Below are 137,202 nucleotides of genomic sequence, written 5' to 3'. Positions count from 1 at the left end.
GCTGAACAGTATCAACTGAATCAGGTTTGCTTATGGGGATCAGAGCCCTGGATATTCAAAACATATTGTGACTTCTAGCCTCCATGTGATACCTAGACTATGCATAGGACTGAGCTCTGTCCTAATCTTGCAGGGAGGGATTTCTGTTCATTTCTGGGAGATGTCCTCCTTCAACAGCTTACAACACTACATCCAACAACACACAAAAAGAAGATAGAGTCTTCAAAACTACTGAGAGTGGCATCTCTCTTAGTTTATAGAAGAAACACTTTTTGGCAGGAACAATACAACCTGTCCACAGACCAGCAGATTTTGATGAAATATGCATCAGGTCCTCCTAGCTGTTGTGCTCCAGCATTGCTAGAAACAAATCTGTTTGCTCTTTTATCATTCCATTGCTGATCCAAAAGGGAAAGAAGCCAAACCTTTCACTTTTCCACTGTTGTTAAAGCACAAGCATTTTATTTGGAGACTCTGAGAACATAATTGTTTAAAGTCTTAAATGAGATTCCTATGCTGCCAAAGATATCCATTCAGAAACCACAAATCAGGCCACTAGAGATCTTAAGACTGGCATAAACATCATGAGACCTTAAAAAACAAGAAAATATGGATTTTTTTCCTTTCCTTTCTTTCTTCCTTTCTTTCTTTCTTCCTTTCTTTCTTCCTTTCTTTCTTCCTTTCTTTCTTCCTTTCTTTCTTCCTTTCTTTCTTCCTTTCTTTCTTCCTTTCTTTCTTTCTTTCTTTCTTTCTTTCTTTCTTTCTTCCTTTCTTTCTTCCTTTCTTTCTTCCTTTCTTTCTTCCTTTCTTTCTTCCTTTCTTTCTTCTTTCTTTCTTCTTTCTTTCTTTCTTTCTTTCTTCTTTCTTTCTTTCTTTCTTCTTTCTTTCTTTCTTTCTTTCTTTCTTTCTTTCTTTCTTTCTTTCTTTCTTTCTTTCTTTCTTTCTTTCTTTCTTCTTTCTTTCTTTCTTTCTTTCTTTCTTTCTTTCTTTCTTTCTTTCTTTCTTTCTTTCTTTCTTTCTTTCTTTCTTTCTTTCTTTCTTTCTTTCTTTCTTTCTTTCTTTCTTTCTTTCTTTCTTTCTTTCTTTCTTTCTTTCTTTCTTTCTTTCTTTCTTTCTTTCTTTCTTTTCTTTCTTTCTTTCTTTCTTTCTTTCTTTCTTTCTTTCTTTCTTTCTTTCTTTCTTTCTTTCTTTCTTTCTTTCTTTCTTTCTTTCTTTCTTTCTTTCTTTCTTTCTTTCTTTCTTTCTTTCTTCTTTCTTTCTTTCTTTCTTCTTTCTTTCTTTCTTCTTTCTTTCTTTCTTTCTTCTTTCTTTCTTTTCTTTCTTTCTTTCTTTTCTTTCTTTCTCTCTTTCTCTCTTTCTTTCTCTCTTTCTCTCTCTTTCTTTCTCTCTTTTCTCTCTTTCTTTCTCTCTTTCTCTCTTTCTTCTCTCTTTCTCTCTTTCTCTTTCTCTCTTTCTCTCTTTCTCTCTTTCTCTCTTTCTCTCTTTCTCTCTTTCTCTCTTCTCTCTTTCTCTCTTTCTCTCGTTCTTCTCTTTCTTTCTTTCTTTCTTCTTTCTCTTCTTTCTTCTTTCTTTCTTTCTTTCTTTCTTCTTTCTTTCTTTCTTTTCTTTCTTTCTTTCTTTCTTTCTTTCTTTCTTTCTTTCTTTCTTTCTTTCTTTCTTTCTTTCTTTCTTTCTTTCTTTTCTTTCTTTCTTTCTTTCTTTCTTTCTTTCTTTCTTTCTTTTCTTTCTTTCTTTCTTTCTTTCTTTCTTTCTTTCTTTCTTTCTTTTCTTTCTTTCTTTCTTTCTTTCTTTCTTTCTTTCTTTCTTTCTTTCTTTCTTTCTTTCTTTCTTTCTTTCTTTCTTTCTTTCTTTCTTTCTTTCTTCTTTCTTTCTCTCTTTCTTCTTTCTTTCTTTCTTTCTCTCTTTCTTTCTTTCTCTTCTTTCTTTCTTCTTTCTTTCTTTCTCTTTCTTTCTTCTTCTTTCTTTCTTTCTTTCTTTCTTTCTTTCTTTCTTTCTTTCTTTCTTCTTTCTTTCTTTCTTTCTTTCTTTCTTTCTTTCTTTCTTTCTTTCTTTCTTTCTTTCTTTCTTCTTTCTTTCTTTCTTTCTTTCTTTCTTTCTTTCTTTCTTTCTTTCTTTCTTTCTTTCTTTCTTTCTTTCTTTCTTTCTTTCTTTCTTTCTTCTTTCTTTCTTTCTTTCTTTCTTTCTTTCTTTCTTTCTTTCTTCTTTCTTTCTTCTTCTTCTTTCTTTTCTTTTCTTCTTTCTTTCTTTCTCTCTTCTTTCTTTCTTTCTTTCTTTCTTTCTTTTCTTTTCTTCTTTCTTTCTTTCTTTTTTCTTTCTTCTCTCTTCTTTCTTCTCTTCTTTCTTTCTTTCTTTCTCTCTTTCTCTCTTTCTTTCTTTCTTGTCTTTTCTTTCTTTCTCTCTTTTCTCTCTTTCTTTCTCTCTTTCTTTCTTCTTCTCTTCTTTCTTTCTTCTTCTTTCTCTCTTTCTTTCTCTCTTTCTTTCTCTCTTTCTCTCTTTCTTTCTCTCTTTCTCTTCTCTCTTTCTTTCTCTTCTTTCTCTCTTTCTCTCTTTCTCTCTTTTCTCTTTCTCTCTTTTCTTTTCTTTCTCTCTCTCTTCTTTCTTTCTCTCTTTCTTTCTCTCTTTCTCTCTTTCTCTCTTTCTCTCTTTCTCTCTTTCTCTCTTTCTCTCGTTCTTTCTCTTTCTCTCTTACTTTCTCTCTTTCTCTCTTCTCTCTTTCTCTCTTTCTCTCTTTCTTTCTCTCTTTCTCTCTTTCTTTCTTTCTCTCTTTCTTTCTCTCTTTCTTTCTTCTTTCTTACTTTCTCTCTTTCTCTCTTTCTTTCTTCTTTCTCTCTTTCTCTCTTTTGTTCTCTCTCTTTCTTTCTTTCTTTCTCTCTCTTTCTCTCTTCCTCTCTCTCTTTTTCTCTCTTTTTCTCTTTCTCTCTTCCTCTCTTTCTCTCAGCAAGGGGAGGCATTACCAGTGCCAATGCCCAGCATGAACTGCAGTGCTCCGTCACCCTCATCCTCCCAAGGGCTCCCTGCACTGTCTGAGGTGATGGCTTCGCTGCTGGCTCTCAGGTGGCTCGTTTCAGTCCAAGAGGAAAGGAAAATACGTACAGCTTCACTTACTGTAGCATAACAGGAACAAAGAAGCAAAGTACACTATTCTTGAAAGTCAGCACATTATGGAGAAATATCTCAGAGCTGGCAGGAATATTACTTTGATTTAAAAAAATTGGTTTGCTGGTAAACTTCCTGTATTTTAAGGAAACCATCTGACCTTATTGGAACACAGGCTGGGGGTATTGAATTACCTTCTACATACCTGGAAAACTATCTAATGTAAATAAATTTTATGACTCCCAACTGTATATTATTAGGTAATAAACTTAATGACTTTATGAAGGTTATTAAGAGAAAGCATATAAGCTCTATCAGCATCCAGGCATAGGTATTGTATGTTTTAATTTAAAGGAGTCTGTGGAAAAAATAAACAGGGAAGTAACCTACCAGTTTTGAGGATACGGTGATTTAAGGTTATATGAAAAGTTAGTAAGCAGTGTTGTTGGGTTCAGAGGTCTTGTCTTCACTGCACTGAAAATTATTTGTCAGTGGATCTTAGGATCAAAAGGAGATTACAGAAATAAAACCCCTTTCTGGTGGGAGGTGAGAGGATGGGTAAACACAAGCAAGTGGCAGGTTTGCTTTTACAAAGGAAGAGGATGGGATGGGCCTCTCCAGGAGCAGGGTAGGGTCAACATTTAGGAAGGGGCTAGAATCAGGTTTTCTGTCTTTTCTCTGAAATGGATTTGGTTTAAGTAGAAGTCATTGGCCCTGGAGGTTGTGCCCGTTACTGAAGAGCACCATCCCTGCCCTGCTGGGACTGAAGTCAGAGTGGCTCACATAAACAAGCCTCAGCTGGACAGAGTGATGTGGGCAGTGCAGAAAGTGCTTATAATTGCAGCTGGAAGTGCCTGGAGACCCAGGGGACCAGGGGGCACCTGGAGAGAACCTGGGGGACACCTCCCCCAGCACAGGGAGAACAGAGGGTCAGGGCATGGGAGAGGGGCTCAGAGAGCATGTGGACCTCCCTGGGTCAGCGAGGTTGATCATTTGTTAACTCTAGCAGCAATGGTGATGTATTGGAAAGTACTCCTCTTCCAGCTGCATCTCATGGGCCAAAGCATGCTCACTGTCACCCTGTGCCCCGACATGGACCTGCCCCTGTCATGGCAGCTCTGGGGGCTGTGGTGCTCCCTGTCAACACAGCAGCTATGGCTGGGACTCGGCAGCCACACAGCTTCACCCACTGCCCCTCTCCACACCGCCAGCCCAGGCATGAGCTGCTGCCATCACTGGTCACATGGCTCTGCGTCTTGAAAGAAGAGAGAAGCTTTGCTGTTTATTTTGGAAGTCATTTACACCCCCTCTTGTTATTGCAGATCACACACGAAGGACAATCTTTGTCAGTTTCTCTCTGATCCTTACTCAGGTATTTTTCCAGGGCTGATACCAATCTTGCTGGCTGCAAATGCAGGTACCCTTTCCTTCCTGCTCTACTCTCTCCTTTCCCATGGCTACCCAATTTAAATAAATTATTTACAACAGACTCTGTCTTTGCAGCATTGTTCGGTTTAGTAAGAGGACTCCTGTTTAAAGGCCAAATAATGCTGCTCTATGCCCTTCACTTTGATAGGATCTACAGTAATGTAATATGTTTTTACTGTGTAAAAAGCCTGTTTTGTTTCTCCTAGAAAGGCTCCGTAGGAGTGGGCATAGACCAGCTGATGGAGGGCAACACATCTTGCATACACACATAAAGAAGGTCTCTGATCCAGGGCACCCTGAGCCTTGGCTGAAATTCATACAGCTCAGGGGTGAGCTGCCCACTGACTGCACCCAGAGGTGGTTCATCCCCATAAATGGGTGTAAATACACAGGCTGATTTTGTGGGCTTTTTTCCCCATGCCGAAGGTGGCACTGCTCAGCTGGGCAGGCCTGGCAGGAATCATCTTGAGGACCTGGTACAGATCACACACCATCCCAGGCTGGGCTCTGTAGGCACCATCTCTGTATTGTTTCACAAGTTTCAAAGACTGGGATGTCCCAGGAAAAAAATGAAAAGCAAGTGCATCTGCAACAATTTGATTATGTGTCTTAGACCTTCAGTATCATGGAAGTTTTGTCATTCTCGTTGCCCATTCAATAGGAGGGTAATTACACCCCATACACTCATCCTTTTCCTTTCTGTCCTTACAGAGCACTGACAGTTCCCAGAGGAGCATTAGGCCAACAAAACATGTCAGATCAGTCTGTCTTCTTTAACATTTACATTTTTATTTAACAGATCTTTGCAGTATCCCAATGATGGATAAGCATTGTTGTTCTTCAGACCAGATGGGCAGGTATAACCAGGGAAAAGCACAATTTCTGACTCAGTGCCAAAGTGGAAGGTGAAGGCGGTGCCGGTTGGCCAAGGGCAGCGGTTGGAAGTATTTGCAGCTCTACTGCAGCTGCCTGGGGCACAATCCACAGAACTGCAGCAGATTCATTTAGCCTGCAGCTCTGGGGAGCTCCCGGGTCCTCCAGTGTGTTAAGTAATGCACGATGGTACCAATTAACAACACTTTTGTTCAACTCCCATTGTCTAGAAACTCCCATTCTTTTCTGACATGGCCATTTGCACTCCCTTGGCTTCTTCACTTATCATGTAGACCACAGCAAAACCATAAAGCCATCAGCCCATGGGAATACTAATTGAAAGAGAGAAAGCTGTGGCAGCTCTGCTTTGCAATTCCGGATGCCACGGACATGTCACAGGCCTGAGCCCAGCATTTCTGAAAAACTGCCTCAAGTTTTGAGGTGGAGAATGACATCACCACCACCAGTAACTTCCCCCCATAAATTTAATATTTTTCTGTTTAGGAGAAAAGGTTTCTTTGGAAGCTGGTCCTGGACCATGAAATCATCTGCCCACAGAAACTGTGGGCTATTCAGACTTTGTCACCCTTTAATACACACACACACAGGGCAAGGAGGATATTTAAAAAAAAATGAATCCTGAAACACCTGAAAGCACTAAATCAAAACACAACATTGCACAAGTAATTTTTCCTCTGGGAAACAAAACCAAACCACATGCACCATATACTAATCATGGGATATAATGTACTCCTGGAATCATCTACAGCTCCTCGGAAGATAAAAAGAGTATAATAAAAAAACCCCAAATCTATGGGTAGTAGAACAGCCTGAACAGCCCTGTTCACTAAATTCGCAGAGCCATTTTCATTAAGCTGAAGAAGAGAATGGATGAGATGCGCAGAGAGGCATCTCTGGTGTTTTGTTTTGTTTTGTTTTCTTTCTCCAGAGTGGAATAAAAACTTTGGTCAACAGGAAAAGATCAATAAGAGGGTCATATAGAGCATGGATGAGAAGCAAGTCTCACACAGACATACACACACACATAGAGAAAAACACGTGGTCTTTGAAGCAGAGGTTAAAATAAAAAATGCCATGGGTCTCATGATTCCCCTGAGGCCCAGCGTAGTGTGGGCACCAGCAGGACGAAGGGCTTGGGGATGATGATAGCTTCCTGCTCCATCAAGGCAACAGGATGAGAGTCCCAGCATGGCCCTGTGCACACCCCGTGCTTGGATAATGTCACTACTGCAGCCACTGAGCCCTCCCATTTCCTTCGGAGAATAAACACCTCTGCTTCCTCTTGATTCTCCCAACAGATATTTGGCGACCGAGCTTCTCAATTTCCTCATGAGAGATGAAGAAAAGTCTAGGTTTTTCCCAGTTGCGCAAATCCCCCTGATTATAACCTTGGCATGCATCAAGAAATGATTTCCTCTTTCATCAGCTAAACCTTTGCACATGCCTCCTCTGGCCCCTGAGATGGCAGGAAAGACACTGTTAGATTTTCCTTGGCTCAAGCAAGGGCACAGCACGCTACGGGCCAGTGCAGCCTCATCAGTGACTAAATGTAAGCAGCAGGAGGACTTTTCTTGGCATTTACCCCACTCACACTCTTGATGGCTCAGCAGCAATTCATTGCGGCCCACCTTCACTCACCTCTGCTCCCTTTTCCAAATGGGTTGGACAGCAGAGACGTTGCCAAGGCTGTTCTCTTACCAAACCGAGAGCACCACACCAGTAAAGCCACTTGCACAGTGAAGTATAAGTGCGATTATTTTTTTCAAAAAGTAGGCAAGGTAATGGTGGCAATCTGCTATTAGAAATCACTATAACTCATCAGCACCTCTATTCCCTTCAGCTTAGCAGATCATGCACTCCTTGTTCAAGGAAATTGTTCAGCATCTCATTTCCCTCTTTTTCTGGGCAGTGATGGACACGTCAGCTGTCTAACCATTGCTCTGTTTTCAGTGTGCTCACCTTTGGTATAGGACTTGGCCTTCAGGGATGTAACTCTGCTATGACAACAGTGTTACTGAGTTGGGCACCTGCGGTTTTCTTTTTGGCCCCTCACCGTGTTGCAGAGTGAGAAAAGCACTCCACTTTATGAATAGCAAGGACAGGATGCTGTGCAGTTTTTAGCCTTTTGTGTATTGAATCCATGATCTGCACAATGGCATGTTTCAGAGTTAACAGTCCCTCAGGAGGAAAACACACCGGAGGAAGCATTTCCTGCTGTGGGCAGTTGACAGCTGGTGTTGAAAAAGGGCTTCTCAAGTGATGGAGAGGAGGCTATTTTGGGGAAGTTTTGGTAACATTATTTTACTCTTCTTGTCAACAGCATCGATGGTTACCATAACACAAGTACAGCAACAGATCAAAGGGAAAATATGACAGTAGTTAAGGGCCTCAGGTCAGTATGTGTGTCCCACCATGTAAACACAGCTATCTCCACTCAGCTTTTGTCATCTTCATGTAGGGCTGGCTGGCCCTCACCTGACAATCATGTTTTATGAGCAAGGATGTAGATGATGAGCACAGAGATGCCACAAATCCTCGTGTGTATAATATCATGCATATACTATGTCTCTGAAGAGCTACGGGGGTTGCAGTGACAATGCAGAAGAAAGAGTATGGGGTGAAGTCAAGATATTGCAGTGGTTCAGTCAGGTCTTAACAGAGCAGGGATTTCATGGGCCATGTTTTCTGCAATGACACAAGGGCAAGTGGGAATATAAGGGTCAAGATAAGGACAATTCTGGTGAAGTTCTGAAAAGACAGGACTGTTTCAGCAGGTAGTAGGGTTCTGAGAGGAAGAAACAAAGGAGGGCTCAAAGAAACTCACCTGCTGAGCTCTGAGGCCAGCAGAATTGCAGCAGCCAGGGTTGTGGGGCCAGCCATCTGGGAAATCTGATAGATGTAAAAAGAAATACTAATTTCTGCTAACTGGTAGCAAAATGTTTTATTACACTGAGAAAGCCAAAAGGGAATGTATCTACCACAATTACATACTTCTAGCGATTCACTACCTCCACAAAACCTGTGGCTTGTTTAGGGGAGAAGAAATTGGAAATAAAAGTGATATAAATATGAAAAAACAAAAACAAAAACAAAATCAGTTTGGACAATCATAGTTTCCGTGAGCAAAACTGGATGAAATCGTTTTTAACAAAAGGGTTCAAATCAGAAAAATATCTATTTTAGTTGACCAAATATTTTGGTGAATTCCCATCAAATTCATTGAACTACTTCAATCAGAAAGGTCTGAGAACACAACGGTTAACTAATATAATATTTAACTTCAAGATTCTCAAACAGAAATACTTGGTTTTTCACTTTGAGTGTAGCTTTCAAAAATATCTCTCTGTATAAATATATCTTTAAGATTAAGGCAGGTGGGCAAGTGTTTATCTCTGAAGTCACTTATTTGCAGTTTGGGCCAGCTTTACTGCAGATGCAAAAGGAAGTTGCAGAGCTTCTGCTCAAACCACCCGGCATGTCATGCACCACATATTACAGGACAGCTGCACTGTCTGCTTTTGTCCATCCATCCCCTGGCATTGTGACTGTCATCACTTCTCATAGCTTCAGCTGACACAATGAATTTGAAAACACAGATGAGCTTGTCCTTTGTGTTGCTGCTTGGTCTCGTCCATGACTACTCCAGCGTGTCTCTTATGTCAGTCTACCATTCCCCATGTATATCATTTCCCTGTACCAATATTGCTGAAGCAAGGCTGCTTGCCTTTTCTCCTTTTCTTCGTAAGACTTCCTTTATTATAAAAGGGCTTTGCAGCCTTGAGAAAAAAAAAAAAAAAAACAAAACCCAAACAAGATGAATGTTTACTTAATTATTGGTCAAGAGTTGGCTCCTGTGTAAATGTTCGCCGAAGGCAATGCTGTAAAGCATAGTTCCTTCTACAAGAATGCCAGAAAACCAAGGGGCAGGTGGCAGTTCTTGAACAATAGTCAATTACACTTTTTAGGCAAATATTTGCTCATGTGTCCAGACAATAATATCTTGTGGAAATGTGTTTGCACAATGTCCTTGACAAAGACTCGTGTGTTAACCTGGACACAGTCGGGTACAGCTCTGGAACAGTGTTTAACACATGAACTTCTCATTTCAAGCAGCAACCAAACATCATGCATCCAAGTCTGAACAAAACAATCCCCCCCAAATCACCTTCATATGGGGGAAAAAAATGTGTCTCTTGAAGACAATTACTTTTAACTTACAAAAGCATCCAACATGAATTCATGTGCTGGGATCTGTGACTCAGTTCCTACAGTTTCAGTGTGCTTCTAGTACAGCCTTGTCCACGTCGCTCAAGAATGGATCTTCACAGGCCCCCACGGGGTGCCCACATCGTTGTGCATGTCATGCTGTGTAGTGCAGTGTCGTGCTGTGTTGTGCCGTGCCACCGCACGCGAGGTTTGCCTGTGCTCAATGCTGCTGGGGGCCCAGCAGCTGTCTCAACACACTGCTGCCTCCAAGCTCACATTCTGAGACCCATGATGATCACTCACACACCTCTTCCACCCGCCCCATGCCCAGGCAGGGGATGAGTCTGCCTGGGAGCTATGGAGGATCGTCCTTGTTCCTGCTGAACTTGGATGTCTGTAGAAATTCTGAAGGAGGAGGCCCATCACAGATCAGTAGCATCTTTTTCTAGGGAGCTGGTGCCACTAATTCCAGCCCTCTCCAGGGGATGGCAGGGACAACAGCAAAGCCTCATATTAGGTCTGCGAGGGGAATTTTGGGTGGTATATGGTGTATGACAGTGTATCACTGTATTGCTAGTGCTCAAAGTACTAAAAAAATGACAAGTTAGCTCAGTAGTGCCCAAACTTGGAGTCGAGACTGCTGAGGAGGGGTTGTGGACTAGAGCTAGACAAAGTTCAGCTGAATTTTCTGTATTTCTTTCTGGGTTTGGGGTCACACAAAATGAATGGTCTGTAATGGGGGTGACAGCCAGAAGCATTTGAAAATTGTTAGTTTAGTCCTTTGGGTTGTAAATAATCATTCACAAGCTGCTCCTCTTCCCCTCCCGTGAATTCCTTAATGTGTACCAGTATTTTCTGAATGTTTTGGCTGAAAACGTTCCAGCCTCCGCTTTGCACACCACATGTTCACCTCATCTTAATGATGATTCAGTATCCACGAGGTATGTGAGTCACCTCAGGGATGTGAGATTGTTTCTTATTCCCTGACTGACGTGTGGGCACTTATACAGAATAGAACATAATATTTGCTATAGACAGTAAACAAATAAAGGAACTAAAGAGCCACAAACACAGTAGTGGCTGAACATTTGTCAGAAACACATATTTGTGCTAAAACTGATGAAAGTGACAGAATTCTTGTAGTTCTGTTTGGATATTAATGAAAAATTAAGAACCTGTTCCCCTAGTGTCAAATTAATTGCAAGAATAGCTGGATTCCTCTGGCTTCTGCTAATGAAGGTCAGGCAAGATAAGCAACCAGTCCCTGTTCACCTCAAAACTGAATCCAGGAGTCACAGCAAACTGAACTCACTTTGTTTGTTCATAAAAATTATTTCTGAGGCAACTGTTTAGGATTTATCCCTCTTGATGAATGATAATATAGTCTCAAATTCCTGATGCATCATTACTGATGGTAAAATAATGCTCGTAACAATTTTATTGCAATTATTATCTTATACATCTTTGCTTCCCCAAGCTTATTATTTTTCTGTATCATTTCAACGCTTATTTTTCCATAGGCTGTAAAAGCTCAAGCTTTGAAAAACTCTTTTATGTATTAAAAGAAACTTTATTCTTCTAGGAAGCTAAGCTCAGGTTTACATCTCAAGGACCACAGAAAGAGACATTTAAGGAACAACAGTTATGACGGATAGCGCTGAAAGCCTTACTCAGTTATTATAATGCATCACATTTACTTCCTTTTCAGTTCTTCAGGAGATATAAACCAATGCCTCAACTGGAGGCACCTTTTGCTCTCTCATGATGTCCCAGTTTTGACTACTAATGCATATAACTGAGGAAGAGTCTAATAAGTAGGTCAAACACCAGGACAGGTTTAAATTTCACTCAGAATATTTCACAGGGTAGTGGGAAAGTGACCAAAACTGCAGAAGTGTCTGAACACCATAGAGTTCAGCACAAGTCAGTAGGGTTTCAAGTGCCTAATCCATGGCGTCATAAAAGAATTCCTTCCAGAAGTCATTGTTATGACTCCCAATATGCTGGCACATGTGTTGAAAAGAAAATCTTCTATTCAGAAGAGGAAAAAATCACACCCTGAACAACCATACTCAACAGCTTCTGAAGAACTAACTAAAATATATCCTCTGTTAATTACCACTCTCCAGAAGAAGTATTTAACAGCATGATTTCAAAAATCAGGGCACGTACAAAGGCAAAAACTATTCATTCCCTTGGGCCAAAAGCTGCTTTCAGCTACACCCAAGAAACCACATTAAAGCCTCCTGCCTGCGAGGTGCCAAGCCATCCTCAAAGCACTGAACCCCATTTGCTGTCACTGACATCAGTGAGTGCGGCAGGCACCCACGGCTCCCTGTGGCAGCTCGGCACTTGCCAGGTGAAGTTGCCGATGCCCTGGTACAGCAACACACATGCACATTCACACATGCCAACTTCTGCACCCATGGCCAACCCCACCAGTGTCAGTACAAGCTGGACTTGTGCTTACGGGCTGCTGAGAAACAGACCCTGCAGCAGCAGAGCTAGGCTCAGTCTAGTGCCTACTTTGGTACTAGAGGCTAGCTTCTATCCTCTTGGGGATTATTAATTTTAGTAATTAGTTTTGCTTTTTTCTGTAATTTATAGGCAATGATGCTGTTAATGAAAGCAAGCGAAAGAGAAGGGGAGCTGGAGTCGGTGCAGACTGACACACCGCAGACAGCTGAGCACCTCTCTGCGTCCTGAGCCAAAACCACACAGCTCCTTCAGACCCTGGCGCCTCTCGAGCTGAGGCTGATGAACATGCGTGGTCCTGCCAAACCCCAGGGCAGGCCTGAAATGTGCTGCAGGCAGGGTCTCTGGCAAAGAGGGGATTGCTCTAACCCACCGCACCATCTAGTGTCAGGACGTTTTAAAACACTCAGTTCCCCCCATGCCCACACGTTTTGTTCCAAAGCATTCTAATTATGTACTCTTTACACAGTGCATTGCCACAATCAGGTTCTGCTTTGTAAAGTCTTTTTTTGTTGTTGTTTGTTGGTTTTTGGTTTTCTGTTGTCTCCCGAGTTAAAAAAAGGCAGAAAACTCCTACCCTCCAGAAGAGTTATGGGTGAAGCCAGGCCAGGGCAATCCTCTCCTCTGAGACTGTGTTACCACTTTACTATTTAATTAGTAGTTGTGCTGTAATGGTGCATGGCAATCTGTAGACCACTGAACAGACCAGCTTCCTACCCAAAGGCATGAGTAGCAAAAGTGTACCGCTAAGCACAACAAAAGGAGTGGGCAGTGCAATAAGCGGGACATACAGGTGATACTTTTAATTGTTAAAGCAGGGTAATGCTCAGGGACAGGGACAGTAATGTGCTCATGAGACACCTCCAAGCTTATGTACGTAGAATAAGATCTGCATTGCAAGGACCTCACCTTCCCCGGGTTTGTCATGGCAGCTCTCCAGCTCAGACGTAAGTACAGTCTTCAGAATGCCTTTCACACTTGTGTTTTTAAACACACTGTAGTGGCAGCAACACGCAGAGAAAAAAGCATCTTTCTGGTTTCCAACAGTAGGAATGACTGCATGCTAATCTCTGGCCCCAAAAAATTGGAATCACGTGGGAATCAGACATCTATCATTCAGGAGACACCAGCATTTGAGAAACAAAAGACCTTCCTGCAAGAAGTGTCACTGTTGAACTTGCTATTGCTAGTGAATACTCTTGCTTGGGCAGTTGTGGGACCCAACAGCCTGGGAGGCTGCTGAGCTGCCCGGGAAAGTGAGTCACTTTGACAAGGCGCTCCCTTCATATTTAAATGTACTGAGGCAGCACTTTCAGCCTTGGAGTTCTGCTGCCTTTAGAAACACTTCATCTGCACATTTTAACTTCTCTTCATTTATAGAGCCATGATCCTATAATTTTCTTTAATGAAAAGAAAAATCCCAGCTATTCAGGTGATAGCTCTATTAGAGACATTAATGAATACAAAACGTCCATTATCTTGGAATGGGGGTTGTTTTTCAGGCAAAAAAATATTTCTTCACTGAAAGATAAAAAGCTTTCTTCAATATGTTATAAAAATTGCAAGTAAAAATAATCTCACCAAAAGTTATTTTCATTAGTTTTATTCTTTTAATCATGAAAATATTTCTATAATTATCATTATGTAGAAACATTTTCATGCAAAAAAACCCTGAAAATGTGGCCTAAATTACCAGACTCTCTACTCATAGGTTTATGGACTATGTTGCTCAAATGAAAAAACAATTAATTTCTCAGTAAAAATCCTAACGATGTCAATTTTGCTACAGCAGATAATGTCAGCATACAAGAGGATTAATTCCAATATTGCATATTTGTTTCACGCATCGTCTTAGAAATAAACCACAGGATGTACGTTGGCCGGGGATGGGGGGCGGGGGGGTATTTTCATTCTGTGAAGAGACAACCCCTTCTGCTATGTACTCTCAGCAGGTGGCAACTTATTTTTCACTCTGCTGTTGTTGCCTACAACCTAGAACCCCATTAGGGTCTGCCCTGGGGAGGTGGTGACTGTGTGCTCCAGAGGGGTCCCTGCCCTTGGCTATGGGGGGCAAGGCATGGGCACAGCAGTGGATGGCCCTGGTAGCATTTTTCACAGATGTAAAAATACTCATTGTGCGGAGTGGTTCACTTTTGGTGAATCCTAGTGCCATCTTTTGGGGGAAATAGGAATATGCCTTGACCGGTGAATATGGCCTGACACATTTGAGGAGAGCAGCTCTGCTTGTTCTGCTGCCGGCACCTGGCTCCCAGGGGAGCAGGATGTTGCTGGGGCTGATGTGCCTGAAGGGCAGGGCTGGGGGTACAGGGTCTCCTGGATCCCTTGATATTGCAGCAGCTTGAGGAGACAAACCAGAGCTAGCTTTCGTGAGCAGGACCGCATCCCATGCCAAGTAGGACAGGGTGGCCTTCAACAATGGCTGTGGAGGGGCCCAGACAGCATGGCAGCAGGGGGTGAGCACTGGGATGGGGGCCGCTTGTCCCTGGGGTGAGCACACTGTCACCCACACCACAGGGACCTGCTGAGGGGACAGGAAACATGCAGGCTGTCCCCAGAAGGTGCAGCATGATTGCACATGTGGTGCAGTACGGCAGCAGCATAAAGTCAGGCCAGGGCAGTGGAGCAGGGACAGCATGGTCAGCAGTACCTTTCCAGCCTGGGCTGCCTTCATCTCCTACTCTCCCACACCTCTGTCTCTCCTTTATCTGCCCTGGGAGGACCAGGCTCAGCACCACAGACTACTCCAGACTGGGGAAAGAGGCACAGACCCAGACCTTCAAACAGAAACTTCAGAGACCATCTGAAATACAGACGGCATCCAAAAAAGTCCCGTGCCTTCAGCTCTCGTCAGCCACCCAGCTGTAACCCAGGAGGAAAGGGATAAGGCAAGAGGACAAAGAGTGAATATGACCTCTGTTGAAAAACATAGCCCTCAGAAAGCTGGTTATAAACCATTGGGCAAGATTCTTCAGATCACTCAATACTACAGAGCACTGGTGTGGGAATGACGAGATCATGGGGATACTTTACAAGGGAGCTTTAGGGTCATGGAAACTACACACACACATGTGCACACGTGCACACACATGGTCTTCTACTGGCATGTGAGGAAAAACAGGTTCACCCTGATCTATGCCCAAGGGTGTCCAGACCTCCCTCTGTGGCTGTGGGGAAAGTTGGTACAGGGGCAGGGGTGGGAGGGGAGGGACACAGGGCTACTTGGCACATCACTGCCTGCAAAACCCCCAACCCCACAGGTTCATACACCAAGATCAACCCCACCATAAGAGGAGCGCAGTGGCCATGCGGCATGAGAAAGCAGGAGGTTTTGACTTGCTATCTCTCTGCGCCAGCACCCCTTGGCATAGGATGCAGGGCTGCTGACATGGCTGTGGAAGTGGGTTTGGTCCCAGTCTGGCAGCCTGCATTGTCCACTGCTCTGCAGGAGTCCAGCCAGAGGAGCCCTGCCTCAGCGGACCAGCCTATGCCAACACATGGATTTCAAATTCACTTACCAGTTCCTGTATTTTTTTAAACACATTTTTTGGTTTTCTTGCTGAAGTTTCTCTGCCTGGTGCCTTGCACATCAACAGCTCTGTGAGCAACCTTTTCTGTAGGGACTGGTCAGCCAGGGTGTCCAGCTGCCACTGCAGCCATGGTTTCTGGATCTCAAAGCCTGAGCTAAGTGACAGGAGGAGTTTTAGGAGCTGACTCAGTCACTGTGTAACATGAGGGAGGGTCAAAGCGGAGTCTTGAAGTATTTGCAGGCTAAGCTCAGAGCAAGCAAAGCATAGCACTCCTAGAAAATGTTCGGCTCACCTCTTTCTACGGGCAGTGTAGGAGACTAAGCCTGCGAGTCTCCAGGAGACTAATTATAAGGCTAATCACACAAACTATGCAAGGCCCAGCAGGTGTATGGGAGCACTGCTCCTTCCTTGGAGGCCTGTCAATTCTCCATACAGTTTACAATGAACCACAACCCTTCCCAGATCACTTGGCAGTCAATGCCACAAGCACCCAGACCTTCCTTAGTGTATCATATTATATATTGTTCAGGAAACTCTTTAGCACCTTCTCAGTCTGTGGGAGTGCTTCTCCCTGCAGATGCTCAGTAGCCTTCAGATAGGTGACTGCCCAGAGACTTGTTGGCTGCTACGACCCTAAAGGCCATGAGAGACCCCAGCATCCCCACAGAAAGGGTTAGAAAATTCATGGGCATTTCTTGTTGAGGCCCAAGAGCTGTAAGGCCTATATTTCCATCTGTGTGGGAGTACTTGCCGAGGGAGAGAAGATCACATTTGCACATCAACATGCAGGTGTCAGACCAAGACTGTAAACTTCATAGTCAAGGTTACTCAAACACAATCTCAAATCTACATCATTCTCCATCTTTTTCATTTCAAGACCACATCAAGCCCCACCATGCGGACATAAAGCTATCAGTCACAGTTTTGAAAAGTGCTTTGGTGAATTATTTTTTCTTTAGCAGTGAACATTTTGTATGGTGGCATTTTACCCCCTGATGACTGCCTTTGCTGGAGGGTGGGTCACCCCCAGGGCTGTGAACTCAGCTTCAAGTCCTTTCAAACAAATGTGACTTTGTTAAATAAAGCACCAAGGAAGGATATCTAGAACATCCGAGGGGCTGAGGGACACAAATCCCATTGCAAGTCTTTCTGATTTGAGACCCTAAGCTACTTTGGGTATTTTGGAAACTTTATCATCAGTCAACTATTTATATTTTGCCAGGTATTCTGACTAAATGAAGCTGCTCTACCTCTTCCAATTTCTCTACTTTTACATTGGGCCAAAATTGAAGGAAAAAGTCATCTTAGACCCCAAGAACTCTCTATAACATAATTATAATTACAGTAAAGCCCTTTAGACATTTTTGAGAAATAGGTGACTGAGCCACAAACCAAATGACTCAGCTTTTAGCCAAAGTAGGGAAATGGAAATGCAACAGTAACTAGGAGCACCTACCATGTCTTAGCTCAAGAGCTGTTCCAGTAGTTACAGTGAAACATAACAAGTATTAAAGTAGTGACTGGTTTCCCACCTCATAGACTGCCATGCTAAAACCTTTCACTCTGATCTGCACCTAGTAGGAAAAGGGGAGCATATTGGATTTGGCACATAGTGGGAGACACATACTGTATGCATGGAACTACTGATTTTTGGTATACAACTAAAATAGCAAGAGTGAACAAAGCCGTTTACAGAGTGCTAAACCAGCATTTTATACAGCTCATGACAAAACAACAGAGATGTATCGTCTGATGCTTTTATACAGTCTGGAATGATTTATTATATATGATACATTTAGCATTGCAATACATTTAATTGTTGAGGTAAGTGGTTAAAGAAATGAAAAATGTTAGTTAGCTCATTTTACATAGCACTCATCAGTGATTGGAACTGGATATTGCATTCCCAGTGCAAATTACCAGCATTGGCAAGGCTATTTTACAGCTGTTCCATGTGCAGTCTACACTGTAATGCAGTTGTGACATGAAATGTTTGTGGAAATTGTAATGAAATGTTAGCTGAAAATATACTAAAGTGGTAAGTGTAGAAAGAAAAATGAAGTATAACATTTACAAACTCTACTGTCTTCTCGGCTCAGGCAGCTTCAGCTGTTACTTTAGCCCATATGTGCTAACCTGCCTCCTCCTACTGAACTGTACATCACAGTTGCTCTCCAGCATCTCCTCTGGGCTCAGTACTTTGAATTAAACCTGACCATATCTTCTTTTTAAGCCTTTGCTGGTTCTCTTGAACCTCTAAATTTCATAGGCTCTATGGTGTCCTTTTATTCCACTTTTACTTCTCTGTCTGTTAACCTCTTGATATCCAGTTGTTTCCTTCTCCACAACCCTCAGATCTATCATTAATTTTCCATGCCTACATAGGAAAATAACCTGTTCGGGTTTCAATGGGTATTGAAGCAACACTGGTATTCCCTGACCACATGCAATTCTCTTCCCTAAGGGGGAGGAGAGGTTGAGCTAAGTCAACCTCCTTGATTGCTACCTTCATGTTGTCAGCCCATGTTTTGATCCTATGGTTGTCTCTCCATTTACTGACCTCATGTTACCATCATCAAATCAGATCTAACATTTAGCAGCAAGTAACCCTTGCAACAATCCACTTACATCCCTGTTGCGGTTTGAGCTCAGAGGGCAACTGAGCACCACAAAGCCACCCACTCCTCCCTTCCCCACCAGTGATGAGAAGGGAAAAATAAGCCAGTCTTAGGATCTGAGATAGGACTGGGAGGGGCAAATCACACAGGCATGGGCAAAAGGCAGACTCAGGGGAAGAAAAAAAAGAACATAGATCTATTACAGACACTAACAACAACACTTAACAGAGTGGGACAGTGAGAAGCCTTATCACATCTTGAGAACACCTTCCCCCCACCCCTCTCTTCTTCCCAGGCTCAGTTCTGCTCCTGATATCTCTACCTCCTCCCCGCAGTGGCACAGGGGCAGGGAATGGGGGGTGCAGTCAGCGCTGCCATTTCTCCCATCTTTGGTGGGGGGAGCTTCTGGAACTTCTTCCCCCTGCTCCATCGTGGTCCCCTTCTCACATGAGACAGTCCTCCACAAATTTTCTCTGACGTGAGTCCTTCCCATGAGCCACAGTGTTTCCTTACACTGCTCTGGCGTGGGACACCAACTTTCTCCAACTGGAGTCCCTCCCACAGGCTGCAGCCCTTCCTGAGCTACTCTGGCGTGGGACATCCCCACATGTTGCAATCCTCCCAGTGCTGAACTACAGCAGTGGGGCTACCTTTTCCCACAAGACCCCGGCCTTCTTAGGGCACAGTCACCTTGGTCAACCATGCAAAGCCCCTCACAGGCCATAAATCAATGTCTTCTCCACTGTAAATCTTCACGGGTGGCGGGGACGGCCACCCTGCCATCTCACCACAGGATACAGGGGGGTCTCTGATCCGGCACACCTCCCCCCTCCTTTCTTCCTCCGTTCCTCCACTGACCTTGGTGTTCACACAGCTGCCGCAACTCCTTCTCACAAGTCCGACTCCTCCTCACCACGTCCCTTCTTAAATACATTATCACAGAGGTGCTGCTGATTGGCTCAGTTTTGGTGCAGAGGTGGGGCTGACTTGGAGCCGGGGGAGCTCTGAGAAGCTTCTCACAGGGGGCCACCATTGCAGCCCCCTCCCCTGCTACCAAAACCAACCCCACCACTCACTCAAACCCAGGACAATCCCCTTCCATAAATTGATAATAAGGAGGCGAGTGTCATGACACTTTACTAACCCCTCTGACAACAGTTCATAACTCTTTTTCTTCTTCTTTCTCTCTTGATTTTGTCCTCCTCCTATTTTTCCTTCCCCTTTCCAAGCTCAACTGATAATACCTCTGTCATTTCCATGCATCCTTGGTTGTATGCCCCTTTTCCTGCCACTTCCTCGATTTTAATCTTCCAGGAACAGCCAAGGTAACAAATTTTATTTTCACACCTGTTTTGAGAATCAAGCCCTGCTCTTCTCCTAAGGCTGTGTGCCACTTGCTTTAGTCCTAATTTTCTGTCTTTTCCTTGGAAATCCATGGTGGGAGGTTTACAACTTGCTTACAACCATACAGAGCCACTTAAAACTTTTCCATAGTTGTAACCAGCAGCTATTCAGGGAAACTGCAGATACTCCAGTCCCTTGGGGAGCCAGGCTGTGAGCTGTCTATCTGTGTCAGGATATGAGCCCATTGCAATGTCCACGCACCTTCTACATGTTTCCTGGATTTAACCTCAGAGCTTGTTAGAAGAAAAAAACAAACTCACTCTCCCTCCTAGAAGAAAGAGCTGAAATGGAAAATGTTCAGCTAGTCTTGGTAGAAAGTACAGCCTCTTCCAGCATTTATTAGTCTTGTGTATTTAAAGATATGAGCACTTCAAAGCAACATCTGTTAGTCATGATCTGTATTTACCATATCCAGCACAATAGGATCCGACTCACGGCTGGGTCATCTGAATGCCGTTCTCATCCCAGGAAACTGAAATATATTGATGTACCAGACTAGTGTTTCTGGGAACTAGACAGCATGGGGTGATTTTTCAACCATAAAATAAATTAATATTTTTACTTTCCCCTTTTTTCCCTTCCCCTTGTATTTTGACTACAGTAACGCAGGTGAACATACCCCTCCCCAACCCACAAGGGAAAACAGACTTTATTTTCAAAATTGACCATTTCAGTGGTCAGTGCTGTTTCAGATGTACTGGAGACTTTCACAAGCCCTTCAGCTCGTCTCCAGGATGGTTCAAGAGGGTGGTCTTTGAAGCCCTGTATCATTCCTGGCAGTCCTGTGCTCCTGTCTCAGGTGGTCAAGACGTCTCCATGGCTGGTTTGCTGACACTAGCTGGTAACTGCAAAAAATATATGAAATAATTGAGTGAAAGACATGTCCAAAACTTGAAACTTGTCTTTCATATCTTCTTAGGACCAATTTGAAGCCTAAAAGGACCATGGTAATCATTTGGCCCAAGTGCCTGTGTCTGTTTTAAAAACACTGTATCCATTTTCTGCAGAGCCGTTTTCAAGTTTCCAGTGGAGAAGAATGTCACCTTCATCGTGACGAAAACTGGGAATGTATAGGCACTTTTTTTTTGGCAATGTTACTCATGATTGTCTAGTATTAAGCAGCAACACACTGCTGGGTGCTCTGTGGATGTGCATTTTCTGCCTGAAGCAGCTTTCAGCCTGGCCGGGACACAGACGGAATAGGGCCAAAATAAACACTGCACAGTTGAGCGAGATGAGCTGGTAGAATTAGCACAGCAAGTTCACAACAGTTTGGAAAAACCTTCCTAGTGGCCTGTTGGTGGAGAGATCTGAGGAAGGGAGGTTTTTCAGTTCATGAGAAGGAAACTGCGTCAAACACAGAACATGGAAGTCCTTTCAGAGCTGAAGGGGTGAAGGGTCTTTTAGCTGCTCAAGGAAGACCTTTCAGCCAGGTGAGGCTACAAGTACATTAGCTGCTTGACTGGGGAGAGCAGGAGAGCAGTACAGACTCCAGTGGGAAGGAGTTGGCAGTCAGAGAAGTCATAGATGGAAATGGTTTAGACAGCAGAAGACATCAGACAACATTAAAAAAAAAAAAAATAAAAAAGCAAGAAGGGCCCATTTACAATTATCAGAGAAGAAGAGGGATATGTTTGTGAAGTAGAATATGTCTAAGCTTGGCTAATGTCCAGTCAAAGGGAGCGTGATAACAAACTACAAATATTTGGAAATCCGTAAACACTGAGGCAGGCTAGGAACTCTGGAGTGTGATGCATGGGGAGTGTAATCAGGAGAAATTGCAAAATACAAAAATAACAGGAAAACAAAAAAACCCAACAATTTGACAATGAGACGTACTAGCCTCTGTGTTAAGGGAATGGGTGGAAATACCCTGTAATCGAGACTTTTTCAAATGAAAAGGTTAAGGAAACATCAGTAAGTATACAGTAGAAAATAATTCTGTAATAGTGAGGGGGATGGATGGGGTTTTCCAAGTAGACTATCTAGAATAAAAAAATTCTGCCCCTTATTATTTTCTAAAATATGTATGGACCAATATTCCGGTATACAACCCAAGAATTTTCTGAGCCTGGTTTTGAGAAGTCCTCATTCCACCGAATAGCAATTCCTAGCCTAACCAGCCTGGTTATTTTGTTTAGTTTTCTTGAAAATATATGCCTTTTTAAACAATGACAGCCATTATGTTTTGAAACTATTTTCCAAATTCCTCTTGGCCTAATATCCTCATTAACCAGCTCACCAAGTAGCCCCCCTTCCTCAAGCAAGGCTCTCACTGGGTCATGCATCTGATGTAGTCTCAGCTGCCAGTGCCTCGAAGGAGCGGTCGCACCACCCAAGGGGCAGCAGTGGAGCCAAGCCACTTCAGAGGTCGCAGCTGAAGCCTGGAAACACGCAGGGAGCCAGGACAGCCTTCTGAGCAGCCTCATGTACTTCCTGAAAATGGTGTGGCTTACCCAGACTTCATTTTCATGTTTTCTCTTGCTGAAGTCCTGGTGTGACCCACTCATGTGGTCTGCATAGGGGTCAAGACATAATCAGAAGGTGAGAGGCATGAGGGAGTACAGATGCCAGAGCTTTATGCCTTGACCAGGTGTGTGTATATGCAGTGCTCATTATGGAGGGAGGGGCATAGTGCTAATTAACCAAGGTGGAGGCTTCATGGACTCCTTAACCCTTGCTTGCCTCACAGTAATACCAAGTGCTTGAGGGTGGCCTCCTCTGACCACTAAGGGCTGTGAGCTCTTAGCCAAACTCTCATGATGAAGGGCTCTCTGAATAGCCCAACACCATGGGGAATGTGACAACTTGGGTGAAGGTAAAAAACCAAGACATATCTTCACCAAGAAAGCACAAGGGAGCTCTGTTTTTTTCATCTGGTGTTGTTGCCATGTAACTGTGTTACCTGTCACTCATTAAAGGGTTTGTCTTGCTGATGCTTGGTAAGGTCCCAGCCAAACCCAAGGACTAGCCACAGTCCACTGTGGGCCTCCATGGCAGCATCTAATCTCCTTAACATAGGTTCCAAAGGCAGGCAGGATCTGCTGTGAAGATATCCAAAGGCTCCCTCCACTGACCAGATAGGGACCTAAGCACTTGTGTGGCATCAGGATCACGTAAAAATTCAAACATGAGTTAACTGAATCCTTTGGACAGATGAGCTGCCATTTTGACTTAACAGTGATTTAGGTAATGAGATACTATTCTCAGCGCCTTTCCCAGATGTGACCAGAACTTGAGAAGATTGCAGAGAATAAGATCATGGGATCATCAAGCATGTAAGCTAGAGTGCTTGTTTACCTTTCTTTAATGCATATGTAATTACATATTTATTTTAAAATTATATCTTTGCTGGTGTAAGAAACAGTCTGAGCATGAGGAGTTTGCAGAAGGAAGTCTAAAACACTGATAATCCCTGTGTTTTTGTGGTCAGTTTAAAAAGCATGTGGTGTTTGAGGTACCCAACAATGACTCTACTGAATGTCGAAAGTGTGGGGAATGAAGGAGTTCAGTACCGCTGGTGCTGTCCTAACCTCTGGCAATCTTCCCTTAAGACTCACAGTACAAGTGTAAAATACATCCTGCAAAGGATTTTTTTTTTATGCATTCACTAAAACCAGTTTAATATCAGGGGAAATATCTTGATTGATAACCATGAAATTTAAGCTTCTTGGCTTTACTTTTAAACCTTTTCTCACCATCACTTCCTATGTTACAGTGCAGCTTCTCAGACAGACGTGTATTTGTTGGTGAAAGAGAAGCACCCATATATATCTCAGTTTCAGGAAAAAGCAAGCTACTACTTTCAGAGGAGTCTTCAGAGTGCTGTAATAAGCAATGAGACTTGATTGGTAACTGACTTTAAAAGAAGTCCTAATTTAAACAAAGGGCCAAAGTTATTAACATGACCAACCTGTACAAACACAGACTCATCAGGGCCACGTTGTCCGTGCGTCCAGATGTGTACATGGCAAACAGGCGGCACCTTCAGATGAGGTCTTGGGGGCTGGCTGACCCTCACATGAACACCTTTTGTGGTACGGACACAGAGTTACTCAGCTTCCCCTTCATTTTGGTTGCACTGGGCCCTTGCTATGAAAGAGAGTCATGGACTGAACTGGGAACCAGCCCCTAAACTCTGGCCTCATGTTGGTCTTCCTGGCTCCCAGTTTCAGGGACAGAGTGGGTAGCAGGCGGTGAGCAGCATGGGTCCACTGCCTGTTTTGCCTCTGCCACTGCCCTGAGACACTGGACTGATCCTTTCCCTCCAGCAGAAAGACACTATGGGGTGACTGCTGCCCCTGGGGTAGGGAGGACCTGCAAGTAGCAAAGCCATTTGTCCCAGTGCAGCACAAGTAGGGTCTCTCCATTCTTCACTCTCCTCTTCATCTTCAGGGTTGCAAACCCCAGGTTTTACAAGGCTCCTGGAAAGCTGTAAGATGGTCCTGGGGAAAGCTGTAGCTATAAGATGGGTGTCCTGATTTTGCTCTTCATCATGAGAGGTCTCCATCATGCCATTTGCTGTGATTCCATCCCTGTCCCATGATTTGGACTCTTTTAATGTCAGGATGTTGTTCCCATTGCACATGATAGCAGCCAGGCAACTCAATCTGGAAATCCTGCAGGCAGCTCTCTGTGAGCACTGGAGATGCTTTGTAGGCCTCCAGGCATGACTTTGCCAATCTAAACAAAGACGGTTGTTGTATCTGGATTTTTAAGTGTTTAATTAAAAGGTGGTTCAACAATACACTTATTTTTTTAGTTGGAAGTATCCATGAAGTAGATAGCAAGCAACTGTAGAAGTATTTCCACTGAAAGGTAAACTATTATTCTTCTAGTCAGCATGTAGGTGTGCCTGCCATAACTTTCTAAAATAGTGACTAACCTTTTCCAAGAGTTCAGTTTTTGTAACCTTACTGTGAATTTTTAAGAGATACAGACTTACAGCGCTTATTTCCCAAATGAACACAAGGCTTATGATGCCACCGCTCAGGTCTCCAACACTAGTAATATAATCCTGTGCTTATAAACTGCCACCAAGACATCCATAACCCAGGAGTCTGGCAAGTAGGCTCCCACTGCACAGTGCCAATTAACGCTCCACAAAACGCATATACAGAACATTTGCCATAAAACTTGAAACCACACCCATTTTGTCTGAAAAAGAGACAAAAGAACAGCAAAAGAGGGATACAATTGGAGGACTGAGCTGTCTGGGGTCTCTGCAGTAAACACCGCCTGCTATGAAGAGGCACTCATAAATGTCAGTGCTAATTTTCCAGGCCAGTTCTTCAGCTGGTGTTGCAAAACAATGGAGGCATGCCATTAGGCACCAGATGTAGTTCTGGGGCCCAGGGTAAAGTGTGGGAAGCCTCTAAATCTAGAACAGAAAGAAAATGTCCTGCCCTTTGTAAACAGCCAGGATGGACTGCAATGATAAATTAAAAAGCTACCATACACTCCATTCTAAAGTGAGGAATAATGGAAGTTATTCATTATTCACTTTATTTACTAATAATGATACAGTATGTATTAATAGCAAGGGGGTATGGTAATTCAACATATGATTCTGTATGAAAGTACATCTCAGGCTAAGATTGTGCCGCATGATCTGATGGCAATGAAAGATAATTTCTGGATATTGGTACTCTTCCTTAGAGGTCTCCTTTAGACTTCATCTTGGCCATGAAATTGTCAAGGAATTGGGCATGGTTGCAATCTCTGGGCAAAAGGACAGGAACGGCAAGGCAGTGTTAAAGGACTACAAGTATTTTAGCAGAACTGTCTGGAAAAGAAGATACACAGCACCTGTCCTCTTTGGACTTAGGCTAAGCATTGCTATTTGGTCCTACATTTTCATGATTGTTGATTTCACAAAACAAAATTTTAAAACAAAATGCCTAGCATATTTTAACATGGTGAGTAGGAGATTTGATAGGCGTGTCAGGTACTAAAAATGCAAATGCAAATGCAAACTACAGTGTCAATCTGAATTGCCATGCTAGGCCAAGCTTATTTTATTACATACATTCTGCATTCTAAGTACTAATATGTTCATAATGTAAACATTAAGCATACAGAGTTAAAATTCAAGGCCACAATATTTTTGATTGTCCCTTTTTTGTGTCTTTGGTTGGCCGAGATCAACTCGTAGTGTATAAATGCATAAGTTATATAATAATTATATAAAAAGGAAAAAATAACATTGACTTGTATACTTCATTCTGACAAACGCACAGCGTTCGCGACTCGATAAAGAAAAACTGGCGCCCGCCTAACAAAAATACTTAGATGATTTCTGATTTTGGCAGTCAGGGGTTGTCTCTTGCTTTAACCAATAGAAAACAAACTCCCTTTAATAATGATGAGGTTCTAACTGGTAACTTTTAAATATCAAACACAATTCCAGTTTTACTTTTTTTTTTTTTTTAAGAGAGATGCATATTCTGATTTCTGAATTCTTCTGCTTTTCCCTTTTCCATTTCTTTTATTACTATAAAATCAAGTTTGTTCCTTCTGTAATACTGGGAATGTTATGATACTGAGCAATATGTTTCACAAGTCCAAACAAGTGTTTCTTCATAGTCCCAACACTACTAAGTTTTCAGTCTTTTCAGTCTACTGGTGAAGAAGTTTCTTTTCTCCCATTCTCACCACTTTTGTCCTCCTTTTTCTCCTTTCTTCTTCCTCTGTCAGGTGCAGGCCTCTGATCTACAATCATACACTTGCCCTTCAGCACATTCTCATTTCCAATGTTTGGCTCAGGGTTCCTGTAATACTGTCAAGGAATCTTAAAGTTTGAGTTGTCTTCACAGTTTGAGTAGCTGATAACACTCTGATAAATGGAACACATTTGATTTAAACTAAACCAATGTTGTTATACTGCACATCAGCTTCCACACTAAACCAGTCTGTTTTGTTGATATGTTTCTATTTTTTAAATACAGGTAGGTTTTTTTCCTTTTTTTTTTTTTTTTCCCTTTTCCTCCCTCTTTTGTAATGATTCATATATGGTATGTTAGGTCACTATAGACTTATCCTTATATTGCTGTAGTATAGTCCCAGTTTTGCACTAGCAAGATATCAAACTTTACACATAAGCTTATCAACTTTTTAAGACCACTAGCTTTCGTAGGTTTTCCTTATCATTTCATGCTTTTACCTACAATAGTCTATTGTTGTTTGGTCCACAGAGTCGATGCCCATATACATTACATTTTAGTATCTTAATACTTCTTGAAAATCTCCTTTAAATCCCTACTACAAAGAGTCTTTTTCACGTCTACTTTTTAATGTGTTTTTTTCCCAGCCAAACCTTCACTTGTCTCTTTAGGCACTTTTAATTCGTGTACTCCAATAGAGTTCAATGCAATTCATCAGGGACTGTATCCCTGTGAGAAGTGTCTTTGTTTGCTTTTTCTGGTGTTTCTTTCTCTCCCCCACTTAGTAGTAGGTGCCAAGATGAGAAGGCATGTGAGCAGCTGGCAGCCTGGTATTAGGGTAGATACCTCCAGTTGGTGAATTCCAGTATGGATTAGGGGCAGCAAAAAAGCTGGACGATGTTACGGGCAAAGCAGGGGGGTGGGGAGCTACAAAGTTCATCTTCTGAGGGTGTGCATGATAGGAGCTCATGTAGGGGAGGTCTGATGGGTATTTGTACATGGACGACTCTGGGGGGTGAGGCTGGAGAGCCTGAGCGATTCCGTGGAAATCAAATTTGTAGGCGTAGCGCTTACCATGAACCTTAGTCATAATATTTTTATCATAGTAGTAGCGAAGCGCACGACTGAGTTTGTCATAGTTCATGTTAGGCTTGCTCTTCCGCTCCCCCCAGCGCCGAGCCACTTCGTCGGGGTCAGTCATCTTGAACTCCCCGTTGGTGCCCTCCCAGGTGATGCAGTTGGAGTTGGAGCTGTCCGAGAGGAGCTCCAGCAGGAACTGCCATAGCTGTATCTGCCCACTCCCTATGGGGGGAAACAAAATAGAAATGTCAGAACTAGTGACTAATAATGTTAAGACATCAATCCTTGCAGGCTCTCAAATAGGACCCTATTAGGAAATGTTGCAATGTCGGTTCCTACTTCTTACTCTTAACCAGTCCCCTTTCTCCCAGCCCTGTCTCATGAAATCCTAAAGAGCAGAGATAATGGCAATGTGTCATGTTTTCCCTTATCTGAGTGGCAGAATGCCATTACATGGAGATTTAATAGTTACCTAATGTCATTCAGTGTAGGCAATTGATGGGGAAATAATACAGTGCTCATTTAGGAAACTAATCTCTAAAGTTCAGGACAAACAGCTTTCACTTGCGTAAAATTTTGCTTGTTCTCACAGCACTGTGTTGCAACTAAATGTTCTCTGCTATGGAATAAGCCTACACAAAATGGAGAAGTTTAGAGAAAGCTGGGCTCATGCCAAACCATATCACCCATTTGCAGCACTGGGGGAAATGCAGAACGGAAACTTATTAGCGTGCTGTTGCACTTCATACAACCATAGGGCAAAACATTTGCAAGAACAGTGAAAAGGTCCATAAAATACATTCTTGTCATCACTCTGTGTCAAACAAGTTTAAATGATTATTGAACTTAAGACTTAAAATGTTGTTTATTGAACTTAAGACTTAAAATGTTGGGTTTGTTGTTTTTTTTTATTTTTTTTTCTCACTCCTCTGCCAATTTAATCTTAAAAAGAAAATAATTAGTCTGCTGTCAACTTTGCAGAAGTGTGTTGACCAGAGTTACAGGAACAAAATTTTACCTTTTTAGGCAATTGAAAGTAGACTTCAGAGGGCCTTGCCACTGATATACATGTTAAAAGCTTAGCATTTCTTAATAAAGCAGCACTGAAATAATGCAAAATACAGCTGAAGCAGCTTGCAAGGCAATCTGTTTCACAAGCACAATGTCAGCAGAATTTGCCAACCAGCTTGTATGTGCTAACTTCTAAGTGCATCTCTGACCAGGAATTGGTTGGGTTTCTTTTTTTTTTTTTCCAAACCAGATATGTGGGTATAATAAACAAGCTTTTTTGTAGAAAGCTTATAGTAGGGAATTATAATACCAAGCTAGAGTAGCATCTGAAATCCATTAGCAGTTTATACTTCAGTGCAACTGAAATCCATAGTCGTTTAAATTATATTTATCCAAACTGTCCTTAATGAATTTCTTCTGTTCCATTAACATGCATTAAGTAAACAAACAAACAAAAGAATCCATGGTATGAGCAAGGCATGCAAGTTTTAATACACGAAACATAACAAGAGGATTAGCCTTTGAAAATCAATAAACAGTTCAGCACTGGACAAAACACAAATTTTTGAATAAGCAATCCAACATATGTTCTAACATAAACACTTGCCTTCCAAATGTAATATATAGTCCTATGAAAATAAATTGTTGCTGTCAATTTCCTTTTAATGAGAGAGTAATTCCACCAATTTATAAACACACAAAACATGTTAAAGCACAGGAATGATGGTGTGTAGGAATTCCACATCCAAATGTTAAAAAAGTATCCCAATCCAGATCATGTTAGTGTCTTCCACAATAATGAAGTCTACCAAATGGATGCTTGATAAAATTGTAAAAGCCAGGGTTTATCAGTAAATTAAAGGGAGTTAGGTTCCCACTTCCAATTAAGATCAGTGTCACCTGGAAACCCACTGCCTTAGGCCATTTGCTGTTCTCAGTACTTACTATTCTCAACACTTAATTGCTTTCCTGTGCCATACAAAACTGCTCAGAAAGTAAGCTAATCTAGAACTGTGCTTGATGTCACTTGGGATAAAGTGAAAGGAAATGGATCAGTATTTTGGCATTTTCATGACTTGGAAAGCCATACAATCCTTGTAAGAAGAAACATTTTTTCTGGGGGTTGAGGAGACCTGCAATGCAGAACAAGGGACACTGGCTTGTGGCTGTTAAAGCAAGGGAAATAGGAAGTGGCATGTACAATGTCAATCCGTTGTGGCAGATTATGATGTTGATTATGGTGCTGTATGGCCACAGTGTGTCCTGAGGACTCGGAGCAGAAACAGTGAAATCTGCACAGTTCACAAACAGTGTTACCAACTCATCATGAGGGTTCCTCATCTTTACCTAAAATATGCTACAAGTCCCTCTCTGCAGTGTGTCCTCTTGTCACCTTCTTAAAGTGGGAGAAAATTTTTAAAGTGTTTAACCCAATTACTCTTTGCAAATAGATTATGCTTTCCTGTTTTGTTCCTAAATATTTTTGATTGTTTGGGTTATTCATCCCAAAATTTTGTATTTTTCAAGGTCAGTATGGCATTGTTTTGTGGATCAAAAGAATGTGGGACAAATATGACACAGATTGGTAAGAAACTCATTGCCCTTCTGGAAGGGTACCTGAAGGCCAGATGGGGTATACTACAGCACTTAAAACCCAATGTTTAGGCAACTGAATTGAACTCCTATTGATAGCAGGAGTTCAAATACCTCTAATAAAGTATTTGACTGAATTAACGTAACCATCTACTCTAGCATGATTTGAATAGCTCTCTACAGAGAGCTATATTAAGTACATCTCCAATCAATGTCATGGGAAATAAGGCATGTAGCTCATACATAGACACCTACATAAAGGTACATGAGTTTATGTGTCTTCATCTGTGACCTCAGTCCCACCCTTGTGTAATTTAGAAACCTAATCCTGCAACACACTGGGTATCATCAGCTCCCACTGAGTCATACTGAAGAGTGGTAAAATCGTTCACATCATCTTCCAGGTCTGGCTTTAAAGCTGAAGTGGGGACACTAGCAGTGAAGAGAAATCCTCCTACATCAGCAAAATTCCTTCTCACCTGGATTTGCAAGTCGGCTGCTGGTCGGTCCAAGAATCTGATATGGATCTACAAAATTGTGAAAGAAGAATTTCAAATCACGTAACAATGTTGTCAAATATTTTAGGTGTTATTTTTTAACCTTGGTAGGGACAGTATACAGTGCCTGATGGGACAGTAGGTTCAACACTGAGGAAAGTGGTTCCTTTCTCTGCATCGCAATATTGGCATGTTTGCCCTTAAAGTTGGGTGTGCAAGTGAACAATTGCAAGAATACACATTTCCCTTAGGTACTGTATTAGTGTCCATAATCATGTATTCAGACAAACTGTAAATCTGGCCCAGAAGTATTCTGATTCCTATTTAAACAAAGTACATACACACAGGCACCCCATGGTACTATCGACCCTTGCAGCATGCCAGGGCCCACAGGCACAGACAGGGAATGGGGTGAGAGTCCAATCTGCAAAGGACAGTGGCCTCTCTTCTTGTGAGGCCACATTTCCTTTCCCCACGCTGCTGATAACTTTCTGTGCCAAAAGAGCCTCCAGAAGAGGGCAGAGAGTGCGTGGCTGAACCCAGGCAATAATGTGGCTGGGTTGATTTTTCTTTGTCACTGGAGGCCAGTGAGGTCCCTTATATCAACCTTGCAACTAGGGTTTTCAGAAGAGCCTGTGTCAGTCACACAACGCCTGTAGCACCTCAGTGTTTTCCTCAAGGGTTTCCCTCTGGAAACGAAAACTTACTTTGTCATGAACTGAAGTACAACAGGAAAAAGGGAAGGCTGTGACAGAAGTACAAAAGCCAAAGTGATGGTCTGCAAGCACAGCCCCTTGCCCCTTGCTGAACAACCCTGTCACTGGGCTGCCTCATCTCCGGACAGCTGCTCTCAAATGGCTGCCAGCTTTACAGCCAAGAAGATAATCAGGTTACATTCCTTATACATTTAAATAGTCTGTGCAGCTCACACATGGCCATTAAATAGTCCTAAAGACTTACATAAATCATCAGTATATTTCTTGAAAGATTCTCATGGTTGGAAGGCCAGATTAGATAAACTCTATTTGGGAAAAAAAAAGCAGTATAATACTTCCCAGACAGCATGCATATGAGTTAATGAGATGTAGTCACGTGCACAGTCTTATTTAGCTATAACAAAAACCAGAATAATGATTTGAAATCCATGTGATAAAAACAGGCTCAGAGTCTTCTGAGCTAAGAATATCCTCCAAATCTCTTTTATTTCCTACTTATACACTTTTGCTGTTAACAAAAGCCATAACCGACTCAGAATCTCTGGACTGCTTTCTAGCTACCTGTCCAAAACACAGTCAAATTCACAGTAAGGGATGAGGTCCTACCCCATGGATTAGCTGCTTTGAAAACACAAAATGCACCCAGTTGCAAAACCACTAGTCTATAAATGTCTGCTTTTTCCTCGGTTTCCCAAAACACTAAGAATCCTAATTCTCTTGTTAAATTTCAGGAACCCAATTCAAATAGGTTTCTGTATGCTGTAATCCATTTTAATTTCTTTGCTCATGCACATGTTCTAACTGCTAGCATTTCATCTACTGTGGAGTATATGGTCTTTTGACATCCTTACCTTCCACCTTTGTACCTAAACTGTACATAGGTACTTTGTTTAACTTTCACTCTGCAAGGTTGTCACTGCCATTAAACATTAGTAAAAGCAATTTTCAATGGCCATGGGAGCCTTCATCTCAGATCCAGCTGTAGAGCCAACTCATACACGTCTGGGGATTTAGTGGTCACCAGCTGTAGATCTCATTAGTGGTCTGAATCAGATGTTGCAATTTGCTTCTGGTTGGTAGATGACAGCTGTCCTTCTCATCATGTTCAACAAACCCCGTCACACCCAGGCGTAAGTCAAACAAAGTGACACCCACCTAACTGAGGACGCTGATCTTCTGTTTTGGGAACTGTTGAGGATGATGGCTGAGTAGCTGAAAATGGAAAAACTCATTTTTAGTTATTTTTCCAGTTTGGAAGTTTGTCAGCAAAACTGTGATAGATCATAGGCTTAGGACTCCTACTGCTCACCACTCAGTGATGGTCACAATAGGATTTAGCTTTATAAGACTATATGGTCCTGGACCTGATGAAGCCTGAATTCAAGGAAGGATGTGGCTGCCCCAGAGACTCCACTCAATAATGCCTATACACAGCTAACAGGCTTTCCAGCCAAGGCACAGGTAAAAATTCTCCAGAGCTGAATGCTGAAGTAGCACCTATCAGTTCACTTCAGTCTACCCAGGTTGCACCAGATGCGCATTAGGCCCATAGGCTAGACACATGCAGATGATTTTACCTTTTGACTGAGGACTGGGGTGTGTGTGACTCGTCCATGCTGATCTCCTGGCCTGCTCATAAGGCAAATCTGTAAAGGAAAAATACACTGATTTATGCAGATATGGCATTAAATATTTATGTTCATAAGGGACACATTTCTAGGAGAATCATTGGATTGGAAAAATTACTGAAATAAGAAGAATACACCTTGTTAAAATAAAACCTTTACCGTCTTTACTGTCTCTAAAAAATAACAGTACCCCATTGCCCTCTGCATTGCTCTTTAGAGGTCCATATTCTTGTTAAATGTCTGAACTGCATTGTAATAGCTGGTACAAATACTCAACAGAGTCTATAATTTTCTAAGGCTCAGAGTACTCCCTTTGGTCCCCTTCCTCAGCCCAGGACACCAAGGAACAACACACATCCTGAACATCATGGACAATTTCTGCTAAAGTCTTCCAGGATAAGTCCCCTGAGAGGTCAGAGCTCAGATTAAGCCTGAACTGTGTACCATTCCCTCCCAATTTCAGCATGTAACAGTATTTTATTTTAAGAAGATAGACTTTAGTTGATTTAATGTGCCATCCTCTGTTAGTCTGTTGCTGTCATCCCTTGAGATTCATCAATTCTTATAGGTTGAGTTTGAGAGTTCCCTCTTCTACCACCTGGTCATAGGCAGAGATATGTGAGACAACAAGGTCTTTGTTTTGTTTGTTGGAGATTCCTCTAAACCACTGTTGTATGCTTGTGTTTGCACTAGCTCTTAGTGCCATTGAGCACTTTATTATGCTCTCCCTGTGATTATTCCTCTCACTTGCTGGCCTCACTCTCGTCATTCAGAATTCAACCTTCTGGGATAACTGATTGCTGCACTTTGCCAATCTCACTTGTTTCTCTTCTACTAGTCATTTCAAATTATTAATTATTCCTTTTCTTTCACTTTCCCTTCACACTCTTCACAGATATTTAGAAACATAACGTGAAAACAATGAACATGCTTAAATGTTAAACATATATATGTATACATATCATATTTCTTCCAAGAAGTGGATAGCTTTTTTCCTGCTTCATCTGTTTAAATATTCCTCTCTGCTTCTTGGGACAAGCTTCTTAACTTTACATACCTAAATTTTTGTTTGCCTTTTCTGGTGATCTTCCATCCCTTATTTCTTGAGAACTATTCCACAGTCTTGTGCTTCAGAAACTTAGGAGAAAATAATCTGAATCGTACAAGTGCTCATCTGTGAGCAGAATACTGGTGTGCAGGTGAATCACTGTAACATGAAGATGTCCTCACTAGGTTGAGATCAACACTGCTATTAACTTGTAGTTAAAGACACCTCATGGCCTGAGGACTTTATCATCTGGCAAAAAAATTCAGAGGGACCCTGTTCACATTTCCAGGGGATTCCAAGTTCTATCTGTACAGAAGGGGACAGGGCTCATCTGTAGGCTGCTTGCATGTCTTATCCAGTCCTGCCTTGCTTGGCCAGTTCTCTACCTCCATGGCAGACTTGTCATGGAGATTCTGGTGACATAAGGGACATATTTTTTCCCTCCAGTTCTTCCATTCCCTTCCCAGAAAGACTACAGACAAATAGAGGAGAAAGATCACATCGAAGTCATGTGTTTGTCATTAGGCTGTGCAACTCTACCATAGTCTCCTCTCCTCTCCTCTCCTCTCCTCTCCTCTCCTCTCCTCTCCTCTCCTCTCCTCTCCTCTCCTCTCCTCTCCTCTCCTCTCCTCTCCTCTCCTCTCCTCTCCTCTCCTCTCCTCTCCTCTCCTCTCCTCTCCTCTCCTCTCCTCTCCTCTCCTCTCCTCTCCTCTCCTCTCCTCTCCTCTCTCCTCTTTTTTTTTCAAATTATTAAACACCTGTACACTGAGAGGCCTGTGTGATGCTGTGTGCTTGTACTCAGTGGCACTTGCAGCCTTGAATATTTTTGGTACAAATTTAGTACTGTGAGAAAACTGTTTTGCCTTTTAACTCAACACATCATAAGATGGTTTTCTGCCTACACCCTATCCATTAAAAGAAAAATCCAGTTATCAGCCTTTCTTGAAATAGCACAAAATTCCAACTTCATTCTTAGCTCAGTATTGTGCCTTGATAAACATGTTGCTATCCTAGATAAGCAGATCTGTTCTTATTCATGAGATATTAGTACAACATGTCCTTATCCTGGACAAATCTTTGATGGGAATGCTCTTGTTTGATGACACATGTAGACAAACCCATATTAGGTCTTCCTGAGCTCTTGATATCTTCATTGTAATTACTTTCAGCTTGCTGAAACCTCATGTTCTGTTGTAAAGGTGACTGAAGAAATACGCCTTTGTCATGACAGTTCATTACAAGCTCCTTTGTCATTAAAGTTCATTACAAGCCCCACTCATTTCCTATTTTCTATTGTAGTGCCTTAACAATAGCAATGCTTAATTACCTACTGCAGAATTGCACCCCAGGATTTGGCTAAATCCCATTTAACATTATTTATTCCCTTCCCCCCTCATTTTTGACCTTTTTCATGTCATCAAGTCATTGTCCCCAGGGTCTGCTATTGCTCTCACATGAAAGGTGCTTTGTTATGGAAAAGCTTCTTTGCAGTCTAGTTGAAATGTGACATTTAACTAAAAGGAAACCCATGGAATAAGTCAACAAAATAGTTTCTTGAGAGCAAACTGAATTTCTAAAAAAAAAAATGTATTTTTTTTCTGAATGAAGATTCTGACTTTAAAGATGTTTGTCAACTTTGAATTGTAAAAGATAAAATTAATACTTTCAAAAGCACATGACAGTTTGTTGTAGGAAATGTTTAGTTAGGATACACCAGTTTACACAGAAAAATAGACACCCTATATCCAAACTACAACTCCCAAAAGTAATTATGTAAAGACAGGAAGATGTTGACATAAAGCATTTCGTTTTGTGTCACTATAAATGTGATTTAGACAAAAATGATGAAATTAAGGAGTTTACTATGCCTGATATGCGGGATCATGGGATTAAAACGTCCAGGTGCTGTTCAAGTCCACTGGAAACATACCCATAAAATAGTATTATTTCACAGCACACTCATTCTAGACTTTGCCTGAAATCTTCTCAGTTGGTATGGTTATTTCCTGCAGGACACCCAGGTCCCTCTGGTCTAATGTTACATGTTCATTTTAGTTGGAAACTACTGAGAGTTTTGGGCATCCACTTCTACATTGCATGGTTGGTAATGGATTCTATAGCTATGCTTTGTCTTCTCATTCATATTTATGTCCACATTCCTCTGTGCCATTCAAAGCTCCTGGGTGCTACTATAACCTCTGACCATGAGGACCACAGTCTGCTTTAATGTTTCATGAAAGTATCTAACTGTTTTTTGAATCTCCTATATTCTAAAACCGAGACTAAGCAGGTACTCTGTGTCACTCCTCACTTTGATAATTACATCATGTTTCCTCATCCCCAGACCCTGAGTTGAACAATTTCAAACTTTTATATCTTTCAACACGCTCGAAAGATTTTCCATATTTCCATGGCTTGCTCTAAGCACCTTCTAATTCTGCAAATAGCATTTTTGATAAGGGATGATTCACAAAGCTTTCTGTAGAAGGCCACACTGCTGATATATTTAATAGCAGTCAGATTTCCCATATGATCCTCCACTGTGTTTCTTAAATTGTTTACTTTTTTCTCACTTTGGCCAACAACTAGAGCACTGGCTTTCATTGTTTCATAAAAATACCTACGTTAAGTCCTTCTTTCATGAGTGAAGAGGGATAATTTGAAATCAGTAAGATATACAAATAACTCGTGTCTTATACTGCATTTATCAACTTGCATTTTCAGCTGTTAACATACTGTCAGTTCCTTTCTCTCTAACAAGACTTCTGGATGCCTGTATAGGAATCCTTTATAGGAATCTCTGGTTTTAAGTAATGACAAAATTGTATTTAATCTCTAAGTTTTATACCAAATGTTATTGTGTTCTTTTTCCAATTATTAATAACTATAGATCATGGCAGAGAATGCTAAAGCACCCATGACTGAAGATGTCCATTATTTAGTCTTGGTAACAGGTTAATTAGCTGGTTCTTGATATGTTTCTTGTGATATGCTGATTTAATTTTTATTGTTGGTAGTTGTGGGGCACTTTGGTAAAGGCCTTATGAAAGCCAAAGGCAAAAAGTATGCATTGGATCAGTGGTTTCCTTTTTATTCACTACTACAGACCAATAAATCTAGCAGAATAGTTTGTCTTCCTAGAAACTGAGCAGTGTGGATTTGATCACATAATGTCCTGGTAGCTGTTTCCCTATATATCTTTTTAAATTATTATTTAACAAATCTACAGACATGTATATATGTGTATACAAGTGTATATAAAAGTTACTTTTATATACTGTCCTGGATTATACCCTAGACCACTGATGAAAGACAGATCAAATATTTGCTACCCAAAAACCCCTCTGTTTTTAGTGAGAGAATGTATCTTTTCATGAGAGCTCAGTCAATTCGAGTGTATGTCCCTTCAGAACACTTGGACGTATGCCTCTGGCTTAGTAATGGATATCCTTTAAATTTAGTATTTTGCTGCAACTCTTCTTGATGTCCCACAGTACTTTTCACTTATTACTGGAAAAGCAGATGTCCAGATTAGGCATTTTTCCAGCATCTTTAGTGGTGAAAGGTGATATAAAGAAAATACTTAGCTTCATAGCAATGTCCTCATCTTACTTAATTACTCCCTTTAGCCTTTCACAAACCAGCACACCCAAGATACTTTCAAGGGCTACAAACCTTTGAGCAAGAATAACTTTCTTAGGTTTTCATTTCATTGATTTAGTCTCTTAAACTCACAATCAGATGTGGGGTTTGTTTTCCTCAAACATAAATAAAAAGTAGATAGCAGGAGAAACATGTATCCTGCTCCTTTAGAGTACTTGTTCCTAATATACTTCAAATAGCATTACAAAAGAGGGAATTCTTGCCTCATTTGACAGAGACATTAAGCACACAGAAAAGTAACTGTGCTGGGACAGTGCAACAGAACCAGTGAATAGAGCTCAGGTCTTCTGATTCTCTGGTGCTTTAAACAGTAGATACCATTGCTTCAAAGACAGATATGTGGAAGAAAGACTTATTAAACTTCTCTGTTTAATCATCTCATTTGACACAACGAAATACACACACACACACATATATAAAATATATGTATATAATATGTGTGTGTATTCAAAATATCGCCTAATATTTACAAAAAGATAGCTGAAGAAGAAAAATAATGATATACTTGAAGAGATGAAGTGAGGAAGATCATAGCATACAAAAGGTGGTCATTATTCATACCTGGCCTGGTTGTAATTCTTTGTGTTGCTTCTGGATAAACTGATGTATTTGGAAAAATAAAAGTGGCGCCTCCTAAAGAGAAAAAAGAAAACATAACACCTAAAGATTCTTTTTCACAGTCCCTAAGTCCACTGATATTTTCCTTCTTGTAGTGTGTCTGAATGAAGACTATTAATAACTAATTTCTATTTTAGGACTGTTATATATAAAATTAATTCCTATAGCCTTTGCATCTGTGTAAATCCATTCAAATTACTCTATAAAAGTCTGTGCAAAATCTGTGTTAAGGGAGGAGACAGTCAAGTTCAGGCAATTCCCTCCTACCTTCACCACAATCACCTCCACCTGGGCAGGTAGTTTCATACCTTCTGAAGTAAAAATTCTTTGCCTTCTCTTCATTCGTGCATGCACTTCCCAAATAGGTTCATGTTTTCAACAGAGACCATAGGCCTGGGCCAAAGCCTACTGGTGTCTGCAGGAATCTTCTCACAGACTTTGGTCAGCTTTGGGTCAGACCCTCAGAGATCTCATTCTCTTCACAGAGTGAAAATTAAAAATACTGATCTTGATATAGAAAATGGTACCTCACTTATCTCAGGCACTGAAATTGCTCTAACTACATCAACAGACTTCTAATGAACATCTCTAGGAACATTAAAAGGGTCATAAGGATTTGTGCAATTACTGCTGACTTTAAAAACATGTTTCGAACTCTTCTGGGATCCTTTGACCATCTCACTCCAAAGTTCTTACACCAACAGAACAACTAATTTTCCTTATGCGGATGATCAGCATGATATTATTCACACTCCCAATGACAGAAATGCAGATAATCTCATTTTGGTTAAGTGAATTTCAAAATATCATTGTCAGTGCACACATATAGAAAAAGATAACACATAGAACTGCTGAACAACACTTGGATAACCGTACAAGGAAACTGCGTGGCAAATTAGAATCTGGAAAGCCAGAGATGGAAAAGACCATCGAGTCCACCTATTTTTAAAAAGGGCTTAAGGCTTATTCCAAACCCCATCAAAGTCAATGGAAAATTTTTTGTTGCTTTTGGTGGGGCTTGCAGCAGGCCTACAGCCCACAGTAGGACTTTACATCAAGTGGCAAACATCTAATCTCAGGAAGAGATCTTCTAATCTAGTTAATTTTCCTAGGAAACTCACTGCTATTTACCACAGTGAAAAACTAAATTAAATATGAAAGAGGCATTGCAATCCAAGGTTTTATTATTTTTTTTTTCCTTTTGCATTATCCTTTGTATTATCTTTTTCATTTCTCATAAAGAATTGTTATTTCTGGTCACTGTAGGTAACTAATACCCTCAGGCATGATCATGCAATATTCCAAACATCTTTAATCAGTATGCATACCATACTATATATACAATTCCATGCCATCCTCTGTTGCACAACTGCTAGAGCAAGAAAAAATTGATCCTGAATTATTTTCATAAATATTTTAATCCTGAAAGACAGGTGCTTTTGAGGCATGTACTGTATCATTCTCCTACCTACACTCAATACTTTTTTGAGCCAAATTAACAGAAGGGTGAATATTAACAAAAAATCATTTTACAATCAGATCAGTATTAGTGGAGATTACAACATCAAATTTATTGGAGATTCCAGCTCAAGTGTCATATAGCTGACAGATGAGATGAGCTAACTGCCTAAATAGCAATTTTATCGAATTATATAATATACACTGCATGAGAGGGGAGAGAGTCCGCATTCACCAGAGCCCACAACACTTAAGCAAACATTAAAGCACTTTTGAGCTCCACCAACCTTGTGGGGATCCATGGAGTAGATCTGACCGTACAATGAGATAGAATGAGAAAAAAAGTTGCCAGAGACAAAGGCCCCAAGCCTCCTGTTTATCATGCGTCAGGGACCCCGTTCTCTTGTAGGACACAAGAAATTACCAGTAAGGAGACCATCATTGCACCATCTGGCCCTGTGTGATCTCACCTTTTTTCTGTGTGTCTGTGCATAAAACTCACACACACAGGAAGGAGAGGATATGCTTGTCACCCTCCTGATTTACCATTTCCATTTTTAGCAAGCAACCCATAAAAAGGAATCCTGTGCTTTTAGAAGATGACCTATAGCAGTGCCAGCATTACCTGTGTTTCTAGCATGCATTAACCGTGGAGAGTTTTGTAAGGCCTTATCAACATCATCTGAAGTCAAATGTGGAAGAGGAGCTACAAAACAAAACAAAAAGCAACACCAAAATGAAAAAAAAATTGTGAATTATCTTTTTAAACCATATTTTCCCCTGACAGGATTGTTTGAATGTGAGTCTACCAACAGTCAGTTTCGGTCTGCAGTTTGGAGGGAGACGTGTGTGTGACTACTTAAACTAGGGCATTCATTTATTCAACATTATGAATGCATAATATTTCTGACTGATTATTGACAGTGTGCGTGTGGAGGAGACTGCACCGCACTGGTGTTGCAATGCTTGTTTTTTTCTTTAAAAACCATGTCCACTTTAACTTCTTTAAACAGACAAACCTGCAAAATTTACTCAAGCTTAGTTGAAAGACCTCAAGCCAGGAATTCACTAGTTCCTTCTTTCACTCTGAAATGCTAGCTATATGTGCTACAAGTAATTTGCATGTGGACTTCAGGGATTGTTCCTTTTTCCACGAATTTACAGAATTTTTATTCAATTCGGTGAAATCTTCCTGATCCGATTTAGAGCAGAGCAAACTGTTGTCAGTCCTTAGAATCATGCCTGGAATTCACTTTATGAATCAATGGTTGCACTCTTGTTTAGCATTCTCATCGTTAAAATGGATAGAAATTAGTATGTGACCAGAAAAAACATTAGCACTGAATCCCACATGATTTTCTTCCTACAGTACACTGATGAATATGCTGGGTTTCAATTTGATTTTTCTCTGAGATAGACATGTAGAAATAAGCCCTAAGTCTTTTCTTCAATGAGCATGAGTTAAAGTCAACTAAAATTAATGGGAACCTCTCCATCAAACTCAAAAGGCTTTGGATCAGGCTCCCTACTATGTCTTAGGAACAGCAACATTTACAATGGATATTTGAAAACCCAGCTGAGTGTATCCACACCATTAAATCTAAGACTGGTGTCAACCACAGATTGACTGTAACCACTACCATAATGTCAGAAAACTAGCTTACTCTCTCTGAGGTAGTGTAGGTGTGACAGGAGGATATCTGCATTATAGCTTGGGGTGAGTCTCTGGAAGTCATCTTTGGTCATTTTACACAGCTCCTTCCCATCGATGTTCTGGAACAACAAGATGTCCACGTCTGGGAGACCATACTCCTTCACCGCCCATTCCAGCCACTGGCGTACGTGGTCTGTGCTCCATAATGTAGGATCTGGTGGTATCACAAAGTATAAAATTAGACAGAGAGGGGAGAGTGCAGATGTGCTGGACCAGTACAAAGTAAATGTAGACCACAGTCCAACTGGGGAGACCTTAATGCCCTGTTTACTGACTGATGGAGATACATGAGGAATTAATTTGGCCTGTTGAGTACAAAGGAGAATAACTGTCTGTGAAAAACAATTAGGGAAGAGCTGTGAGCTCTGATTATTAACAAACCCTCTGTTGTTGAGATCCTTCTCCCATTTAGTCCTTCTTGTTATTTTTATGCATTTTTATCCACAGATTAACATAGGCTCCTGCCCTCATGCAGAGAATATTCTTTAGGAAAGTATTTAAGAGAGCCCACTAACAGCACTGCAACTGGTATCTGCACAATTTTCAAAGCTCTCTGTTGAATTTGTATCTTTATTCAAGTGCAATTTCCACTCAAGTCCGAAGTAGAAATAGGCTAACTAAGCTAACTAAGGCATAAGCTATTATATACCTACAGATTTGGCTAGTTATTTTATAAACTACATTGGGTCATATTGAAATATTCTTCACTTCCTTTCCTAGACTGGTATGTTGTACTGGTGTACATTCCTATACCTGCATAGGTTTTTACTTACTACCTTAAGTATTGGCAAGACCATCTGGGGAAAAAAACAAGAACTAGTCCAGACTTTTAGTAAAACGTAAAGCCAAATAATTTGTGGTTTTGAATGAATCCTTGATTTTAACTTAAACTTATTTTTCTTTGCCTCTAAACTCCTCCTTTTCTATTTATTTTCCATTCTACTCTTCCCTATTCTTGAGTTACAGTATGCACCCATCAACATGAAGGTCCCTAAAGACCTGCAGTGCACATCCCTATAATGGAAGATAGCTCATTCCATGAAGAATTCATAATTTTTGCAGAGAGAAGATTAAAGCCAATGGAAAACTAACTCCTCAAAAGTTTATGCCTTCCAACCCAAATGACTGATTCTGTGATATCCTGAAGACAGGGAATGGAGCACAGAGGTCAAATGGCTGTAGTCCATCACATGAAAGTCTGTAGAAGGGCTGGGATTTGAATGACAGCCTAAATAGATTTTCTATGGCTTAACTGCGGTGCCATTCCCTCTCTTTTGACTGTTGTTTGGAAAGCTGATCTGAAAGAGGTGGGGACCTTTTTCCATAGGCTAGGAACTATTCAGAGTCTGTCATGCTGTTGCTTGCTCCCAATCCTTTACCCATTAGTGCCTCCCCCTTTCTGATGCTTCTCTTGGCCTTTTAAGCCCTTGCAAGTCAGAATATTTAATCTTCTGGAGCTTCAGAGGGCTTCTCTGTTCTCTGAAGTGCACCAAAAAACACTTAAAAGAACCCATCCATCTGGTATGAAATAAGTAACAAACTAAAGGGATGTAAGTTGGCTGGTAAACCTAGGGTCTGGATGAGATTGCCCACACCTACAGCAGAGGTCTCCAACAACTACATTCAGTTCACTCAACCAAATACCAGGAAGTTTACCAAAACATTTGGATTATGCCTATAATTTTAAAATGCTTCTTATTTATGATAATGAGAAAGTTACCACAGCTGGAAATGTGAATTTTGCTTTTTTTATTCTTAAACACTGCCACATGAGCTACACACTGCCTATGCCACAGGCAAACAAAACCAACCGTTTTTTACCCGTCCATTTCTTCTGGGGGCCTCAAAATAGCAAGCCTTTGACTGTGACCATCTTGTTCCTTGAATGTCACTCAAATCCACCTCAAAACACACCTCCAGGAATACACTGAGAAAAGAAGATCTTGCTGAGCCAACTATGCTGAAGGTTACTAAAGAACTACAAAAAAGTGCCAAACACCAAGAAGACAAATGTTTTAGAAGGGCATTCAAATGTCATGGATTTAAGTGTGGTCTGCTTCCAGTTGGCAGGACACTTCACTACTCAGTGCATCACTCTTCTGTCTTCAGAATAGAACTGTCAATACCATTGCAGAAGATACTGCAACATATTTGTCCACACATATCTTGACAAATAACTGAAATAATCACAGCTTGCAAAATTGGCCACAGTTAGTACTCTTGCATATCTTAGCAACTGAAAAACTGTAAGAATATTAAGCAACGTAGCAGTAGCAGAAATGTTTCAGATAGGCACATCTCTGCTGGAGAGGAACTAGCAGCAAAACATTCCCTCCTGTTTGCAGGTTGCAGGTGCTGTGCCTATGCTATGTATATACAGTGGTTTCTGAACACATATGTCATGATGGTCTGATGCTTTGACTTTGGAAAAAGGCATGATAATTATTTTGCAAACCTAGGCAGCAAACCTTCCAGCAGAGGTTTGCTTGGAGGACAAGGCACACAGGAGTGAATGCCTTCTTGTTCAATTAACTGCTGAATCCCACAACCAAGCTTGCCAAGATTAACCAAGAGTTTCTCAATTGTGCTCTTATATTGCAGCAGAGTTGTCAGTTTCCTTATTAAAATGTTTTACACCAACCAAACTCAGGGGATAACCTAGATAAATGCTTTTTCAATGTATGTTTGGTTTTACAGAAGCTATTGTGTTTTTAGCGTGCTGAGGGCCAGATTGCATTTGGTATTTGCAGTGATATCATGTGGTACAGTGATCCTTTCTCTCTCCCACACACTCTGAACCCAGCTAGTCCCTGGTGTTAGGAAATGGAAGTGGCTCCTTATTTTGCCTACTTTAGGGTGAAATACTCCAAAAGGAGCTAGAGAAGTCAGAAAAGATCTGAGTGCCTGTAATCAGCTAGTTCTGCTGCTGAAATAGGGAGAACAGGTTGAAGATGTGGCTTCACTACGATGTTTCTCAGCTGGTTCTCTTAATAACCATGGGAAACTACTGCTCTTTTCTTCCTGATTACCTGTATCACACTGCCACTTTTCTCCAAAACTTCTTAAATAACGTTAGTAGGCTTAGGGGAAATGCATTTTTTTTTCTTGAAATTTTTGTGTAGAGAGTCTAACCTGCTGGCACAATGACTCTTCGTTCATTGGTAGTCATATTTGGGGGTGGAATGTGCTTCTCTTCCATGTAGTTTCCATAGTTCATCCCAACATTGTCTGAGCCGCTAACCATTTTCCCTCCTTTTGCCACGCTGCAGTCATCAGGAGAATTCCTAGACAGAGAAGAGAGGTGTGCTTCTATTATTATTCCAGTCCCTATTAATATCCTCAGCAAAGAATCATGCTGAATGAAATGGAAAAAATGAGACTTGAGCACTAGGGCTGGGCTGCCACTGGAAAACGCAGTACCTACCACCCAATGACTCTGCTGTTTCCTTCAGATGCCTCAGAAAAAATTATCAGCCTCAATGAACCATATTTTTATTTTCAAAGGATCAGGCTCTTATATGTCTCCAAATATATAGACACTAACAATTTATTTCCAGATACTGGGCTAGAATGGAGGCTTGCCCATAAGATTGCTGAGCCTGATGGCTGCAAGTATCTGCACTTCTCTCTCCAAACATCTCACAGACAACTCAGCAAACACAGAGACACACTTAATGTAAATTTGCTGAGGGAAAACTGTTAATAGTTGTCATTGTCCAAGGATTGTCCAAGGCTTGGACAGCTTTCCATCTTCACCACTGTTATTGTTTCATGTGGGCCATGATCAGTTGCACTTTATGTCATGCAATGTAGACACACTTCCATGTATGGCTGACAGAAAAGGAACATTTGCCAAAGCCATGATTCAAAATACCACACACGACTGGAAAAACCTTTCAGCTCCCGACTAGCACAGTCTCCATGGTACTGTAGTCAAGAAATGGAAATCTGTAGAGGATCTGCAACCAGACACCTCTTTAATTTTGGCTTTTCTTTCTGAATAGAGTCTTTAGGTTTAACATCCCACAGGGGGTTCCCTAATGGCATTTTAATTGCATCACAGTTTTCTTTCTGGCAGACACAGACATATTTGTCCCTTAATTTAATGTCTACAACGTGTTTCATCAGAGAGAGAAAAATTGTTACAAAAATCAAAATAAAGAACAGCGCCACGGGGAATACCTTCAAATGTAAAGAGGCTGTTTGGCAAGGGAAGGAGGGTGTTAGTTGGGTTTTGGTTTTTTTTAGTGATACTACATTACTAACAAGCTTTCTTTTAGTTCTGCCATTTAACTCCTGAAACTGTACTATGGTCTTACTAAACAAGCAGCAAGTCAGGTTGTGAATACTTCATTTTGGTTCCTTGCAAACCAACTAATTTGCAATCTGGAGAACCGAGAGACCCTCCAAGACCCAGACTCCTGGAAGCATGTTTCATGATCTGCTCCCTGCCCTCCCAAATGTGTTTCACCCAGAGTCTCTTGCTCTCCCCAGCTCAGAAATCCCATCTCTTGCCGCAAGTGTTGGGGAGCAATGTCATTGTAAGCCCACTGGTGGTCAGAATACAGGTGCTTTCCCAGAAGAGTTTTGCTATTGTTTGAGGACAAAAGAGGAAAAATAATATATAGTTTGGACCACTGTCTGCTCAACATAGGTGAAAAGGATGTGACAGATATTTTAACTAATGCCCAAGCAACTCGGTTGAGTTGACTGCTCAGCACTGCCACAGGTCAGGAACTAATGCAGTTATAATTCTCACATGTGCATTTTAAAAAGTAACTACCACTTGGAAAGCTGAAAAGATTTAGAATACATCTTAAATACTTAAAGTATTTAAGTGTATCAGTTATTTCCTACACAGTGTTAGTACTAGCTTTACTATGTTGTGTTAATGTATATATTAAAACAAAACAAAACAAAACAAACTGCTGATGGCTTTCAGTTTAAAAATAAAATATATCACAGAAACCATTCAATGGTTACTGTTGTCTTCTTTAAGAGAAAGAACAGGGCCTTGAATGTTGTCTGGGAAATGTTGGCTCCACATACCTTTTTCAGGTATAAAATATCTTGGATGCTGCATAGCGTATTACATATGAAATCTGCTTTGTGTAAAGGTCCTACAACTGCTTTGTCAGCCACAGGACAGAATAATAATTTTGCCTGTCATTGAGTGGCGGTGAACTTAGCCTTTCCTCTCAGAAACAGAATACTTGGGCATTATTCTTTCAGGTTTAACATTTCTATCCCACTACATTCCTCTAAATATAATTCTGGGATGCAGCATATTTCAGTCTAAACAGAGCTAAGCAAAACAAAGTAACCTTTTCTTTTAGATGTAAACGTGTTGAAAAAGAGCTTTTATGATGATTTCTTGTGACTGAAACGTTGGCTTTTTCTGTTTACCTTTAACAAATACAAATGGCATATAAGCATAATTGAGTCTTCATACTAAATCACATATATTTGGAAACATCATCCATCTCCTGCTCTTATACCTGTGCAGATGCCCACCCTGACTCCCAACGTCAGTTATGTTATAAAGACAAATGAAAGAACCAAGCAGCCCCTTCGCAGACTTTTTAGGGATGTTTTTGTGAAACAGAGAGCTAGCAGCACTCTTTGAACTAACTGGCACTTTATTTTGGTTTTCTGTGAAAAGGAACTTGGGATATAGGGACATCAAAGTCTTGCTGCTGATGTGAAATATCACATTGATATTAGCCTACACCACTTTTATGGGCAATTGTGCATTAAAAACAGTCTTGTAAACACTGAACAGTAAATGATGTGTAAGATCCAGTAGTAGCACACAGCTTTTGGCAATCTGACAGGGCTTCTGAGCTGGTTTTCTGATCTGAATATAAACAGATGGGGGTAGGGAAGAAGATCATAAATAAGTCATAATTTTTCATTAAAATCCAGAAGCAGATGGTCAAGGGTTTTGTCCCATTAGCTTACTGGGTGGACAAGCAAATCCTCACTTCAGCAAATCTTCTAAGACCATGCTTAACTTCAAGCATGTAAGCAGCTCCATGGGAGCTAACAGGACTACTCAGGTACTCCAAATTGAGCGTGTGTTTATGCATACCAGTGAACCAAGGCTTAATTCAAATGGCTGGAATGGACTTCTACAGTATAGAAAGCAAAACTGAAAATGCAAGCAGACACTAGAAAGTGGTAATTTTAGTGCCCAGAACAACAAGAGAGTGATTGTCTGCAAAGGCTTTTTTTAGGACGTTCTGTGAGTCTGCTTTATTTCTGAACCACCAGGAGAGCAGGGGCAGTGGAAAAGCAGCTTTCAGAAAGTGTGCCCAGTGTAAAGGGCGCAGCTTTGCAGTGATTCATCCTCAGCTCCAGCTCTGAAATGAAACCCGAGATGTTTTTCTTCACAGCTGCATGTTATTTTTACCCTTTGTAAATATACTGTGTTACACCTGGAATTAAAAAAAAAAAAAAAAAAAAAAAGTGGAAAGACTATAATCATGCTACCCAAGAGCACTTTGTCCAGTCCTGAGCTGATTCAGCTCTTATTGCTAATAAATGTCTGTTGAAGAAAGTATTTCTCCATGGGTCGTTGGACCTAGAAGTCTCACCTTTATTCAGTTACTTAGAACCAAGATGATTCAATAATTAAATTTAGCACCCATTCCTACTGAAGCTGATGGAATTTTGCCAACCATTGACTCTGATGAAAGCAGATGTAAGTTCATAAATACGTGTATGAAACATATTTTTCCTCTTCACTATGCTACTATTTTCCCTGTGTGACATAAAACACCTGTGTTGTGTTAAAATGCAAGGTGTCAGAGAAACACAGAATAGGAATCAGCAAAATTTTATATTATCTCTGTGACACTGCTGTCATATAAACCCCTTTCTTTTGTATTTCTCAATTTCAGAGAGAAATAAATGAGAAAAACTGTATCTCCAAAAATCTACATATCTTTATAAACTCATTTAATAACCACAGCTTAGATAACTTCCTTATACAGGCTACTTATAGAAATGGGGTCTCTGGAGAATAGGGTGGTGTAAGGATGTCTTTGAAGAGTTTTCCATGTGTGGTCCCCATCCAGCCTGTGGCTGGTCAGGTCAGAGGACACACTGAGATATCAGGGACTTTTCTTCTGTTAGGCTCTGGTGAACAGACGATGACACTGACCTACAGGATACAGATTCCTCTCCTCACCTCTCCCATTTCATAATGCCAGTGATTGGAGAAAGAGGGGAATGGCTTGGCAGAGTTGTGATGTCCCCACCACGTCCTTCTGCACAAGAGGGAGAGCTATGCAAAGCCAGCTCCCTCAGATAATTTGGGCCAATGTGTGTAAATTCATATTTACCTAAAATGACATCATGTAAAGGCTAGCCCATACTGAGTATATTGCAAGGCATGCTCAGGCTCATCTCCATTCACTGCAACTACTCAAGTTGTAGTGAATTTGGTCAGCACTTCCCTCCCAAAAATGGTTTGTCACTGAAAAAGTGGACCATGAAGAAAAAAACCCAACATTTCCCTGAGATTTCTTACTGCTGTTTCTTAAAGCACACCTGACGTACTTTAGCCCACAATATCAGTTCAAAGGATTACACAGCTGCCACCCCAAACTCTCTTCTCTGCCCCTCTCTAAACCCTCTATCTCTTCATGAATCAGTGGGATTCACATCAGCTGAGACCTGCCACAGCAGTGACATGCAAATAGGGGTCCTGCAGATCCTCCTTTGGGTTCTCCTTTGGCAGCAATGTCTGGTGACAGCCCAACCCTCCCTGGTGAGAAGGAACCTGTGCTCCCCAGCTGCCGGAGCAGGAGCTTGGCTGCACCAGCAGCTTTGCAGAGCCCCAGGGGCTGCTTCCCTGACACCAACAGTGATCCCCACTGGTACTGAGAAACTCTGACAAGCACCTTCAGTTGTGACAGCAGAGGCCCTGACACTTGCTCTGACAGAGCTCGGTTTCCACCATGCATTCTCATCACCCAACACCACAGCTGGATGCGGCTGCCCAGCTTCTGTGCGCACACCAGGACGAGCCTTGCAAGCGCACCAAGCCCTCTGCTCCTGTGCCGGCACCTGCCCTTAAATCTGCTGTGTGAGCACTGCTATACTTAACCTGCTGAAAGGAAAACAGAGGTTTTATTTTCCCTCCCAAGGCTTCTTGTGAAAGCAGCACAAAATTCCCCACAGAGGACTCCAGCATAACAGAGGCATTAAAATGCCAGAAAGTACACGTAGGTCGAAATATCCCTGGGGTGCTCACACAGGCTCTCATGCAACTGCTTAGCAACTGGCTGGGGAGCTGCTCCACCAGTGAGTACGCAAATAAGTAAATAAATGGGTGGCTGGGTAAGTAACTCAGTGCTTAGCTATAACCTGAGTCACTCCCCCACCCACGTGGGGCAGCTGTGTGAAGGTGGTGCTCGCCCACAGGAAAGGGGACAGCCAGGGTGGGACTGAGCTACTGAGGTCTGTGGAAGGGAGGGAAGCCCCTAGGGACCTGCACCGCTGGCTAGAGCTGGTTTAAGCTGATGCTGACGCCATGGTGACAGTCTATTTATATTTTCTATAAGGTGATTGTCAAAAGCAGTCCTAAGAGGACAAAGCAAATGGAAAAAAAAGGAAAACTGAAGTCCTCACTGGACCACGCAGTCATGGAAGTGCACTGCTCCATGCAGGGCTATGCAGGGGCAACTAAACAGTATTCAACAGCCCCAACAGGCCAGGGCTGTGGAGAGGCTGGGACTGGGTCAGCTGCATGCTAACACACCCCCATGGTGTCCAAAACAGGGGCAGACATCTCTGTGTGAGGTGCCCCAGGCTCAGAAGGTGCACAGGGTTGCATTGGGCCAGCCTAGGGGTGGCTCAGAGATGTCACAGTGTGGCATGCAGAGGTGCCTCCAGTTCCTTTCTCTGGGGAAAGGAGAAAGCAAACACCACATGCCAACCCATGCAACATTGTTGGCTTTCTGTAAGCAAGACAAAAGATGCTTGTTTATTGAGTTGTATATGCAGCAGCCGTTAATTTTCAATCAAGCAATAACTTTTGCTAATTGAAACAATCCTTTCTTTTTTTTTTTTTTTGCTTAACTTTCCTTGGCTATCTTGCAGTCCACAGCTGCTTCAAGCCTTAAGGCCATCATGGCAAATTAAGGCAGTCAGCGTCTGGCTCACTAGAGGCCAGTCAAGCTATAAATATTACCAGCCTGGCTCTTTGTGTTCACAGTGTGGAGAAACAGCTGGTTTAAGTTTGACTGCACGTTGTCATTTCTCCATTAGTGCAAACACTTCAATATTTCTTATGTGTGAGGTTGGAGTGAAGAAAGGGAAAGAAGGGAAGGGGGTCACTAAAAGCCAAAGCTAAGAAATGATGTTCTGTATATACATAATTTACAATTAGATTGCTGCCTGGGAGAAGGCTGAAGTCTGACATGGTGATAGCTAGGCCAAAGCCACAATGACTTCCCAGTTGGCCTATAACTTTCAGGACCTATTTTCTCTTGTTTTTCTTTTATTATTTTTATAGAAATTCTATTACAATGGTAATGGATTACATTTCTCAAATTGTATTTCATTTCAAGAGCTTGTAAGACTGCTGTATTTGTGGTTTCATAAAATATGAAATACTAGGAGACAGGACCCTCCCCAAACCACATATGCCTTATTTTGTGGGCAGGGATCATATAGAAAGTTAGCAAAGTAGAGCATGCCAGGCATAAACAGAAGTGACATCTTGTGTGGAAACCATAATCCCCCATGTCCATGGAATGTCGGCTGATTTTTGTGATTAGCACTATTGAGCTGTGAGGCTGGTGGGTGCGAAATGGTAAAGCCAATGATTAGCCACTTTTCTTTGTTTTACCTTTTGCTTTGTCTTAAAATGCTACTCCCAAACTTTAAATACTGAACACTTCCACTGGTACTACCTTGATCAAAATAAAACACCAATTAATGAGGGGGGATTGGAGAAGACTCATCTCCAAACACGCTGGGTCAGAGATAACCTATGTACTGACAGTGCCTGTGCCATGCCAGCCTGGGTGAACACCACAACCACTGGCTCTAAACACTCTAGACACAGTAAATACTGTACTGGAAATAAAGCAGTAATGATAGCAACAGTCATTAATAATAACAGTTATCATAACGTTTGTGGGGTCCTATGTCATTATCTGAAGACTAATTTTGTATTTCACTACCCATATGAGAGCTTTCAGTTGCTAAGCACTATTGAAATTCTGTCTATACTCATCTCCCTCTTAAACTCCTGAAGCTAAGCACATAATTTAAGCATCAGTGGTCGATCCAAAATGTAACCATGCCAAATATGAATGAACACATTATCCCAGTGTGGAAAGCTTCTTAGCTAGCACCTGCCAGCCCAGCACACCCCAAAAAGCTGCAAAAAAAGTAGCTATAGTAGTGGTGAACTGGGTTTGTTTTTCTCCTTGGAAACCTTTGCCTCAAGAACAACACCAAACCATGTGTGCGCGCGCACACACACACACACACACACTTATGTTAAGCTGGTGGATTTTCAGAGAAAAGAGGAACTTCTTGAAGTAGTCACATAAAGCCCTACATGGAGAAGATCCTGAATTTGCAGTTTTTCCATTTTGGTAGGCAGCCACTCCACCAACCACCCAGTCAGTGGGAAAAAAGATTCTCAGTCTGAGATAACGAACACCATGTCTTTTTAGCCAAGATTGTTACTTTCTATAGGCAGCTCCAAAAATCTCATTAGGAAAGTAATCCTCTTAAGACAGATCTCCCAGCTTTGCTGTGGACTGACGTAGGGGCTGACTCAAGGCCTCTTGGAGACAGAGTAGAGTCCCATTGACTGCCATGGGTTTTGGACCATGCTTGTTGTTTAGTCTGAGCTGAGGTTTACCAAGTATACCAGGGCTGCATGCCAGTGGTACGCCACCAGATGTGGAAAGGATGGCACCGAGCCTCAGCTGTGGGGTTGTGCTCCAGCAATGGAAAAAGCCATGCCCTTGAAAAATAAGTGATGTCAGGGTGATTACTGCAGACCAACTCTGTTTCTCCACACGTTGGATGCAAGCAAGGTGTGCAAATACTCTAACTAGATCCACCAGTATCATACCACAGATTGGAGCATAATGCAGAGCTGCCTCATCTAGCTTAAAGCACGTCAGCCAGGATCCTAGGAGCACGATGGTCCTGTTGTGGTGGCAATACTGAGCTCCATATGGATGACTGCACCCTCCTTAGTGGCTGGGCACATCAGCTGGCACATGGCTATACTGTGCAAGGTACCTCAAATGCTACCCATTGATATTTGATGGTTTTATAGCACAAAATAGCTACCACTTAGGAGACTTTACATTAAGGGGAAAAAAAAAACAAAAACAAAAACAAAAAAAAACAAAAACAAAAACAAAAACTTGAGGTCACTCTGGACTCTCAAAAGTTCTCCTGTGTGTCAGATGCACTCAAACCAGCCAGTACAGAGGTTCTTTGATGAACATTTAGAAAAGTAACATACAAAGAAAAATGTTATTTCCTAAAAGAGCCAGCACAAAAGATGTATTAAGTGATCATTTCATTCTCAAATGGTTTTCAAGCAAAAAATGGTAGCACTTAAATCCACACTATGCACATGATTAAATCTTAATGACAAATAATTATTTCTGGCATTTCTTTAAAACTTCTGTATCAGCCAAGCTGTCGTTGGAAAACTTCTGGTGTGCTTTCACTGCATCTAACTTTCATAATGCTTTTTCAATGGAAACATCACACTGCCCATGGTAAGCGAAATTTATCTGTGGCCTGAATAAAATTCTATGTTCCACTTCAGCCTCCCTTAAAAAGATTGATTACCTACCAGTAAATGTAGTTCTTCCAAGCTGCTTTTGTGTAGTCCCACCCGTGGGCATGGTAGGGTCCCACAGGTGAGTGTGTGTATTCAGAGACCACTGAGCAATGCACAGATTTAAATGTTGTTTAAGCAGTACCTAGGGCCTCATGAGACCACTTTCACAGGAGTGAATTTCACCCTAAATGCATAACATGAATAGCATTCATTCATTGTAAGAGAATTGTTCATACGTAATTTGATAAAATACGTAAAGAACAATAAACAGAAAAGTAACTAACAGTATGACATATGCAATCTCCAGATTTATATTGTAGTCCCTTACTATAACAGGGTGAATCTTTTGGTCTGATTCAAAAGCAATAAATAGCCAGAAAAAGTATTATTACATTCAGGTGAAAGATTGAATATATGGTGGCACAAAAGGTCTCATTAGATTTATGTACCTGAAAGAAATATAATAGCTGTACCAACATAATGGATTTGAACCAACTCAATTTGATACCACCTGTGACAATCTGCATTATATATGCAACAGCAGCAAGGTAAATGACAGCTTTAATTTAAACTTTTCTTGCTTTATTTAATTTAAGGTAGGCCTTAGGCTATATTTTTTGGTGCTGTGCGTCAGGGTTTAGCTTTAAAAATACTGTTATTGTTAAAGAAAACTGTGTAGCTAATCCCTCTGCAGCACACTGAAAATAACCCTTTAATTTCATTCGAATGTTATTTCTTTGGTATTCACAGGAATGTGAGTTCCGAGACTGTTATGTTTGAGATTTAATGTAGGGCAATTACAGCCGACATCTATCTGGGGAAAGTCCTAGCAGAGTGAGTATGTTTCTGCTTTGAGTGGGTACTTAATTGTTGATGTGTAAGGGGTTCAATACACTCCTAAAATTTTATACCCCCTTCCAGACGACAGAATATATGGCCAGGAAGCAGTCTGACACAGTGAGAACGGAGAGCTGGACAGCAAAAAATTACAATGCTAACTATTCTCTGGTTACCACTTTGTGGGGTCTGGTATCCTGTTTTGCATCCTCTTTACACCGTATTATTCAGAGCCAGGCTCCCACATAGGAAGACGATTACAGAGGATACTCTGGAGATCCTGCAGGTAGCACTTCTGTGGCTCTGCAATGTGGCTGTGGTATTTTAGACTCCTTTGGGACAACCCAAATTTTAAGATGGGTGGAAACAGAGCAGGTACCGTTTTACTAAAAAGGAAAAGCAGCTCCAAGCTCTATAGCTACTGCATGTGTTAATTTTTAACATATGAAGCATTTTAAAGAACATTTAAGGAAATAAATTTATGGACAGCAAATGACCAGGGTGGGGAAGGCTTCTGCAGAAAAGAAAATGCAACATAACCTACAGAATGGCAGGCTACCACTAATGTGTGCATATGAAATGTTGCTGGTATTATGTATGTGATGAACAGCAGATAACCTGCCAGAGAAACAGTGAAACACCAACGTATAAATGGCAAAGGCCTAGTGGGAGTTGAGGAAGGAACAAAAAGTTTTCAGATTTGTGGGAGATGCATATATCGCACTGACCAGTAGTGACTTCCCTATTGGCAGTACTAATCAGTACCATATCGGAATATTTGGTATGATTATTTAGGAATCATTTATTGCTGATAATTAATTTAATTTTACGCAAAAAGTGATAAAAAATTTTACGAAAAAGTGATACACACTTTTTTCTACAACTGGAGGGAATATCACATACTAGGAAGCATTCTAATTCCCAAAGTGTAGTAACACTATACATATTACATATACACATGTATGTGAGTTTTAGAAATGCCACAACATATTTATATTTGTTACTTGGCAATATTAGTTATCCAGTAAATGTGTAATATTAAGATCTATTTTTTCAGGCATGTGTTAGGCCATATAAAATAATAATTCTCTGATGAAACAAACAGTGTATTTTAATTCCAATAATATTTTTAAATATTTTTAAAGTTTTGTAATAAGTATAAGCATGAAATATATACATGACTTTTTTTTTTCTGTTAGTCTATTAATTTTTTGGTAGTCTGTGATTTATTTTTTTTTAATTTATTTTTCAGCATGTCATGTCTTAGGAATTACAGTGAAATATGAAATTTCCTTGTCTTCTCCAGTTAGCAGCTCTGCACTGCTCTGCCAATAGGGGAGGCTGTCAAATCCAAGATGAATAAATGAAACCCAGCTTTCAATGCTGCAGGTTATTTTTAATTCAATATAGAAAGAATTACATTTTTTCCCATTATATTTTCAGCTAGAATGTGCCCTTTAGAAAACCAGTGTTCTGATCAAAAACATTTTGCAGTTCAGAGCAGTAACTGGTACAGTCTATTTCAGCAGCATAGCTCATGTGCCAGCTCACATGCTGGTTCATACTGGGAAAGAATGGCCACCGCTGAGCTGTTAATTTTCTAATGATGGCCCCATTAAGCACCTCTGAGTGATGATGTTCAGAGAAAAATAAAGAACTTCCAGTTTTCTTGTGCTGCTCAGCTGATTTGCACTAAACTCCAAGTCCAAATGATGGAGTAGGTAGAATAGGTAGATCTAATGCTAATCTTTAAGAGAAGAGGCATACAAAATTGTTTCTTTTCATCTCTTCTATAATGGCCAAAAAGGTGGTCAGGGTGGCACAAAAGTGTGTCACTGGTGTTTCAGATGCCTTGGCAACTCCTGGGTGTCATGTCTTTAGGACAGACAACAGTTCTGCTGGAGAAGTACGAATCAAAATTGTGCCTCGTGACTAATCAAAAAAGATTGATTTAAAGACAGTTGCCGAATGCTCAGATTATACATCCTTGCAAAAGTCGATGCCTGTTCTGCTAGTAACGGTGGAGACCATATGCACAAACATTTTATATAGATAGTGCAGAGACCAGGATACCTCTGAAGGAAAGGCAGATAGCTCACTTCCCAAAGGGCAACGCAGGCAACCTAAGCCCACAGCCAGTTCTTGTCCACTGACTGTGCAGGTAGCCAGAGTATCACCCTCAGTGATTCAATGCATGCACATACTAATATAAAATAGCATAAAGGAAGGAGAAATTATAGGCATTATGAAGATATGTCCAAACAGCCTGTTTAATTCAGGGCTTCTGAAGGCTTATCCATCCCTGGAAAGTATTTTTATTTCACATATACAAGCTCAACATACCTTAGATTGGGGAGATAGGGGTGGCAGGCACCTCCCTGCTCCACCCTGAGTGCATGCCCCCAGCCACCAGGCTGTAAAATATGCTGAAAATATGCCTGCCCTGTCCTGCCTGCTGAAGTCAGGATGCCAGGCAGGCAGCAACGCGTGAACTGCAGGTCCAGCCGAGACAGAGGGCCTAACTCCAGCCCTGCAGCCAGAACGCCCTGCCCCGGCAGCTGCACTGCGGTCCCCACTCCCCGGGTCACTCCTGTGCTTTATCCAGTGACGGCACAGACCTTGGGAGAGAAGCAAAGGTCTTGAGCACAGGTCCTCTCCCAAACGTGCAGCTGTCCACGACGACGCTTTCAGGCCTCTCTGGATAGCAAGGCAGGGCTCATCTGCCTCCCCTGGCACCCGGCAATAACCCTGCAGGGGGGTCTCAGGGTGCCTGGACCTCTCTGGCCCGAGGCAGCCCCTGCCAGCACCAGGCGCTTCAGTGCTGGAGCTGTCTGCGTTCCCAAACCAGCGCTCCTACCAGTCTCTACTGGTTTGGGGCATGCTGGTGTGTGACAACACATTTTCTACACTGTGCTCTCACCCACAGGCTATATGGGTTTGCTGGGAGACCCAATTTAGCTGATCTGACTATGGGCACACATTTTGGTTTTGTAAGGGTCCTGACCGCCTAAATTGGAGTATAATTCTTACCAGGGTTGCTAACAAGGACTAGATGGGACAAGGTTTCCGCTAATAAAAGACAGTGTTACTGCCTACGGTTCTGTCCTTCAACCACCACAGCAACAGCTAAATACCTGTGATTCACAAACTGAACTCTAATATTCAGGCCAGTTATGTATTCCAGGAATACAAGAAAGCAAACTCAGGATTATGGCTTGATTATTTTAAAAATGTAATTGACCAACAATTTCAAATGGATCTGTATCATCTAGACTCTTTCTTAAGATCTGGGGCTATGTCAAAGTAGGAATCTGTGTATGACTGACTTTAGCTATGTATAACATTACCAAATGTTACCGCTAGTCTCAGTAACAATTGATACTAATTATCTACTCTAATGCACTTTATGGAATTTATGCTGAGAAAAAATGTGATCAGTTCTCTTACAGAAATGCCAGCAGAAATACTTAGAGGTAATTTTAGGAAGCAGGTGAATCTGGTTTTGAACCAACACCCCATTTGGGATTATATTTCTGCATTTGCTTTGGACAAAAAAAAAAGGGAAAAAAATAAACCTCACTGAAATTGATTGTGAACAAATTCTGAATAAGGAGGCTTACAAGAAGATTTCCCCTTATTCTCTGTAGCTTCAGTTCACTGTTTATTTTTACATATCTCAAATCTCTGACTATTCACTGAAAATTCTGATTTGACTCCAGCACAATTTCCATCCTTACCAGTGAAAAGTGTAGGTGTGATAAGCTGTCAAACCCTTTTGGCCTGCTGTGGTGCTCATCACATTAGCACAGCAAGTGTGAACAGTAACCACAGTGCCCATGGCTGAGGCTTTTCTAAACAACTGATGCTGGGAGATGAGATTAGTAAACAGGTGTTTGTAACAGAGAGATGTGAAGCACGGTCTTCACTGCTGCATCACCAACAACTGTGAGCAACCGACTCTCTGGACCTCTGCCCTTCAGCAACACCAAAGGAAAACTGTTTTGACAGTCAGGCATTTTAAACAGGAAAGCACTTGTTTGGATAGTTTCCTTGAAAAAAAAAATCCTCATTGTGGTTTTTCAGATGGAAGAAATCCCATAGTGTTCCTATGCTTGGGAGAGCTACAAGTCTATATCCACAAACCCACTGCATTACTCTTTCAGATTAATCAATACAATTCTCCTTCATAGCGACATTCATGAAAGAAGTCCCAGGACAATAATTAATGCACTGACACGCTGTGGCTACTTCATGTTGAACTGAGTTATTTCTTTTTCTGTTCCTTTCTACCTTCCTGCTTGCCTCCATACATATGCTGCTTCTTCAGTGTGAGCTCTTCTTAAATCCAACTCCATAGTTATGCTTTTTGGCACTATGTTTACAGTAAATATAAAAGTAAAGATCAATAGTTCACTCCCTTTGCCATTAAAAGTATTTACTTCCTATGCTTTGCTGTTAGGTTATGTTTAGAGCAAAGGCAACTGCACAAATTACTGTATTTTGACAACTTCCACTGAATGTTAGATCACATACACCACACCCTGAGATGGATCAACGGTGCTGCCCCAAACCACAGCAGACTCACATTTTGCCAACTTTAATATATGCTCTTTCACCTAGTGTACAATACAGGTTCACATCCAGAATTATCCACAGTCAGAGGAAACACAGACAGGTATTGCACAAGGTCACGCAAAGACTGTGACTGTAGCACCATTTGAGACCCTCCGTAACACCTGAATGGGACTGGCATGTGTGATCCACAATGTAGGGGAGAGCTATAGGCTTCCAGGACTGCAGCTGGTGGCCAGATGGGATACTTTGGGGCATCTAAAATGGTGCTAGATTCACATATTTTGACAACTGATCTATGCCCATCACAAGAAAAAGTATACTTGATCCATGGTAACACTGGGCTCATTACCTTGACCCATTAACCTGGTTTGGGTTACACTCCATCTTGATGGTGACTCTGGCTGGGGGCTGCGATAACCAGTCTTGCTGGGGAACACGCGGACTCATCTTTGACGTCTGCCCATATTCACTGGAGGAGGAGGCTGTCATCTCTGTCTTCGCAAGGTGGGGCGATCCGTAGGCACACTCGAACAAGGACTGGTCTTCACTCACCACTGATAACGCTTCCTGCAAACCAGAGAAGAGAAGTCAGCACAACCATGTTTCAGAGCAGATATTGCAATATTCCCCAAGGAAAAAAGGGCTTCATCCCATGAGAAGATGAACAGCCAGTCACTTGCTAAAATGCTGATTACTTTTTAGATGTCATTGCTGTCGGTGGAGGTGAGGACTCATGCTGCCAGACACGCTGTCAGCATATGGTGGGAGGACAACCTCTCCCCTGGGAAGACTCTTCCCACCAGCGGCTGAGAAGATGCACAAACACATGCTACCAAGCACTTAGGAATAGCGGCCAGGAGCTGGGATAGAGGAGGGAGCAGGATAGGCAGCGAAGCTTGGGCCACTGGCATCCCAGGTAGGGATGTGGAGGACCAGATCTGCCGGGGGTGTAAGCAAGCTGCCATTGCTGCTTTAATTGCCCCTGCAAGCAGCGACTGACAGCCAGGCCTTGCTGATTCACTGGGAGCTCCTCTTCCTTCCTCTGGGACGCAGGCCAAGTCCCTTCTGGACAGAGAGCTGAGACAGCTGAGCGCAACCTCCAATCCAGGGACCTTGCTCTTTCTGACAGCATCCGCTGCCAACTTCAGCGGCGGTGCCCGCCACCAGCCCTGAGAGGACACCATGCCCACCAGCTGACTCTCCCCCTCTCTCATGGCAACCCTTCCCGGCAGGATGCCTGGCCGGGCACCCTGCTCTGGTGCTGTGGGAGGGAGTTCCCCAGCCACCTTCCCCTGCCGCGCCAGCACTGCAGTTATGGCCCTTGAGGGCGGCATGGGGGGCTGCCATCATGGCTGGCTGGAGACTGGACAGATGCCAGAGGGAGCAAAGACCACCCTCTCTCCCCACCTCCATGCATTCATGTTGGCAGCAATTCCTTCTCCATGTTATCTGGAGCTGAGTCATGGGAGCAAAGCAGTGCCTGGGCCCGGCTCAGGCAGGCAGCGTGCCCACGGGCACATCGGAAAGCTGCAGGGAGGGCTGATGCTGCTGAAGGGACCCATCCTGCCTGAGCTGAGGCTCCCTGACCAAGGGATCCAGCCTGGGGTCCCATCCTCCTGCTGGTCCCCATCACCACACAGGCTTGGGGGGCCACCCCTCCAAAAGCTGCCTTCCAAGGAAAGCCCCCCCTCTCCAAGGACTACTTAGAGTGAACACAGGGCGTAAGGGTGTAAATGGGCGGTAACCCAAAGCGTGATTCCTTCCTCCCACCCTGGTACTTATGGCTCTGCCCTGAGACGAAATGGAGCAGGGGTACAGCCCAGCGCCTCCCTTCCCACCACGCGGTCTCTGCCAGTAGCCAGGGAGCAAGCCCCAGCACCGGGCTGGTGGAGGAGGCTCGGCGTGCAGCGCACTAGATGACAGCAGCCGTGGAGGCAGCCAGCTGGCCATGGCTGGAGGCGCGGGGGCCAAGGCTGAGGGTGTGGGGGGGGAGGGAGCCTGAGCCAGATTCGGGGCAGGGTGCTCCTTGTGCGACCGCACCCTCGCGAGGCAGCGTGTGTGGGCCCGGGGCTGCTGCCAGCCCTGCCGCTGATGGCCGGCAGAAGGACGATGAAACCGCGTGGCCCTGTCAGCAGAGGAGGATGCGGTGGAGAGGGGAGAGAGGAAAGAGACAGAGCGATGGGTGTCCTCTGGCTCCGGGAAGCTGGGTGGCTGCGGGCAGGCTCCTACCTTCCACAGCTGCTGGAAGGGGGTTTTGCACAAGCTCTGGCAAGTTGCACACTGCCCTAAAAATCAGCAGTTGTATTTGTTCATTTTAAGAGAGTATACATTTATCATTCTTTTTTATTCGCCTGGTTTGTGAGCCCTCAGGGTGTACTCTGTTAATATTAATCGTTTTCTCTGCAACCACGAGGGCTGGAACATCATTTTTTTCTTATTACTCCTCATGAAAACTGAGATCACCCCTTAATCTCTGGACTCGGGGAATGGGATCTCAAGCAACCCTCAAAACGCCACAAGACTCATGACTGATTGAATCACTAACACTAACACTTCCCACCACAGGCCAGGACCTGAAATTCAGGGAACGATCTGCACTATTTCATTACTGTTTTTCAGATGTCATTTGAGTACAAAGGTCACCACTAGATTATCACCATTAATATTAACACCCCAGTTAGCACCCCTGCTTTGCACACTCTTCTGCTGACCTGTGCCCAGCTATCGAACTGCTGCCTCTTGGGTCTCTGAGGGTGTGAAAATCCTTCTGTGAGTCAGAAGGGATGCCAGAATAACACCTCTTGTTTTTGCCATGCCTCTCAGACTCCAGTGGGTCCCTGGTCTGCTAAAAACTGCTGCTGTTTATGGTCTGAAGCTTTTCTGATGAGCCATTTCTGAGAATGCCTGCAGATGACTCTTGCTTTTCAAGGAGGTGCGGGGGGCAAATGGTTGCTGGTCCCTTGTTCCCCAAAGATTGCTCCCTCGCTATACTGAGCTGAGAGACAGTAAGGGGAATTGTTGTGCAGCAGGGATCATATCACAAGAGCTAAAGAAAAAAAATGTTACACTGGAAGGAAAATAAAAAGTTCTTTCTCAGCAGTCCATATGAGTTTTTAATGAAAAAAACCCCAAACCCGAAAACATACACAGACACAGCCTGGCCAGGCGATCACAATGCATCCCATGCCTGAGACTATTTACTGCACAGTTCCCTCTTTTCTGCCCCACTGCAGAGCTAATACGAGCCAAAACCCATGTAATGAAATGCTAATTTTGGAAGAGCTAGATCCATAAAATACATGAAAGTGTGAATTATACAGGAGAAAGCAGATACATGATTGCAAACACAACAGTCAGAATATTATTTTACTCTGTAAACCACTTACTAATAGGCCTTTTTAAAACAATCATCAAACACTCTATAATGGGTATGTTTCTCATCCTCCCACACACAAGTGAAACAAAGCAAATTTATTCTGGTTCCTATCAGACTTGACTCCACCTAATGTAAGTTAAATTATGAATACTTAGGGTAAGTATAAATGTAAACAAAAAAAAAAAAAGGGGGGTTCTATTTATTTGCATTACTAATGACAGTAAATACTGATTGTGCTATGGATGTCTATTATGTCGCACAAAGAGGGGAAGTACACACATTTTAACTTCCTGAGGAGGACAGCAAATGCTGGAAATATGAACCCAATTAATAAGGGTAGTGTGAATATCTAAAAGATTATGCCAAAAAACAGACAAACATAAATGAACCCAAGAGACAGACTCAGACTTCATATTTCAGGAAAAAATGCCTAGCTATTCATGGACAATAAAAGCTCAATTTGCTAGCTAATTTTGTTCTGATTTAATAGTAAACACTCATCTGTACTCCATACTGCTAGTTATCTGTTAGCACATGCTGACAGGTCTGTAAAGGCTCTGTAGGAATAACTGAGTTTCTGCCAACTTTGCATGCTGTTGGGTCAGTCCTTATGCAGAAGGCTTATTAATGTGTACTCAATGATTGTGAGTATATCTGACATTTTATTCCGAGCCCTCACTGATCTCTGCTGGCCTGTCTTGAAGGACAGTAGGACATGTATCGCCCCTCCCTTCAGCACACTACAAAAGCTGAACTGGCCATCTAAGCTTTTGCATAATTTTGAGGAGTCAGCATAACTAGAGAACATGGTCTAAACTAGAATTAGCCTTACTTCCTCTTTAACCATCTTTTCTGTCTTCTTGCACATAAGTGAGATTGAGGTTTCAATGTGGGAAACATGGAAATTATGTTTAGCATCTGTTCTGCTACTCCTCCTGTCAACCAGGGCTCAGGCAGTCATACCAACTGTCCTCTCCTTCGTATGCAGCCAGGACCATTGATGTCACCAGCAACCACTGCAGGTGATACATGTGGTTCTTGCATATTCTCACAGGGAAAAGCTTTCTGCAACACAGGGGTGGCAGTTGTGTGTCCAGTGTTAGCAAGTGCTGCCTTTCTTCCTCTCAGTGATCTTAAAAGGTGAGGATTTCTGGCCCAGGCTTTTCTGAATCCACTGACCTTGCAAGACAGAATGATGCTGAACAATCAGAGCTCATACAACCTGATATAACCTCATGTGAAACTCGTACTGTGGGAAAGCACAGAAATAGCATCAAAAAATATGAAGTGTTTCTCAGTTATACAAGAATGTCTGATAACTGGCATGATTCGGTATCCCCAAAAACAGATAGAAAGTATTCTTCAGCTGCTGCTTGCATGCATCGTTTCATCTTGTCTTTCCTTCATTTCTCTTTAACTAATTAAAACTCTCAAGCTTTAACCCTAGAGTAAGCTGTAAAAGGAAGGCTCTAACAGCAAACTCCTGTACAGAACAGCTGACAGAAAGCAGTATGAGTATTCCTCTCTTAAATGTAGAGACTTAAAAGTGTTCTTCTGGACCAATGTAATGTAAAAATTGTCAGCATTCACCATCATGAAGAATAGCTGCATCGTCTAGTCATATGTAAATGTGGACAAAACTATTAACTGACAATGTCTGGCAAGGGTTTTTTACATATGGATGCTAGTTCTATTTTTAGTAAATAATTTTCATTATTCATTTACATGTTAATCTTTTTTTCTCATATATATTAATGCTGTTTCTGGAACAGTTTGGCAACATCAAGCAGTAAGTGGGATAAAGCATTAATACGTATTATAAAATAGATGCATTATAAGGATCCCCTCAATCTTGCCAGGTTTTATGCCTTTACGGTATTAATTTTAGTAGTGGATGGGTCATAGTCCTGGATTTTGCATGACAATAACATATTCTTATGACATCTCAGAAATGAAGCTTTTCATTTCTAGTAACCAGTGTCTGGGGTAATGTAATATGAAGAAAGCAACACATACAGGTGGGAAAGGTCTTTCATGCAAGTCTGAGGTCAATATTGGATATGGATTTTATTTCATCTTCCATTATCCGTATACTTCATTTCATGACATCACCAGCAAAACATAAAAATCTGTTCCTTCATTAAGATTTTTTTTCTTTTTTTAATCTCTTGTACTGTGCAAAACCTGGCTTCTGACTTGGACCTTCCATACTAACAATAAAAGAACAAAATGTCTCCTCTATTTGGTTTTGACTTATACTTCACTGATAAGTTTAAAAAAAAAAAAAAAAGAATAACAGACTGACAAATTTGTAGAACAATAGGTACAGCAACGCCTTTAAAGTAGGCATAAAGTCATTAGGACAAAGGTGTTTACTTAATCAAATGCAAGATTACTTGGCCTAGAAACATGAAGTTACAGGAAACGTGATGAAGTAGCTCCCATCATGAGAAGTATATGCAAGATGATCTGTCCTTTATATGCAATGTCAGGAACTAAGAACAAAGACTTTTTTTTCCTAAAGCTTGATAAAACTTAAGAAATGGTTAAAGAAGACAATAAGGTGTGCAGTTATCTAGCATAATTTGTTTGCGCTGAGGGTTACTGGGGAAAAAATACTGCAGCAGGATTTTAAAAGACTTTGAAGGCCATTCTAACCTGGCAATGCTTTTTCTCAAGTTAATTCTGATTAGGGAACATGCTGGCTTGTGCATGAAATACATTTGTGCACTTGTCCCTCCATGTCATCAACTCAACTTTCACTTTAGACATGACACCATTTCCATTCATTTGTACCGCAATCACATTGAATCATGTCTCCAGGCAGTACTCTCATTGTATGTGTGTGTGTATATATGTGTATCTCAAAATATTCAGCTCTGTTTTTTTAATGTCTTCAAATATTTCTATGTTTTATTGCTTAATCCCATAACAGAAAAGGTTTAGATCTTTTTTTTATCCCCATTTGTTATCCAAAATCTATCAGGTGATTTGCTGCTCAAAAAAATGCTTCAAGAACTTTGAAAGTCAAGAACATACTGGCCAGCACTGTCAAAATCCTAGCAGGCAACAGCACACCAGTGTGACAAAAAATATTGGCCACAAACCAGTAGGACACTGGGCAAGAACTACACATAAAGAGGAGGATGCATGAGGAGTCACAAATATAGCAACAACCCTTGTATGTTGAGAGATGGTGCAAACAGTAAAATGCATTTGTTGCCTGTGGAATCAGCACTGCTACTCTCCAAAATGAACCTGTTACTCTTGACTGTGAGGGACTTGCAATAGCACTGCAACCAAGAACGTTTAATTAGCTTTGCCATATGTCATTGCATTTATATAATCTATTTTTTGATACTAGTTTTATGATATTTCTCCTCATTAATGTAAAAGACTTTTACTTCTTCTCTAATCTGATTTAATGAAAATATATATGTAAACACAAGCTTAGATCTCCACACAACCACAGTCCATTCAGACACAGGCTGTTTCCTATCACCTGTCGGATGTCTACAGTTGGGCAGAAAAATAAATTCTCCATTCTACAAAGAATTCTGATATACTGAGACTTCTTTTAATTTTAAATTAGACAGGAAGATGTTATATGAAAACTTTCACCAAAAAGTTTATTAAAAGGATGAATTGTAACATACTGGCGTGTGTTCTGCAGATGTTAAAACATTCTAATAAACATCTACATTTGGAGAGGACCTGCATTTTCTGAGGGAAGATTTTTCTGATTAAGACCATGCAATTAGCTTTATTAAGTCTTTCCATGTTTTTTTGCACTCAATATCCCTTATATACTTGACAACATTTGTTACTGCACTAGTGTGCAATCGAATTACATTCAATTGTAACTGAAAGAACAGGTGAAAGTGTGCAAGAAGGCAGGCACTATGCACCTCGGTACAGCTGCTCCGGACTTTACCAAGTCACTCTTCTCATTTATTACTCTTCCTTCTATGAGTTCATTGACTGCATTTTCTGATGCTCTAGGAAACTGTTCATTTGGAGCAAAAGCCTAATTTCAAACAGGCCAGGAATGTCATTTGCACACTGGAACAGAGAGCACATGTGAGGCTGGACACCAGAACCTTGCAGAGCAGCAGGCAGCCTTCCAGTCCAAAACTCTGCTCCGCTCGTGTCTGCAACAGGCATCACTGCATGATCAAGCAAGCTGTAGTTGAACTGCTTAAAGAGCTTCTAGCCTAAATTTGCAGTTCTGCTCTAAAGCCAAGTCTTTAAAGCCTTGGATTCATTGCATCCAGCAATAATCGGTTAAACAAAAGACAAATGATTGATGCTTTAGCCTTGCTATAGCTTACTCATCATGATGCTCTTACAACTCTGTTCTGACCATTCGCAAAAGAAGCAGTTTTGCAAGATATTCAATACGGTGCGTGGAACATACTGGAAAAGGTTACTACTTAAAATGCAGTCACCTGAGTCAGGAATTGCAACACACATCTGGAATATGTTTTCCTTCTAAATCTCTGAGACTTGAATTCATTAGATCAGACAAAAATCCACATATTATATTCATGAGAGAGTTCAGGAGCAACAAAAAGCCTTGGCAAGTACAAGATAGGAAAGACAGATGTTGTCCTCACCTCCACCCATGAGAATCTTATTGCCAGCTCAGCTAACATCCTCCACCTATTTGCAAAGAGCACTTGGCTAGTCCGTGTTAATCCAAACACTGGCCCAGTGCTGCCACTTATCCGATACCTTCACCTCTTGCTGAGAAAAATACAAAGGATGTTTGGAAGCAAAAGAGAGCCACTGCCACTGCCCTACTTGAAAAAAGGAATAATCAAGCATCAATCAAAATGATGTTAGGAAATTTCAGGCTAGATTCGTTTCTGGGAAACAACAGCAGATGTTTAAGGACTGATTCTGCAGCCCTCTTTGTGCAAGTCATTCTCCTGCCTTTACTAGAACTAGTAATGTGAACAGAGGCCTTATGGCTAAGCCCAAAGGTTTAACATTTTGTGTCTTAATGAACAAATTCTGAGACATTATAAACTGAGACATAAACTGTGGTGCTTTTTCATCGTTTCTAATAGATAGACTGTCATTCCTGAAATGTCAGCAAACCCTATTTTTGCCCAAGCTAATTTTGTCACCTCCTTTTATCATTGGGTAATACTTGTAGCACAAGGCGTTCAACTCCAGGTCTCCAAGTGCTTCATAAAATAAGAAAAAATGACCATTCCACTATTGCAGATGGGGAAATTTTGGTAAGAATGACTAAAGTGGGTCTTGGCTTAGAAAACATATTTCCTTCACAACAAGCTCTGTATCGTATTTGGGACTGCCCCAACTCTCACACACTAAAATTATCACACTGAGTAGAGTTGATGAACCACTAACTTCCAGAGATCAGGAAGTGTCCATGAGCTTTAAATTTAAATTTAATCTGACATTTCCCAATCAATTATTTAATCTGGAGTCTTTATCTGACAGTAAAACTCAAATGAGTAGTTTAACCTCAAGCCAAGAGTTAGTAAATGGAAATAGTAAACTCTTGCACACGTCACATGCCCCAGACGCCACCAAAGCAACACAGTGGGCTTGTTCAAATGCAGTGATGAAAGGCTCCATCCTACACATGCTTCAGTGCCTGTTCAATGCCCAAGTGACTTGAAGAAGTGTATGCTTAGAAGCAGTTCTGCCCATGCACAACCACCAAAGAACTGTATGAGGCTCTTGAACTAAAGTGGATCTCAAAATTCAAAAGACTCTATCAGAAAGCCTAGGAAATAAAGCAGACAATCTAGTGCTATACAGCAATGTGTCTGGTTCCATTTTTCCTTCTGCATGAGCAGAGTGCTGGTAAACTACTTAAAGACTGAGGTAACACCAGGTTTTATCTACTGCAACAGCAGCTGAATGAACAGGGTTAGGTGGCTGCAGAGCTGGAGCAGCACAATGATCAGTTGGGCTCAGAATACGTATTCCTGAATGATTATGTCAACCTTAATTCACCAGTGCTAAAAACAATACAATTGTATCCTGCAGATTGTATATTGTATACATATTTTAAAAGATACTGTAGCTTTGTATGCTTATTTTAGCACTTCCATCCATATAAAGAGCTGTAACACTGAAGTTTGAATGACTATTTTTTTCAGTCAATACAATAGACTTTTCTTCCTTTTCATCTTGATAGTATTGTCAATTATGAACTTTGAAAGCTTGAAGTTTTTTCCTCCTTCATGTTTGGCTGTTAACTTCTAGGGCTTCAAAATGCCTAGAAAACTGGGAAAACTTGCATATACAACTCACTTTCAATTCTGTTTGGACAGGGCTAGCCTGTTGCGTCTACCTTGCTTTTCTAGTATAGGACTTTATCACTCTGAATAAGCAGCCAACCTTCTACTTTGTTAAAAAATATAAACATCTGTGTTTTTTTTCAGAAATCTTTCAAGCAAAGATTTGTTTGGCAAAACAGGTGGCAGGTTTATAAAGTGGCCTGCAGCCCACTCAGAACTGAACCAAGGCTGCATTCCACACCTGCTATGAACTTCTGCGAATAGATCAAAATGATGCTGGGAAAGAGTCTTGGGACCAAAACAGCTAGAATGACCAAAACACCTAGAATGACCAATCAAACTCTAGGCATGTAATCCTATCCTTTCTGTATTTTTTCTCAAAGTCTTCGGCATCACAGGTAGCTCCAGCAGTCTGAATGGGATGTCTTCAAGAATTACTGTGTGTTTACTGGAGTTAGCCATCTGTCCAGAACTAAAGGCTTTTCTTGAACATGGTAACTGCCCTGGTACTCCTGTTTTGGAAACTTTACTGAGAAATTTCTTAACATGAAGATACCACATTATTTTTTTCTGCGTTATTCAAAAGATCTGTCCAGTGTAACAAGAGGGTAACTTTTGCACATTTTTCCTACTGTTTAGCCAATACTACAAAATTATACATTATATTTATACTAAGTTTAATATTTGTCAGCTGTGGTGGGATGACCCACCACATACATATATATATATGTATATATAATTATACGTGCCTATTATATTTATACACGTAAGTATATGTACACATACAAATTTTTAGATAATCCCATCCTTAATCTTTGAACAAATTTTAAACTAAAAATATTTCAGGCATTAAAATACTTTCCTCTAAGGTACACTATGTACCAAAGACAAACTCATCATCAAAGTGATGAGAAATGTTCAGGAAGGAATAGAAGGACCTTTACAGCCATTGTATTGATGAAAGAATTAAATATTTGGGGTAGAACTGAAAAAAGCACCCAAATTAGCTTCTTTTCCAGTGAACTTTTGGTTTTTATGAATGCCTAACAAAATTAGGGAAATAACACTTGGACGATGGCCACGAAATGAACTTCTAGGTGACCCACCACTTCCCTGTAGTGCCCCTGCGGGTGGTGTTTGTGCGCGTGTACACATGTGTGTGCACGTGTGTGCACGTGGGTGTGAAGAGTGGGTCACTCACTTTCTGGTTGGCCAGTCTGCAGTTACAGGCGTTCTTAGCTACTCCGAAGAAATTGTGGGGAAGCAAGAGGGTGACCACTGGGTGTATTAGCTGCTCAGTCTGGCTGGTCCTCTCAAACCAGCAGCCAGGTGCAGCAATCGGTCTGGGGAGAGGGTGCGGGAGCTCTTCTGGGGCATCTGCAGAGCTGCTTTTCTGCAGATTAGCTTCCCCCACAGGGAACCCCTGGAGCTGGAGGTCCCCTTGCCTTCTGCATCAGGTTGACAAGGTCTCAGATGCTCCACTATGTTCACCTTCATACACATTTAAAATTCTCACCTTCCTATTTAGAGAACACTTCCCACATCCAACACTTATTAAAGCAATTTCCTTGCTTGATAGCTTTTGCAAACACTGCTTAAGCCATCTTTATTTGTATGGATGTTTTTATTTACTTCCAAATGTATTTGTCTTGTATTTTTTACTGACTTCTCTACATTAGCTAACTGTAATTAAAATGCAATTTGCTATTGCTTTTTAAAAAATTCACTACATTAAGAGTCCTCTCCATTTTTGCACAACATTGTAACAGAGAGTCTTTTGTTTACATTATTCTCCCTTCCTTTTCCTCAGTCACTTTTTATTCTGCATCTTTCATGTATACATTGAATGTATACATATATAGTATTATATGCTTCTCATGGTATTCCCCATTTTATGAGCATATGGAATATTGCTCAGATGGGTAAACTTTCTAAATTCAGAATGAATTTCCCAAGTATTCCCACTGTGTATGTAAAATATGACTTCCTGTCATGATAACCTTTACAGTGTATAGCCTAACATACTTTCCTATAATTGTTTATAATGAATATCTTGATTCATACTTCATCACATGTTATTTTAGTCATTTGCCACAAAACATGACTAATGAAATTAATACAGGGTTGAATGTCACAGTATTAAGTAATTTCTGTGTGAGCAAAGATTAACAAGGAGAGTGCTTAGTAAAATAGCAATAAAGTTAAGCATGTGCTTATGGTTAAGCACATTTAACCTGCTCTGCTGAACCAGTATAAAGCAAGGATATTGTTTTAGCTCAAACTTTAACTACGAGATCAGTCAAAGAGATTGGTATGGTTTTTGATATATTGCAGTTAGAGATGTAGCCAAACCAATGGATCAGAAGAAAAATATTGGTTCATACCTATGACAGACAAACATTGCAGTGAATGTTCTTTGTTTGTCCCAAAACAAAACAAAACAAAACAACCACAGGAAGAAATTCTCACATACACAAAAAAATTTGCTTTGTGGCTGTCAAAAAAAACTTAATCCCAATTACATCTGTAGCTTTGTTTTTAAACTGAGTTCTTACTACTTTATTTAGACAATGTCTTTCTAAACAGAATTGCCAATCCAAATCACCAACTATAAACAATTACTTCAAGAAATTTTCAACTTCTTTCATTCTTTTTTCCTTTTTTAGGAGGACTACCTACCAAATTCAATCTTGATCTTTATCATGCAACTTGTGGCTCTGCGACCAAGCTTTCTGCTGAATCTCACATGCAGAAGAAGCAGGTTACAGCCCATTTTTAATTGCACATATGCAGAAGAAAAGGAAAATTCATGTGGCCATATCTTTGATGTGGCAACAAGAAAATTCCTTCCATTTTTCCCTGTAGCAATATCTATTCTGAACTAGTGATTACCAACATTCTCACTCTTACTAAAACCATACCCCGCAGCGCTGATATTGACTGTATTTTTCAATGACACCAACATTAGCTCCAGGACAGAAAAGACCACCTACTGTCACTGATGAAAAGCGAACCATGTCAACACAAGCAAAGACAATCTCAAGTCCAGAACCCTGAGACATGCATTTACTAGAGCAACAGAATCCATTAAGATGCTTTTCCACATAGCTTGGTAATAAGTGTCTAATAAGCATTACTATACGAAATGAAGCTGTGTGGATACAAAGCTTAAGATAGACTAATATAAAGGATTTTTATTTATTTTACTCTGGACTGTATTGAAAAATGACCCCCAAAATGTCTTTATATACTGTATGCTATGCCTTCAAACACACAGGAGAAGCATGAGGGCTGTTTCTCTTTTATTGTTTCCCCAAACAAACCCATTTCCTACAAGCTGTTCCCATATCTTTTGTGCCACTTCAGCTTCCCAGAAAAACAGCAGGAAAACAAAGTGTGAACTCAAAACAACCCATTTCCACAGAACAATGTGCCATACCAAGGAGAGAGAGAGCTCTACAGGGGGGAGGGCTGGGGAGAGGGGGGAGAGAGGGAGAGAAGCTGTTTTGATACTACCAAGGGACTTAAAGAAAAAAGGAAGGAGGAACTTTTAAAAGTCACAGAAAGGAAGAGTTGTGTAACTGTAAATATGCAACAGGCACATTGCCAACTATTTCAAAGGATTTGAGGTTTCAAAATCATCGAGAAGGCTAACTGATTTGCACTCTGGGTTTTGAGCTTCCAGGAACACCTTTATATGTCTGACAGCCAGAAACTACCATATCTTTTTATAGACTACTCAAGCCATACTTGGTCATAATTTCAAGTTGAATCAGTAAGGAATGTAAACAGACACCATTTATGCTTCTCTGTAATCTAATAAAATGAAACCGTGGACTAAATAAAGCAAAATTATACATGTCATTCTGTAAGAAGAGAAAACCAGATCATGTTGATTTAGTTGCTGGCTGACCTGAGCAATCTCCAAAGTTCCCAGCATGCCATAAACCAAGAAAACCCATATACTAAACTCCCATAGGTATAATGCATACCACTCACTGAGACACATGTGATAAAAGTCAATGATAAATGTCACCATGCCATTTTAAAATCCTGTTTCCGTATTTGGCTTGTCAAGGATATAAAAGCTGAAAGAAGGTATAAAAGTAAGGAAGGAACAAATTATTTCAGCCTTGCTGTCCATGACAATTATGCAAGTAAGAAAGAAACATTTGTAGAATCAACACAACTGGAATGCTTTTCCTTAAATCAAGAATCTGACCAGATTTGAAACCTTTGGGCAGGGAGACACTGCTTTTGTAGTGAAAAAATGTCGTTCATTTCTTTTTTCTCTTGAAAGGTGCAAAACCACAGGCTTTGCAGTCACTTGCAAGTAAAATCCACAGTCCAAAATACCACCGTGTGTCAGAAAGACCTGGCATTACTATGAAAGGTGTACTCTACAGAGAAGGAGATATAGGACAGCATTCATGTCACGATGTGCTGACTTTCAAACTGCCACAGTACGGCAGCAAAAAGGGCCTTTCAAATGCCTCAATAGTATTTACTAATCATGAACGTTATGCAGTGCTAGATGCAAGAAAGAAATGGACTCTGGTATCTTGGGCACAGAACTAAGGCAAAGCAGTAGGTAGACCCTGTCACAAAATTCTTGCAGCTAACACAGAAGGGACACAAGTTGAGGGAAACAGATACAAAGCACATGTTAAGTGCACAGTGTGACCAGTGTGACTGTCACAGTTGTGCCAGAGGTTATTTTTCAGTTTGAATGAGCTACATAGAAGATAATAAAAAAGGAAAGGCTAGTATGCATGGCAGGCAAGAAGTGGAGTGGAGGTGAAAAGACTGAGGAAGGGGGAAGGAAAAGCAAAGAGCTATTCAGCAGGGTCTGGAGCAAACCCAGCTAAAACCATACAAACTACTCATCCCTGTCCGGGCTCCTTCTGCAGCTGCTTTTGCTGGCTCTGCTCCACCTGATCTCCCTCTCTGTGTCAACATCATGGCAGCAAGCAGCAAACTGGAGGAATCTCTCCACTTTTAGATGCCCTTTGACTGCCCAGAATCATCCTTGGACCTCACAGAGGGAGAACATGCAGGAGCAAACGCAATGTGTGATACTGATGGTGCCCTCCTGCACTCGCCCTTCAGCCCTGGACCCTCCCTGCTATAGATACCTGTGCAGGGTGTGAGGGAATATCCCTGCAGGCTCCTGCTGGGGCAAATTCCCTAATGCAGTATGTCCCACCAAAGCAAAGATGATTCTCGGCCCTCATGTGAAGAATCCTCCTGCCCTACTGCAATGCTGGGGCTTGGCTTTTGATGTCAGGAGCTGCCAACGGCTGAGGTAAGCCAAAGGCAACAGCATGTTGATAAGAGCACTTGACATGAGAGCCGGAAGGTGGGATTTTTGTATTTTATTTTCCCTCTAAGAGCTTGACTGACTGAAGATTGGAATTTGACTGAGGAAAGTCTTTGAGTTTTCTTAATATATCATTCAATTCACCTGGAACACATCCACTTAATGAGGCTTTTGTAGCTGTGGGTGTTCAATACATATGCAAGTCAAGCAAATAATTATGATGCACACCTACATGTAGGTATCCAGCCTTAGGTATCCATATTTTAACATCTTGTTCAAAGCATGAATTCCTCTAGACTGTAATTCTGCAGCCAGCCAAACACAAACTGATTGCTGAGGATTTCAAACACTAATTTTACTAAAATAAAATTATTGTTCAATGTGAACTAACTTTGCTCCATCAGAGTTAACAGAAACACATCATTGGTTTTACTAAGGGAATGCTAACTCTTCTGAACATCTCTTAAATATGTAAAAGCTTTCTCATATGATACTTCCAGTAAGACTGAAATCTAAACCAGATATTTAGAAACTAACTCTTCTGTAAGAATATGGAAAACAGACTTAAGGCTTCACAAAGATTTTTGCTTCCTCATGTTGAGTATTTCATCACTGACCAGGCATGTTTTAAAGCTGCTCATTACCCTCTGAAGCTTCAGACTTCAGTCACGACTGCAAAGAAAATGTTTGCTAGAAACATTTAAAATTCCTGCCACATAGTCTTATATTCTACTTTTTCTACAAGTAGGCTTTGTATGTTGAGTACACTAAGTATTACATTTGTTACATGCACAAATATAATTTTCTTTAATCAGTTATTTGAAAATTCATTTCTTATTTATGCAGTTTTCAAAGTCCACAGTTCCTGACTCTGTATTTCTAGAAAAATCCCTGAGGATATTTTTCTAAATCCTACAGTATTTTTTAGGTGTCAGTGAAATCTTGCAATGGAAACTACATTACTGATTTTAAAATTTAGTAGCTAAAAATTCTGCATTCCACACTGATCTTTCACAGGAGCACTTCTACTGACATAAATAGAACTATTTGCAAATAAGAGCTAACAGCCTTTAATTTATAGATATTTCTCAAAGCACTAAAGCAACTTCAGCATTACCTGAGCTTTGTGGCAGCATATTAAATTTTAGCAGCTGAGTAATATAATGTCTCATTTCATGCCAGATTAAAAGTGCAGAGAGTAATGACACCAATTCTGTGGGAAATAGAAAAGATCTGAAAATCACAGTGAAAGTGTCTCAGATGGGAACCTTAAAAAAAAAAAGCAGCTGTTTCTGAAAATACAAAGTGAATTTTTCAAGTCACACTGTTGATCTGGGGATATAACTGAAAAGCCTCCCTTCCAGTCCTCTGCCCATGTCGTTAGCCATCAGATCATGCATGCACAAAACTTGCTGTGATTCATCAGTGCTACATAACTCTTTGTTCTCTCTCAGCTTACAACATAGGAATTAAAAAAGGCAAAATGTCCTGTTCTTAGCCAGCAACAACAGGAGTAATTAGCAGGCTACTGATTATATAAATAGGAAGATTTGGGATTTTCCTCCTTTATTTTCATTATTCAGAGGGAAAAAATTTCCCACATGAGCAAGCTACTCTTACAAGCATTTCAACAAGACCTAAATTTGCAGTCTGGTGAATGGTGTTTCTGGTGGAAAGGGGTGTAAGATGTTTGTGTGAAGATGCAGGAGACAAACTGTGTAAAACCAGCTTTGTCCATCCAAAACATGTTTAGGAGTTGAGGGCAACTGAGGATTACATGAAGCAGAGAAATTGCAATCTGAGTGAAAAAAAAAAAAAAAAAAAAAGAGATGTAGTCCTGAAGGAGATCGAAGAAATCTAGAGAAAGAAATATAGATGATTAAAAAATAGGCTGAAGTCTGTGAAACTGGAGGATTCTGATGGTGGCTGGAGCACTGGGAAGGCATGGAGTACAACAAAGTCAACCAGAGAAACTGAGAAAATGAGAGACAATTGAGGTGATGTTCACGAAGACTTCAGTGTGCTGAAGATATCCACAGTGGTTACAATTTACATGACAGACTATTCATCGCTTAGTGTTGTAAGACTTTAATGTATGGAGACAAATGTGGTGGTTTCTTTTGCAGCAGTGTACAAAACTAACTTTTAAAAAATCGTTCACTATAGTTCAGTGATGTGCTTTGACATTTGATCAGCAAACCCAGAGGCTCTAAGAAGCTTAGAAAGTGAACCAGAAAGGAACAGTAACAGAGAAAGGAGAAAAAAAAAAGATATCAAAGGTCAGATAATTGAATATTTCTATTGTGAGCTTCTGCATTAAATTTCCTCTGTCACCTAAAAGAAGATAGAATCAGCATTTGGGACTTAGCAGACATGTTGGGTAATAGACTGGAATAGAATGGATAGGTATTAACACATTCATACTGCAGCAAATACAGAAGATACAGCTTAGAAAAACACAGTGGCTGGTTGAATACATTTTTCATGCCATGGGGATTTTTAGCAGTAGGACAAACTGGGGAATCACAGTGCAGTTTCTCTCTGAGCTAGCTGAGTTTACAAATAGTCTTACACAAATCTCTGGCATGTTATGCTAAGCCTTTTGCTAAATGACCTGCCCTGCAAACGCTACGTGTGATAAGGAGAATGCATTCAGGTGTATGAACTGAGGACTCCTCCTCGTGTATTATTTCCACGGTTGTTCCGGGACCACCACAGGCATCACATCCCCTTGAACAGGGAGACGACTCACTCTGCCTTTTGCTAAGCACAAGGCAAGTAGGGAAGAGCTTTGCCCTGACACAACTTGCCTAGAAAATAAGGCATTTCCTCATTGCAGAGGGCAGCACACCCAGTTTGGCAGTGGTGATGTCCCAGAGGATGGCAGCAGCCTTTGCACAGCACCTGACAGGCTGTGGCTGATGGGTGCAACAGAGCTCTCTGCTTGAGAGCCCAGTCATATTTAATAAAAGAAGCTTAGGGTCTATGCACACAAAAGATTCTTCTAGAACTACTAGAATTCTGCAAAAGCAAATGCAGACTTTCGTCTTGTACTTTGGGCTTTGGATTCTCTGTGCGTTTACCTAATTCACAGGAAAAATCAGGAAATTTTGGTGGTGTTTTGCTTAGGACTTCTTTGATTGCAAAGCTAGACTTTTTTTGAAGTTTGGGCCCCTGTTGTCCTTTGCTTGGCCAAATTCTCATTTATTTACACAAGTCTGGTGACTGTAAATGCTCTCTGAAGTACTGGAGATTGAAGCATGTACTCACTGTCACAAAAATTCAGTGTATAATGACTTTGGTTTTCTTTTTTCCTAGTGTCCCTTGTATACTAATCTGTTAGTTTCAAAAAGTCTAAAACTTTGTCTTTCTTTGGATACTTCGTGACTCAAAGTACTTCCTTGACAGATTTTGTTTTTCCACCTTTTACCTTTTTTTCAGCACTGACTGGCACTGTTTATTACTACTTCAGTTGCTTATGCTGTAGTTTGTAACCTATTTTGAAACAAATTGCATTGTTCCTGCTTCTGCTCAGTATCTAGTTTCAGTGTCATTATCAAATTTAGAAGTTTCATTTTCAGCATCATCCCAATCCTATTTACTTTATCTTATCTGAGATTTTAAGAGTTATTTATGAGGATTTATCAAGCTTCCTATTTAACAACAGTAGCTGACTACCTTCATGATCCTGCTGAACTTTAAGTTCCATTGGATCTAAATTCTAGAGTCAGCTGAAAACCTAAGACTATTAGTTTTCATTTCAGCTAAAAAATCGTGAATTTCAAGGTTTAAAAGGCAGATAAGATGGACAATATAATATATATTATTCCCTGAAATTCCAAGACTTTTAAGCTCATGTCATCATCTCATGAATTCTGAATATTTTTTACTGACAAAAATGATAACATTCCTTATTGTCACCTTAATGTCAGTATCGTGTCCCACTGCTGCCTACCTCCACCTTGAAACTTTCATATAGAAATTTTTGCAACATTTGAACTCATCTTCTTATTCAACCTTCTGAATTTCTCCAAGTCCTCATCTTTTCACTAAGGAAAGGAACAGAAGAGCAACTAGAAACAAAACAAAGGGAAAACAATGCCTTGGGGCTCACAGACACTTCACTTACCTCTGACCTTTCTCAAGCAACCTACCAGCCTACTTAATTGATCCTGTCCAGTGTCATAAAAGCCTTCAAACCTCCTACATTGCAACAGAGAAAATTGCTACTAAGATATATAGAGATGCATTATCTTTACTTGTGACATTACAAACATGGGATATTTTCAGATTGTAAAAAATAAGATGAAGCTTTTGTCAGTTACTATACAGAAAAAAACATTTCTCCAATAGGTTAGACTCCTAGCTCTATTTTTTCCAGCTTCAGGAGTAAGATTTAATATTGGACATCTGATGGCAAGAATCCATCTGAATCCCAGCTTACAAACTAGAAACATGACCAGAAATGTGTTTGACGTATTTTTATTAATTAAAAAGCGCATCCTGAAATTCCAGGTTACTGAGTGTTCATCTGCATCAGACCCTTAAAGAGGGTACTTGTTTTGTGTGAGATCTACCTCTGCACATAGGACAAGGTCAAGACCTGAGCGGTACTACCACCACATGCAGCCCCTTAAGAAACAGGTAAGCAATGTCCAGGCAGTATGTGTAGTTTTTCTTCAGTGTCTTTGCCCTGTGCTGAGTTCAGCCCTGTTACATGAAGTGTTCAAAGTTTTTAAGTCAGGCCTCAGAAATAGAAAGTACTTAAAACCAATGCACTTTGGGGCTGACTCCCAGCTTCTAAGCCTTTAGGGTAGATTCTTTAGTATTAGAGTCTTTTGTCAATGGAAACTGAATGCTTCAAGTGTTCATATAAGTTAAGAAACTGCCTTTTAAGAAAACTGCTAAGTATCACCAGAATCCTGATAAAAATTGTGAAGGTTGGCAAGAACTGCATCCTTCAAGAAGCAGCTGGGACTGACAGAGATTGAGGCCAAACAAAACCTCTGTGAAAGAGGAAAAGAGCACTATGAAGGCCCAAGCTCAAGAGAGAAAGATACTTGGAATTGAATTTGGTCTGGTCTGGGTTCAAAAAGCTGAGATTATGTACGTGATGAAGATATAGGAAGAAAAAGTTCAGCTGAAGATAGCTAAGATTTAACATTCATGCTAATTAGAAAAGATCTGGGCACCATTATGGAGAAAGAATTAATGCAGAATGACTTAAAAGTCAGTAATTTACACATACATTTCATAGACTGTGCTTTACTTCAAAATATTTTCAACTTCTATTTAGATGCATTTTTTAAAAAAGGTGCTGTAGTTGCTAAATCTGCAACACAATTGCTCGCCAAGCAATTTTGCAATTTGTATTTCATTGTTACCGGCTTTGGAATGTTAGGAGCTCAAGCTTCCCATCTTAAGTGAGAAAATAAACTGCTAAAGCATTGCATGAGTTGCAATAGTTAGGGGCAATTTTTTGTACAAAAGCATGCTGCTGATACCCATGAGAATAAAAACCCAACACAACACCATCAAATGAAAGGTCAGAAGAGTTTAAAAGGGAACAGTTACTAATTTGCAAAACAAAAACAGCCTCTGTTTCATATATTAAAGGAGGGAGGAAAAATATAGGAGAAGATTTGCAAAACTGCAGTTTTCTAGAATTTCAGCTGGTTAAAGGTACAGGTTGGGAGGAAGGTACAAGAAAGAAGAGTACAGGAAAGCCACTTTGCCCAAGTTCATCTGCTGTGTGACTTCAACCTTCAACTATATTATTTTACCAAACAAAGACCTTTCCTAGGGAAAAATGATCTAACCAGTTCCAATTTTCCTTACTTTTTCTAGAAAGGTAATATTGACAAGTAGGGGTTTTTCAAACCAGTGAAAGTAGGGAAGTGGCATAACAACACTTTCCAACCGTGAGTAAGCAGTCCATCTCCAGAAATCCATCCGAAGTCTCACTGAGCAAAACCAGTGGGAACTCTCAAGTTGATCAGCACCTTGGAAAATCAAGATCCTTTTTCAGGGCTCTAAGCAGAGATGTAACAACCTAACCTTAGGGACCTTTTTTTTTATTAAAAAAAAAAAAAAAAAAAAAAAATTAACCTGGACCATTTAAAGACTTTCTACTAAATTTGTCTCTCTTGATATAAAGCACCAATGATTTAGCTGGGATTGTAAAGATTTACTATGCACTTTTCCTATCTTATTAGAACCAGTAATGGAATCCACTTACTTGAATTTCTTTGGCTCTGAATGCATACTGCTGAAGGGTATGACATCCAGAGGTTACATTCCTGTCTACCTTTCATTTCAGCTTTATAACTGTAGTGAGTACATTTCCTTAAAACCTGTGGATTCTAAATCAAAGGAAAATTTATTTTAAATCTCAGCAGTATTTTGAAAAACCCTAAGAATTCAGCAGTAAGGTTATTAGACTAGGTTAATGATTAAAAGAAAACAAAAAAGAAAATTAAGAAATTGTCAGAAGCTTGTAGATAGGAAGTTTTCTAACAAAACTTATTTTTTTATAATTTGATAGTTTTGTTAAATGTTTATAAAACATAAAAAACCCTGTTCCAATAAAGACCTTCACTGAAACATTTTCAGGAGAATAACTGTTTCTTGACCAATGTTACTAACAATGCACACAAAGTTATTCTTCTCACTGTGTAGGAACCCCATGCATGTGAACAAGGATGACTTTTTTGCTATGCATCTATCAGACAAGGATGATGATCTTTCTCTCTGTATAGTTTTCCTATATTTTTTGCTCAAAATCAGAAGAAATAACATGATTTTCTGATGTCTCCCTGGACATAAGTCTCCTCACTACTTAACCTGTCTAATGCTGTACATGTGCAGACACCTCTGTCCTTACAGGTGTATAAAATACACTGGATTTGTCTTATTAGTTGAATAAAAATAAAGTGGAGGATGTCACCTCATCATTGCAGAGCCCAGCACAATGAGGCATGTTTGCACACTCTTAATCTAAAACATCAGTGGAACAGCTCAGATGCTTTCAGTTCAGCACGCGCCTGTATGGTTTGATGGATCACATCTACGACGACCATTCAATGAATACCGTGCGCCCTGAGACCCTCCACAGAGCTTGCCTTTTTTGGCTGGGGCAACCCAGCCTGATTCAGAGTTCACTGAACTCAGTGGAGAGACTCAGCACTGTCGACAGGATCATGCTGATCCAAAGCCAGGACAGGAAATTCTGAGGAAACATAAGAGCTACCCTGTTTGTTGCCTTGAATATTTGTTTAGTGTTTTGGAATTTACTGACTGAAGCTGCATGGAAGAAACTTGGCAGCCAGAGACTTTTGCCAAGTTGTGTTATTTTGGTTGTATCAGAACTCCTGAAATAAACCCAAAACTCCAGCGAGACCTTTGTGTTCATGCCATAGCCCCCTTGAACTCACTACATCCAATCATTGAGGATCACCCTGGACTGGCAGATCTGCTACAGTCTTAACTAGGAAGGCAGTATTATGCTAACAACATGAAGTGCCTGGTTATTCTCTCACTTTACACCCATCTTATACCTCTCTAGTCCACTGGATATGGCAGATCCAGTTCTGATTTACTCCAGCTTAGAGAAAGAGGAAAATTCAACAGGTTTACTATAGAATCCAAGACAAAACTCCCAAAATTTGCATTTATTGGAGTGGCCACCATGATATATTTCCTCTCACTGAAACAAGCATTAACTAAAGTGGCCGTGTCCATCAGTTATTTGACTGGTCAGAAGCATAGTCCTGGCTTCCACATCACACAACACAAGTGGCTATTTTGTTGACTAAAATTTTCAGCAAAAATACACCTTTGGAACTAAAAAAATATCATATTTTGAAGAGGACAGACATGAAAAAGTAGCCTATGGATGATTCCCCTGGAATTTGTCTTCATTAAGAGGGTTAATACAAATGTTCCTGATTGTTTCTGTTGTTTATGAATCTCGACCTTCAGAACAGCACTGAAATGTGCTGTCTCCTAAAGATGTTCCCTACCGATATGACACACACTTTGTATTGTTTCACTGCACACAAGCATTAATATCCCAGAGGTAACCCACCCTTCTTTTAACGGCTGGTGACAGGTCCAATGGCTGAGCAAAATCAGTTGAAGGAAAGGGAAGTCTTGTCGGAAATGAGATTAATCTTGTAACGAGTGTTCAGCCCTGATAACCCATCTGTGCAGAGAACTGCTTTAACTGGAGAGCAATTAACCTTCACCTGACAAGCTCTGTCCAACCGTTATAAACAACATTAAAGGCACAGGATCCCCCTCTTTTTTCCCCCTTTACATAGACTAAACAATCAGATTTTGAATTCCATGAAAATGGTACATGTAACGATGCCTTGATGACAAATCGCAGGAAAATTTTTTACAAGGTAATGGCTATATGGAAATAATGTGAAAAATGTCGCTGCCCACCACTTTAGTGAGTTGATCTGATTAGTAAAAAGCAACAATTCTAAGCACTTCCAAGGGGATACCTTACGCATGAGAGAAGCTGATGTGAATACGACAAAGACTAACAATAATAAAAATGTATGCAAGTAGACACGAGCTGGCTAACCACATCTCAGGAACATTGCTTTCAGGATGAAGCATGTATTTCCCCAAAACCCCTGTGAACCTGAAGCCAAGGGGCAACTTCCTAGAGATTCTTTACCCCTGGCCCTGTGGAAATTACTTGTCAAAACCAACTTTTAGAACACATCTGCGGTAACTGGGCTTTTGGGTCAGGTCCTCACAGGACCAGCTTTCCCATCCAACAGCTGGTGCTCTGAGCAATGTGTTCACCACCGTCTCTGGATGGGTCTGTAAATCCAATCTCAGTTTCCCAGGCTGTTAGACCACAACATCAACTTAAACAACTGCCTTTCCCGCAGCTGTCTGAGGAGATCACTGAGCATGGGTCTAGTCTTCAAAGATGAAAAGGTGTGATATGTATGAAGCCACAATAGCAAAGGACTAGTCAACTCTGTGGGGAAAGGCCAAGATACTGCCCCCAGTCACAGTGGCAGAAACCTGGAATGACTCCAGGGGAACCACTGGCAAAACAATGCATAAAATTTGGGCTGAGTTCCTGAATAATGGGAGTGAAAGCCTGGCCCCAGTCAGACTATTGGCCAAATAATTTTGACTTCATTTTGGACAATTTCACTTCACGTTTCATAGATTCTCATTCATTCTATTCATGTGATGAAAGCAATTAATCTGAAGCTATGATTAGCAATGGAGGTTTTCTATCTTTGTTTACTCTCTGTCGCTCTTGGTTTCTCCTTCTCTTAGCAGAAGTGCAAATACACAGGTTAGGCATGGTTTTATTTCTCTGTAAAGTCAGGAAAAATTTCTGTTTCAGTCATTTCAGTTGAATATATATGCCATTGTGGATTGCAAGAAATGACCGTGAGTCTGTAATATATCCAGAACATGCTCTGAACTATTAGTTGGAGAAGTCCACCTCAGGGGCTAGTGAAATGTATATTTTATTTGGTGATGCATACAAATAAGAAAAGGATGCAGGAAACAAGAAGTTGGAGGGAGGTTGCTTGCTATTCATCTGATGGAATGACAATGAATGTTGAAGCATCCTGATTTGCGGTATTATAAAATGCAGGTTCACTTTTCCTATCATTGCGGAGAAAACCCCGGATATTTCATAGTCCAAAGTTAAGAGTATGGGTCTTGATTTTTTACACAAACAAATGTGTTGTACTGTGGCTTAAATGTTTAAATGGTAACAGGTAGAACATTACCTTTACATCAAATAAGAAAGGCTCAGATCTTTTCAGTCAAGTAGATATTAACAGATAGGAAGTTCCTATTGAAAGCATTTCCTTTATTGGTAGTCCCTGATTTTGGTGACTTATCTTGGTAGGAAATGAACACAGGAAGTATCTGTCTACAGACTCTTTATCATCAAGGTAATTGCTGTGGCAGCATTTTACTGTTTATCAAGGTAATAAACATATCGTCTAAAAAAAGATGTTTTTCAACTCTAAAGAATGAGGTTTTAAAAAAATCTTACATTCTAGCATTGAAGTTATGCAAAATCTTCCAAGCAGAATAGGCTAATACTTGTTTCTCTCAGCACAACTGTAATTAGGGATTTGTGAAATCAAACATTACCAGTCTCCTGTGGCTTTTTTCACAATTACAGCATTGTTTCTCTGTATCTCGCTGTCTCATCTCTCTTAAGTCAGGTAGGTCATTTTAAAGAGTTCTGCCACTTCCCATAAATAGTTATTCACCACCCCTTCCTGCAGGTATTTGCATATACCCAGTCCTTGTAATTTGTTGTTGTATTTCCTTCCCATCTATCAGGCACTGCTTACCCTGGCAATACATACATCTAACTAAGCAAGTCAGATCTTTTCCTAGCATGAAAAGGTTACACCAGCCTAATGACACTATTTCCCACCCATCGGTTGAGATATACATTCCAAATAAACATACACTGCAAGTGAAGGGAGACATCATACCACATGCATTCCTTTCCTTCAATTTCCAAAATGTACCATTCCAAAAGACCATTTGTCTGGTCCACCGTTTGTGGATGATTGCTTTGTGTGTCCTTCAGCCTAGCCTAAAAAATTGCTATTACTAAGGATTCTTTTTTACCTTTTAATGTTCAATAACATTTTTACAGTAGTTGCCATCTTACTAATTTTATTTTAAAGAAAATTAGATTTATGAAATGATAATTACCAGAAGTGGTAATCACTGGTTTGTAAACAGTAGATATTTAAAACCATTACTAGTATTACTTGTTGATTACACACTAATATCACTTTCCTGAAAGCAATGTCTAATCTTTCTAACAGGAGACTACGGGCATAGTAAAAATCAGCAACCCGGTGCCTAAGGATGCATGACAAGGAGAAAGATAACTTCCTTGTGATACAGCTTTGCAGCCTGAATCTCACCAGATTTCCTGCAACTTCTTGTCCCCCTGTTCCCTGCGATTAAATGTTTACAAGATTATACAGCCCTTCTACGGGGGATGGGGGAAGGGAATAAACTGAAGGACTCAGTACTATCCAACCTCAGGCAGGCTTGGTTACAACAGTTAAAATAACCCCTTCAACCATAAAGACATGTTCATCCTTAAATTAAAGGATTGGTACCTTTTTCATATAAGCACTTGAAAGATTCTGTATCATTGTCAGTGTTTTGAACGTAGTCAACATTTCCTCTGTAATACACAAGATGACTGGAAGAACGTATGCCATTTTGTCCAACCATTGGATTTTCACTGCTGACAATATGGAAAGCTGCTAATATTTCTCTACTGTATAAATCATCTATCAAAAGAAATTAATTTTTTAGTAGTTAAAGATGAATCTGTTAGAAACCACATTGCAGTCAATTAAAAGATTTCTGTTATCTTGAGAAGGTTTGGCACTGCATGTGATATTTTCTACTGTATCACCTTTACTTTGTTAAAATAGATAATACAAATGATACAAACTCAATTTTTTTATTTTCTTTTCTCCACTTTGCTGATTTTCAAAATAATTCTGTTGGCTTGATTTAGAAACTTGCATTATGAAGCCTACTTCTTTTTGAGTGAACAGCATTATATATTTTCACTGGATTATAAACTCTCACTTGGAAAATAAATATCTTCTTTTGGCATTCACATTTCTCAAAACTACTTCTGCATTTATTTTTCAGCAAGTCATTCTCTAAGAGCAATTGATTCTTTTAACATTATTTCTGAAAGGCCTTTTGTTACTACTGGAACTTGCTGAAAAACATTTTGTTAAGAGATAATAAAGTCTTGTTAAGAAAAAACAAACAAACAAACCAACTCAGACAAACATACGCGTTTTCCAGCTGTTGTTCCTTGTCTGGGGACTTAATTCTAGAAAGCAAAATCCTTATATTTGACTTCGTTATGGCATATGTAGCCACAAACCAGACTGAGTTAAATGACTGATGATTAAAAGCCAAAAAAAACAATACAAAAATCCCCAAAATATCTTCTGTTCTTATATGACTATTTCTTCCTTGAAATTGTACATTTGTATCTGAGTCAGAAACACTATTTTACCTGGAAATAATTATAGGTCTGATTCTACTCCCTTTATTGGAACAAAATCTTCATGAAATTGGTGGAAATGTTGAATTAAGGAGTGCAAGATCAGGCTAAGTGGTTTAAGGCACTCTTGCTGTTCTTGCTTCTGATTCACCAGATCACTCAGGTGTGTGCTTAGCTTTAAGAGGGTTGTGTCATATCACCAAAGCCAATAGAAGTATTTACAGGCTCAGAGTTAAATATACCATTGGATCATTTGCTAAGTGAGATAAGAACAAAAATAGAATCATCTTTATAATTTTTTTAATGCAAGGAACAGAAGTACAAATTACTGTATTAGTTCTGTTGGATTCAGTGCAGATGTAGTCCTCTAAACAAAGACTTAAACATTTCCATACACCAAGAACAGATTTTTTTTTTAACTGTCTCCAGCTTTCCTTGGCTTTAGAAGTATTTGAATGAGTACTTAGGTTTTCTAAAAGGAAGTGAGAGAAAAGTAATACTATAGTGAGAAGCACAGACTAAGATTCCTCACCAAATAAAAAAAGATTGCTACTATATACTCCTTTAATCAGTATATTCATACTTTTTCAAGCCTTAGAAACTGTAAAGATTCTCCTGTCCTTTCTCAAATACAGAGACTTTCTCCCAGAAATCATAGCTTCCATGTGAACCGCACATTAGAAATAAATAATAAAAATTGGACATGCACATATTTGGAAGTAAATTAGAGTAACAGATATACCCATAAGTGTAATCAGTAAGTCATTGTTAAGTCAAGAAAACTCACTGAAGAGCTTTTCTAAGAGTAAGTATAACTGCATTGACAGGCAAGGAGAGAAATCTAACAAGGCTTGATACATGTCAAGGAAGTAGAATTCTAATTGTATTTTTCTATTTAATGTTCTTTCCTCCACTATTGAATAATGTGGAAAAAAAAACCTAAACAAAACAAAATGACCTTCAGGATAAGTATTTTTACTTCATTCCAAGGTAACACTTAAGTAATTTTTACTCTATTCTCTTAAAAAACAAAACAAAACAAACAACAACAACAAAAAAAAAAAAAAACACCAAAAAAGGCATGCCTAATTCAGAAGCCTTTGATATTTTCTAAAATTGTATTTACAGTAACTAGTGGGACACTTATAATTAGCAGTGCTGCATCGATTCGATAGTTTTCAGCTTCAGCACACTTGTACTACTGCACGTATCTGTCAGCTACTGCTTGTGCCAGAAGAAAACATGTCACCTGAGCACTGAAATCCTATTAGGGAAGCTTTCTCCACTTGAAAAAAACATTTTATCCTTCAAATGCCAAAAAAAAACATAACAGCAGCCGTGTGCACACCAGGTATAGGGAAGCAAATACATTAGAAATACCAGCCCCGTGACCGTGTACTGAAACCAAAATCCTGGCTGTGGAGCTGCGCGCCTTCTCCCACCACCCTCCTCTCCCGTTTCCTACACCGCCCTCCACAGGAGCCAGCCCTGCTCCCGGCCAGAGGTAGAGGTCCCCGGCCTGGGCAAGGCCAGCTGATCTTACAGCCTAAAGCTCAGAATTAAAGCAAGCTGTCCGTGTCAGAGCCTAGAAGAAGGCACTCCTGTGTCCTCCTTCTTAGGAGAAACCTCCCACCGCGGCACATTCCCCATCACGGGGGAGAAGGGGAAGGGGTCAGCAAAAGGAGGGCAGTGGACGAGAAGGGATGTATCTTCCAGAAAAGCCACGCTTGTGCTGTCAAACCCAGTGCCAGAAAACTTACAGAAATGCTTGCCTTCACAGATACCGATTAGCCCCAGTTAAGCCAGACCGATTTCTCATGAGCCCCCAGTGTCCCATGGGTCTGTCTGCAAGTTCGTGATGGAAAAGGATGAAATGAACAGTCTTACTGGAAGGCCACCTTTGCGTGTGTGTACGTTTAGAGCAGTTTCTACCTGGTTGTGAACAAATACATAGCCATTTGCAACCCAATTTTTACATTTAATGACTCCGTGGCTTCCTTAAAGAAGAGACTGAATCCCCAGCACAGAGATGCCAGATAAGGCTCTCCACCTTCCCTCACCACAGCCTCGTCACCTGCGTTGGGATAGCTGGGCTACACATTGCCAGCAGACAACACAGGCCATTATATTGAAATTGCAAAAACCATTTGCTAAACATTGTTTGTTTAGCAAAAGCACAAACACCCGTTTGGCTTTCTAATGGAATTTTTTTATTTCAGAAACCTCTAAGTTAAATGACTTCTTTATGTACTCAGTATAGAAGAGGAATTGAATCTCTTTGGACTGGCTTAGCTTCATGTCAGAGTACATTTCCTGCATCTGGAGTACAAAGCACCTGTCATTCCTTTCCAGTCATTTTACATTTTGCACTTGCATAAATAAAATCCTTGCTTCAGCATATAAGGCCTTCCCAGCAGCCTGGGCACCAAAATCCTCAACATTTTGGGGTGCCTATTTCGTCCTGCAAGTTTCACACTCCCAGATGTGGAGACAAAAATGTACATTTTTCCACTCAGGAGGCTTTGCTGACTGCATTACATTATCAGGCTGTATAATACACAGCTGCACACAGTCTCTTCTCACCTCTGTAAGAGGAAGGTGGAGGTAAAATAATAACAATGACATTTTGTTTACAATCATTATCCTATTATAATTCCGCCAACATAAAACATCAAAAAATAAATAATAAGAGCTCCTCAAAATGCACACATCTGATATCACTGTACCATCATTTTAGAAAAAAAAAATTCCCATCAACATCAACAGTGCATTTGGATTGCTAGACGTAAAAAACAGTGTTACTATCTCAGCACATAGCCCTTCTTTTAGCAATGCAAAACTTGACTCCTTGAACCTCAAGATTTTCATAGAGTGCCTGTCATGTCCTGTGTGCTCTGAAATGCGTGGCAAAACCAAAGGGAATTCAGCTGTTTCGGGAGATACTTAGCATGCAGTAGGTACTGGCCAGCAATGCAGAGGAGATTCAGATCTCTGTCTCTATAGATAGCCTCTTGAAAGCATCAGTGATTACAAAAAGAGAAGGTTCATTAGCCTTTTTAATCACATTGTCTTCAGGCAAAACTTTCAGATTTCAAAAAGCATAACAAAAAGCATCAAATGATCTTTAAAATGTAAACATCTAAGCAGAAGTTACTGAGAAATCAAACTGCAGCTTCACTTAGCTAGTGGTCAGGCACCGCTGCTATTCCCTATCTCTTACTAAATCTCTGGCATAATTAGAAAAGTACAGAAATACACAATACCACGAAAAACACAAATACCTTGATCCCAGATCTGATAATACAATGCCGCAGAGTCCTCACTGTACATGCTGTTTTGCTCTTTACATAAAATTAGTTTCACTATCACAAAGTGTTTAGTTACAGTTACACTTCTGCAATTAATCACAGCTATTGCTATATCTGTAACTGCTATCCATTGCAACATACAGAGAAGCAAAAACTAGATAGACAGACATATATTCAACCTTCTAAATGGCAATCTGAAAAACTCAGTAAAACCATTCTTAAAAAAACAAACCATGCACGAAGATCAATTTATAAGCCAATAAGAGAATTTTATTGTCTGAAAAATTAAAACAAAAAAGAACACACCCATGAGATCTTGCCGCCACCATTAAAATAACATTCAGAAAGGTCCCGAGTATAAGGACAAGAGTTTCTAGAAAAGCACATAATAAACACCTGCATGAAGAGTGGGTGCCTTGCATTCCCGCTTGCTAATATTTGTGTCCCCATCAACAAAAGAAGCATTTAAAAGTATCCAAAAGGTTAGTGCTCTTAGGAACACTTTTTTTCCTTCCAGTGCACACCCTCTCCCCTTATGGCAGTCCGCAAACACATCCAAGTTGTCAGAATGATACCTACAAGAAATTTCAGAAGCTCTCATAAAAGGGCTTCGCATATGCAATCCACAGCACTGAACAGTGAATTTAAAAAACCCAATTTTTTTTCCGAGTTTGAAGTTTTTAAGCCTTGCGGATGGTTGGAGTAGGAAAAAGGAAATTTACTAGGCAGTACAAAGGAAATCTTGTTGTCCTCTATTGTGGCAGTGGGGGTGTTGCCCAATTCTAACTTATCTAGGTTGATAAAGGAAACCAAAGAACACGCCACTGAAAAAAACTCCAACAAAAAAGGTACCCCTTTCTTACCTTAATAGTGCTTGCCATAATGTGATCAAGATTATTGATCGCTAATAATTGCTAATAATAATTATTGCTTCGCTCTGACCAGAAAGAAGTTTTGATGAGGTTGTTTAGAGCGGATGAGATTGTGCTAACTCTGGGAAATGAAGTCAGCCAATGGCAGGAAGAGGTTTCTATTGGTCCTGGCCACTGCAGCTCGAAGAAACAGGATATTTGGGAGTGAAGAGATAAGAGTCCTAAAACAATGTTGTTTTTCTTGATGATACGTGACTACATTTTTTAATTTTTTTTTTAATTTTTTTTAAACAAAAAAGTCAATTGCCTGTGACTGCCTGGGCAGGTGTGATCTGATGTGCAGTAAGTGTGACATGCCACTTTGAGGCAGGATGCAGATGTCAGATGAAATGGGCCAAATTCGGCACTAGTTTCATGCAGTCTATTCACTGGGGAACTGCTGATTCAGGACCAAAGCCAGACTTGGTATAAGCGGGTGTAACTCCAAATATGTTAATGAAGTCTAGCTCCGCTTACACCACATCTATATTTGTCCATTAACCTCATTCCTGGATTCTTGAGCTATTGACACTTTTTAGCCTATCCGATCTAGCACATTTTTTTTTTTTTCTTAGAGAAGAAGCAAGTAGATCGGAGACAATAATTTCTTTTTGATGCCTCTTTCTTACTGAGGAAAGGAAGTCACAAAAAGACATTTCAAAAACAAATGCCTGAATGCCATAAACAGTCTTAAATTTTCCATGCTCTTCCTTCACTTCACAGCTCTATCCATGCATGAAAATGAGATGGTTCCACTAGTGATTCCCTTCCCAGTTGGAGTGTGATAGTAATTTTTTTATTCAGTGTTATATTTTTATTTGTACTTTTGTAGCACTTGGCAGTCACCGGGCACTCCAAAACTACCAGCTGTGCAAACATAATCCCATCCCTCTCCCAGAGCCTTGCTTAAGAGTGCTGATCAAAAAAAAAAAAAGGACAAGAATAGGAAAGGCAAAGTGTTTCTACAGTACCAACAGTACCAGCCAGTGTAAAAGTTCACATGCAAAGAACCAGTCGGGATCCAGTGCTGGTACAACCCTCTTGCTCTTAGCAGTCTCACAACACTTTATGTTTTTGTAAAAGACATAGTTCCTGGTGTCAAGAGATTCTGAGCTTTCAGCTAGAAGAGGAATGCTTGAAAATAGGACCCTCAGAAACTGAAGCAAAAATTAAAGGAAGTCAGAATGCGTTGATTTTTTAATAACCTTGTAACTTTTAGAAGCTGGTCCTACTACAACCAGTTTATTTCTCAGTGCTTCCAGTAACAACATCAAACCATGGACACATTGCTTGAAAGCACTGCAGCACTGGATAGGTAATTCCTGCTGTAATAAGGTCCTGCCCTCTGACTAGGGACTTAAGAATTAGTGATGGTTGTCGTAGCATTACTGAGTGGAAGCAGCTGGCCTCACCCTCTCCCAACACCTTCCTCTTCGTCTCCTTCGGAAAAGGAAATGGGAACGTTGTTCTGTAACTGGTGATGACTGCTGGCATTCGGCATGCATTTTTTCCAAACAGTTCACAATGACAGCACCAAGTCCCAGTTCACTCTTCCGCTCCTCCCGTGACCCGAAGAAGGTGAAACGTGGCCATGCACTTTGCCAGAGACGCACCCGGAGGTCATGAAGCGCTGCCTGCTTGGCCCTCGGGCATTTATCCTGCCGGCGCTGCTCCACCTCACCCACGGCAGGGCACAGGACAGGCTCATCCACCCGCCCCTGCTCACGGGAATGGCTCTGCCACCCACTAGGTCCCAGGAAATCCTCGTTTCCAGGTGCCCCCACGGGGACCGGAGAGCTGGAAGTCCCTGGACACAACAGAGTGACACAGGACCGGTGGAACTGGGATCTGGCAGAGATGCCCCCAGGAGGACCCTGTTTCAAGCTTGGCAGTGTGTCACCTAGATGAGCCTGTGTCCCAGTTCATCTCCAGCTGTCCCGCAAGCCCCAGGGCCCCGTCAGCCAGCCCAGGGGGCTGAGCAAGCCTCCAGCTGACTCCAGATCCTGACGGAGACACTGGGGAGAACAGATACCCTGTTTCTTCTCCCTGCTCTGGATGTTGAGGTGCCATGGGATCAACTCCCTGTACAAGTTTAGCTTGATTTTGTGGTTCACTTTAAGGAGCTCTGATTTCTTCCACTGTAAAGACAACTTCTGGTCACCTCAGAGCAACCCAGAGGCATCACTGATATGAAATAGTTTATATTCCCCATTAGCTGCTTCCTATAGAAATCCGGTGTTGCACTGCTGAATGTCTTCTTGCAGTCTACATCTACCGAATTACTGTGCTTATGCAGAATAGCTAACTTCTGGTAACTTTCCTATTTTCATTACAAACAGTATGAAAGGAAAGCAATTTACAGTAATTGTATTTCATGGGGATGTTGATTTCCTCCCTTTTCATCTCCAAACAATGAGCAAGACAGCCAAAAGATTAGAACCTTTTTCTTGAAATTTCAAAGCACTGTATAATGTTTCAGTTGGGTGACTTCCACTCCAGTTAAGCCCATGATATTTTGTTTTTTCTCAAATATATTGAGAGGCTTGAAGTATCAGTTCTAGCTCTCCTGCTGATGGGATCTAACAAATTCATTCACAAGCAGGTTTTAGTAATGCTGCTTCTTCAGCCTACCTCCATACAGACAAACCTCCTCTTGATTTATACAGGGCTTTTGGAAGCATAAGGCGGGCAGTATGAGACTCTGCTGAGCTCCATTATTATTATATAAGTTTTACAGAGCCCACAGCCCAGTAAGGATTTTGCCATTTTAAACTGGCACACATTCTGTGCCAAAGAATTCAATGAAGTTTATTTGACTTTCAAACTAATACCCACAGGCAGATTTCTGAGTGCTTATGCTTATGTCGATCCAATTGCAAGACTGAGCCTTGGTATTGTAAGGAAAGGAAAATATTGGGTTATCAAATCACCATCATCCAGTTGCAAAAGAAAAATAGTACAAACACTTCTACTATTTTTCTCTTTTCTGCATTTTGTTAAGGTTAAATAGAAAGAAAATACATTTTTGTTATGTTAGGCAACTATGTGCTATTGTCTGAAATAATGGTGTGTGAGTTTGAAAAATGTGGCTTGGTCAACAAATAGAATGAAAACACAAAAAAGTACTAAAAAATCTACACAAGTCACCTAACACTCCCTTCCCCCTCAATTTCTCTCTCAAGCTTGTCACCCTAATTTGTCTGGGCTCATTTCTGTTGGAATTTTCTTCTACCTTCAAGACTGCATCTAGAAACCATAGAGCAACAAAACATTATAGCATGTGTTAACACTACGCATGCTTAAGTTTCTTGATCAAAACAGGATTTTTGCACATGCTTTAGAATGACAGCTCTGCTTAAGTCCTTTTCTGAATACAGACAGGCACAAACCCTGCTTTAAGTGCCTTCTACCTTTAGGACTAAAGAGAAGAGCTTTCTAAACTGGAGATGAAGGATCTTACCTATGCTGATCTAAGCCTGCTTAAACCAACAGGGCCCTGTACAGACCTAGAGATTTGGTCTGACCATGCAAAAAAAAAGTGATTAGACTAAGGCTTAAACAAAGAAAATGAATTTCCACAGAAAAAAGTTCTTTTGCTAGCTGCATCCTCTCTAGGATGTATGAGAAATATGTTCAATATGCATGTACTCACCAAACGCATGTAAAGCGTTTCCAACGAGACCATTTCTCATGGTATTTGACACATCGCTACTAACTCTAAAGAACAACTCTGTCCTTAGAGGGAGAGGGAAAGGGAGAGGGAGAGATTTGTGCCTCTTACCAACATTACAGGTAAAAAGGAGGATCTCCTTGAGGAAGAACCAGGCTACAAATCAAAAAACTTTGCATTACAGATTTTGTAAGCAGATTTTAAGAAATTCAAGCAAATTAATACTACTTCATGGCACATGAAGACACACTTGTAAAGGTCTTAATCCTGTCAAAAATATGTAGCATTTTGCTTAAATGTAGCTCCAAATATCATTTTGGCCATACTCAGCTCAGTGTATGAGGGCCAAATACACTCTTACCAAGTTGTCAGCGAGCCCTTCAGCAGGACTTCCTCCCTTTAATTCACAGTTTTCAGCAGGCTCTGGAGAAAATGTCAGTAAATCAGCTCACAGGAGGGGAAACTCTCCCCTCACAAAGAAAGCTCTCACAAATAGTCTTTTAGCAGGGGAACAAACAGGGGTGCTCAGGAGAAGAACAGAGTTTCACAACCCACCCTGAGGGGGGCAGCAGCTCAGGCGCTGCTCTCTGGGGTGATGGACTCTCCTCCCCCGTCCCCAGGACTGCTGGGCCTTCGGGGCTGCTGGAGAGACCTCTTCCTTCCACGCCTGAGAGGGTTTGATGCAGCACCAGGTCCGAGGACACAGGACAAACCCTGTCCTGGGAAAAATGGGGTCCAGTTCTGAGGCGGGCTCATGCCCATTGACCCATGGTTGGAAACGTGGAGGTCAGCTCTGGGAGGAAGGTGCTAATCCGAGAGAAGTGGCGCATTTGCTTTCGCCAAGCTCCAATTACTATGTCAAAGCAAACAGCTCATGTAAAGCCACGTAATTAATACTAATTACCACTACCTGGCCACCGGGTCAACGCAGCGTGCGTCCCACGAAACTCACCCTTTCCCCCAGCATTTTCTCCAAGCTTTCAGGCTTCTCATTGCCCTTACTGCCGGGTCTTGCACTGCAGTGGAGGGAGGAGGAACATGTCCTCATCCCTTCGAGGCGGCCCCAGTTGGCGCTGGGCGCCCCGGGGAGCACCCCAGCAGCTGGGCACCGGCCGACACTAGAGGGTGCTCCCTGCCCCCTGAACGGAGGGAGAGCCGCCGGCTCGCCGGGCTGCACCGCTTCCTCCAACACGACGCGATGATCCGCTCTTTCCGAAGCCAGGAATTACTTCTTTTAATAACAAGAGGACTCTAACAGAAACAGATAAAAGAGATTTCTTCCTGCTGCGGTGGCACCCACCGCCGGTTTTGCCCTCAGGGCTGGTTACGACTTAACATCTTCTCACTCGCCAATCTTTGCTTCCTTTCCATCACCCCACGCACTTCTTCAGCGGCTCCAACCCATTCGACCAGTTAGTCCTTTCATGTGTTTCCCCCGTCCCCACCTTCCTTCTTCTCATAGCAATGAATTCACTTCACTCACTGGCAGAGCTGAAAAGTTGGAGAGAGAGCCTGATTTGGGGGCAACACAGTATTTTTTTAATTTTACTGCATGGAACAGTAACAATCAAAAATGGATTATTTTCCAGTGGACAAAGCTTTACAGAAATGAAATGCTGGAATTTTTCAAAGTGAAAGTACTTCATTTACTGAATCAGAGTCCCTAACTATAACTCAAGCTATTTAAGTTTCTATCAGTTAAAATATTTTTGGTGATAGACCACTGTTTGCCCACCTCTTCTGTTCTGATCATCTTTAGAAATCCACTATACTTTTTACATAAAAAAAAATACCACAGAAATGGAAGCTCTGTTTACATGAATTACATTGACACAGTCACTATTATACTGACACTGGAGTTAACTGCAATAATTAACACATGTGCTTCGTAACAGGGAAGTGCTGACACACTCATTTGCAGACAGGTAATTAAATCTCTATCAGCTGAAGTGGGATTCACTTAATCAGGCTTCAAGGATTTTAAATGTAGGTGTCAAGGCTTAAGGTAGTTCTCCAAGACTTTTTTGGCAGTCCCTAACACAACTATCTTCAGCATATCATTCAGTCTCACCTACAACAGCTACTTAAAAGAGGTGAGATGAATCACACTTTTAAAGAACTTTCTCTCTCTCTCTCCATTACCAACAAAGGGAAACTGTATGATTACCCGAGACACCAGCTTTTGGATAACTCTGCTTATATGAGATGAATCTCACCTAAACTTTCCTTTCATTATTCTTTAATTTTCCCATCTCCAAAACATTAAGTTGTACCACCAAATGCCAAAGGAGTGCTGCATGGATTAATAATTGAAGTGTGCTGAAACCTTTGGCTGAAAGTTGCCACCAATATGAAAGCTACTTGTTTTAAGTTTGACGCTAATTTAAACCTGGTTAAATTACAGTGATACCACAGGAGACACACAAACACACAGAAACAAAACCAAACCAAAACACTTCAGAAAAGCAACTTCTCTTCAAGGAAAAAAAGAAGTAACTGTGTGGGCAATAGCCAACATTTTTCATCACTTTCTTCCAAATATTTTAGATAATTTTAACTGAACTACACAGTAGTTTGAACTGGTTATTACAGAACACTGTCCTTCAAGGTCCCGCCATCCCTAGATTGATGGGCATTTCACACAGCAAATATGTCTGGCATATTGGATTTCTATACCATATTAGTGAGACTGTTTCAAGATTTTCATCAAGAATGGAACCTATTAAAGTGTCTCTCACACTCTTCTGGCTTTTATAGCATGCTTTGGAGGACTGCATGCTCTTTTTTATCCTCCACAACCAGGAAGTCTATAGAAAATGCTTTCAACTGTTTTATTTGACCTTTCACCTCTGGGCTTTTGCCTAATCTGCAAATTTGAATAGGAGGTATAGCTGTGCCTTTTTTTTTTTTTTTCTCTCTCTCTAAGTAACTAGCTGAATTCCTTAAAGGACCAGACACGTATCTAAAATTGGGACTTTTTTGGTATGGTACTTCTTTGTTAGTGGCTGTGAACAAGAAACAGATGTGAAGTATCTGTGTTTGAAACTTAGTGACCCAGAAAGACCAGGGCTAATCCAGATCATTCTTAATAACTGAAATCTGCCACCCTTTGACCACCTTGAGATACTTGCACACACCCAGGAATATCCCCACCCCCACACTAGAAGACAGACAGACAGACAGACAGACAGACAGACAGACACAAATAGAAAACCTCAGGACTTTTATACATCTTTATGCTAATTATGAACGCAGATGTAGTTCAAGATTTGAACAACAGCAAGAAAATTTATTCCCCATCGATTTTTTTTCCCCAGTATCAATCAGCCTCCTTCCATTTAGACAGCTGTCTTCTACCAAAGGTGAATTCTTCAGCACTGGGAAGAGAGGAAATGTAAAAGAAATGACAGGCACACAAACAATACTCTAAGACTACTTAGTTTGTCTCAATCTGTACCAGGTATCCCACAGTATTGTATGTTAAAACTGAAGTAACTGCCCTGTCTGCAGTAGGTACCCCTTGTCTGGTGCCAACCTTGGCTGTGGGTGACAGGGCACAGTTAGAAGAGCAGTGGGGTGGGGGTTGATGGAGCAGTGCACTACTTAGACTACTCTTTGAACACTTGTCTTTTGTCAAAATTATGAAGGAGAAATTCAGGTTGCAGGAAATGCCATTCGCATCACTGTTTCCAAACACTAAATGTATGCTGCATACATACACAGTAAAAGCAAACTACTTCCACTGCACTAGTAACTTGCTTTTCTTTTCTTTTCTTTTTTGCTATCTAGGGCAGAAGAATACATTCAGCTGGCCCTTTTAAATAATGAAAACATTAAAACAATAATCACTGAAAAATTATTTTGCAGTAAGATTCAAAAAATAAATAGTTAATAAGCACTTGGAAAATGTGATAGTACATCTTCTAGGAATATTCCAGAGGCTAGGCTGTGTGGTCCAAAAAGGATAAGATTCACACATTTCTTTAACTGTCTGATATTTCTGGCTCTCTCTAAGACCCAATAATACCATATGCCTTGTGAGAAAAAATAATTAAAAAAATCACTATTAACTAACACTGGCCTATCTTGAATCTAAACTATACAATTAAACTAAAAATATTTATCACCTTTCTAAAGAGCAGAGCAAATACATGAGACAAAATAATAACCAAAAATGCCTGTAGAGGTTGCAGCTTTCTTGTGGCTTTCTGAAGACCAGAGGGGATAGGTCTCAAATCATGGCATGATGATATGCTACAAATAGCTCACTCATTTCTCTAGCAGTGAAACACCTCATTCCTCTCTTCTGCTAGATCCCACGTCTGGGAGCTTTACCCCGTATCTGCACTGGTGGTCACGCAGGATCATCTGGGTAGAAGAAATTACTTTTGTTTGGAAACTGGGTGATCCCAGGAACTGCCTGTTGGCAGCTCTCTACCTTTGGCGTTATTCAAGCAGTTTTTAAAATATTTTATTTTATTCCCAGAATGAAATATGCCTATGAACTCTTCTAAAGAGTAACAGCATACCTTGGATCTGTAAAGCTTGATGACAAATAACAAGTATTTCCAACACCCAAGAAATGTCACACTGATAAAGTCCTACCTTATCTAATTTCTGTATGACCACATTTCTAAAGCTCAGTACATTTAGAGAAAGACATTTCCAACAATATACAAGAAAATTAGATTATTATCTTAAAAGTACTACAGTGAAATAAAAGGGCTTGGCAATGATAAACCAAAATATTTCCTCTTGGGGACTAAATACACCAGCAAGAAAGAGAAAATGAGTGCTCAATTACTTTAATGGATAAAAACTATAGGCATAAAATGCTTATCACTTAAAAAAAAAGCACTGAATATACTTAATTGCCAAGGTAATACTAACTGAAAGTTTTTACAGACCTGTGATTTGTCATCATCACAGTCTTTTTACCCATATCTAGAGTACTTCGTAGGTTATGCAGTGTTTTAAGAAAAATAAAAACAATGTCCTGCTTCCACTGACATGGATGGCAAAACTCCTTTCGCTTTAGTGGGACTAAGGTTTCAACCCACTGAGAATTAAACAAAATTACACATTATCACAGATTCCTGCAAACTGGAAATTCTGAGTTTCAGAGGACTCTAACTAGGTGATGTTACAGGATACAAAAAGCACTGTCCAATAACAAAAAGTGAGTAGAAGTGGAGATGGGGAGGGAACCAATAATTGATAGGATTTAATGCATGACTTAAGGCCCGGGAAAGAATCTCTAAAGCCTTCTCCTACTATGAAAGGCTTGCCAGACATGTGTGAAAAACTTGCTAAAACATGTGTGTTGAATTACCTTGGTGGCCTGTGACTTTCCCAACAACCATTTGCAATTAGCTGGGATCCAGTAAAACAGAAATGAAGTTTTGTATGCAGCATTAGCCTTGCAGAATGGGGCACTTATTCTGAAAGTATCTGTGTTTTGAGCCCAGCCCTAGAAGATGCCAAACTTTTTCAGTTTGTGGCACTCAACTCCATGGGGTGTCTACTTCTTCATCTCTATCTTCTCAAAAGACTGTATCAACTGAAAGATAAACGTTTAAACTATCCCTTCTTCTTTTGGGCTGGATCTGACTTTGAGTCACTTCATCTTACTCTAGAATTAGCCCAGTATTTCCCACAACATACTGTGACTGGTCTACAGAAGTTCCTTATTAAAGCATGTCTATCTAAAGTGCTACTGCATTTCTCAAAAAAAGGAGCTGTGGCAATAAGGCAGCTTGGTTTCCTTTGCGTCTTTGCCCCCTAATCCTTCCTCCCCACTGCCAAGGACTCCTCTGCTCCCTCCTGTCACCCACGGGTGCTGTGCAAGAGCCAGGTTGCTGTAGCCAGGCTGGGTCTGTGCAGGTGCCCATGTGCTGGGCAGCCGTGGCCAAACACAATGCAACATGCACCCAGTGCAGCACAAAATGCTCCTCTTTCCCTTGGTGGGCACACAACTTCTTTCCCTTGCCTCCCTACCAAGCTACACAACCCCACAGAAAAGTGAATAGCTTTGAGCTCTCAACCCCTCCACTGAGTGGGTGGAGATCTCTGTTTCCTTATGAAATCTGGACAGGAACTAGTTGAGGCAAGCCTGTCCCAAACTGTCCCTCCAGTCAAATCTGTCCCTACATTGAATAGCTGCCTTGATGGAGGGGTGATCCTCCTTTCACCCATAAATTTGTAATCAGTATCCCATACACAATTTTATTTTAACAACCAAGAGAATTAAGGTGAAAATTTTGTTTGGCTTTGAAATGGCAAACTGCTTTCGAGGACAGGGGAGAAAAAATGTTATTCGTGTCAGTGTCATTTTTTTTTTAATGCTATGTCATTAAAAAAAAATGAAAAGGGAAAAGAAAAGGTAATGGGAAAGGAATGGGAATGGGAAAGAGAAAGTAGGAAATTCTCCTTAGACTTCAAAGTAACTAAGATTTATGTCTTCCTTAAGTGTTAATATTTCATAGCTTTTCAGTTCTTAGGTTCAACAAAGGACACTCCTGGTACCTGTGTTGTTATCACTTAGCAACTATAACTGTTGGATTTCTTTTTAATGATCTCATTTTGGTTCTGAAAATAGCACCACAGATGTGAACTTCAGTTCTGCAAAGACTTATATATGGACTTATCTTTACACAATTGAACACTACATTCTCATTGACTTCAGTGAAGACTACATAAAATGTAGGAAACAAATTTATGGATGTGGTTTTGCAGGCTTGGGACTTTATTTTTTTAATTTTTACTTTTTCTGAGAAGTTTCATTCTAGCTATAACTGAGCCTCTATCCATGCCTTCACATACCATAGGCACAAATTCTTGAAGCCACTGGTTTGCAAATCCAGTGTAGGCCAGTCAACTGAGAAATTTACCAGTGTAATCAGATACTCAAGACTTTTAGGATGCCTAAACAGCAGGTGAAAAATATGCAGGCAATTTTCAGAAAATGTGGATCTTCCTGTCTAATGTGGAAAATAGTCTTTAACAGACTTTTTTAGACATTATATTGATAATGGCCTTACCTAGAATATAGAAAAATGCCATTTGAAAAAGAGTCCTGTATAGATGGATTGGCTTTCCTACTCTGAGCTGCTGACACTAGTATAAGTGCTAGTACTTCATAAAGAGTTACTCAGCATATCGGCCTACTTTGCCATCTAGCCACAGGTATTTAAGTTAGCCAGGTGGTTTAACACCCCAGCACTCAAGCACAGTGCTTGTTCCCCTCAAAGGCCAAGCTGCTGTTCCAGTCTTGCAAAGATCTCTTACCATATGTATCATTTCCATCACAGTTTGGTGAAACTATTTATTTATGGACAATGCAGTTATTTGACAAAGAATGTGGTTTGGGGACAGCTGAAGCCATTTGCTAGTTCAGGATAAATATGCTGAGTAGTTTTGGCCTGAGCAAAATTAACAGCAGGCTTTGAAAACATCGGACATTCCCTTGAACAGGTATTTTAAGTGGTTTCAACATTTTGTTTTCAAGGCACTTGTCATGAAAGCAAAGGAAGGAAAGAGCATGATTCTCAATGTTTTCAAGGAGGGAAAGCCCCCTCCTCCTTTCTCCGTGGTAGCCCAGCACATGCCCAAGCACAGCACGCCGATCACCTCCATCCCTGGCCACCAGGACTTGCCACCGGCCAAGACAGCAGCTTCGTCATTCAGTCACTCACCCCCCAGCTCAGCTTCTCGCTCACTCTTTAACCAGCCTGCACAAAGTGGGATGGAAGGAATTACGAGCGAATGAACTACGATATTACAGTTGGTCAGATGCTTTCCTGGATCAGGACCTTCAATCACAAACTCATCCTGAGTCCCGCACAATGGCAGCCCCAGATCTGGGGGTTGGGGAAGCTTCGTTTGCCACTGAAGTACAAATAACACACAAGAATAATGTTATAAAAGAATGCATTTCTCTCAAAGTTACGCTTGTGTAGGCTTTGTTCAAGCCAAACATATGCAGAACCAAAGCTGTGTATCTGCCAGTATCACAAGTATGGTCCAAGCAAGTCCATCAAGATATTGCCAGCCACACAGCTCTCTCTATGAAGAAAGAATGTGGAATGTATTATTTGACACAGAACCATATAATTGCAGCATCAAAAATTATAGTAAATTGTTCTAATCAACTGCCAAGAAGTGGGATATTTTTCTGGCTTGAGCAAAAAATGCAAAAGTTACAGCAAGTCTGATGTTACTAAATTGTCATTCTAGAAATTGCTCTTTGAAACAAAATCAAAGTGGATAGTGAATAAAACGATACATGATAGTTCAACTAAGGTTGGAAAACAAGTAGATTGCTTTTGCAAGCTTCCTATACCAAACAACAGAACTTTGTGCACTATGAATAGCCAGATTCATACATGATAATTTATGTTATTAATTTTAAAGACTGTACAAAAGAAGTCAAAACAGTTGACTCTTCAATTACAGCGATGATTTTAGTGTATTCAGCTCTTAACAAAATACTCTGTTGCTGTGGGTGAAGTTTCATCTGAAGGATTATCTCCCTCAGGCTAATTTGCTTATTGTGGGGGTTTTTCCCCTACAGATTTTATTTATTTATTTATTTATTTAAAGTTACCCTGCCACTTACAGATTAAAATAAAGCTCGTGCATTAAAGTACCTTATGGAAATTATATACATAAATTCATGCTCTAATCACCCTGCTATTTTGGGCTTTAATCTCATTCGTTACATGGTGATTCCCCAAATATTTACAATGTACTAAGGCAATGCAAAGGATACAGTAGGGTGACAAACGTCCTTATGCACTGGATAAATTAGGCTAAGTAAAGCAGATTGATAGGGAGCAGGACTTTATTGGGAGAATGTTTTCTGAGCAAAACACATCATAATGGGAATACTGTTCCCATATTTTGAGGAGAAGTGAATAATATATCACTTATAAAACACAATTCTTAGCCATGTGAAATATTTGTAAATTTGAATGTAACTCTGTGAGTTGATTTGGATTATTAAAAAAAAAAAGTGAGAAAATTAGGAAATGTCAAAACATTATTTGACCAATTTTGACCAGTGTCAAAACCATTATTCCTGCTTGTGGCACATTGTTGTAAATGGTGCCTATCTCCCATATTACATTTATGTGGTTGTGTGCTGTGTATTAACATGTATTTCTTTCCTTTTCAAAGTTTTCAGAATGTTGTCTGTTCAAGGAAGAAGAGTCAAGGGAATGTACATGGCCCTTGCACTTCCTGCCCTCTCTTTGTTTTGTAGTATTTGTGTTTTATCATCCTATACTTAATTCTTGAGTCTTGGCGGTTTTGGTGACAATGTCCACTTTCGAAATGCTAGTACACGAGCCCAGTCTATATTCACAAAGGGGGTTATCTGCATGGAGTTAAGAAATAAAAAGTCACATCAGCTTCTTTAGTGTGAGCAGCTGGGTATATCTCTTACCTATACAACCATAAGACTCTGAAACTTTCCATGCAAATGCTCTTGCAGCACAAGCAGTGACCAATGATATCAAAGCAGCAGACTGAAAGTGAAGGAAACTTGTGGTTTCTTTATGACTCTGAGATGAATTCTTTCATCAGATTAACCACTTCTGAAAGCATCCGGCATGTCTAACATACTCGAGGGACAGTCAGGATCTATTCTAAGGCAATGCATGCAGGGTCTGACTCGGGAGAACATCCTTATTCAGGAAGGACATTAATTTTAGGTTTCACTTTAAGCACATGCTTAAATCCTACTAAAATTGGTGAAATCTTACCCTCAAAGTTAAGCATGTACTTAGGCAATTTCCCGAATCCAAGGTCAGTAGGCAAATGCTGGTAGAAATATGGGTTGCTATTGCTAAATGCAGCAACAATTGGAAGAAAAAAAAAAAACAAAACCTCAGAGGGGTTGCTAATAGTATATCAACTATTAACAACAAAGTTTCTAGAAAACTAGGAAGAAAACCTGAGTGGGACTCAAAGGAAAGTGGTCTCCTACCCAAAGTCACAAACGCCATCTCTGCATGTGTCATTAAAAGAACAGCGGAACAGAGACACACCATGCTGCCACAAGGTGATTCATGGGGGGAAATATCTGACCACACCCGTCAGTGCGCTGTTGGTTACTGCCCCTTTCACCTCTGAGCAGAGATAAAAGGGCCATCATGCTGCCGGCCAAGTCCCAAGCTGTGCTGAGTCTGGCATCTCCGAAATCAGGGTGTGTCCTGAGGCACCAGCACCTCTCCAGGTCTAGCCCTGGGAGAATTACAGCTGGGGACCTTGATAAAAGAAAATTACATCTCTGTTTCATAAAAGCCAGGTTTATAAATGAAAATGTTTTGCTGGAAAATACTCAAATCTGACACAGGGTTGGACATCCTCCAACACTTACAGACAGCAAATCAGGTAATCAAATGCATGAACAGCTTTGCCAAACTCCAACCATACCAGATCTGGTGGCCAGTGGTCGAGTCAGAAACTCAGAGAAGCATTCAGGTTAGTGGACAAATTCACTCAAAATTGTCTGGTATAAAAACAGACACTGGATATGCAGTAGGTTATTTTGTCATCATAATTAAATAAACTTATCATTTTAAAAAATTATTCTGTATCTGGTTGCACTAAAGAAACAATGCCAATCATGTTAAAACATAACACTACTTCTTGAGAAGAAAAGTTCGTATTTGAAAGATTTCCAGCTGACTGTATGTAACTGACTGGGGCCCTGTGCTGCCCATGTGTGAGAGCAACTGAAGGAACCAATCTTGAGTTTTGCCACTGAATTCTAAATTCAGACTTTTCAGTCCACTGAGTTGGAGTGGGCATTTATGTCTTTGTGGGGACCGACCATAACTCTGTGTTCAATCCCATGGGTTGCAAAACCTAGTTTAATCAACGGATCTTGAATTTTCATCTGGGCACAAGACAAACAAATATGGAGAGTGACCTGCCACCAAGGAGACATCTCAAGGCAAAGGGAGTAACTGAAAACAAAACAGTGTGAACCTGCACTGTTATTAAGCACTGTGAAACTTATACACCTGAGGTGTCAGCATGTGCTCAGCCCGGCAGCGCTGTGCCTACATGCCCTCTGCTCACACCTTGGGGCTGAGTGCTGCTGTCAGGAGTGGAGCTCTACAAGCAAGATTTTCATCCAGACCTTCCTGGGGAGACAAATGATGCAACCTGGAGACCAAGACAGAACCACTAAACTCTCTGGCCAAAATTATTTCCCTGCAGCTCACTGAAGGAGGATGCTGCCCCTTGGGTCTGCCCCAGCGGTGCGCTCCTGTTAACTGCAGAGGAAGACCGCGTGGGGATTTCAGAAAAGGTACCACAGGCTACGGGTAGGAGAAGGGCACACTTAGCAGAAAGACTGGCCGCTACTTTGTGTTTCAGAGCAGCAGAGCTAATATAATGGAAATAATATTAGTTTATATTTCCATTAGCAATTTTCATACCTTCTATGGATAGAGGAGGAGATGTTGTCTTGTAAGAGAACACAAACGGCTGTCACGTTACACCATGAAGAATTTGTTGTCTCCTGTGAGGTGCTCAGAATTGCCCACCAACATTTTAGTAGTGCAGCACAATGTAACATGTGATGCAAAAGAGATGGGAGAAATGTTGTTATAAAGTTGTTTTCTTATCTGATTTTTTCAGAATTTATTTAAATCACTCTTATGGCTCCAAAACCATGGAAAGCATGTTGGGAAAAACAGTGGTGTTGCAAGAATGAAAAACAGTAGACTCTATTTCTAGAAAGTATATAGCAAAGACTTGTTTTCTGTTCTAAAATAATCTTGGCATTATCAGCATAGAGTCAGACAGTCAAATCCTAATCAGGTCATTTATGGTGCATTAAACATGCAAAGGCCTTCCCCAAAGGGGTCACTGAAGACTTCTTTTGCGGTAGAAGGCAACTTGGGTTGTGGAGAATCATTACCCACCTCAGACAGCGTGAGAAGAAACCCTAAGAGACCACTTCAAGCTGTATTAGGGCTGTCTGTAGGTTGTCCCACACCCAAGTGAAAATGAGGCTGCCCAGGTGAGCAGGAAAGTGTTCTTCTTCCTCTACCAGATCTGCACAGTAGCTGTTACTGAGCCTGTGCCTTTTGGTGAAATTTATGATGGCTTTGTAGCAAGCCTAACCTACTAATAGGCACCCTAATATCACACAAGACGTTAGTCTCCTTATGGGACTCAAATTCCATTAACATCAACTGCTGGGGCGGATGTTACATGTTGTTCTCAGCTTTAGTGGGTTCCCAGAGCAATGTTTCATGGAATAATAACAAAGTGCAAAGATACTTGCCAGGATAAGACAAAACCATTTTTTATCAAGTGAAATCAATACAGAAAATAATTTTTAAGAAATGATCACACTTGTTCTTCTCCACATCAGCAGGAAAATGTCTCCAGTTTTCCAAGTGGGAAGAGATGCAATTAGCTGAGGGAAACAATTATTACCAGATTTTGAAGAAGCACAACGAAGCATGAGCACAATAAAGATCAAGTTTCCAAGAGTAAACAGCACCCAGTGGTCTTCTCTGGCAAAGAATGGAAATTGGTGGTTAGCAAGCCATTTGGGGAAGTAATCATGGAAACAACTAAAATTTATTTAAAAGGATTTGCTAATGGGAAAGTATATTTCTGTGCTGACACAAGAGTATGAACGTTTGTGAAAAAGTGAGGGAAAAGTTAATGGAGGAGAGCTTAGAGTAAATATTTTGAAGAAAACACTGTTTGGAGGAGGTAGCTTTTTGTATTACAATCTCTATGTCATTCAACCTCCAGGAAAGGTCATTGATTTAATCAAAAGCTTTTTTTCCTTTGGTTAACTCCCAAATGTACATACCATCAAGATCTGGTGCACAGAAATAATTTGAAGCAAATCTTCTAAAAAAGGTTTTGAAGATGCTTGCCAGTAGAACATTGTGCCTCACAGCTATAATATCAGAAAAAGCCATTCAATTTAAATTAATATATTTGGCCAGACAGCTATATTAAAATTCTTGTTGTTTTTTCTGTTATAATGGTAGCCTGTGGTATGACTAGCCCTCTTGAAAAATCTGTATAGTTATTGCCTTTCTCTTGCCTAGGGTGCATCATATGTTTTTGATTTTGATGAGCTGCATTGCACTACCTCATTAAAACAAACACTTATGCAAAACAAAAGGCTGTGTATCACAGCACAGGGTATGTAAGCCAGCTTTGAAGACTGCAGTGTTTCAAAAGCATGTTTCAAAGGAGAACTTCCGTCGACCCAGCTACACTTGTGTTTAACATTTGTGGATGATGTCAGACACATTCGGTACTTTCTTAGCCCCGGCAAAACAAGGACGCTTCAAAAGCGATGCTAGCTGCAGCTGTAAAGCATGCAAGTGCAGGGCTCGCTTGCTGGTGGAAGGGAAAGGTAGGACCTTCTCCCTGTGTGCGTGTCCCCTCTCAGCCAGACAGAACAGTGGGCGCACCCCAAAGATGGTTCGCGGTGCTGTGCCGGCACTGCTGGACAGCTCCAATTCTCCCTGGGGACACCCACCGGGGGACACCAGCCTGGGGTCACCTGCCTGGGGACACCCACCCGGGGACACCAGCCTGGGGACACCGGCCTGAGGACACCCACCCGGGGACACCAGCCTGGGGTCACCTGCCTGGGGACACCCACCCAGGGACACCAGCCTGGGGACACCGGCCTGAGGACACCCACCCAGGGACACCAGCCTGGGGACACCCGCCCAGGGACACCAGCCTGGGGTCACCTGCCTGGGGACACCCACCCAGGGACACCAGCCTGGGGACACCGGCCTGAGGACACCCACCCAGGGACACCAGCCTGGGGACACCCGCCCAGGGACACCAGCCTGGGGTCACCTGCCTGGGGACACCCACCCAGGGACACCAGCCTGGGGACACCTGCCTGGGGACACCCACCCAGGGACACCAGCCTGGGGACACCTGCCTGGGGACACCCACCTAGGGACACCTGTCCGGAGACACCCCTGTCTCCCTCCCAAAGGCCTCCCCACCCCTTGCAGGTGTCTCCTCTTTCAGTGAGACACCATCTCCGGAGCATCTCTGGAGGGAATCGGGAGGACTGTATTCTGTATGAATATTTTGTTTCTGGTTAATTTTCAGCAACTGCTTTCAGCTGAGATTATTTTTGCCTTTAAAAATGGCTGTTTCCCTCCCACTGGAAAGAGGTGCTCATGAAAAGGGAGCTTTGGATAAACAGCTTAAATGCAGACATTACAGATGTCTGAAGTTAGGTGAGATGAAGCCTACCAAAAAAGCTGAGATACGTGACTTTGCTGTGTATACATTTTTTTAGTGGCTTGTTTAAAAAAACTCAAGTGCCAGGGTTGATGTTTTCATCCAAATCTCTCAAGCTGTTTAGAAGGCAAATTACATCATTGCTACTACTAGCTTAACGAAGTTTACATCAGCTAGATTTTGGAAGGTCATCAAGATGTTACAGAATCTCAGTGATTATCATGGTTCTGTATAATGTATTCCTCATGCTAATGGTTTTTCATTATGTGTCAAAATACTAAAATTAACGCAGACATTGATGCAAATATTTACATACTTTAAAAAATGTTCACTGTTCGCATTTTTCCCTCTCCACAAGATCATTTTTAATCACTTATCTTTGAGTTTCAATAACCACTGCTAATAAAAATTCAGTAGCATTTTCTACAAACTCCCTTAAAATGTAGCACCATTAGTTACTGTAATTCTGACTCAATATGAAAAGGAATTACCAGGCTGTCTGCTACATCAACCTTCCAAAATAACTACTGCTAATCCATATATTCTACAGTTGTAAAAAATCTACATATTTTTAGTTTTCCACATTTTGAAGTCACTGACATGAAATTATGACAAGACTGTGGCGCTTTGGAAGCTAAGGATACAAATGTCTTTCCACCGTGTATTTATTCCTGGAAGTACTAAAGGATGGCTTCAGTGAAAGGCAATTGAGCACTGCCAGATGTGTTTCTGGTGCTGTAGCTTAGACACTTTTGGTTATCCATTCAGAAAATATACGACAGGAAATGCAGGGAATGGACTGGTCATACAGTTGAGTATAGGCTTTTAAATCAATGTAATAAATTCATAGCTTGTGAGCAAGCCACAGCCTGAATGCATTGATGCAATGTGTGAATTATTTCAAAGGGCATACAAATGTGTGGAAAATATTTCTATTCTCATGGACAACTATGGAAGCAAAGAAAGAAAAAAAAGACAGTGAATAGTTTGTTAAAAAATATTCAATCATTCTGCCTTATGAAGAGCCCAAATCACCAGTTTATCTTCCCATATCCCTCTGGATGGCTCGACTGTCTCCTGTTTTTAACACCTTAATACTGCTATTTTTTTTCAACAGACTAATTAAGCTTAAAAGTGCGTATTCAGTTTCCTTTTACAAAGCCAGCAACTTGACTTCAAAAAATACATACTATTATCTAGCATTAAAGTCTGCCAAAATAAAATAGCAAAAAGTGATACAGTTCATAACCAATAAAAGTACATGCATATAGCTAAAAAAAAAAAAAAAAAGATAGTGAGGGTTAAATCCTGTCTCTATTGAAGCCAGGGGTGTTTTGTCACTGTCTTCCTTAGAGCCTGCACTTCATCCTAGCTACTCATAACACTTTTCATATTTGATAGGGAACAATTTAAAGTGATAGATAGCAGCCAAAACATCTTCTGGCAGTTTTGAAATTTTTGGCCTAGCAGGATAAATCAGAGTTTAAGCAGGGGATACATTTCTGCTTATGCTAGCTATCTGAAAGCTCTAGGCTAGTCAGACTGGCTCCCTCTGAAGACAATGGAGTCCCTCTGGAGTCATCTTCTAAGATGTTAAGTTCAGGCTGCCCAGATTTAAAAAAAAATTATGAGGGCCACCAAGCCATGTAAGCAACCTTCACTCAGAAAATTAAAAAGTTATTTCTATGTACTTGTCTATATATTGGTTTAAGTTCTAGTTTCAGGTAGAAGAAAATGCCTCACATGACTCTGAAGAAAAATTTACACCATGAAATACAAACTTTTTCCTCATTTTCTCATTCCTCACTTCCTCATTACTCATGGATGCATCCAGCCATATCCTGGACTGCATCAAGGGAAATGTGGCCAGTAGATTGAGGGAGGGGATTCTCCCCCTCTGCTCTGCTCTGGTGAGACCCCCCCTGCAGTGCTGTGTCCAGCTCTGGGGCCCCCAACATCAGAAGGACATGGACCTGATCAAGTGGGTCCAGGGGAGGCCATGAAGATGATCAGAGGGCTGAAGCATCTCCCCTATGAGGACAGGCAGAGAGAGTTGGAGTTGTTCAGCCTGGAGAAGACTCCAGGGAGACCTAATAGTGGCCTTCCTGTACTTAGAGGGTGCCTACAAGAAAGATGGGGAGGAAATTTTCAGCAGGGAGTGTAGAGATAGGATGAGGGATAGTAGTTTTAAACTGAAAGAGTGTTGATTCAGATTAGATATAAGGAATAAATTCTTTGCTGTGAGGGTGGTGAGGCACTGGCCCGGGTTGCCCAGAGAAGCTGTGGCTGCCCCCTCCCTGGAAGGGTTCAAGGCCAGGTTGGACGGGGCTTTGAGCAACCTGGTCTGGTGGGAGGTGTCCCTGCCTGTGACAGGGGGGTTGGAACTAGATGATCTTTAATGTCCTTTCCAACCTAAACCATTCTATGATTCTGTGATTTCTTACTAGTAGAAACTTTACTGCTCCTTACCTAGGGCAGACACAGGCTTGGCAGCTGTTCCAGGGGTGCCTCTGTTCTGGTTTTTGCTGTTTCGTGGTTGTATCCCAGAAGTATGAAGATTAGCCAGGGTGCAAGAAAGCAGACTGGAAATATTACAGTAGATTGCATGTGATTGTCTCTTCTTATGAAATGTCACCATACTTAAATTAAGAACTGTGAAGTTACTTTACATCTTTTTTATTTCCTTGATAGGTTTCCAAGGTAATTCTTCTACATTACTTCAATTTTATTCCATTCAGAGAGCAGAACTCCTCAAAGCAGGGAAGTATAACATTTTGTATTGCTTTCCTGACAATGTGTTCAGTGATATATACCTTAAAAATGGCAATATTCTTATACTCAGTCCCTTCTAAATGATTTATATTTTTTTTACCTCTTCAAAAAAAAACCCAACTGTAACATAAAAGTATTTCTTATAGAGTTTTGTTTTCAAATGTAAATATACAAATTGGATACAGAAACATTTTAATGCATCAGAGTAATGCAGCCAACAGACTATTTGAAAATGGTTTGCTGATTTGCTACCTGCAAATGAAAATCATTAAAAATGGATGTTGGCATAAATAGAAGTTATGTAATTACAGACTTCTTCCTTTCTTTTAAGCACCATTCCTTATTAAAAAAAAAAAAAAATTAATTCTCATGCTCCTGTCAGTGACATATTTCAAGAAACTCCCTCACAACTTTTCTCTGGAACAGGGGGGAAGATGATGTGCAATAGGTTATGCCTACACGTGTCAAGCTGATCTTTGTCTCCCACATCCAAGCCAATTTTTAGCCAAAATGGTTTGCCTATCACAGAGGAAATAATGGTTTCAAGTTATAGCCACATGCAGAGCAAGGCAGAAGAGATGCTACCCCCTGTCAAGCCTGTCAGATGTCTGGCTCTAGAAAGACTTTTCCTGTGTCTGCCATGCCAAAACCAGTAATATTAACAGTGCTGCTATTACAGCCAGGACTTCCAAAACTGCCTTCTCATTAAAGTCTATCATATCATTCAAAATAATATAAAAGTTCTATATCTAAAACACATGAAAGTATGTAACAGTGGGGCTAGGCGTTATATGAACCTCACCCAACAGAAAGGCAGCCTGGTTTGCTCATCAGGATCACCAGCAGTATCTAGTAAAGCATCTGAAATCGCAAGCCCACTGTCCAGTTTCCTGGAAAAAATGCTGTCAGACACATGCTCTTTTCCATACAACTCCACCCACAATGTCATGGACCTCGTTTTTATCATATTTTTCAGAAAAGCCCAGCTGATGCCGTGGGAAGTCCTACATTACCAGATCCCAGAGTTCACATTAAACCTGTTTTGGACAGCCTCTAGTTAAGGCATGTACTTAGAAGATCATGAGCATGTACACATCTTAAAGACAAAACCCATTGTTTTGGAGCTGCTCTTTCATTTCTTCAGTATGAGATTTCTCCCTGACAAAGAGTGCTGCATTTGCAAGGGCAATACATACCAGGCCAGATCCTATGGCTCTGACTCAAGCAAACACCCCACAGAATTTAAGAGGGGCTTTTGACTGCATGAGAAGAGTTTCCTTTCAAAAAGTTTCACAGGGATAACCTCTAATTTCATTTGTCTTAAGTGATGGCAGAAAGCTGTGATTTCTAGCTTTAGGCATCCAAGATGGCTTTGCATAGTTTACCTCAGGAATTTTACCTGGTGTTTCTTTTTAACTTATGCATCCACCTTGCAGCTCTCTGCCTGTGTTACTTGACTGATTTACCCTCATAACAGATGCATGAAGTAGGAAAATATTGCTCCCTCCTCTGCTGCTGGTGAGATGCTTTCTCCCCACTGCACGACAGGAGACTGAAGCAGAGGAAGACCTCACACCATACTTGGGATGGAGCAGGCAAATGGTAGAGCTGCTGAATCTGTCTGATCAACAAACAGAGGCCACTTGGGTCATTACCTCCACCTGCTGTTGGCTTTAAGGATAAGCTAAGGATAAGGTTCTTTTTCTTCCTATCATCCTGAAGTGAGAAGAGTGCAGGGCCTGCACTGACTGCAGTTTATTGCTTTGCAAAAGGCTTGGGGATGTCAGTGAGCAGCAGGGGCAAGGACCAGGGAGGGGCAGTCTTGGTGTCCCCTCCGGACAACGTTGGACACTTCCTCTGACAACTGCTTCAAGATTTACAAAGTGGGAAATCAGACAAAAGTGGATTTTTCATAATCAAGGCTTTAGAAAGTGAAAAGTACATAGACAGGGACAGTTTTGCCATGCGTAGAAATCACGGCAGCTCCGTGACAAGGCCAAAATGTTAATTTATTCATACTGAGGGTCTGGCCTTTTATGACCAATGTCATAAAAAATATTGACATTTTGCTAAAGGGTCCCAGTTTTTCAGAAGTGCTGCAGACTGGTTACCAGTGAACGGTTGTCATGTTTTACCCCAGCACTGGCTCCACTTCAGTGATGAGTGAAGTGACTCTTATAAAAATTGTTTGAAAAGCACTCAGGGATTCCTTCATGATAAAAGCTGCAGTTATTCACCATATGGTGCAAATAGCTGGGAATGTTATGCCTCCTTGTCAGCAAAAGCTGAAATCTGAAAGAGGCACAGGGATCCTAGCTAGGAATGATACCATCAACTTGGGTAATAGCATTGTATGTTTGAGCCTATTTTAAAAGAACCTTATTCTGGGGCAGGGAAAGAATAAAGATTAGTGTATATTTAAGTTTTAGGCAGACAAGCAGACATGAAGCATTAAAGTGAAATATTTCATCAAACTCCTGAAGAGACAGGATTAAATATACTTTTAGAATTATGTGTAATCCTTATGTGTAAACCAAGTAAGTGTTGGTGAAAGGAAAATTAACATACAAAAGTGAGTTACAAAACTTTAAAAAGTCACAGTACCATGTACCACTTTTGCCCTCCTACCACCCACAGAAGTCATAAAAAATTAATTTAGTAATTTTCAAATCGAAATTTCTAATCCCTGTATCTCTAATACCTTTAACCTGGTACTAAAACTACCCAAGATAGCACTTTGCAACATATTTTGTAGATTTTTTTTTCCATCTGATCCACTGTTATAAAGTTGGCATGAAATTTTTATTTTAAAAGTTTAAGGGGACTTGTCAAGCCTGTGAATGCACCTTTGCACTACAGAATCAAGACACAGCAATAGATGCAAATCCTTTAGTGAGATTATCTTTACCTTACCTTAGCTGCCCAAAAGTTTGACATCAAGACTAAAAAAGTTGCTTAGGCTCCTTTGAAGTCTGTTTTAAAATGGAATTAAATGCCCTCTGGATATGCCTCTATTGCCATTAGCTCTGATGATAGGTTTAGCTTTCAGAGAAGTAAAGTTAGGTGAAATGAATAATGATGCTAGTGACATAAAGTAATGAAGATATGGCATGCAAGTCAGAGGAGGGTTTCATAGACCTTACTTACAGGACATTAGGAAGACAGAAATAATGGAAGACGGTAAAGCAGAACACGCATCCTACAGAATGCATGGCACTGGGCAGCCAATGCCAGCCACACCGGCTCCCCAATCTGAGCAAACTCAAAGAGCACTGGGATCTCACTGACGTAAGTGAGAATTGGACTTGGCATCCTCTGCACGAACTGATACTAATGGAAACTCTGAAAGAAGTATGTGGCAACTGCTTTATGTAGTTTCCCAAGTAAAGAAATATCTGGGAGCACGGGAGAGCTGAGGAAACTGTAAATAGGAATTGGTTCATCCACATTACTGTTTTAAATTCAGTTTAGCTCAGGAACAACTAGAAGTCGTCAACAGCAGACAGGTGATTATTTAGTGGTGATTTTAATCCAGGTCCCAAAAACCAAGGCCTTGACCACACCTCAGGTTACATCCACCCATGGCTATTAACCTTGGCAGTCTCCTCTGTAAAGGAGAAGGCTTCCTAGAGAGACAGAGGCCAAACTATTCTTTCATCTTGCAAGTGAATGTTCAAGGCCATGCCTGAAGGCACTGATATGATGGGAATGATGCTCACCCGGCTTCCTTCTGCTCCGTACTGTTCTCCTGGGCAAATGGGGTCTCCAGTCACCAGGGCCCACAGTCCCTTCCCCGTGCCCAATCCTCACGTAAATGCAGATGTGATGCCTGAGCAGAAACTTCACAGAATAATACAACATCTTGCAGGGGCCACAGATATCCCTGAGGCTCACTAAAATAATTTTGCCAAAGATACCACCTGACAATGTGGCCAGGGGCCTTTTGTGTTAACATCTCAGAACAAGTGAGATTTCCTTGGCCAGGGGAGAGTTATAGAGTGGGTTTCTAATAACATCACTGAGCATCAACACTTCTGTATTTCTATTTCATATTCCATTTCTTTATTCCTGAAATCACTGAACTTCTCTCACTTCTCTTAACACAAGCTGAAAAATGAACATTTTTATACTGCAAGAGACAGTAAATGTAAGCCAGCTAAAAATATTTTATACAGGTATCTCAAAAAAATAGAATGATACCAAACTCTGTACCAAAACCAGCAGCAGCAGCACTAAGAATGATTTTGTGGAGAAGCAGTACCAGGACACATATTAATCCTGTATCCACTCCAGCCATCATGCTCAGTCACAAACACAGACATAGCAGTGACAACAGCTGATTATGGTATTAATTACCATCACTGCCATTTGTCAGCCGCTGCACCACATGGATCGCTGGTTGGTCTGGACAGAATACAAGTGTACCAGAAGCTCAGGTCTTTCTGCAGAATAACTGTAAGAAAGTTATCAAAGAGGAACAGTTGTCATAGGATACAGGTTCATATTTCACCATTAATTAGGAACTGATATTCAAAGAGTAGGAGACCAGTTTTCAGCGTGGAAGAAAATTAATGCAGTGTGTCTCAAAAGTGGTATACAGTATATTTAATCACAGTTATAGTTATTCAATGGCACGCATTTTTTTCCTACCTACATTACTTTTTCATATGCGTTTTCATATTGAGTTGTTATAGCACAGTGCTTTCTACTTGGCTTGGTGAAACATTCCATATTTCCTTCGGATTGTCTTGCATAACGTAAAAAAATACCTGAACATGCATAGCACCGTCACTTCCTGTTTTCCAGCTCATTACTAAATGTATTATCGCCAGATTTAGGATGCAATTTAAGACATCCTGCTGCTGATCTTGGGTGCCAGGCTGAAAACTGAATGTTTACTATTACCTTCTTATTTTCTCTTTCCTAACCATTTTTAATGGGTGACCGAATGTCACTTTTTCCCTTGACAAGCAAGCTCCTTTAGCTTTTTTAAAAAATAATAACCTGTTCTTCCAAATCCGCTTTTCTGTACGTTCTAAAAATTATGGTACAACAAAGGCTTCCAATTTTCCTTTGGAAAATACATCCCACTCCATCTCTTTCATATCATTGATGCAGGAGGTGTATTTATAACTTTGCCATTGTTTATTAATGCAACTAGTCAGGTGTTATTTTTGCTCTGAAGTAAGGCTTGGAGGTGCTTCCCAGCACTGCTCTCATGTTTGTTTTTAAAAGTAAGTACAAAGACTGTCACTCCTGAGTTCTCCACTTCCCTTGAGTCCTTACATTTCTGTTGTGAGCAGCTCAGGCACTTCATTCTTCAGGCCTTTCACAACTCCTGGATTAATACCATCAGGTCTGGGTAACTTGCTGCTATTTAATTTATCAGTTTGTTCCAGCACCTCGTCTGTTGATCCTGGCAATGGAAGCAAAATGCTTTAAGGGCGCCTTTAGAGCAGATATCTAAAGCAAGTCACAAACACATCCCTAAAAAAATCCTCACTCCAGCAGCCAGAATTATATATTACAGCCTGGTTCATGGACACAGGCCACACCAAATGAAATGGGGGACTTAAATAACTCAGGTCTTTCTGCTGCTGAACGTATGGTACCATGTCAAACCTCTTTATAATTAGCACAATCTATAACAGATTTTTTATTTTCCCACCCCCCCACACACAAATGGTAAGCATTCATGTTCTTTATTTGTCTAAGGTGGCCAGCTCTGTGTGTGTGTGTGCGCATGCACGTGTGTGAGTGCACACACGTGCACACGTATTCCAGTGGCTGCCCTGAGGACAACGTGCTACAGCTGAAAGACAAACCAGACCCACAGCGCAGATGAATGCTCGATGACATGATTACTATCACCATGCGGGTATCATCCCAAAAGTGCCTACCTTGGATAACACGCACATTCATTCAACCACAAAGCATTAGGGCTCCATGCAGCAATTACTCAATGAGTTCCTGCCGCCCAGGCAGACCAGCTGGCCACGGATGTCACCTCTTTGCCCAAAAAACATGGCAGCAACAGCAAACAGAGGAACCAGCTGTGCCTGGGCACTCCTCTGTTTACACGAAGACCAGGAGCAGCCCCAAGACAGACAAACCCGGCGGGGGGGGGGGGGCTGACCTGTTGGCAGCCCCCTCACCTTTCTCCCCCCCACCCCCAGCATTATTAGGGCTGCAATGAAATCCATGTGTGATCGCCGGCCGGCCCACATGTGCGCCACACTTCCCGCGCAGGGCTGGGGTTTTAAATGACAGCATTATATTTATATATCTGCCGCCAGAGGCCCGCAAAGGCTTTGCTAATTCTGGACACCTGCAAGGTCTGTGAAGTGGGTGGCCAACCGGCACCGGGGCAAGAGGCATCTCTGGGGAGGAAAAGCATCAGGAGGAGGGATGAGCAGCGCCAGCCCCAGGACATGAGCACCTGACATTTTTAAAGACCAGACCCAAACCTCATTAAATTTGGGGTTTGTTTGAGTTAACCACAGCTGCCTGAACAGGTCCTCACTCCTGCTGCGAGTGGCTGCGGGTCACCCCGGCAGAGGGGCAAAGCCCAGGCACAACCCAGTGACCAACACCCAGGCTGCGCAAAAGCTCTGGGTTTTGGCTCCCTTCCACCTTGAGTGCATTAAGCCAAACACAGCCAAACAACGGTGTGGGAGGATCAAATCTGTGCTGAAGCAAACAAACAAAAACGCTTTCTCCAAAGCCCGCCTGATAGATTTAATATGACTGGAGTTTGGAGGCTATCTATCATTTTCGTTTTGCATTAATATAAATCAAATAATCCCTTGATCCCAAGAAGGCACTGAGGAGACTCAGTCAAGCCTTCAGAAGGGATGTGCTCCTTAACTTGGAAAGTTGGCAGATGATTTAATTTTGTTAGCAAATTTGACAGTGCCATAGGAATTTTCCAAAATCAAAGAGCCCTTTCATAGGCTTCTCTACCTAATACTCAATCCAGTGTCTAAGAATAACATTCAGCCCTCATTAATTAATGATATCAGTCCGAATAATGTCAGATTGCCTCAGAGACTTTGCTGGGATGGATGAATCACACCCTGCCGGCTCCAAGGCTCTCACTCTGACAAACTGCAGTGTGCGATGACGGGCTGCTTTGCCTGGAAAGCTCTCGCCCACGGAGCCCCGGCAGCTCTCAGCCCAGCCCCGTCTGAGGCGTGCACCCGATGCTGGGGCAGACTGCGAGGTTCATGGGTGTCCGAGATAACACTCAGCTCCTCGAGGACCCGCAGGGCAGGGGCAGGCAGCCACAGACCCCTTCCTCCCCTCTCCTGGGGCAAGAGTGGATGCTGAATCCAAACCGTGCGGTGGCCAAGTGGGGTGAACTAGCGAGCCGTCAGCATCGCGCCAGTGTGCTTCTGCTGTGGGCAGCACCGAAGCTGGCCCGGCCTCGACTACCTTGGTTATCTCTGCTGGGCACTCACAATTACACCCAGGCTGCATCAGGAAGGAAAATACTGTTTTTTTTTTTCACCCTGGTTAGGTGGTGCTGCACCTCCCCGTGTACGCTGTGTGGCAGATGCAAGAATGAACTGCCAAGGTCTGCTAACTTTTGAGATTCACATCAGAGTCAAGATCACACCCAGTGGTGAAATGACACAAAGAAATCTACATCTGTGAGTCTGGTTTTTACCAAAACTACAAAATGAGATTTCTCAGAAGACCTATTCAGCTGATACTATTCCAACATGGGAAAAGATACACCAGCTGCCTATAAATTTACAATTTTATTGAATCCATAATTATGTACAAAAACATCCAGACTGCTTCCAAAGGGCACTGTACTAATATTGATATAAAACTGCCTTGTTTCTATTTGCAACACAGTCACACATCCACTCTTCAAGTTTTCATATATCCACTTTCTGCTTTCTGCAATAGCTGAAAGCAGTGACTCCTTATCAGCCATGAATATGAGATTCAGTAAAATTTGCATATCACCATCTTTTTACGTAAATATTGCATTCCCGAGGCTTCATGAAAAATTTACAGGCAAGAACAACAACCGCATTGTTTAACACATTCAAATAAATGTTTATTCACAGATGCTCTCCCTTTCCCCTTGCGATGACCACGGCTGGACAGGCACGTACATCGTCTCCTATCACCGCACCCCCCTTTCCCATCAGACACTCTGATCCTGCCACACGTGGGCAAGATCAGCACAGGGCTGAGCCGAGCTCAATGTAAACATGAGCTCAGCAGAAATACACATGTGGCGTTCATTGTGGGATCCCGGTCACAGAGGCAAAGTGTCAAAGAGACAAAGCTGGGACTTGTCTTTTTGTGCAGTGTTTGTTTATATGCTGCACACGTTATGCCCAGTAACATGAAGCCATCAGTTTCAAGTTACAAATATACCATAAATGCCATAAGTAATTTATTTTTCTGCTGTGCCTGGGAAACTAAATTTGGGATTTAAAAAAAATCTCATTTGATGCTGATGTAGTCTGATTGCCACTGCAAATATATATGTTTTTACTATGCATAAGAACTGTTTTGAAGTCATGGCCAAAGCTCTCAAAGGGTTTGATGCTGAGGGGTGGGGCCTTGAGAAAGGCCCATTGGACTTCAGGACTCCCTCCACAAACAATTTTCAATTCAGTAGGACTGGTTTGAGAACAATTTTAACATGCTGTTTCCTCTAAGGCAGCTCAGTTCTAAAAATGATTGACAAGTTTCACACACATATGCTTGTGTTTGGAAGAGGCATTGCCAAACAAGCCTGTAAAAAGAATTAAATCTATAATTTGTTCTTTTACTAAGGAATTCTGAAAAATTACACTAGTGATTGCATGTGAAAAATCTGGTAACATTAATTTCACCACTGAAATATGATTTCTTTTAAAAGCCTTTTCCTTCGTGGTCCCTGCCATAGGATCCACCCCAACATCTGGGTAACAGAATCCAGGCTGACAGACTAATGCACATGTGGAGGAGTGTGTCTGCTACTCTGCTGCTTCTCGGGACAGACACATTGTCTCCCTCTCTTTCTCCCTGTCCCCTCCTTTTCTTTTCCTTGTTTTTTTTTTTTTTTTTTTTTTTTTCCCTTCCTTTAATAAGACTGCACATGTCTTCCAGCTCTGTGCTGCGAATGTGACCAGTATGCGATATTGCCTTGCACCGACACAGAACGTCTGGCTTAGGTGATACCAAGCGGTTACTGCCCTGGCTTTGAATGCTTGCTAGGTTATTAACCGGCACATCTGGCTCTCTCCCTAGGAGGGTGAGTTCTGCAGTGCCCCAGGAATTTCTTTCATACACCACTTTTATTAGCTTTTCAAAAGAATACGGATTACCACTGGAAAGGAAGACTTAGGTCATTTGCAAGCATATTGGTCCCCAACCTGTTTACCATGTTTAAAAAGCAACAATAGCTGAAACTCATTATTTGATTTTCAGAATTAATCTTTCCTCATTTTAGCACAGCTCTATTGTTTTTATATTTGAAAGGTCTGCTTTACTGAAAAAATGGCTGGTGATTTGTGATAGAATTAAAAAAAAACATTTCAGAAAGCCACAAAGATAACTTAGTACAGAAATAGAGCTCCCAAAACATTAATTTCTAATCCTACTTTTCCTGCAGACCTCACTCCATCATCACAGGGGGAAGAGAAAAGCGTTTCAGGCTTAAACAAAAGAAAGAAGCGCGTGTGTAGCTCCAGAGAGCAAATTTATCTCCTTTGCCTACACATGGAAGTTACACAAGACATGAAGTTTGAATGCAAGCTATATTACTATAATTTCCCATCTGGACATCCCTAGTTCAGTAATGTCAGAGTGGCCTTTTCTGGTTTTGTTTCTGTCACTTCCAAAGCAGTTTAACACAACTGGGAAAACTACTTTTGTTTTCTTACTGAAAAAAGATCCACGTGGAGGAGTTACAGAGGGAGCTCTCTGGGGCTTTCCTTCTACCTGCTTAGCAAAGTTCAACACTCCTGACCAAAGCTCTCCTGAAGCAAGCCTGGCAAAAAGCTGACTGCCCACCCGCCTACCTGCCAACCCACCTGGAACTCCTCCTTCCCAGGAGGAACCTTCCTCCTTGTGCATCACCTGCAACTGCTGAGCACGCTCCAAGTGCAGCTCATATTCTCCACACAGAGCTAAGCAAGTACAGAGAAAAAAAAAAATGTTTGCTGGACTTGCTAATCAATCTCTTTTGAAACCATGTGAGGCCAGATTTTCGGAAGCTGTCGGCACTCACCTGCTTCCATTGTTCCAAGTGGGAGTTGTTTGGCACTCACAGCTTTTGAAGGGCTGGTATTTCATGTAGGTGTCTAAATGGGAGCCCTGCTCTCCACTAACCTTTTTGCAATTGCTTTTGGCTAGACTGATCATCCAGAAATATCACATTGCAGAGAGGAACATGTAAGCACTCACAGAAAGCGTATTTTAAAACTACGCATAAATAGCCCATGCTCCTCCAGCCAGAAAAAAGAAACAACATTCTGTGATTTCCCCAACAAAAGGGAGACAGCCAGGCAAAAAGTTCACAAACTTCAGCAAATTCATACAATGAAAACAAAACCAAAACAAAAATTCCTAATTATGTAAATGAAAACAGTGAATGTTTTCAAGAATGTCACAATCTTACTTGGGGATTTCTGCCACACAGAACAAGAAGTTAAATCCATCAGATAAAATCCTGATTTCTTTAGATCAGTATCAAAACAAAAGGGATGTCTAGTCAAAACTCTAAGCCATATATACTAGTATCAAATAAATTACAGCCTACAGAACATAAAGATCTTCTCACCTCCTCAGGTCTGAATCTTCTGAAAAGCCCACCTTGGCAGCATTAGACTTGGCATTATGCAGTCAGCTTCGGTTTTAAAAATAACCACGACTCATTTGGTCCACTAAAGTTCATGAAAATCCTGACAGGGTTTTTTGTTGCGCTTGCCTATAAATTGCATTGTCTTCTTAAGGCTTCCTGTCCTGCAAACAGAGGCACTAGCACAGAGATTCAACTGAGATTGTTTTCCCCCTCTTCTGCTGCTTTTATTTAACACACACACACACACGAAAAAAAAAAAAAAAAAAAAAAAAAAAGAGAAGGAGAGAGAACTGGTAGAAGTTCCTTACAGGAGTTGGAAGAGGACATCTGCAGGCAATTTAACATGAGGGTTTGTTTCTGTGTCAGCTGGCAACCCCTGGATAACTCTGTCATGTAACTTATATGCTCAAACATGATGTAGGACAACCAGTGAGATGTGAGATGGGTAAATATGGCAGCACATCAGTTTTATTTGATTAAGATTTATACTTTTTCAAAGGGAGCAGCCCTGTCATAAACTGACAACAAATACAACCCTGCAGCTTAGAGAACGTCCCATGCTGCTGCACCCCAACAGCACTGATCTTCATCAAACCCACCTTGCTGCAGCCCATGACAGTCTCTCCCTTCCTTCCAATGCAATTCGAAGAGCAACAGAAAACAGTTTTTTTCAGATGAGGAGGGGAATTTCTCCATTCCTTTCATGGGGAGCCATCCCCTCACAGTGGCCCTCTCGTGATTCAGTAAGGATCCAGCTTATCCTCCTTTGCAGGTGATGGCAGCAGAATGTGGAAGGGCTCATGCAAGCAGGAGGCCGAGTCTGAAATTTTTGCCTCAGTTCACTGTTTCTTGCCAGTTTTGAAAGGCTGGTCAGGAACACAGAGTGGTATCTAAAGAGAGCTCTGGTGATAACCCAGCTCACCAAGTTCCCCCACTCCATGTGCTTAACTTCCTCCCAATTAGAGGAGTCTGGTCAAGTGAGGAAGTGAGGAATGCTCATCCATTCTGGTTCCGCTTCTGTTCTAGCATCACATATTACGTATTTTGACATTTATAGCCATGCATTTGAACTGAGGCACTGATTAGATTCAATTGTTAAAATTACCTTCCTCCCCCTTCCTCTTTGTGTGCATGCTTTGGTTTGAATTATTATCAATTTCAAAATCATTCTTGCAGTTAAATGTTTAATGATATAATTGCTTCTGTTGCCTAAATTTGTTTAGTTTGTGCTTTATTAGCATGTAATAACTGAAAGTATATTTTCCTCTGTCTGAGTTAATAACTTCTCTGAGATGTCTCTTGCACCATTAGCCAACTGGCTGCAGCTCTGGGACAATTCGGACAGAATTGGAAAGATTTTCTGAAGCTGTAACTAAAGAGTAGGTGGCTTCCTTTAGTTTCTCTAAGTGGATGAATTTGAATTCTCAGTGGGCCTCCGCTTCAAGATTTAAACATTTTTTTTTTTGTTCATTCTGAGTTCATTTTGAGGGCCTCTTAGTGTAAATGTTGGGCAGGGAAGCTCTGCTGTCCCAGACCTGGACACATGTGACAGCCAGGCCCATGCCATGCAGCATGCTGTGCTCTGCAGCCCTTGGCCCCAGATCTTCTCTGTGGCAAGTCCCTGCCTACACAAGTTCCTTTGCCAGGAAGCTTGGAGGCTGGGAGGAAGGTGGCTTAGTCTGTCTCCTGCTGTCAAGGCAGTAAGGACTGTGCCCCAAGTGTCTTCAGACATCACCTGCAGTCCTGCCATGCAAACCTCCATCCTGCCCTGACATCCAGACTCAGGTTTGGGACATGGCTGCTCCTGTGCAGCCTGCCATCTACTCCCTGCTTTCCAAAGGATTACTACACTTGTGTAAAATGACATTCTGATGTTATTATATAGCTTTTGGATTTGGAAAAGGCTTGGGTGTATCCCTAGTTCTGTGTTACATATTGAGGATATGCCATGTAAGATGGAATTTAGTCCATCTAATGAAGAACCACCTGCGAGTCCCTCTGTGCTTAATGTAACTACTCTAGAGTCTCCATGTAAACAGTGGAAAGACATGGGTGCTTCCCAAGAATAATTCACCCCTTCCTAACTTAGGTCTCTCCCCTTCTCTAAAGAGGGGACCCAGAAATGTCTTAAAGTAAATACCAACCAGAAGCAGTTAGGTTAGGTGAGCATCTCATCCAGCACATCTTCAGGCACTCCTGATCATCTGCCATTTCAAAGTTATCGCATCTTACTCTACTATTCCTCCCCAGAGGGCACAAAGAGAGTGTTACTGTTCACAACACCAGGCCTCATGACAGAGTAGAAAACATAAAGCACAGAGGTAAAAAGGGTTACATATTTGGGAACAAAGCTCCCTCTCCTATTCCCAGCTGTTCCCTTAGGGGCAGTGGCAACACTTGGTGCGTGTTCAGATTTCTGATGCAGCAAGATTACCATTGATTTAAGCCAATGTACCACAATATGCTCCTTCCAACACCTATCTGAGAAGCACAGGCAGTGCTCAGCCCGAGGGCTGGCCGTGCTGGACACAGGATTTCTCACGTTTGCAGGATTCCTCCCACGTTATTCACTGCCCTGACATCTGCCAGGTTTCTGGGTTCCTGGAAAATCTCTATATATGACCAAGGCAGTATGGACAAATAATTATGTCAGCTCATCCTGGAAGATTCACAGCACACCACAGATTTATCTACCTCCTTTTGAGCGCTACTTTGCTGAATTTGAAATAGCAGGTTATAGTGTCCTACCAAACTTTTGCTGCTCTGAAAGGAGGTGATAATAACTGCCAGCAAGTGTATCTTTGATCCAAGGTAATCACAGGCAATATGAAATATATAATGTACATGCCAAACACTCTTTTCAGGTCTCAGCAGCAGAAGAAATTGACCCCTTTCATGTCACAAAAAGAGACATTGGAAGCACCAGAAGTACTGGCCTGGGGATGTAGGGGATGTAATTCGGTAAAACTCACCCACATTAGCTGAGTTTAACCATGTTGTAAACCTGGAGGGTGACATTTGGGTTTTGCAGGTTATTAGGCAGCAAAAAGCTGTACTTCTGAGAAGGACCTAGTAGTGAAGGAAGCACATAGAGCCTGTTGGGTACAAGGCTCGCTGGCAAGACAGGCATGGGAATTTAGGGGGGACAGCGGTGGTCCTGTCATACTTTCTGTTCTTCTAGGGCAAAAAGGACAGGATGCACATTTTAAACTAACAGAAAAAACAAAACAAAAAAAAAATTGCACCAAGAATACACCTATGGTATAGAATCAGTTTCTCTTTCCAATGGAACATGCCTGGAAATACCCAAATACTGGCCATTGGCTTGATCCAAAGAAGAAATGCTTTTCACAGCAAGAATTTGAATTGGCTTGGGAAAGAACACTGAGTGTCTCTAAATGTCCTACAGAATAACAGGCAAAGACTTATGGCAAATGATAAAATAGCAAGTTGGTGGAAGGTATCTAATCAAACGCCCATAACTTTATGAGGTAATGTCTGTGTTAATAATCTAAAGAAGGGGATTAAATAGCACATCAGCAAAAGATATTACACCCTAAAGTCAACTCTGGGACACCAACAGGACTGCTGAAATAGTCCAAAATACTCTTGAGGAGATTAGAATATGGGTAGGAAATAATGAAGTAGGGTTTCGGATTTAAGGACGATGGTTGTCAGTCAAAGTATACAATATGAGATATAAATTAAGGGGGTAGGGTAAGAGACACAGAGGAGGGAGAGTGAGAGAGAAAATAGATGAATTTTTTAGTGTCATGTGCAGAGGAAACACATCACCAAGCCCAAGGGAAGCATCTCGCCCTGTCTGTGGGCTTCAGGAGCAACAGCCCTTGGAGTATGCCTTCCAGCTCTAGGAGGTGTTGCCAGAAGGATAACAACAGTGGTGATTCGTGACCAAGCAACAAGTACAGCTGACAGCAGGGCTGGATGCAGCTGCAGTGGTGATGGGGGGAAGGCTGCCTGTCCCCCATCGCCTGAAACGGACTGTGACCAGAACTAATGCAGGCAGGCTGTGGGATGCTTGGCAACCTCCCCTGAGCTCCTCCTATAAATCTCCCTCTTTAAGAAGGTGAGGAGGAGCAAAAGCAGTGTGAAATTAAAGGAGCTTGGATCTGTGAAGAGCAGATATACAAAGGCTGGTCAAAGAGGGGAGCAGGGTGGCTACATATGAGGAAATGCTTCATGATAATGAGTCATGGGAAATAATCTCTCGAGAAAGGTTAAAGATGACCCATTGCTTGGGATATCTGTGGCCAGATCAAGGTAAAATGCAAGTCCAATGCACATTAAGCAGTAATCTCTGACTCACTGGGAGATAATCTCTGTACATCCTTAGCATTTGCACTATGTATTTGTGTGAGGATAGCCCTAGGCAGGTGATTTCTGTAACCACTTGTCAAGGAAGGAGGAGACTGTCACTACAGCCTCTCGGAGTCCTAAGGCTGCCCAAGCACTGTGCTGGTGGAGCCCCCCAAGGAAAACTTTCTTGCACCCCTTCCCTTTAGTGCTCTCACTGCCGCCACATGCAAAAGGCATGGCCCTGAAGGCATGAAACATAGCGTGGAGCTGTTGGCCTCATCTGCCAGATGGCCAGGACCTAAGAAGGAGGAGACACCTACTTTGGCAGTGGGCTTGAGGGAGATTTACAGGCAGCAAAACCAGACTGTGATTTGGGAGCCCTCCGTCCCACTCCAGGCTCTAGAGGGGAGGAGGAAGGGGACGAATCTTTTTCCCAGTTTCCCCAAAGCCTTTTTGTCCTCTTTTTGTCCTTGTTCCAGTCTGTCTTGTTTGTCCTTCCCAACTTCTTCTTGTAACTTCTCCCCACGCTCAGATTGCCGCCCTAGCTCTGGTTTCCAGGACCATTCATTTTATGATTTCTACCCATCAGCAGTAGAAATGTCCAGACTTTTAACCATCTGGCAGACTCAGAAATGAGTTTTGAACACATCTGAATCCACATATATATCAGCCAGAGCACTGAAAATGCATTTGGTACTCTTCAGTTTGCTCTTTCCTGCTTATGAAAAAGATAATTTTTGTTTAAAAACGGCTTCACTTAAGGAATTATCCATGCCATTAGTCTCCAGAACAATAGAGATTAAAGTTTCTAGACTAGCCCCTATCAAAATAACATACTTTTCTTTGAACATGTCATTAACACTGTTTCCCATCTGGCTGTTGGCAGCAATCTTGGATTTGCTCTGAATTGCTGAAAGTTCATCAATTATAGTACACAGAAGCCATTATCTCTCTTTTCCTTTAGCAAGAAGGTATTTGTTCAGGCAGAGAGAAAGGACGTAGAGTTCAAGGAAAAAAAAAAAAACAAACAACAACAACAACAACAACAACAAAAACCAAAAACAAACAAACAAAAAAAAAAAAAGAAAGAAAAAAGAAGAATTTACTCAAATAAACTCTATGGCAATCATTTGGTTACAATCCAGAATTCAAAATGTCTGAGAAGTAAATCAAAATTTCTGCATATAAGGAGATTCTAGATTTCAAATACAGTAGAGATTCTGGCATTATTACAGCATACTCATGTATGCTGACAGAGGATGGAAATAATGCACCAGATTTTAAACCTGGCGCTTTGAGGACTTGGTGAATGCTGGTGCAGAGGAGTGTCACCCACATTCATAATAAATTCAGTTACTTTATTTTATGGGAACCCAGAGTAAACCATGGCTATCATTCAAACAAAATTTAGCAACTGTGATCCAGCTCACATAATTAGTAAGAAGCATAGTGAAACTGAAACAGTGGTGTTGCCCTGTCAGTACAAATGCAGGGGAAGAGCTTTTAAAGTTTTGCCAGAATAATGAATGAAGTACACAGTGAGGGGTAAGCAAAGGGGATGGGACTTACAGCTACTCAGCAACAGCAGCTTTGGGGACTGCTGATATTGATGCTTTTTCACATCTGTCACCAAGGGACATTTGCAACCCACGAGATGAGAGCCTGCATGCAGCAGTTATCCTGGATCAGCTGTCAGGCAGCAAGTTTGCAGCCCAGATAACCCACAGTAGTTTGTTCACCTCTGGGCACTGGGACTAAAGGCACCGGCTCACAGCTAGAGGCCATTGCAGGGCAATACATCTACAGGGTCATCACTAATTCATACCTGTGGGAGGTTTGGCTCATTAGCCAACAACTATCAGGAGCAGTTATTCCGTATTTTCTGGAGGGGATGGGAGTATGTTATCAAATTGACTCCAGTGGTGACATACTGTGATACAGTAGTATTACATACTCCATATGGATCGCCTACTCAACTATGCTGCAATGTGTCTGCCATTAGCTTACTTCACATGTGACTCTGGGCAAAGCTCTTTGTATCTTTGGCTCAGATTTCCATGCTCTCACTCTTAGCTGAGCTGCCCAAATATCATTTCATAAGCAATGAAAGAAGTGCTTTAGCAATGCAAAGCATCCACAAAGATTAGGCTCCTAGCTTAGTCAAGACCCTAAAAAGAGGTGGGAGGAAAAGCCTGCGTTTATCCCCCTTATCCTGGAGGATAATACTAATTCTATCCTCCTTCCCTTCTTGTTCCCCTTGCCCATTCAGGCAGAGACTGTATTGTACATGCAAAACTCCCAGCATGATGAAGTCTTGGATCCTATTTAGAGACTCTACAATTCCAGGAAAAATAACAGATTATATCAGACCCAGAATATGCTCCTTAATGAATAATACCAGTTTAAAAAATCAGATTTAACCGTAATACAACAGATTAGGTACATCCAGCAGCATCTCTACACTGCCACAATTTGAAAGCCAACATATTCTTTGGCCAATAAAGGAACTCTGGGATCAGGTTTGGTTTTGTAATAATTCCAATGACAACACGGGATGCTGTGCATAGAAATGTGTATGTGCCACCTAATTCATAGACTAGGCACATAAATGCTAAATTCAGGAGTAATTTTCAGAAACAGTTGTGGAGTAATTCTTCTATTTCTTCAGAGAATCTAGTTTTTCCTTCATTGCAATATCAGGTACAGCTTTCAGATTTAGTAACCTCAATTTGATAGATTCAAGGGCAACAACCTCTAGTTACATCTACAGAACAAATGAGGTTATATGGACACAGACCAGCTGAATTTGGCTCAAAGTGTTTGATGCCCTCTGAGTATTTTTATAAAATATGTCCTCTTTGATTAAGTTATCTGGCATGTAAAGTGTCCCTGTTTTTCAACTTCTACAAGGCAAAAGGTGGCTATGCAATACATAAACACCTCCGTTCAGCTGCTGCCATTCACCTCTCTTCAGTCATCCCAGATCTCAAAATCATCACCAAGGAACAGAAAAATCAAACCACTTAAATATACACAGACTAAATCTTCCACCAGCATAAATTAGCCTTGATTCAATTAAAACTATACCCATTTACCCAGGTTAGACTCCATTCCTGAAAAATGCAGTAATTTCTTTACCTCCAAGCCATAGCCTGGATTCCTACTCTCCCAGTGAGGGCCAAAGGAACAGCAGTAACTCCTTTTCTCCTAATAACTGGTTCCACAAAATCCCCTTGCAGTGATGGCACAAGCTAACTGAAGTCAAACAAGCATCTGATCTTTGCAAATGAGGCTGCTGAAAACAGAATTTAAGCCTTAAAAAATAAAAGTCTTATTGAATGGTCAGTATTCACAAAGCAGACCACTAAAAACAAATCATGCACATGTCAGGTAGCATTTGCACAGTGTTTCTGTAAATACTGTTGTAAGAACTAGAGTTAATGAATAAGAAAACAACAAGAAAGTCACATTGAAACATGTATGTAAATGAGTCTTGCCGTACAAAGTGACAACCTAGCCACTGACTTCTTGAAAACATCTCTAACCTTCCTTGTGGGTTTGATGAGATAGAACTCTTCTTAAGTTGTTTTTTATAATACCAGTCTAAGCAACTAGATCTTTACATACCTTCCAAATGACAAACTACCTGAAGCAAAATAATTCAGACCAACAAACAAATGCTCAGCTTCCTGGTGAAAACTGTATTCTGCACATTCATGCAGCGCTTAGTTTAAAAAGATAGAAAAAATGATGCACTTTCTGGAAGTAACTCTTAGTATACATAGAGTAAGAGATCCACTTTTGCTGTGTTTGAAAACTTCTATTGGTGACAAAAGGACCTTGATCCCCTGACACATTAGACAAAAATCTTCTCTAATGTTATGCTTAACATCAAAATTTTTATAGCATCCAATTAAAATGATAGCCCCTTTTAGTAGCATGGGCGGAGTGAGAGGTGAGGACAGAGTTGGCTGCAAAGGATCCTGTGTACTAACTTCTCTCCAGTGTGCAGACTGTTTAAGGAAAACTTATTCTGGAAAAGGGAGGGAATACACAAACTTTGATATAAAAGTGAGCGCATTGTACCCAAGCCCTTTCAACTATTAAAAACTGACCAAATGACTGTCCAAAAATATTTTTTTTCATTCTAATTAGGGACACTGCATAGCAAGAAATCATTTGTCTTGTTTTAAATCAAATAAACAGTTATTTTCTTAATGGTTTGCTACTAATTCAAACTAGTGGTGCTATTTTAAGCCTTTAGCAGTAGCAAACCTTATTCAACCAGGGTGCTGATCACACAAACCACTGGGTACACATTCCACTTTATCGATGCGAGTAGTCTTACTTCAGCCCTCTCACAGGCACTAAATGTGTGTGGAACTGCTCAAAGATCAGGGTCAAAATTCCCCATATTTTACCAAACTGGAACTAAAAGTCCAAACATAAAGATCCTTTTTCTTGACCACATCAAGTGTTTCTTTCCTTTATGCTTGGGCAGAACACAAGGCTGTGACTCAGGTGAAACTAGGCATTAGGGAGCAACAGGGAGGCAGATTCACCATATCAATTATGGGTGTCTCATTCAAGGTGAAAAATGTAAAGCTTAATCTTTAGTAGCCATGAAACGAAGCTGCCCAAACAAAATAAAGACATGCACATTAAGACTTTCAAAACATTCACAAAATTGGACAGGATCTCCCTGGGCACTGGAATCCAGCTCTTATCATTTCTCGTTCAGGAGCAGAGCACAAGAGCTGTGAGATTGGTTACATTTTCTCCTGGTAGCAGGAAAATCAGATTTTAAAATAGCACACACAAAAACTCACATAATGCAAATGAAATCGCCCTTTCTACGAAAAAGATGTCTCTGAATATTCATATTGCCATATTCATTTATCTTTCGCATTAATTTTCTGCACATGTTCAGGAAAAAAACATAAATCTTAAAATCTGGGAAATCTTAGTAACTCAGACACTTCCTAGAAAGTGATTTTCAAAGTTACAAATCTAAATGTGCAGGAATAAGGCTGTGTCTGCTTATTCGAGAAATCAAAAGACACAAAACCACATGACCTACCTGATGGAGTACAGTTAACTAAACAAAACCATACCAAAGATGACAGTAATGAACCCAGTTTGTCCCTTCTGCCTCACCACAGCCATGACAGATAGACAAGACTATCACATCTTTCCCACATCCCATGCATTATACTTTCTTGTGACTGATTTTTAAGAATGTAGTTACATCCACTTTTAAAGCTTAAATGAACAGAGCATCCCTGGCAGCTTTCTGAAGAATGTGTTCAGACCAAAGCAGACCCTAATGACAGAAACAGCAATGTGAATGATTTGATGTCTAGCTAGCTTTCCTATCTCAAACACAGTATTAAAGTAATTGCCTTCCTTGCACCCTTTTTCAGTGTAACAGCAACTTCAACGTGCTGTTCTGCTGAAAATAGGCTCCTACAGGATCCCTTGAACACATAATTACAGAGATCTTTATGCATCTCTCTTTTATTTGCTGTAACAAGATGCATGCATACCCAGCTATACCCTCTCAAACTCTAACTCCCATGGTTAAAAAAAAAAACATTTCAGATACCAGTTTTGGTAGAAAGCATGAAACTGAGTTCTTACTCTGGCACTGCAGACACTTAAACAGCATGAAGACATACTAAATCCCCTTCATATATTTGAAGTCTTACTGGTTGAAATCCAGGTGATGACATGTTGAGGCGAGACTGTTTCTGGTAGGGGTGTTTTTCTGCTCTTTTCATAAAAACAACTGAGAACCAGAAAACTGTTAAAGTGCTGGGGTTTGGAAAACTTGGAAAGAGGGAAGGGACAAGCTCTCACACTACTGCCAGTTATTCTAGTATCTAAACACAATCCAAAAGTGCTCTAGGGAGCTATATAAAGAGTTTCTTTCATTCACTGCTGTTTAATGGGAGAAGTGAGTTGTTTAAAATAATATTTAATTTTTATTCACTTAAAAATAAGTTGAAAAAATGGAGCTTTTCTATAGAGAGCTGATGACTGGTAGATAGCAGTTGACTGAGAAGAACTCCATGAAAGAAGTTGTAGAAAATGCAACAAGGAAAGACAGAAAGACAGACAGACAGAAAGGGAGTCAGAAAGAATAAAAGAAAAATTTTCACTTACATCCTGCTTAGCGTGGCTGATCTATTTCTTTGATTGCATCAATCATATTACACCAGCAGTATTTTAGACAGCAAGATGCAATTTCATCATACTATTTGTATGTAAGGATCAGCAGGCTTTTCCCACTTAAGACACTGCTAGAAGAGTGTCTTTATTTTGCAAAAGAGAATTACTGTTCTCCTTTAGAAGCAGCCAGGAAATCATTTCCAAACAAAGCCTCTAGATGATGAAATAGTAAGGCAGAAATAGAGTACCCCCAAACCAGTCAATTTATGGTGTTATTTACATGGAATGTTCCAAAATGTCTTTTCTTAGCAACACATCTTCAGCTATGCCTGCTAAGTCTAGCAGGTTCCTAGTCTTCAGTGAAGAAGGATAAGAAAGACACAGCAACAACAATAATAGTAATAATAATAGTAACAGTAAAGTAAAAACAGTGCAACAGCTTTTGAAATGTAGGAAAACAATTTTGGTTTTAAAGCCAATAGCACAGTTCAGTGTCTACACTCCTATGACTTACATAAAGCGATGCACTAAATCTTTTCAATGGGATGTTTCTTTGGCTTTGAATTTTTGCATTATGCTCATTTTCCTTCTCCAGCTGAACTTTATGTTTGCCACTGGAGCAGAACTGGGGACATATGAATTCACTATTTTTCAAGTAGGTATATTGCATCAAGCATACCAAACATTAAAGGACGATCATGGGATTTTAATCTTAGAAAAAGTTCTCCTCAAAATATCTACGTACTTCAGAGCACATCAGTACAGGTGTCATCAACAAAGACTTCAGGACTAACTCAGACAATAGGAACTAAATATTGAGGAATAAAAGAGCCAGTGTTGTGCAGTAGCACAACTTACAAACATGAAAGAAAACCTGCAGCATGTATACATATTCTTTTATTTTATCACTCTCAAAACATCTGAGGACTCACAATAAACAGGAAACTAACCTTGATGTGAGCTGCTGGATCTGGGACAGTCTGAATCATGTCCTTTAACAGGCCAATGTGTTTACCAGGAGCTCAGATCCCAAGGCAGCTGCATAAGCAAAGAAACAAAAGTCATATATCTTAAAAGTTTATTTTCAGTAGAAATCTCTTATCTTTTTATAACTGATAATCATCTTACCTTCCCCAGATCTCCTCAAGAACCAGTACAGTTGAAGCTCTAAGACATTTCTGTTCCCATATAGTCTGTTTAGGATATATTTCATACAGGAGAAAACAACCAGCCCTGAAATTCTCATGGAAAATTGGTCTTTACCTGTATTGGATGATTTTCCCAAAATAAGAACTCTGGTGCATGCTCTGCCTTGCACAGCCCTATTATGCACCCAAGATATCAGAGATTTCCACAATCTCTTCTTCCCAATTTAGAAACATACAGCAGGATTGGGACAGATCTGGAGCTGATATAAATAAGTATAATTTCACTGAAGTTCTGCCCATTTACAAGAGCTGCAAATCTGGTCCAGCCGCTCAAGTAACAGCACTTCAGAGCATGGATCTTCTGGGATCCTTTATCCATGTGTGGTAATAAAGTACAGAGGGTTTGGGACAGGTGGGGTGTATTCGTTTGCAGGTGCAGGGAGTAGGGGACCACTAAAACAATTTTAAATAATAACAATATATGTAACTAATGTAAAGTACTGCTTAATAACAAAAACATCAAATAACTGCTAGTAAATTGGGATTGATAAGTCAGGAAACTGGAAAACATGTAGAAAAATGTAGGAATGTGAATGTCATGTAAAGTAATTGGTTTTTTTCTCCGTTCTCCCTAAAAGCCTGGAAATTCCCATTTCTCACTCAAGAGGTTTCCTTTTGCCCATGACCTTAAACTTCTTTCATCCTTTAAAAGAGCAAGGCATTATCAGAAAAAAAAATATCTTTTTCCCCAGTATTGACTTTTTAAAGTTCATTATCTGTTCTCACATCCACACTAACTTGCAAATCAAACTGCAGATAGCTTTTACCTATTGACTTAGGAGAAATGTTGAATGACTGACATACACTGAGTTGCAGCTCATGCCAGAAGCAGTCCTCGTGATGTAAGGGAACCATTTATAAACCATGGTACTATACAGTGTAATTAAAGGTATCACCATTTAGATCTTGGTACATTTTCCCCTTCTTAAAGAAGCCAGCTTCGTCCCTCTTCAAATCCATGAAAAAGAAGTACTTAATTTGATGACCTATTAGAGAAACCCCAAACCAGGCCAAATTCCCACTTTGTACACTTTCTTCAGCTATCTGTGGATGATCAAATGGGATACCGATGTCATGGTTTTAAGTGAAGATTTTTCTTTCCACAGAATTTAAATATCTTCAAAAGCAACAGACACTTGTTTTGGTAAAAGCAAACTTTCAACAGTGACGTTGCTCAGATTTAAGTCATACAGAAACACCAACAGCACTGACATGCCTTCCAGTTAGTTCCCTTCCTCCCTTCCCTAGTAAATCCACACTCGCCATATTATTCATTGGATTTATAGGATTTGTATTTTAAGCTTTCAAAACATCATACACAGAATCTGGAAACTACTAAATTTTATTTAAACGGAACAGCAAAATATTTTGAACCCAGTGTTAGATCATGTTTTCACAGTTTGCATACTTTTATCACTGTGCTGCTGTAACAGTACCTCACCCCCAGCAAAGAAGCCTACCCAGGAAAGAGGGATCTTGTGCCACATTGGTGTTTATTTCTGCCTCTCCAGCATCTTTGCTCAGCATGCAAGTATGCACTGCGTCTCTTCTCCCTACCCACGTATCTTACTTGGTTAACCCAGGTTTCAGAAAAGAGGTTGGTTTAGAGAGACTTTGGGAAGCAACTTTCAACTCTGTCTAGACAAAGACAAGGGGCTCCAACACTCCTTACAGAGCTGTGTACCTCTGTCCCTCTTCGTCCCCCAGAAATGTTGCTTGTCCCCTGCCCTGCAGCCTGTCCCCTGTCCCCTGACCAGGACCAACTGCAGGCCACCTCACATTGTGGTGGAGACAGAGCATGCAGGACCCCAGTTCACCCAGCCTGCTACAGCTCAGAGAGCTGCTGAGCTGGAAACACCTGGCAGCAGTGCAGGGATTTCTGCCTCTCCTGAGCTCCCAACACCTGGGTGGTTCTCCTGATAGAAGGAGGATTTTGCACTTAGGAAGCACATGTTGAGTTCAGAGGTGTGGAGTCCATTCCAGAAATGCCCTGTGTCACTCTGGGGTGGGAAAAAGACTTTTTTTCAGAGCTCAGGCCTCCTTGATGCTATTGGGCTTTAAGAGCAGTTGTTTGAACTGTGCCAGGCCCATTCATATCACATCTTTTCCCCAAGAAGATGGATTCTTTATGGAAGAGAAGATGACGGAGAACATTTGCAAACCAGTTGCCAACTCTACACTACATGGTATGAGAATCAAAGACAAGCAAATGTTAGCCAGCGTGAGTTGGAAAGATGCATATGCAACTGTTCTGGCCATTTGACTTTTGCCCTGCACTGCTGCGGAGCAGTGATCCTAAAAGGGAGAATTCGGCTTTAAACTCAACCTTTGACAGTGTATTCTTTTTTCTCACCTGGATATTCATTTATAGCTACTCTAAAGTAGGACATGTCCTAGTTTGCAAAAGGCACGACTTCCGTCTTTTTACTGCTGGAAATCATTGTTAAAAAAGCTGTGACAGTGTTCCTTGCTTTTTCCAAACAGAAATACAATTTTAATTATTTCAGCTCCACCTTTACTGGCTGGAATTGGAAGCTTCCAGACATCTGGTACTAACTTGCTGAACCAGATGGTATTTATTGCCAGAACCTCCTCCGCCCCCACCCCAAATTTCATGCTGGTCATATTTGTGCTTGACAGTCTGTCACAGGGTCTGCACGTGGCTCTAGATTTTGCCCTGCATCCCCTGGCTAGCATGACTCTAATGGAAGAGCCAAAATGACACTGAAGCCTGGTTTAGGGAGACATCTCTTTTCAGGAAACCGAAACAAGGAAATCGTAACACAAACTGAGAGTTAAGCACTTCCTTAAGTTCCTTCCTGATTTAGGGTTTAACCCTGGAAGGATATATTTGTAGCCACAGAGCAGGTTTTCTCGTGCTCCTGGCATCCTGAGTCAATATTAGCTTTAACTAATCCCACGAGTGGCACAGGTCCCCGTGGCACCCCACCTCGCAGGGCGTTGGAGAGCAGAGAGACGGCAGTGGTCCTTCTGGCAGCACCCAAGGGATGGACCCTGCAGCTTCGGCTGGCACGTGGCCAGACGCAAATCCACCGTATGATTGAAATGGAAATAGGCCCTGTCACATAATGGGAAGCCTTCCCGCCACATGAAACAAATAATCATCCATCAGGTCGGTGTCACCAGTGAGACTGTGCATGTGTGGTTGCCCAACGGGAGCTACAGAGCTGCTGTGGGGCCATGGTGCAGCGTGGACGGGGAAGCAATGGCTTCGCACAGGAGTTGGAGCGCACGTGCACCCCCACTCCACAACCAGCACACACCCACCAAATGAAAAGAAGCTGTATTTTAGTATATATACGGGGGACAGCATGTACTGAGCATGTGCCAAGGCTCCTGGGGAAGAAGGCACCAGAGGACAGCAGGCAGGAGACTGCTGGGATAGTAGACCAGGCTCACATGCCCTACCCACATCCCTGAGAAAAGAGGATTGCTGGCATCAGGCTGTGGGCGGCATTAAATACTCGTGACAGGATCTGGTTTTTGGTACTGGTTCCCAACCCCTGATGCATCCAAAGCATCACGCAAGAACAACAGCAATAGTGAAAAGTAGCAATACTGCTCATGAGACGGGAGATATAAATACTCCTCTGATGTTCAGGACAGATTAAAATATCAAGATAAAACCATGTTATTTTACGAACTCAGCCAGACCTGGGTATGCCTGAGCTACCCCACACAGGAGGAGACAGATCAGCTATGGAGTCTGTTGTCTTTCTGTGCATGCGTGCATTCAACCCGTGTTTTTGGAGTTATGTAAATACATCAAAGGATTGAAGAATTATGTACCGCTCTAGAGTTCACCAGATGTGATTATGTTTTTTTTTTTTTTTTTTGTTTTATAGTCTTATCAAAAGGATTAGACTTTTTAAAGTACGCATTTACTGCCAAATTACTGAGGGGCTGCATGTCCCCTCTATATGGGGAGCAGTACGCACCCCTTTCTTGTACATTTTTGCACTTAGGTTACCTTGCAGACAGGAACATAGGTCCATTTTCCATAATCTCGCATGTTATGTTCACCTAAAAAAACCCAGCAGGTTCCTCCCAATGTGTCCTGCACCCCGCACTAAAGTGCTGCAAGAGAGCATGACCAGGCAGTC

General features: G+C 41.2%; 1 protein-coding gene across 5 annotated transcripts; it reads right to left on the bottom strand.

Moving 5' to 3' along the window:
- Positions 1 to 25,157: 25,157 nt before the first annotated feature.
- On the bottom strand, positions 25,158 to 132,908 carry ERG (ETS transcription factor ERG). 5 transcript variants are annotated; one of them, XM_033011379.2, is made up of 10 exons: positions 132,821 to 132,908; positions 58,952 to 59,169; positions 44,490 to 44,641; positions 41,308 to 41,511; positions 40,269 to 40,349; positions 38,129 to 38,200; positions 32,806 to 32,874; positions 32,384 to 32,440; positions 30,495 to 30,542; positions 25,158 to 27,633 (listed from the first exon to the last, which is right to left on the bottom strand). In XM_033011379.2, the coding sequence occupies exons 1-10, from the start codon at positions 132,857 to 132,859 to the stop codon at positions 27,113 to 27,115; spliced, it is 1,461 nt and encodes a 486-aa protein (XP_032867270.1). In that variant the 5' UTR covers positions 132,860 to 132,908; the 3' UTR covers positions 25,158 to 27,112. The 5 variants fall into 5 exon arrangements, with proteins under 5 accessions (XP_032867270.1, XP_032867271.1, XP_032867274.1 ...); XM_033011380.2 differs by lacking the exon at positions 132,821 to 132,908 and adding an exon at positions 89,818 to 90,891; XM_033011383.2 differs by lacking the exon at positions 132,821 to 132,908 and adding an exon at positions 88,928 to 88,973.
- Positions 132,909 to 137,202: the final 4,294 nt, after the last annotated feature.

This window comes from Tyto alba, unplaced genomic scaffold (genome assembly GCF_018691265.1).
Source record: "Tyto alba isolate M040663 unplaced genomic scaffold, T.alba_DEE_v4.0 Super-Scaffold_14, whole genome shotgun sequence".
NCBI classification, from domain to species: Eukaryota; Metazoa; Chordata; class Aves; order Strigiformes; family Tytonidae; genus Tyto; species Tyto alba.
The sequence above is the reverse complement of the archived record's forward strand: the minus strand, read 5'-3'. Positions and strand labels throughout refer to the sequence as shown.

Excerpts from the sequence above, each read along its gene's own strand:
- ERG (XM_033011379.2), bottom strand. The coding sequence starts at position 132,859 with ATGATTCAGACTGTCCCAGATCCAGCAGCTCACATCAAG. Across the intron at positions 38,201-40,268 it reads AATGCATGCTAGAAACACAG|GAGGCGCCACTTTTATTTTT; the intron begins GTAATGCTGGCA and ends TTTTCTCTTTAG. Across the intron at positions 27,634-30,494 it reads CAGCCGACTTGCAAATCCAG|GGAGTGGGCAGATACAGCTA; the intron begins GTGAGAAGGAAT and ends TTCCCCCCATAG.